The following is a 144,179-nucleotide window of genomic DNA, read 5'->3' on the forward strand; positions in this document are numbered from 1 at the left end:
TGGCCGGATGATAGAAAAACGCAAAAGTAATGGTTGTTGATGATTCCAAAAGTAGATCATATCCGTTCATTTCTTTTTTTTGAAAAGGAGGTTAAACCCCCTGCCTCTGCATCAATTGATGCATACAACCATCTTTATTAATTATTTCATAAATGTCTGACAAGAAAATACATCAAACTACCCAAAGCCACCACTCACACCTATAAACTTGATAATGTGGAGTGCTCTCATCCCACACATATCTAAAACTGGTGTCGTCGCCGATCCATCCACATAACGTATTGGAACCAACAGCCGGTGCAGCACACCAAAAGCGTGCACCTCATGCACACGTTTTAAAAGCCAGAAGGCTCCATCATCCTCGGACCGCTGACCCATCTTCAGAATAGAGATCCGCATCATCCTTGCCAGTCTAGACATTGGTCGACGCCACCACGGTGCCCAACGACGCCACCGTCCTGCGCGTTCATCTAGACGCGAAGACTCTGGAAGATCTGTCATGCGTAGCACCTGCCGACCAGACATGACACAGCATAGCACCTGTCGGCCAGGCATGACTTGACATCTCCACCGAAGCTCCGTGCAAGACTTAGCCGCTCCACCTCCTGCCTCTATCTTCCAGCGCTGCTCCAAAAACGATGCTCCCAAGAGAGGAACGACACCGCGTTACCGCCATCGTCTGATCTGGATGACCAGATCGTAGGGTTTCCCCTGAAGCAGCACGAAAGGGTCGACAGAAGTTACACGTCGATGCCTTCATCAAGGTAACGACGCTAAACGCCGCCATCGCCCATTGAGGGAGTCCTGGATTAGGGGGTCCTCGGGTGGCCGGTTACTCGTTATGGGCCGGACTGGTGGGCCGTGAAGATCACCACAGAAGATTATCTCTCGTATCCGGATAGGACTCCTATATGTATAGGATGGCAAGTTTAAAGTTCGGGTGTAATGTTTCCTTCCTCTGCAAGATGATTGTGTACGACCCTAGGCCCCTCCGGTGCATATATAAACTGGAGGGTTTAGTCCGTAGAGGCAGAATCACAATTACTATAGGCTAGGCTTCTAGGGTTTAGCCACATCGGTCTCGAGGTAGTTCAACTCTTGTAATACTCATATTCATCAAGATCAATCTAGCAGGAAGTAGGGTATTACCTCCGTTGAGAGGGCCCGAACCTGGGTAAACATTGTGTCCTTGTTCCCCCCTGTTACCATCGATCCTCAGATACACAGTTCGGGACCCCCTACCCGAGATCCGCCGGTTTTGACACTAGGGCTGGACCAAAAGCTCGTAGCTCGCGAGCTTAATGAGCGCTCGAAAGTTCCGCTCGTTAAGCTCATAGCTCGCTTCTTAATGAACAGAGCCAATCATTGATTTTAGCTCGTTAAGCTTAACGAGCTTAACGAGCGAGCTAACGAGTTTCACGAGTAGCTCGTGAAGCTCGTTAGTAACAACACAATACATATTTTCATCTTACGTGACAAACTTTTTGTAGCACCTCAACCCATCTAGTTAATCTAATCGACATATGAGGCAACAAACTACTTCATTTCTTTTTGTAGTCACCATATTTCATCTTGAAAACCATACCTACACATTCATCATGTATATCGTAACACATTATAATCTGTTAACGAGCGCTCGCGAGCGCTCAAGAGCTTAACGAGCTTCAAACGAGCCGAGCCGAGCAGGGTTTTCTGCTCATTAATCTTAACGAGCCTAACGAGCCGAGCCTTAACGAGCGCGAGCTTAACGAGTACGAGCTTAACGAGCCGAGCTACTCGTTAGTCCACCCCTATTTGACACTAACATTGGTGCTTTCATTGAGAGTTCCACTGTGTCGTCGACAGAAGGATTGATGGCTCGCTTCGTCATCAATGATAGCACCACCCCCGGGGAGATCTTCCTCCCTGGTTAGCTTTTCGTGTTTAGCAGCTTCGTGCTTCGTGCCAATTCGGATGGCCACCTTGAGCGGGTCGACAGCTATGCCCCTGGTCATCAGATCAGGTTTGGAAATCTGAATTATGTCGCACCCTCGGCTGTCGCTCCCTGCCTACATGGTGAAGACATCCCGGATCCATCACCAGATCCCGTCCAGGGGTCAACATCCGTGTCCGCTCTGGCCCTAGATCCGGAGCAGCTCACTTCGTCCGAAGACGGGAGGATAAACCCCGCCGAACTCTCCCTCTCCATTGAACTTTCAGCCAGTGGCTCAACGGCTATCATGCCGCTCACAGACCCAAAATCAAACGGGACTCTCCCCGCCGCTGGGAAGCCGGACTCGTTTCCGATTACGAGCTCCGAACTCTCGGAATCCGCACTCTTCGGGCTCAATCAAGTGGTCATCACCGAGCTTGGCTCTGCAGACCCCCAAACTCCTATACAACTCTCGATCTTAAACGAGGCATTGGACTTACTGCAATCTCTCGCCATTACGGAGGACTCTCCGCCGAACTGTGCCCATCTAAAACTGGGGGCTGAGATCAGGGAATTTTGCTTCCCACCCACCACTCACTTAGTAGCTACGGTCGAAGACCTAACCGATGCGCTAGACTATGCTTCCGAAGACTACGAGGGTATGGACCACGACGTTGAAGCTGATCTAGATCAAAACCCGCCCGTCACTGGGCGATGGACGACCACTTCTACCTATAACATATATATGGTGGACACATGATACGTCTCCAATGTATCTATAATTTTTGATTGCTCCATGCTATATTATCTTCTGTTTTGGACATTATTGGGCTTTATTATTCACTTTGATATTATTTTTGGGACTAACCTATTAACCGGAGGCCCAGCCCAGAATTGCTGTTTTTTGCCTATTTCAGAGTTTCGCAGAAAAAGAATATCAAACGGAGTCCAAATGGAATGAAACCTTCGGGAACGTGATTTTCGGAACGAACATGATCCAGAGGACTTGGACCCTACGTCAAGAAATCAAGCAGGAAGCCACGAGGTAGGGGGCGCGCCTACCCCCCAAGGCGCGCCCTCCACCCTCGTGGGCCCCATGTTGCTCCACCGACGTACTCCTTCCTCCTATATATACCTACGTACTCCCAAAAGATCAGATACGGAGCCAAAAACCTAATTCCACCGCCGCAACCTTCTGTACCCACGAGCTCCCATCTTGGGGCCTGTTCCGGAGCTCCGCCGGAGGGGGCATCAATCACGGAGGGCTTCTACATCAACACCATAGCCTCTCCGATGAAGTGTGAGTAGTTTACCTCAGACCTTCGGGTCCATAGTTATTAGCTAGATGGCTTCCTCTCTCTTTTCGGATCTCAATACAATGTTCTCCCCCTCTCTTGTGGAGATCTATTCGATGTAATCTTCTTTTGCGGTGTGTTTGTTGAGACCGATGAATTGTGGGTTTATGATCAAGTTTATCTATGAACAATATTTGAATCTTCTGAATTCTTTTATGTATGATTGGTTATCTTTGCAAGTCTCTTCGAATTATCAGTTTGGTTTGGCCTACTAGATTGATCTTTCTTGCAATGGGAGAAGTGCTTAGCTTTGGGTTCAATCTTGCGGTGTCCTTTCCCAGTGACAGTAGGGGCATCAAGGCACGTATTGTATTGTTGCCATCGAGGATAACAAGATGGGGTTTTTATCATATTGCATGAATTTATCCCTCTACATCATGTCATCTTGCTTAAGGCGTTACTCTGTTCTTATGAACTTAATACTCTAGATGCATGTTGGATAGCGGTCGATGTGTGGAGTAATAGTAGTAGATGCAGGCAGGAGTCGGTCTACTTGTCATGGACGTGATGCCTATATACATGATCATACCTAGATATTCTCATAACTATGCTCAATTCTGTCAATTGCTCAACAGTAATTTGTTCACCCACCGTAAAATACTTATGATCTTGAGAGAAGCCACTAGTGAAACCTATGGCCCCCAGGTCTATCTTCATCATATTAATCTTCCAACACTTAGTTATTTCCGTTGCTTTTTACTTTGCTTTTATTTTACTTTGCATCTTTATCATAAAAATACCAAAAATATTATCCTATCATATCTATCAGATCTCACTCTCATAAGTGACCGTGTAGGGATTGACAACCTCTTATCGCGTTGGTTGCGAGGATTTATTTGTTTGTGTAGGTGCTAGGGACTCGCGCGTAGCCTCCTACTGGATTGATACCTTGGTTCTCAAAAACTGAGGGAAATACTTACGCTACTTTGCTGCATCACCCTTTCCTCTTCAAGGGAAAACCAACGCAGTGCTCAAGAGGTAGGAAGAAGGATTTTTGGCGCCGTTGCCGGGGAGGTCTACGCAAAAGTCAACATACCAAGTACCCATCAAGAACCCTTATCTCCCGCATTACATTATTTTCCATTTGCCTCTCGTTTTCCTCTCCCCTACTTCACCCTTGCCGTTTTATTCGCCCTCTCTTTTTCGTTCGCCTCTTTTTCGCTTGCTTCTCGTTTGCTCGTGTGTTGGATTGCTTGCTTGTCACGATGGCTCTGCCTAAATTTGGTGATCTTCACCTTAAAAGATTCGAAGAGATTGAATGCAATGTCAGGAGTTTTATGGTTTTACAATTTGAGCCTAATAGTTTCTTCAGAAACGAGCTTAAGGAACAAAAAGGCTTTATGAGTTGTATGAATAAAGAGCTAGATGATAGGTCTAAAGAATTTGATGGTTTGAGATCCCAAATTGCTCATCTTGAAAAGATAACAGCTGAAATTTCGGATAAGCAGGCTACCTTAGTTAATAAGATGGCCGCTAAGCCGGAAAATTTTGAAAATAAAGATGAAGATCTAAAAGTTATTGATGTGTCCCCTATTAAATCTTTGTTTTGCAATATGAATCTTGATAATGATGGGACTGAATATGATCAACCTTTACCTAGAAGGTGTTCCAGAAATTCGGAGTTTTTAGATCTTGATGCTAAAATTGATAAAAGTGGGATTGAAGAGAACAAAACCCTAGATATTAATAAACCCACTATTTTGGATTTCAAGGAATTTAATTATGATACTTGCTCTTTGATAGATTGTATTTCCTTGTTGCAATTTGTGCTAAATTCTCCTCATGCTTATAGTCAAAATAAAGCTTTTACCAAACATATCGTTGATGCCTTGATGCAATCTTATGAAGAAAAGCTTGAGTTGGAAGTTTCTATCTCTAGAAAACTTTATGATGAGTGGGAACCTACTATTAAAATTAAGATTAAAGATCATGAATGCTATGCTTTGTGTGATTTGGGTGCTAGTGTTTCCACGATTCCAAAAACTTTGTGTGATTTGCTAGGTTTCCGTGATTTTGATGATTGCTCTTTAAACTTGCACCTTGCGGATTCCACTATTAAGAAACCTATGGGAAGAATTACCAATGTTCTTATTGTTGCAAATAGGAACTATGTGCCTGTAGATTTTATCGTTATTGACATATATTGCAATCCTTCATGTCCTATTATTCTTGGTAGACCTTTCCTTAGAACGATTGGTGCAATTATTGATATGAAGGAAGAGAATATTAGATTCCAATTTCCATTAAAGAAAGGCATGGAACACTTCCCTAGGAATAAAATAAAATTATCATATGCTATCATGAGAGCCACTTATGGATTGCCTACCAAAGATGACAATACCTAGATCTATCCTTGCTTTTATGCCTAGCTAGGGGCGTTAAACGATAGCGCTTGTTGGGAGGCAACCCAATTTTATTTTTAGTTTTTATTTTTGCCTTTTGCTTCTGTTTAGGAATAAATATTTGTTCTAGCCTCTGGTTAGATGTGTTTTATGTTTTAATTAGTGTTTGTGCCAAGTTAAACCTATAGGATCTTCTTGGATGATAGTTATTTGATCTTGCCGAAAATTCCAGAAACTTTCTGTTCACGAAAATAATTGTTAAAAATCACCAGAACGTGATAAAATATTGATTCCAATTGCTGCTGATCAATAAAAAATTTGTATAGGTCGTCCTATTTTGGCTGATGTTTTGGAGTTCCAGAAGTTTGCGTTAGTTACAGATTACTACAGACTGTTCTGTTTTTGACAGATTCTGTTTTTCGTGTGTTGTTTGCTTATTTTGATGAATCTATGGCTAGTCAAAGAGTTTATAAACCATAGAGAAGTTGGAATACAGTAGGTTTAACACCAATATAAATAAATAATGAGTTCATTACAGTACCTTGAAGTGGTCTTTTTTTTCTTTCGCTAACGGAGCTCACGAGATTTTCTGCTGAGTTTTGTGCGGTGAAGTTTTCAAGTTTTGGGTGAAAGATTTGATGGATTATGGAACAAGGAGTGGCAAGAACCTAAGCTTGGGGATTCCCATGGCACCCCCAAGATGATCTAAGGACACCAAAAAGCCAAAGCTTGGGGATGCCCCGGAAGGCATCCCCTCTTTCGTATACTTCTATCGGTAACTTTACTTGGAGCTATATTTTTATTCACCACATGATATGTGTTTTGCTTGGAGAGTCTTGTATGATTTGAGTCTTTGTTTTTAGTTTACCACAATCATCCTTTCTGTACACACCTTTTGAGAGATACACACATGATTCGGAAATTATTAGAATACTCTATGTGCTTCACTTATATCTTTTGAGTTATATAGTTTTGCTCTAGTACTTCACTTATATCTTTTAGAGCACGGTGGTGGATTTGTTTTATAGAAACTATTGATCTCTCATGCTTCACTTAGATTATTTTGAGAGTCTTAAATAGCATGGTAATTTTCTTAAATAATCCAAATATGCTAGGTATTCAAGATTAGTAAAAACTTTCTTATAAGTGTTTTGAATACTAAGAGAAGTTTGACGCTTGATGATTGTTTTGAGACATGGAGGTAGTGATATCAAAGTCGTGCTAGTTGAGTAGTTGTGAATTTGAGAAATACTTGTGTTGAAGTTTGCAAGTCCCGTAGCATGCACGTATGGTAAACGTTATGTAACAAATTTGAAACATGAGGTGTTCTTTGATTGTCCTCCTTATGAGTGGCGGTCGGGGACGAGCGATGGTCTTTTCCTACCAATCTATCCCCCTAGGAGCATGCGCGTAGTGCTTGGTTTTTGATGACTTGTAGATTTTTGCAATAAGTGTGTGAGCTCTTTATGACTAATGTTGAGTCCATGGATTATACGCACTCTCACCTTTCCATCATTGCTAACCTCTTCGGTACCGTGCATTGCCCTTTCTCACATTGAGAGTTGGTGCAAACTTTGCCGGTGCATCCAAACCCCGTGATATGATACGCTCTTTCACACATAAACCTCCTTATATCTTCCTCAAAACAGCCACCATACCTACCTATTATGGCATTTCCATAGCCATTCCGAGATATATTGCCATGCAACTTTCCACCATTCCGTTTATCATGACACGCTCATCATTGTTATATTGCTTTGCATGATCATGTAGTTGACATAGTATTTGTGGCAAAGCCACCGTTCATAATTCTTTCATACATGTCACTCTTGGTTCATTGCATATCCCGGTACACCATCGGAGGCATTCATATAGAGTCATACTTTGTTCTAGTATCGAGTTGTAATCATTGAGTTGTAAATAAATAGAAGTGTGATGAGCATCATTTTTCTAGAGCATTGTCCCAAGTGAGGAATAAAAAAAAATAGAAAGGCCAAAAAAAAGAGAAGGCCCAAAAGAAATGAGAGAAAAAGAGAGAAGGGACAATGTTACTATCCTTTTACCACACTTGTGCTTCAAAGTAGCACCATAATCTTCATGATAGAGAGTCTCTTGTTTTGTCACTTTCATATACTAGTGGGCATTTTTCATTATAGAACTTGGCTTGTATATTCAAACAATGGGCCTCCTCAAGTGCCCTAGGTCTTCGTGAGCAAGCAAGTTGGATGCACACCCACTTAGTTTCTTTTGTTGAACTTTCATATATTTATAGCTCTAGTGCATCCGTTGCATGGCAATCCCTACTCCTTGCATTAACATCAATCGATGGGCATCTCCATAGCTCATTGATTAGCCTCGTTGATGTGAGACTTTCTCCTTTTTTTGTCTTCTCCACATAACCCCCATCATCATATTCTATTCCACCCATAGTGTTATATCCATGGCTCACGCTCATGTATTGCGTGAACGTTAAAAAAGTTTGAGATTACTAAAGTATGAAACAATTGCTTGGCTTGTCATCGGGGTTGTGCATGATGAGAGCATTCTTGTGTGACGAAAATGGAGCATGACTAAACTATATGATTTTGTAGGGATGAACTTTCTTTGGCCATGTTATTTTGAGAGGACATAATTGCTTAGTTAGTATGCTTGAAGTATTATTATTTTTATGTCAATATGAACTTTTATCTTGAATCTTTCGGATCTGAATATTCATACCACAATTAAGAAGAATTACATTGAAATTATGCCAAGTAGCATCCCACATCAAAAATTCTGTTTTTATCATTTACCTACTCGAGGACGAGCAGGAATTAAGCTTGGGGATGCTTGATACGTCTCCAACGTATGTATAATTTTTGATTGCACCATGCTATATTATCTTCTGTTTTGGACATTATTGGGCTTTATTATTCACTTTTATATTATTTTTGGGACTAACCTATTAACCGGAGGCCCAGCCCAGAATTACTGTTTTTTGCCTATTTCAGAGTTTCGCAGAAAAATAATATCAAACGGAGTCCAAACGGAATGAAACCTTCGGGAACGTGATTTTCGGAACGAACATGATCCAGAGGACTTGGACCCTACGTCAAGAAATCAAGCAGGAAGCCACGAGGTAGGGGGGCGCGCCTACCCCCCCAGGCGCGCCCTCCACCCTCGTGGGCCCCACGTTGCTCCACCGACGTACTCCTTCCTCCTATATATACCTACGTACCCCCAACGACTAAATATGGAGCCAAAAACCTAATTCCACCGCCGCAACCTTCTGTACCCACGAGATCCCATCTTGGGGCCTGTTCCGGAGCTCCGCCGGAGGGGGCATCAATCACGGAGGGCTTCTACATCAACACCATAGCCTCTCCGATGATGTGTGAGTAGTTTACCTCAGACCTTCGGGTCCATAGTTATTAGCTAGATGGCTTCCTCTCTCTTTTTGGATCTCAATACAATGTTCTCCCCCTCTCTTGTGGAGATCTATTCGATGTAATCTTCTTTTGCGGTGTGTTTGTTGAGACCGATGAATTGTGGGTTTACGATCAAGTTTATCTATGAACAATATTTGAATCTTCTGAATTCTTTTATGTATGATTGGTTATCTTTGCAAGTCTCTTCGAATTATCAGTTTGGTTTGGCCTACTAGATTGATCTCTCTTGCAATGGGAGAAGTGCTTAGCTTTGGGTTCAATCTTGCGGTGTCCTTTCCCAGTGACAGTAGGGGCAGCAAGGCACGTATTGTATTGTTGCCATCGAGGATAACAATATGGGGTTTTTATCATATTGCATGAATTTATCCCTCTACATCATGTCATCTTGCTTAAGGCGTTACTCTGTTCTTATGAACTTAATACTCTAGATGCATGCTGGATAGCGGTCGATGTGTGGAGTAATAGTAGTAGATGCAGGCAGGAGTCGGTCTACTTGTCTCGGACGTGATGCCTATATACATGATCATACCTAGATATTCTCATAACTATGCTCAATTCTGTCAATTGCTCAACAGTAATTTATTCACCCACCGTAAAATACTTATGCTCTTGAGAGAAGCCACTAGTGAAACCTATGGCCCCCGGGTCTATCTTCATCATATTAATCTTCCAACACTTAGTTATTTCCGTTGCTTTTTTACTTTGCTTTTATTTTACTTTGCATCTTTATCATAAAAATACCAAAAATATTATCCTATCATATCTATCAGATCTCACTCTCGTAAGTGACCGTGTAGGGATTGACAACCCCTTATCGCGTTGGTTGCGAGGATTTATTTGTTTGTGTAGGTGCGAGGGACTCGCGCGTAGCCTCCTACTGGATTGATACCTTGGTTCTCAAACACTAAGGGAAATACTTACGCTACTTTGCTGCATCACCCTTTCCTCTTCAAGGGAAAACCAACGCAGTGCTCAAGAGGTAGCAACACACCTCAGGAGAAGGACGACGATGGCGACAAAGATCCAGAAGAGGATAAGCCTGTCGATGAACCTCGTAAGCGCCCGCGCCGGCGGCGCTGCTCACGATCGCGTCGAAGAAGGGAAAGTAATACCGGCACCGAAGACAATGAAGCCCCGGAGGACGCCGAAGATCCCACCGAGCCAGCATTGGAGCAGGACGAGTGGGAGGATGGCCAATGCAGTCCCGAGCATCTCACAGATCATAATGATTCCGAAGAGAGTAACTATCTACTTGTCTCCGAAGAGAATGTCAGCCTGGGAGAGGACGAATTCATCGTCCCAGAGGGACCCCTCGAACAAGAACACTTTCAGTGACGGCTTATTGCCACAGCAAGCCACCTGAAAAAGCAGCGGCGGCGGCTCAAAGCCAAGCAGGATACGCTCAACGACAAATGGACTAAAGTGCTAGACGCTGAAGAGAGATATGGCCGTGAATGCCAAACAAAGAGCTATCCCAAGCGCAAGTTGCTGCCACAATGCGACGACAAGGCCCTTGCGCCAATTCTGTCGAGGCACGATCAGGCCGATCAACCGGACCGACCACCCCGTGGACGGGACAAAGCAGCTAGCAATGCCGTATACCAGCCCGCACCTCCCCACCGTAAAGGAAAGGATACAGCGGCTCAGGGCCATAAGAACGACTTGCGTTAGGACCTGAATAAAAAAAAGCCAGACAGCCAGATCAATTTACGGATCAAGAGAACGTGTTCCCACACGGGATAACAGCTATCAAACCAAGCACGCCGGATACAATCAAGTTCGGGGTCAACACCGAACACAGATGCCGTCCAAACTATGCCGCGATATCGGACGATATAGGGGCGCTGCGCACCCGCTGTGCTTTACCGACGAGGTGGTGGATCACCAATTTCCCGAAGGGTTTAAACCCGTAAACATCGAGGCATATGATGGGACGACGGATCCCAATGTATGGATTTAAGACTTTATTCTTCACATCCACATGGCCCGTGGAGATGACCTCCATGCTATCAAATACTTACCTTTAAAGCTGAAGGGACCAGCTCGGCATTGGTTGAACAGCCTCCCAGAGAACTCCATTGGAAGCTAGGAAGATTTAGAGGATGCTTTCCGGGCTAACTTTCAGGGGACTTATGTCCGGCCACCGGATGCTGATGATTTAAGTCACATAACCCAGCAACCAGGGGAATCAGCCCGCAAGCTTTGGAATTGGTTCCTAACTAAAAATAACCAAATCGTTGATTATCCGGACGTCAAAGCCTTAGCGGCATTCAAACACAGCATCCAAGGCCAGGAGAAGCCGAGGACAATGGCAGCCCTTACTACACTTATGACCCGCTTTTGCGCGGGCGAAGACAGCTTGTTGGCTCGTAGAAGCAACAGTACCAGCGACCCTGGCACTACCGAAGTCAGGGATGGCAATGACAAGCCATGACGCAATAAGAACAAGCGTCGGAATAATGCCGGAGAAACTGACGAGACGGCAGTAAACGCCGGATTCAGTGGCTCCAGGCCTGGTCAACGGAAAAAACCGTTCAAAGGCAACAGAGACAGCCCATCCAGCTTGGACAAGATATTAGAGAGACATTGCCAGATTCATGGCACCCCTGACAAACCCGCAAACCACACCAACAGAAATTGTTGGGTCTTCAAGCAGGCCGGCAAGTTAAATGCCGAACACAAAGGGAAAGGACCTCAAAGCGAGGATGAAAACGAGCCTCGCCAACCGAAGACGAGAGGTGGGGGGGCAGAGGAAATTCCCTGAGGTGAAAACAGTGAAAATGATCTACGCCACCCATATCCCCAAGAGGGAGCACAAGCGCACACTTAGGGACGTTTACACCGTAGAGCCTGTCGCCCCCAAGTTCAATCCATGGTTGGCTTGTCCGATCACCTTTGACCGTAGGATCACGCAACCAGTATCCGTCACGGAGGTTCGGTGGCCCTAGTACTCGATCCTATAATATATCACCTTACTCGAGTCCTTATGGACGGAGGCAGTAGTCTAAACTTGATATATCAAGACACTGTCCGCAAGATGGGGATGGACCCACCAAGAATCAAGCCTAGCAGCACTACCTTTAAAGGAGTGATACCCAGCGTAGAGGCTCGCTGCATGGGCTCATTAACCGAAGCAAAGAGTTAACCTTCGACATCGCTCCTTTCCGAAGTGGCTATCATGCACTACTCGGCAGAACGGCCCTCGCCCGCTTTAATGCAGTCCCGCACTATGCTTACCTGAAGCTTAAAATGCCTGGACCGCACGGCGTCATCACGGTCAATGGAAACATGTAGTGCTCCCTCCGTACAGAGGAGGATATTGCGTCCCTAGCAGCCAAAGTTCAAGGCAGCCGGGGGCATACTGCATAGAAACAGTCCATAGTTCGGCTTGACCCTATTCGGACTCCAAAACATATTTTAATTGAAAGTTCATTAAAAGAACCCACCTTATATATGGTTGTGTAGGGCATTCTTTTTCAGAGTTCCCCTTCCTTTTTCACAGGCGGCCATCAAACCTCTCCCCTTCAAGGACGCATTACGAAGGAGAAACAGCGCAGCGTGCAGCAGGGCCTCCATCGAGATTTTTTTAAATCGCTAAATTTTAGGCTATGTATAAACCTTTCCCTTTATCACTTTTCTTCTTCCTTTTTTTGGCATGTAAAATGCCCAAGATGTTATTGGCATTATCTGTAACCACTCGGCTCGCCGTATTAAACAGGGTATAAAAGAAGCAGTTTGGTTCCAATTTGTTTGGAGTTTATCTTGTTACCATCTGCGTTCTCTCCCTACCCCAGATTATCACATGTGCCTCAAATCTGGATTTAATACCAGGGGCTGTATGCGGCCTGGCACACTCCAAAGTCCGAACACCTATAGGGAACTGTTCGGCGTCCCGGATATTGCGTTATATGCATCGGCTCAGAATCATGTCTTGGGTCTATAGTTGGGTTGCCCGGCTCCTATGCTTACCACCTTACGTTCCGTATTGTTCGACTAAGGTAGTAAAGGGAGAACTAATGCGATTGTATTTCTGGTTCATCCGGTCAAGTACCTGAGTAGATAAAGCCGAAAACTGACTGTCGTGATAAGCGAGAGCTGGTAGGCGATTCGGCGACTTAGTGTTATACTACGATCGTTAGCGATCTACTCCGTGTTATACGAGGGGCTGGTCTGCGCCCAGTCGCGTAAAGTGGGCACCGTAATCCGGATAGCCACCCACTCACCCGGGGCTAGTACTTAGCCCCACAAGTCAAGCTCATATGGCTAAGTGAAAGCAATAAAGCCATATAGTCCGATTGCCTGGTTCGCTCCGCAGACACCTCCTTCATGGACCGAGACGTTGGGTAAAGAGTGATCACGCGCAATACCGGACAGCCCTGTAGTATCTACATGGGTGCTGAAGCCGACGACTGGAAACTTTCAGATATAATAAACAGCCGCACAGGAGGAAAAGTCACTTGAAATATAAGGCACAAAAATATATACATAGCGGTTTATAAGCATAGTCTTTACAATCCGTATACAATTACTCAAAGGCCACGTCCTTTGAGCACTGGCCCTCTACAAAGCGGGCTCCTTTTGGGACGTCATCAAAGTACCTCTCCGGCCTCCGATGATCCTTGCCTTCGAGCGGACCGGCGGTCGCCACTTCGGTGGCCTTCATCTTCGCCCAGTGCATCTTGACACGGGCAAACGCCATCCGCGCACCTTCTATACAGGCCGAACGTTTCACAGCGTCGACCCGCGGCCTCGCATCGACGAGCCGCTTCACCAATCCAAAGTAGCTACTCGGGTTGGCTCGGCGGGCCAGAGCCGGACTATCAAGTCCTTCATGGCTGCACCCGCCATGTTGTGCAGCTCGACCAGCTGCTTCAACTGGTCATTCAGAGGTACTAGATGTTCTGGTGCAAGGAATTGCGACCAAAATAGCTTCTCCGTGCTACTCCCCTCTTGGGCTCTGAAGAATTGGGTGGCATCGGCGATGCTCTTTGGGAGATCCGCAAACGCGGCTGGAGAACTCCACAATCGCGTCAGCGAAAGATACTTCTGACCTTCAAAGATACTCTGCAAAAGAAAGGCCTTACCAACTGCTATCTGTCGCGCCTGTTTGATCTCCTCGCGAGCACCGCGGGACTCGATCCGCGCCTCCTTAGCAGCATTGACAGCTTTATTGAGTTTGGATGCTTGATCCGAAGTCTTCTGCTCCAGCTCCTCGCACTTGCGAATAGCATCTCGCAGCTCTTTTTCGACTTTGATCACCCGCGACTCATGTTATCAGCGGGAGAGCTGTTCGGCTTCTAGCTCGGCAGCCGCTTTGTCAGCGGCTGCTTTGTTCATCTCGGCCTCCTTCTTGGCCTGTGCAAGAGCGCCTTTGAGGGTCTCGACCTCAGCTGCGCCAACTGTGACACAATCACACCGCACAATGAGTTCATACTCTTACAGTCCAACACATCGTCTTTTGACATAATAATTTTCAAATTATGCATACCTTGCGTTTCATCAAACCGCTTGTTAACGCGGACAAGCTCTGCGTCAGCTATTTGAAGCTTCCGATTGAGCTTGGAAACCTCTGCGGCCAGGGCGGATGCCGCTACCAGGGAAGCCTGTTGAAATAAATGGCACAATATGCTCTATTAGCTGGTACTACGTAGATGCTCTGTCCGACTCTCTTTAGAATCAAACAAAGCATCAGGGGCTACTGTCCGTATACAGGTTTGTAATCCTATACAAATCAAACGTAAAGTTCTTTCAGAATATTACGTCGCATACCTCAAAGCCTGTCAGTAGGCTGTTGAAGGCTTCATTCAGTCCACTTTTGGCAAACTTAATCTTTCCCATAACCACACACATCAGCTGCGGTGTTCCTCCACGATTGAAGCACCTTGTACTGCTTCCTCCAGCGTGTTCGGCGCCTCCGGATTAATGGAGGACGCCGTTGGAGCTGATGCCCCTCCCCCTATCGTAGGGGGCCGCCTTCCCGATTCCGGAGCCATGCTGGCCCCCGGAACGGTGTTTGGCGGGAGCTCGGATTGCTTGGGCTCCCTGTCGTCGGCTTCCACAGGGACTGTTTCCCCTTGGCAGACGGTGGCCGAGGTGTTGACCTCGGGCACCCTCTCGTCTGCCCCACTCCCACCTCCTCGCGCAGGAGATACTTGCTGGGAAGTCAACTTGGTGTTCCCTGGTTTGATGGGCGATTGAGCCTGCGGCGGTGTGTCACTCTCCGCCATGTAAGTTGGTAGAGAGTTCCGTGAGGATAATGGTGTGCTGGGGAGTGTAAGGGGAGGACTGCAAAACAACAAATAGAATTGCTTATGCAATGATAACAAACTGACCGAAGATAATAGCAAAAGTCCGAACACTTACGATTCGGCCGGGGGCTTGCTCTTGGGTTGCTTTCGGAAATCAGCTCCGGACTCCGAGTTTGAGCTGTCCAGGAGATTCAGTTTCCTCCTGGGCGCCCCCTTTCCCGCGTTTTCGGGGGCCGCCCTCTTCCTCCCCTTTCCCTTGACGAGGGAGTCGCTCTCCTCCTCCTTCTCTTCGTCTTCGGAGGAGTGGGAGTCGGTCTCTCCAGACACAGTATCTGAAGGACCCTTAGGGCGGGGGCCGCCCTTGACCTCCTTGCCTTTCTTCTTGGCCTTCTTCTCCGGCGCCTTGTACGGCGCCGGAACCAGCATCGCCGTCAGTTGGGGTGTGGCTGTGTTTTCGGGCAACGGAGTCGGACAGTTGATCCACTCCGCTTTCTTTGTCCAGGGTTGAATAGAACGTAAGAGTTCCAACTCCTGTTATGATTGAAATATGGACAGGATATGTGTTCAGTAAGATTATGCTTACCTCTGAGGCCGAGGCCACGCTGTTGAAGCCCTTCTCTTCGGTCTCCCCAGGCCACTCCTTCCGAGCCTTGAAGAGCTGCTTCCAAATGTCTTTGTGCGTGGTGCTGAAGAGGCGCTTCAGGGTTCGTGGCTCTTCCGGATTGAACTCCCATAAATAGGAGGCCCGGAGTTGGCACGAAGAGTGCGGCGGAAAAGCATCACCTATATCACGTCAGTGAGGTGGGTGCCCTTCGCCATCATGATGGAGATGTAGTTTTGGAGCGTCTTCACCTCCGTCTAGGACCCCCAATCAAGGCCCTTGGCGGTCCATGAGGTAAGCCTCTCTGGGGGTCCGGATCTGAATTCGGGCGTAGCCGCTCACTTGGCATCGCAGGGTTCGGTGATGTAGAACCACTCCTGCTGCCATATCTTGTTGGTCTCCACAAATGCCCGTTTGAGCCAGGTTGCGTTTGGGAGCTTGCTCACCATAGCTCTCCCGCAGTCCGCGTGCTACCCGTCGACCACCTTCGGCTTCAGATTGAAGGTTTTGAGCCATAAGACGAAGTCTGGGGGGATGCGGAGGAAAGCCTCACACACGACTATAAAAGCCGATACGTGGAGGATAGAATTCGGTGCCAGATCATGAAAATCTAGCCCATAGAAGAATAAGAGACCCCAAACAAAGGGGTGAAGCGGAAATCCCAGCCCACGGGTAAAATGAGGGAGGAACACAACCCTCTCGCCAGGCTCAGGGATGGGGATCACATGATCCTAATCTGGGATCCGATGCGCTATGTTGTCGGCGAGGTAGCCTGCGCTCCGGAGACTCTTCACGTTCTTCTCCGAGACGGTGGAGGCCTCCCACTTGCCCTTGGAGCCAGATCCAGCCATTGTTGGAGAAGGAGGCGGTGGTGGAGGAGATTGGGGCTGCGGGCGCTGGAGCTGTGGGCGCTGGGGCTAAGAGATTGGGAAGCAAGGGCTTGAGGAGAGCGTGAGGTAAAAGGGGAAGGATCTGTGTCCATTTATAGACGGTAAATACCAAACGTCCCCCACTCCAGCCGTAAAACTCACCTGTTCCCAACATAACCGTGCGTAAGGTGCGGTTGGGTTACCCATGTCGTACTGATGAGGATCCCATAATAAGCGGACACGATCTCTGCTTTGACAGGACGTGCCAATGGAGGCTATGCCTCGAAACGCGAAACTAAGAGGCAAGGAAACGGTTCAAAATATTGAAGGGTCAGACATGACGTTTCTCTAGAGAAGTTGTCAGTAAAGATATGGTGTTTGTTTTGACACATTGCCTTCGAGGCTAAGGGTTGTACTATTCATGCAGAGCCGGACATAGTTCCTTTATGCAGGAAATAAACTTCATATGTTCGGAAGGAGGAACCCGCCTTGCGATGCCGAAGAGAGTACGCATGCCAGACTCATCGTCGTCAAAGACTGGTTCAGGGGCTACTGAGGGAGTCCTGGATTAGGGGGTCCTCGGGTGGCCGGATTACTCGTTATGGGCTGGACTGGTGGGACGTGAAGACCACCATAGAAGATTATCGCTTGTATCTGGATATGACTCCTATATGTATAGGATGGCAAGTTTAAAGTTTGGGTGTAATGTTTCCTTCCTCTGCAAGATGATTGTGTACGACCCTTGTGGAGGAAATATGCCCTAGAGGCAATAATAAAGTTATTATTTATTTCCTTAAATCATGATAAATGTTTATTACTCATGCTATAATTGTATTAACCGGAAACATAATACTTGTGTGAATACATAGACAAACAGAGTGTCACTAGTATGCCTCTACTTGACTAGCTCGTTGATCAAAGATGGTTATGTTTCCTAGCCATAGACATGAGTTGTCATTTGATTAATGGGATCACATCATTAGGAGAATGATGTGATTGACTTGACCCATTTCGTTAGCTTAGCACTTGATCGTTTAGTATTCTGCTATTGCTTTCTTCATGACTTATACATGTTCCTATGACTATGAGATTATGCAACTCCTGTTTACCGGAGGAACACCTTGTGTGCTACCAAACGTCACAACGTAACTGGTTGATTATAAAGGTGCTCTACAGGTGTCTCCAAAGGTACTTGTTGGGTTGGCGTATTTCGAGATTAGGATTTGTTACTCCGATTGTCGAAGAGGTATCTCTGGGCCCTCTCCCTAATGCACATCACTATAAGCCTTGCAAGCAATGTGACTAATGAGTTAGTTCCGGGATGATGTATTACGGAACGAGTAAAGTGACTTGCCGGTAACGAGATTGAACTAGGTATTGAGATACCGACGATCGAATCTCGGGCAAGTAACATACCGATGACAAAGGGAACAATGTATGTTGTTATGCGGTTTGACCGATAAAGATCTTCGTAGAATATGTAGGAGACAATATGAGCATCCAGGTTTTGCTATTGGTTATTGACCGGAGACATGTCTCGATCATGTCTACATAGTTCTCGAACCCGTAGTGTCCGCACGCTTAAAGTTAGATGATGATCGGTATTGTGAGTTTTGTGTTTTGATGTACCGAAGATAGTTCGGAGTCCCGGATATGATCACGGACATGACGAGGAGTCTCGAAATGGTCGAGACGTAAATATCGATATATTGGACGACTATGTTCGGACACCGGAATGATTTCGGGGAGTTTCGGACAGATACCGGAGTACCGGGGGGTTACCGGAATCCCCCGGGGAGTTTAATGGGCCAAGATGGGCCTTAGTGGAGAAGAGGAGGGGCGGCTAGGGCTGGCCGCGCGCCCCCTCCCCCTCTAGTCCGAATTGGACAAGGAGGGGGGCGGCGCCCCCTTTCCTTCCCCCTCTCTCCTTCCCTTCCTTTCCCCCTCCTACTCCAACTAGGAAAAGAGGGACTCCTACTCCCGGTGGTAGGGGTGGGCATAAAAACTGATGAACCAAAGACCGAACCGATACCGAAACCGAAAAAACCGAAATTTCGGTTTTTAATGTCGGAAAAGAAAAATTCGGTTTTTAACTCTCGAAACCGAACGTACTTCGGTTGGTACAGTTTTTAGCTCGGTTAGCCGAAAACCGAACATACCTCACGACGCGATGTACAGTAGTTTCTCCTGCGCTAGGTCCCTCTGCAGCACGTGCGAGAGCGAGACAGCGAAAAGAAAATTCATGGGCCAAGTCGACCAACCTACGTGCAAGGCCCAATCTGTTACGGGGTTTCTTTTTCTCCAGCGAGGCCACTGTACGCGCACGCTGCAGGTTATTTGGTACTTAGTTTAGTCCCACCTCGGCTGGACATACAGAAGGAGTTGTAGTCCTAGCTTATATAAGAGCGCAGGTGCATGGTAGCTATCACACAGCTGAAATACCTAGTGCGTTTGGCTAATACGGTAGAAAACCGAATACCAAACCGAACACTCGGTTAACTGAATTTTCGGTTAGCTATTTTGTGAAGTATTTTTCGGTTTTCAACCTTGCTAACCGAAATTACAAAAAAACCGAATGGTAGAAACTGAATTTTTGGTTTATACCGAATGACCAGGCCTACCCGGTGGGAGTAGGACTCCTCCCTGGCACGCCCTCCTCCTGGCCGCCGGCCTCCTCCCCCTGGTCCTTTATATACGGGGCAGGGGGCACCTCTAGACACACAAGTTGATATGTTGATCTATTCCAGCCGTGTGCGGTGCCCCCCTCCACCATATTCCACCTCGGTCATATCGTAGCGGTGCTTAGGCGAAGCCCTACGTCGGTAGCAACATCATCACCGTCACCACACCGCCGTGCTGACGGAACTCTCCCATGAAGCTCTACTGGATCGAAGTTCGCGGGACGTCATCGAGCTGAACGTGTGCTGAACTTGGAGGTGCCGTACGTTCGGTACTTGGATCGGTCGGATCGTGAAGACGTACGACTACATCAACCGCGTTGTGCTAACGCTTCCGCTTTCGGTCTACGAGGGTACGTGGACAACACTCTCCCCTCTCGTTGCTATGCATCACCATGATCCTGTGTGTGCGTAGAATTTTTTTGAAATTACCATGTTCCCCAACAGTGGCATCCGAGCCTGGTTTTATGCGTAGATGTTATATGCACGAGTAGAACACAAGTGAGTTGTGGGCGATACAAGTCATACTGCTTACCAGCATGTCATACTTTGGTTCGGTGGTATTGTGGATGAAGCGGCCCGGACCGACATTATGCGTACGCTTACACGAGACTGGTTCTACCGACGTGCTTTGCACACAGGTGGCTGGCGGGTGTCAGTTTCTCCAACTTTAGTTGAACCGAGTGTGGCTACGCCCGGTCCTTGAGAAGGTTAAAGCAACACTAACTTGACGAACTATCATTGTGGTTTTGATGCGTACCGTAAGAACGGTTCTTGCTCAGCCTGTAGCAGCCACGTAAAACTTGCAACAACAAAGTAGAGGACGTATAACTTGTTTTTGCAAGGCATGTTGTGATGTGATATGGTCAAGACATGATGCTATATTTTATTGTATGAGATGATCATGTTTTGTAACCGAGTTATCGGCAACTGGCAGGCGCCATATGGTTGTCGCTTTATTGTATGCAATGCAATCGCCCTGTAATGCTTTACTTTATCACTAAGCGGTAGCGATAGGCGTAGAAGCATAAGTTGGCGAGACTACAATGATGCTATGATGGAGATCAAGTTGTCGCGCCGGTGACGATGGTGATCATGACAGTGCTCCGGAGATGGAGATCACAAGCACAAGATGATAATGGCCATATCATATCACTTATATTGATTGCATGTGATGTTTATCTTTTATGCATCTTATCTTGCTTTGATTTATGGTAGCATTATAAGATGATCTCTCACTAAATTTCAAGGTATAAAGGTTCTCCCTGAGTATGCACCGTTGCGAAAGTTCTTCGTGCTGAGACACCACGTGATGATCGGGTGTGATAGGCTCTACGTTCAAATACAACGGGTGCAAAATTGTTGCACACGCGGAATACTCAGGTTAAACTTGACGAGCCTAGCATATGCAGATATGGCCTCGGAACACTCAGACCGAAAGGTCGAGTGTGAATCATATAGTAGATATGATCAACATAGTGATGTTCACCATTGAAACTACTCCATCTCACGTGATGATCGGACATGGTTTAGTTGATTTGGATCACGTGATCACTTAGAAGATTAGAGGGATGTCTATCTAAGTGGGAGTTCTTTAATAATATGATTAATTGAACTTAAATTTATCACGAACTTAGTACCTGATAGTATTTTGCTTGTCTATGTTGATTGTAGATAGATGGCCCGTGCTGTTGTTCCGTTGAATTTTAATGCGTTCCTTGAGAAAGCAAAGTTGAAAGATGATGGTAGCAATTACACACACTGGGTCCGTAACTTGAGGATTATCCTCATTGCTGCACAGAAGAATTACGTCCTGGAAGCACCGCTAGGTGCCAGACCTGCTGCAGGAGCAACACCAGATGTTATGAACGTCTGGCAGAGCAAAGTTGATGACTACTCAATAGTTCAGTGTGCCATGCTTTACGGCTTAGAACCGGGACTTCAACAACGTTTTGAACGTCATGGAGCATATGAGATGTTCCAGGAGTTGAAGTTAATATTTCAAGCAAATGCCCGGATTGAGAGATATGAAGTCTCCAATAAGTTCTATAGCTGCAAGATGGAGGAGAATAGTTCTGTCAGTGAGCATATACTCAGAATGTCTGGGTATAACAATCACTTGATTCAACTGGGAGTTAATCTTCCGGATGATAGCGTCATTGACAGAATTCTTCAATCACTGCCACCAAGCTACAAGAGCTTCGTGATGAACTATAACATGCAAGGGATGGATAAGACGATTCCCGAGCTCTTCGCAATGCTAAAGGCTACGGAAGTAGAAATCAAGAAGGAGCATCAAGCGTTGATGGTCAACAAGACCACCAGTTTCAAGAAAAAAGGCAAAGGGAAGAAGAAAGGGAACTTCAAGAAGAACAGCAAACAAGTTGCTGCTCAGGAGAAGAAACCCAAGTCTGGACCTAAGCCTGAGACTGAGTGCTTCTACTGCAAACAGACTGGTCACTGGAAGCGGAACTGCCCCAAGTATTTGGCGGATAAGAAGGATGGCAAGGTGAACAAAGGTATATGTGATATACATGTTATTGATGTGTACCTTACTAATGCTCGCAGTAGCACCTGGGTATTTGATACTGGTTCTATTGCTAATATTTGCAACTCGAAACAGGGACTACGGATTAAGCGAAGATTGGCTAAGGACGAGGTGACGATACGCGTGGGAAATGGTTCCAAAGTCGATGTGATTGCGGTCGGCACGCTACCTCTACATCTACCTCCGGGATTAGTTTTAGACCTGAATAATTGTTATTTGGTGCCAGCGTTGAGCATGTACATTATATTTGGATCTTGTTTGATGCGAGACGGTTATTCATTTAAATCAGAGAATAATGGTTGTTCTATTTATATGAGTAATATCTTTTATGGTCATGCACCCTTGAGGAGTGGTCTATTTATATTAAATCTCGATAGTAGTGATACACATATTCATAATATTGAGGCCAAAAGATGCAGAGTTGATAATGATAGTGCAACTTATTTGTGGCACTGCCATTTAGGTCATATTGGTGTAAAGCGCATGAAGAAACTCCATTCCGATGGACTTTTGGAATCACTTGATTATGAATCACTTGGTACTTGCGAACCATGCCTCATGGGCAAGATGACTAAAACACCGTTCTCCAGAACTATGGAGCGAGCAACAGATTTGTTGGAAATCATACATACAGATGTATGTGGTCCAATGAATGTTGAGGCTCGCGGCGGGTATCGTTATTTTCTCACCTTCACGGATGATTTAAGCAGATATGGGTATATCTACTTAATGAAACATAAGTTTGAAACATTTGAAAAGTTCAAAGAATTTCAGAGTGAAATTGAAAATCATCGTAACAAGAAAATAAAGTTTCCACGATCTGATCGTGGAGGAGAATATTTGAGTTACGAGTTTGGTCTTCATTTGAAACAATGCGGAATAGTTTCGCAACTCACGCCACCCAGAACACCACAGCGTAATGGCGTGTCCGAACGTCGTAATCGTACTTTACTAGATATGGTGCGATCTATGATGTCTCTTACTGATTTACCGCTATCATTTTGGGGTTATGCTTTAGAGACGGCTGCATTCACGTTAAATAGGGCACCATCGAAATCCGTTGAGACGACGCCTTACGAACTGTGGTTTGGCAAGAAACCAAAGTTGTCGTTTCTTAAAGTTTGGAGCTGCGATGCTTATGTGAAAAAGCTTCAACCTGATAAGCTCGAAACCAAATCGGAGAAATGTGTCTTCATAGGATACCCAAAGGAAACTGTTGGGTACACCTTCTATCACATATCTGAAGGGAAGACTTTTGTTGCTAAATTTGGATCCTTACTAGAGAAGGAGTTTCTCTCGAAAGAAGTGAGTGGGAGGAAAGTAGAACTTGATGAGGTAACTGTACCTACTCCCTTATTGGAAAGTAGTTCATCACAGAAACCGGTTCCTGTGACGTCTATACCAATTAGTGAGGAAGCTAATGATGATGATCATGAAACTTCAGATCAAGTTGCTACTGAACCTCGTAGGTAAACCAGAGTAAGATCCGCACCTGAGTGGTACGGCAATCCTGTTCTGGAGGTTATGTTACTAGACCATGACGAACCTACGAACTATGAAGAAGCGATGGTGAGCCCAGATTTCGCGAAATGGCTTGAAGCCATGAAATCTGAGATGGGATCCATGTATGAGAACAAAGTGTGGACTTTGGTTGACTTGCCCGATGACCGGCAAGCCATTGAGAATAAGTGGATCTTCAAGAAGAAGACTGACGCTGACGGTAATGTTACTGTTTATACAGCTCGACTTGTTGCAAAAGGTTTTCGACAAGTTCAAGGGATTGACTACGATGAGACTTTCTCACCCGTAGCGATGCTTAAGTCTGTCCGAATCATATTAGCAATTGCCGCATTTTATGATTATGAAATTTGGCAAATGGATGTTAAAACTGCATTCCTGAATGGATTTCTGGAAGAAGAGTTGTATATGATGCAACCGGAAGGTTTTGTCTATCCAAAGGGAGCTAACAAAGTGTGCAAGCTCCAGCGATCCATTTATGGACTGGTGCAAGCCTCTCGGAGTTGGAAGAAACGTTTTGATAGTGTGATCAAAGCATATGGATTTATACAGACTTTTGGAGAAGCTTGTATTTACAAGAAAGTGAGTGGGAGCTCTGTAGCATTTCTGATATTATATGTGGATGACATATTGTTGATCGGAAATGATATAGAATTTCTGGATAGCATAAAGGGATATTTGAACAAGAGTTTTTCAATGAAGGACCTCGGTGAAGCTGCTTATATATTGGGCATCAAGATCTATAGAGATAGATCAAGACGCTTAATTGGACTTTCACAAAGCACATACCTTGATAAAGTTTTGAAGAAGTTCAAAATCGACCAGGCAAAGAAAGGGTTCTTGCCAGTGTTGCAAGGTGTGAAGTTGAGTCAGACTCATTGCCCGACCACTGCAGAAGATAGAGAGAAAATGAAAGATGTCCCCTATGCTTCTGCCATAGGCTCTATCATGTATGCAATGTTGTGTACCAGACCTGATGTGTGCCTTGCTATAAGTTTAGCAGGGAGGTACCAAAGTAATCTAGGACTGGATCACTGGACAACGGTCAAGAACATCCTGAAATACCTGAAAAGGACTAGGGATATGTTTTGACACTGATCCGGATGATTCTAAATCGCAAACCGGATACGTGTTTACATTGAACGGTGGAGCTCTCAGTTGGTGCAGTTCTAAACAAAGCGTTGTGGCGGGATCTATGTGCGAAGCGGAGTACATAGCTGCTTCGGAAGCAGCAAATGAAGGAGTCTGGATGAAGGAGTTCATATCCGATCTAGGTGTCATACCTAGTGCATCGGGTCCAATGAAAATCTTTTGTGACAATACTGGTGCAATTGCCTTGGCAAAGGAATCCAGATTTCACAAGAGAACCAAGCACATCAAGAGACGCTTCAACTCCATCCGAGATCAAGTCCAGGTGGGAGACATAGAAATTTGCAACATACATACGGATCTGAATGTTGCAGACCCGTTGACTAAGCCTCCTCCACGAGCAAAACATGATCAACACCAAGGCTCCATGGGTGTTAGAATCATTACTGTGTAATCTAGATTATTGACTCTAGTGCAAGTGGGAGACTGCAGGAAATATGCCCTAGAGGCAATAATAAAGTTATTATTTATTTCCTTATATCATGATAAATGTTTATTATTCATGCTAGAATTGTATTAACCGGAAACATAATACTTGTGTGAATACATAGACAAACAGAGTGTCACTAGTATGCCTCTACTTGACTAGCTCGTTGATCAAAGATGGTTATGTTTCCTAGCCATAGACATGAGTTGTCATTTGATTAACGGGATCACATCATTAGGAGAATGATGTGATTGACTTGACCCATTTCGTTAGCTTAGCACTTGATCGTTTAGTATTCTGCTATTGCTTTCTTCATGACTTATACATGTTCCTATGACTATGAGATTATGCAACTCCCGTTTACCGGAGGAACACTTTGTGTGCTACCAAACGTCACAACGTAACTGGGTGATTATAAAGGTGCTCTACAGGTGTCTCCAAAGGTACTTGTTGGGTTGGCGTATTTCGAGATTAGGATTTGTTACTCCGATTGTCGGAGAGGTATCTCTAGGCCCTCTCGGCAATGCACATCACTATAAGCCTTGCAAGCAATGTGACTAATGAGTTAGTTGCGGGATGATGTATTACAGAACGAGTAAAGAGACTTGCCGGTAACAAGATTGAACTAGGTATTGAGATACCGACGATCGAATCTCGGGCAAGTAACATACCGATGACAAAGGGAACAACGTATGTTGTTATGCGGTTTGACCGATAAAGATCTTCATAGAATATGTAGGAGCCAATATGAGCATCCAGGTTCCGCTATTGGTTATTGACCGGAGTCGTGTCTCAGTCATGTCTACATAGTTCTCGAACCCATAGGGTCCGCACGCTTAAAGTTAGATGACGACCGGTATTATGAGTTTTGTGTTTTGATGTACCGAAGATAGTTCGGAGTCCCGGATATGATCACGGACATGACGAGGAGTCTCGAAATGGTCGAGACGTAAAGATCGATATATTGGACGACTATGTTCGGACACCGGAATGGTTTCGGGGAGTTTCAGACATATACCGGAGTACCGGGGGGGGGGGGGTTACCGGAACCCCCCCCCCCTGGGGAGTTTAATGGGCCAAGATGGGCCTTAGTGGAGAAGAGGAGGGGCGACTAGGGCTGGCCGCGCGCCCCCTCCCCCTCTAGTCCGAATTGGACAAGGAGGGGGGGCGCCCCCTTTCCTCCCCCCTCTCTCCTTCCCTTCCTTTCCCCCTCCTACTCCACTAGGAAAAGAGGGAGTCCTACTCCCGGTGGGAGTAGGACTCTTCCCTGGCGCGCCCTCCTCCTGGCCGCCGGCCTCCTCCCCCTGGTCCTTTATATACGGGGGCAGGGGGCACCTCTAGACACACAAGTTGATTTGTTGATCTATTCCAGCCGTGTGCGGTGCCCCCCTCCACCATATTCCACCTCAGTCATATCGTAGCGGTGCTTAGGCGAAGCCCTGCGTCGGTAGCAACATCATCACCGTCACCACGCCGTCGTGCTGACGGAACTCTCCCGTGAAGCTCTGCTGGATCGGAGTTCTCGGGACGTCATCGAGCTGAACGTGTGCTGAAGTCGGAGGTGCCGTACGTTCGGTACTTGGATCGGTCGGATCGTGAAGACGTACGACTATATCAACCGCGTTGTGCTAACGCTTCCGCTTTCGGTCTACGAGGGTACGTGGACAACATCTTCCCTCTCGTTGCTATGCATCACCATGATCCTGTGTGTGCGTAGGAATTTTTTTTGAAATTACTACGTTCCCCAACACCTTGGCCCCTCCGGTGCATATATAAACCGGAGGGTTTAGTCCGTAGAGGCAGAATCACAATTACTATAGGCTTCTAGGGTTTAGCCACATTAGTCTCGAGGTAGATCAACTTTTGTAATCCTCATATTCATCAAGATCAATCTAGCAGGAAGTAGGGTATTACCTCCGTTGAGAGGGCCCGAACCTAGGTAAACATTGTGTCCTTGTTTCCCCTGTTACCATCGATCCTCAGATACACAGTTCGGGACCCCCTACCCGACATCCGCGGGTTTTGACATCGACACCCGCCATTGGCTCGGTTTTCACCAGCAACTTTGTCTCCCCAACTCGCAACCGGGACTAGATGGCGGATCTGGAGATCCGACCACCCAGCCTCAGGCTGACCATCTCCGGTGAAGAAGGTGGTCACCACCGCCACGCCCAGGGTCGGAGCCCCCGACGTCCTCGTGATGCGGGTCGATCCCAGGGGCAGCATGTCGTTAACGGGACGGTACACGACATCAGCAAGTGTGGCCCATCAAAGCCCATCTGGATCCAGACCGGGTGCCCAAGCCGCCGCCGCTGGACCCGTCGCCGAACGCCGCCGCCTGCCTGGCTGCAGCAGCCCCGCAACACTGCCATAGATCCGGCCATCGCGGACCGCCGCCGTCCTGACCAAATCGTTGGCCGAGGAGAAACGCCACCACCGTCGCTGCAGCACACAGGATTTGCCTGCGACGCCCCCGGCGGCGGCGACGAGGAGAGGGGATACGCTAGAGTGAACGGCCGGCGGAGGCGCTCCGGTGCGGGGCGGTGGCGCCGCACGGGAGCGGGTATGGTTAGGAACGGGAGCGGGGATTATCAGATCCTATCCGTTCATGCGTTGCAAGTTGTGACCATATGAGGGCCCGCTTGGATTGTGTGTAAAGTTAGTGTATTCCCCGATATTTAGCTTAAGATTGAATTGAATATGAGGCGCCTGCTACGAATCAACCGACTTATTTCCTTGAGAAATCAGTCGGGTCTAGGGCCGTCGGATCCGGGCTTGTTGCTTGTTGGATTTGGTCAACAGAATCTCACGTGGTCATCCCCTCCTCTCATCGCAGCCGCAAGCCTGCAATGGGATCAACCGAAGCGCGTCACTATGGGAAGCAACGCCGCCACGGCTTGCAGCGGGAGCCGCACTATCTCGTAGCCATGCTCCACCATCGGCGATGCTTCACTGCAGTGCCAACATCGACGTGGGGATGCTCCATCGCAGCACCCGCCGCCACCGACGACGCTTCACTGCAACACCGACGTCGGCGTGGCCGTGCTCCATCGCAACAGTCCATGGCAACCGGCGATCTTTCACTGCATCGCCACCACCACGCGACGGTGCTCCATCGCAACACTAGCTGCCCCGTCGAAGGTCCATCGCAGCACCCGGGCCGTTGATGAAGCTTCACTGCAGCGAAACCACCGGCACGGCGGTGCTCCATTGCAGCACGGCGACGATGGGGGTGCTCTGACGAAGCACGCCACGCCGGTGGCGGATGTTGCGATGCAGCACATCGGCGACGAATTGCCAACGATGCAGCATGCGTTGGGGTGCCTGGGGATCACGGTGTGTTGAAGCACGCGGCGGCGGCAGATGCGGCGATGCAGCACGGCGCCGGCGGTGGCAGATGCGGCGACGCAGCACGGCCGCGACGAAATTTCTGCTGGTTGGTGATGCGATGGGATCACGGCGTGGTGGCTGCCATGGCCTGCAGCAGCGGTTCCGTGGGTGTATCCCATGACGAGAAAAATGAGATGGGAAAGCGACAGGAAGAGCGGAGGGAGAAGATAAGGTTGGGGATGAAAAAGCGGTGGGTGGACCTGCATGCCACGTGTCGCCTGAGAGAGGAGGTTTACGTGAGCGGAAAATCATCCGGATGATTTTAAACATTTTCCGTTGAATATTGGGCAGCACACAAAATTTGCATCCAATCTAAAGCGGACATAGGCGGTAAACTTTGATTGGTTCATGTGGTGGGCCAAAGTAAGCTAATTAAATGGTCGACAGGTCGATTGAGGCCCAACCAAATCTGCCGGGTCTTTTTTTGGAGGTAAATCAGCCGGTTAGTGCTAGCGGAACCTCGGGGATCATATTCTGGGGTTATGTCTAAATCCTGGTGAGCTGTCAGTGGAGGGCGGTGAGTGTGAGCCGTGAGGAAGCAGGTGCTGCATACACTCATCACGCTCCGCTCCATCCGGCCTCTCCAACCTAAATTAATCCGGTGACCAAGTGGCAAAATGCCAGGATATTTTTGTTCCTTTTTAAGGCAACAATGATGCGGGGTTGACACGGAGTGATGTGACGGCGACGAGGAAAGGTGACTAAAAATTACTACTCTCTGATTCATATTAATTAACGCTGTTTTAGTACAATTTTATACTGCATTAGAGCAGCGTAAATTAATATGGATCGGATAGAGTTTAAACAAAATACAGGTCTGGTAGGCCGGTTATAGTGAGTCGCGACGAAGCAGGTGCTGAGTGCACTTATGATCCCGGTCCTCTCCATCTTAGATTAATCATGTGGCCAGTGGTGAGATGACAGGCTGGCAAGTGATGTGCCCCTTTAGGTAGTCGTACAGTAGATATTAGTATCACGGACAACTGTTTCTAAAAAAGTTGGTCTTGTCTTTTTTTTCGAAAAAACTTTCAATCTATTCATCTTCAATCATGATAGTACAACGAACACTAGAAATAATAAAAATTACATCCAGACCCGTAAAGCACCTAGGGACAACTACAAACACTGAAACGAGCCGAAGGCGCGCCGCTGTCATCGCCCCTCCCTCGCCGGAGCCGGGCAATCCTTGTTGTAGTAGACAGTCCGGAAGTCGTCGTACTAAGGCCCCATAGAACCAACGCACTAGTATAGCACCCGCCGCCGATGAAGAGTGTAGATCGGAAGGATCCTACCTGAAGACACAGGAATATAGACGAACGACGAACAGATCCGAACAAATCCACCAAAGACAAATCCGCCGAAGAGACACCTCCACACGCCCACCGATGATGCTAGACGCATCACCGGAACGGGGGCTAGGCGGGAAGACCTTTATTCCATCTTCAAGGAGTCACCGCCGCCTGGCCTTACTGAGTAGAACACAAACCCTAACAAAACTCAAAAATAGATGTAAAAATGGAGCCCTCCCACAGACAAGGGCCGAGATCCATTTCATCTCCATGGCCCTATGGCCACCGGAGACGGCGCGGACTGGCGACGGCGCCGGCGGGAGGCAAGAGGAACCCTAGCTTTTTGGGTCACGCTACGTGAGGTGTGTTTGTGCTGTTCTTGTGATGAAATCCTTAGAAAAAAAGGATGATTCGATGTATGGCGGGGCAGAACTCGGCACAATGAACCTATGTGGTTGTATTACAAAGTTTCATCATATTTTGCTTTGAACTTTTGACAAAAAAATTGACAAGGAAGACACAAGCCACAAAAAATATATTATTGAATTTGTATCTGAAAAGAAGCTTACCATGATGATATTTTTGTATTATAAACCGACTTTCAAAATATAGAGCTCTCTGAAAAATTGGACACAAGTTCTTAACCAACAGTCAAAACAAAAATTTACGCGTGAGTAGATAAGAACGAAACAGCTTTGAGTAGAGGGGGTACACGTGTTGCTCGGTGAGACAAAGGACGTGGAGCACACGCGCTTTTGCTTGCGGATGCAGGTGGGTGATTAACCCTGGCTGGCCGGTTACCCGCCAGTAATCATCCAACTAATCAAGAGGTGAGCGTCAGCAGAAATTATTACTATAATAACCAAGAGAGGAAGTGGAACGCGCGCCATGAAGCTGCCTTCTTCTGCTGGCGCCAGGTAACCACCTACCACCTGCCTATATAGACTCCCCCGTCTCACTTCTCATTTTTCACATACGAAACTCCACCGATCCATCGATCAAACCTCTCAACGCAGCTGCTGGTTCTTCCAGTACTCCACACTTACAAGCAGCATCTAGATGCCGTCTGGTCAGCAGGAGCAGCGGCACAGGACGGTGAGGTCGGAGCCGCCGAAGCGCCCCGCGGGGCGGACCAAGTTCCACGAGACGCGCCACCCGCTGTACCGCGGCGTGCGCCAGCGGGGCCCCGCCGGGCGGTGGGTCTGCGAGGTGCGCGTGCTCGGGATGAGGGGCTCCAGGCTCTGGCTCGGCACCTTCGTCACCGCCGAGATGGCGGCGCGCGCCCACGACGCCGCCGTGCTCGCGCTCTCCGGCCGCAAAGCCTGCCTCAACTTCGCCGACTCCGCCTGGCGGATGCTGCCCGTGCTCGCGGCCGGCTCCTTCGGCTTCGGCAGCGCGCGGGAGATCAAGACCGCCGTCGCCGTCGCCGTCCTCGCGTTCCAGCGGCAGAAGATTGTTCTTCCCGTCGCGTGCCCGGCGGCGGAGCCGGCCGTCGTCCCGAAGAGCGGCGCGCTCTTCTCCATGTCCTCCGGCGACTTGCTGGAGCTCGACGACGAGCAGTGGTTCGGCGGCATGGTCGCCGGGTCGTACTACGAGAGCTTGGCGCAGGGGATGCTGGTGGAGCCGCCGGACGCCGGAGCGTGGCGAGAGCAGAGCGAGCACAGCGGCGTGGCGGAGACGCAGACGCCGTTGTGGGGCTAATCGTTCAGCTAAGCAGAGCACAGTTGTACTGTACATAGTTGTTGTGTTGTGTTCTTCCCGATTTGGGAAGAAACAGAGTAGGCAGTTTGTTTATTGTCCATGAATCCAAATCAAATAGAGTATTAGTTTGAAAAAAAGAAACGTATCAAATATTTTATGAAAAGAAAATGATACATCGAAGAACGTCACTGTTGGTTGACAACTTGTGAAAATGAAGATTTGGACGGCTTGCAAATGGATTCCAAAACTAGAAGGTGCTCCACTCCGCACTATTTCTTTTCTTAGGAACTCTGTACTGTATTCGTCCATGTGTGGTGATCAGAACTGGCAAGCGTAAGAAGAACGGGCAACCGAGCTACCCTAGCGAGGACACGTAGTAATTTCGAAATTTATACTATAAACAATTGGAACTACTTGCAATAAAAAATTAACAATAATCTATTGTTTGAGAAAAATCCATTCTTTTTTGAAGCCGTAAACAGTACAACAATTGTTCTACGATATTTTCAAATATACATATTAAATGGAATAAAATATGTACATGAAAAAAAGGAAAAAAAAGATAAACAAGGGATGCAACTATGCGATGAGATTACGAGATCAACTTTCTCACATCAATATCCTAGATGTGAGCCAACCCATTCCTTTGAAGCATCTAAATTCTGAGTAGGGCGTTTCGATGCTCAGACTCATCTGCGCCCCGTTAAAAAAAAACATAAAAAACTCAAAACAAATTCAAAAAATTCCAATTTGTTTTGTGTGGTAGATAATTTGATGCGTGAGACCCGCTCCAAATTGCATGTCATTTGGACATCTGAGCAGCTCTCAGCAAAAGAGACAAACCGGGTCAAAATAGTACATGAACACTAAATACTTTTACAGACCCCCAATTTGTCTTTTTTACTGAGAGCTGCTCAGGTGTCCAAATGACTTGAAATTGTAAGCGGGTCTCACGCATCAAATTGTCTACCACAAAGAAAAAAATTGGAATTTTTTGAATTTTTCTAGTATTTGTTTTCATTTTTTTTTCGTCAGCACGGGTGCAGATGAGCTCGGGTGCAGAGATGGATTTTTGCTAAATTCTTGCTTTTTATCCCGGGCTCCAGATGGGAGAGATGTTACTTGGGCATGAATTTCCATAGGTCTATACTCTGAGCTTCATTTGTAAAGATTTTGCCATTTCTTTGGTTCCAAAAATTCAGCAACCCAAAATGATTATGCACATATTCTTTGGCAGCACCTTATGAAGCCTCTTTGCTTGTTTGGGGGAATACTGGTCCAACAATATTGAGAGAAAGAACAATCCCACAAAAGATGCAATGGTGTTTCTTCAGTTCATTCACTACAAAAGACACACTCATAGTGATCAAGAAACATCGATTTTCGTCTTAATAGGTTTCTTGTATTAATTATATCATGCAGTAAGAGCCAAAATGGTATTTTGTGTCTGAGTCTGTTGGCACATTTGCAAAGACATTTGAATAAGACACGTGCTTTTGAATCAGCTTTTAACCGGTTGTACATCTTCTTGGATGAGTATCCAGAGTTTTCCCTTGGCATGTCCATATATCCTTGACTTGGGTATTTGAGTGTTGAAAGATCAGCTCTTGAAGTTCATTGACTGGTCAACTCAGATGCCACATTGATACTTTTCCAACGTATCTACAATTTTTGATTGTTTCATACTGTTTTATTATCATTCTTGGATGTTTTATAATCATTTTATAGCAATTTTATATCATTTTTTGAGACTAACCTATTGACATAGTCCCAGTGCCAGTTGCTGTTTTTGCTTGTTTTTTTACTTCGCAGAATATCAGTACCAAACGGAGTCCAAATGCAGCGAAACCTTTTGGAGAATTTTTTTGCACCAGAAGACATCTGTTGGGCCAAAGAAGTACCAGAGGGGGGCTTCGAGGGGAGCACAGCCCACCTGGGAGCGCCTCGGGGCCCAGGCGCGCCCTGGTGGGTTGTGCCCACCTCGGACGCCTCCCGCACCGCCTATTTGCTCTATAAATACCCCGAAAATCCAAAAACCTTAGGGGTGTCGCCGAAACACAATTCCAGCCGCCGCAAGTTCCAGAACCACCCGATCCAATCTAGACACACGGAGGGGTTTATCATCCTCATTGGTGCCTCTCCGATGATTTGTGACTAGTTCATTGTAGACCTACGGGTCCATATGCAGTAGCTAGATGGCTTCTTCCCTCTTTTTGATTCTCAATACAATGGTCTCTTGGAGATCTATTTGATGTAACTCTTTTTAAGGTATGTTTGTTGGGATCCGACGAGCTTTGAGTTTATGACCAGATCTTTATATGCATGAAAGTTATTTGAGTTTCTTTGATCTCTTATATGCATGATTACTTATAGCCTCGTATTTCTTCTTCGAATCTTTGGTTTAGTTAGGCCGACTAGATCGATTTTTCTTGCCATGGGAAGAGGTGCTTTGTGATGGGTTCGATCGTACCGTGTTCTTTCCGAGTGACAGAAGGGGCAGCAAGACACGTATGTGTCGTTGCTATTAAGGATAACAAGATGGGGGCTATTCCTACGTGAATAGATCTCGTCTATATCATGTCATCGTTCTTAATGCATTACTCCGTTTCTCCCTGAACTTAATACACTAGATGCATGCTAGATAGCGGTCGATGTGTGGAGTAATACTAGTAGACGCAAACAGGAGTCGGTCTACTAATCTTAGACGTGATGCCTATATAATTATGATTGCCTGGATATCGTCATAATTATTTGAGGTTCTATCAATTGCCCAACAGTAATTTGTTCACCCACCGTATGCTATTTTCTTGAGAGAAGCCACTAGTGAAATCTACGACCCCCGGGTCTATTTTCTCATCATATATTTTCAGATCTATATTGCTATTTGCCTTTTTATTTATTTGTATCTTTTATTTTCAGATCTATATTACCGAAAACCCAAAAATACCTTGCTGAATTTTATTTGCATCTACCAATCTATCACTTTACCAATCTTTTACCCTAGAGGGATTGACAACCCCTCCTTTCGCGTCGGGTTACAAGTATTTGTTCTTTGTGTGCAGGTACCGTTTACAAAGTGTTGCTTGGTTCTCCTACTGGTTCGATAACCTTGGTTTCATAACTGAGGGATTTACCTACCTTAGCTCTACTGCATCATCCCTTACTCTTTGGGGAAAATACTATCGTGGATACAAGACATCAAAAGGGAGGATCACACATCACAGCAAAACCAGCTGTAATTGTGTGAGGAGGGGCGGGGGTAAAGTCAACGGTTTCAACAGTTTAGGGTGTGTCTTAAGTGGTATTGGAGTTGAGGGAAGTAAACTAAACGATATAGTAGTTGGGAGTTGTGCTTTGAAAGAAGCAAAGGGACCCTTGAGAAAAGTGTGCGGTCACACCGACACCGACTTAAGGCAAAGAAAATCAGCAAGGTTAAAAATCTTACTCATGAGCAAGCGATGTTATTGAAGTCATTGATTGTTACAAAGAAAGCTCAGTGAATTCTACTGGACCAGTGGTCTGATGAGCCCTACATGGTAATTGATACTTAATCTATCATATTCAACTTGTACTTTTGTATATCATAAAAACTGAAAAATGAAGCCCACTTCGACTGGAAGGTAAAGGTAAACACAACATGCTCGTGCCAGCCAAACAACAATGAAATACAAGCCCCATCTCAAGAAGCTCGGCAGTTCTCGCGCCCATGCTCGACGCCGGTGAGCCCGAGACAGCCGCTGCCTGATCTCTCCGCTCTGCCAGCCTCCGCGCCCGCCATGACCAGATGAGGAACCCTCGCGCTGTGCTCTCTCTTCTTCTACTGATGTTCGTCATCTTCGGCTCCAGTCGTGAGCTGAGGGGGCCCATCTCCGCACGGGTGGTTGATGTGAGGATCTCTTGCCTTCGCATGACCGCCCCCCTCTCGACGGCGACCACCCCGGCTCTGCCGCCCGCCGCTCCCTCGGCCCTCCACCGACCTAGGATGATGCTTGTGGTGGGGTTAACAGCGACCGACTCGACAAGGGGAAGGCATGGCCCTTGGAAGTCTGGCGTCCCCGGCGTTGAAGATGAGGACGACGATGAGTAGGTCCCTCAGGCGACAACGGCTGCCTCATGTGGCCTTGGCTCTAGCGACCCATTGTGGTTTGCCTCCATGAGCTCTGATGAGGATGAAGACGAGGAGTTGGCACCGCGAACGGCCTTGTCCGTCGCCCTAGTCACGATTCCAACGCCATTTGGGTCACCAACCATGCTGTCTTGCTCCCTGCCAGCAACGGGGCCGTGGAGGAGCACTCGGTGCCTGTGGGTCCTGGTGACCATGGCCATGTTCACTCGCCCGTGGAGAATCCTGGCGGACATGCTTGCCGGGCGACCAAATTATGTGCGCAGCCTTGCCTTCAAGCAGTGGGCACGGGAAGATGTTATCGGTGCCTTGCAAGAGACCATCTTGTGCAGGACTGCCGTGAGCCCTTCAGGTGCCTTGTATGCCTGTGTGCGTCCTCGCCACCGGGAGCGGGACTGTCAGTGCCGTTTGATCATGCCGGATGCTCCCTCATACGATCTTTGCAACTCACCTCGTAGGTCACCTCATGCTTGCAAGTGGGCCGAGATTGTGGCGCAACCACCCATGGGAGATGATCGATGTGCATCATTGCGACATCCAAAGGTGTCGGGGATATACCCCGCGGTATGACCCGGCCGGAGTTGTAAACCGGCGGACAGTTAAGACAGACAGTTAAGACAGACGGTAAACCGGCTGGTGGTAAACCGGTAGGAGTCAAGTCAGATGATAACCCGGCAGGTATTAAGTCAGTTCATAAACCGGCAGGAAGTCATAAACCGGCAAACAGTGATAACTGGGTTGCCAGGGGTTATGAAGCCCGAGACGTTATGAAGCCCGAGACGTATGAAGCCCAATATGTTAAGAAGCCCATAAAGAGAAGTCAGAATAGTTAAGTCTTAAGTCCGAGTTGGACTCTACATGTAACCCACCCCTTCAACTTATATAAGGAGGGGCAGGGCTCCCTAAAGAGGGACAAGCAAGAAGAAACAAACTCTAGGGCTAGACACAACTAGAGGAGAGCCGGTTTACGGCGACTCCCTCATGATGATAATGAGACCTAGCCACAAACAACATGTAGGGTTATTACCGGATGATGTTTCCCGGGGCCCGAAGCTGTCTAAATCCTTGTCTTGTGTTGCGTCTCTCGATTCCGCTCAACCCCTATTAAGCTACTACATAGATGCGCTGGCCTCACGACTAAGTCCTCACCCTAGGACATCTGCCGTGACAATTCCACGACAGTTGGCGCCCACCGTGGGGCCAGGCGCACGGTGGTGTTGAGTTCTTGGAGGGATCTCTCGCAGGGATTGAGAAATTTGCAATTTTCCGGATAAAGAGGAGCTGGTTTGGAAGGATCTATATCAACTCCAAAGATTGATCAGTTCAAGTTGAAGAGTTGTGAGATTTAAGGTTTAAGGAAATTAGAGTTACAAGCTGTTCCGCCAAACGTGTTATTGAAAAGTCACCGAGACCAATGGAAAACTTGATCAGGCACTTGTTTAGGTGACATCATACGTTTCTGAAGGTCAAAAGCTTTAGTATATCAACAATACACATCGGTCGGAGGGCCTGACTCTGAGTCATCCCGAGCTGCTATCGCCGGCTCTCTTGCGCTGCTAAAAATCAAAGTCAACGCGGTCTCATCATCGCGTCTGAACCGCCAACACCGCAAGTCACCGATCTCATCTGAAATTGCAATCAACGACCTGGAATCAGACTTGGCAACGGGTTATGGCAACGTGGGAGACCCAGATTCAGATAGCCCGCTGCAGTCCTCCGCCGCTTTAAACCACTGTTATCTGGGCCATGACCCGCCCCTGTGTGTTGACAATCTGGACTCGCTGGCGCTCTTCCGAAACACACCTCCAAACCGCCGGATTACCTCTCGCGCAACCTCAAGTCGCCGGCTGTTTTGCTCGTCTCGCCGATCCTAGCATCTCCTCTGTTAAGGTCGCCGCTCCACCTTGTCCTCAGGCACTTCGCCGCCGTGAGCCGCCGTGATGTCGGCTTGCTTTGTGAACCGCCTCGAACCCCCGCTGGGCTCATTGCCCCCACTTGGCCCTGCCATGGCCGCACCAGCGAGCCGCCTCCATCGCTGGTGTTGCCGCAATCCGCCATACGGTTCTCGAGGTATTCCGGAGAGTTGCCGCCGCCATGGTCGCCGGAGCGCGTCCCCGGGCCGGCGCTGCCGTAATCCAACCCGGCCCGCTTCAGAGCCGCTGCCGCCGGTTCACCGTTTGACCCGCCTCCGAGCCACCCGAGCTGGCCAAACCGCCCGGATTTTTGTGACCTACCGCACGTTGAACCGCCGGACTCCGTCGCCGCAAGCTCCGATTCATACGACACTACGTCCGTGGCCATTCCCATCGGCCGTCTACTCCGGCCTGGTTATGCCCACGCTGCCTCTGCTTTGAACCGCCGTGGCACCTTGCTGCCTTAAACCGCCATAATACACTCTGAACTATGTTGCCGGTGTGCCGTTTCGGCCACGAGCTGCCTCCTTGGACATCTCAGTCTGCATGAAAACCGAAGCAAACCCAATTATCAAAGACCACTTTCCAGTAGTACTCCTTGTCATCACGTGGAGACTACAGAGCTACTTTTTTTCCTCAATTGTTATATGATCATGGTGCTGTTTGGGCAAGTTTCTCTCTACAATCTGAAGGAAAAGATCCCCAATGAGGAATAAGTCTGCTGCTTGGAGGAGGCTGAGATGGTGCGTCCAGGCTCGGAGCTAATCATCCTGACATGTTCTCACATGAGGCTCCGCCCGCGCCAGCTGCCTCCCGCCATGCCTCTGCCTCTCCCACAAACCGGCGCCCCTGAGTCGCTGCTTCTACCACGGTCGACCGCCTTGCTCCGCTTCACGCCCGATGTCTCCACAAACCGCCAGCGGCCGTCTCCGAGCGTGCCTACGGGCTGCTGTTCGGACATGAGCTGCCCATTGGCCTCTCGAGCCGCGGCGCCGCCGTCCCCGCAGACCCGTGAAGTCACATGTTTCCAAGGCGTCACAGTGGTGCTGTTCTGCTGTAAGGCCACAGTCTCCAAGCATGCCAATCCGCCCTTGCCGGAGTCGCTTGCATTTAAGCCGCCGTGGCCCGGTGGCGTTAAACCGGAGCCACCTCTGCCTGCTTCAAATCGCCGCCGCTTCACCTCGCTAGTGTCGCCTTCGAGCTGCCGCTGATACAGCCTCGAGCGGGGCTCATGCCACTTCCTCACCGAGCCCTCGCGTAAAAACGGCTGAGCTCCGCCGTGCCTCGCGCTGCTTTGAGTCACCCCTGAGCAGACTCACCCGCGGCGGCCTCATTCTACCTTTTGTTCCATCTTGAGCCGCGTTTGCTTCTTTCGACTGCCGCGTGTTTTTGCTAAGTCGTCGTGGTCCGCACCAAGTCGCCTGCATCAGTTAAGATCCAATATCAGCTGCTTACTAAAGAGGAAATGAACTAAAGGTGGGAGCGGTTCATTGTTTTTGTTGGCAAGCCTGTGTTGAAATTTGGCTTTTGTGAAGTGATTTTCTGGAGTCTAAAACACCAGCTTTTAGTCGAGATTAGAATGAGTAGCTACTGACTGCACTTGGAAGTAAGTTGTCTGGTTCAGTGGCTGAAAGCAGAGTCATCAGGAGTTTGAGGGGGTATGGTACCCCTACATGCTATAGCATCCTGCATGCACACCACTAACCACGTGCTGCTAGCTGCTTCTACAAAGTAGTTCTCCACTTTGACAAGGGTCAAACATGACCCGGAGGATCTTTTCTGAGCCGTCAGGACCGTTTAAAGTTGTTTCTGCCTCGTTGAGCTACCGGAGCTGTTTCTAATCGCCGGTTTGTCTGAGCCACTTCTGTCGCGATTGAAGGGATCATCCTTCATCCGAACAAATCAGGTGATATTCATCTAAAGATTATTTTTCTTAACACATATTGTTTTATCAAAGAACAATTACTTGGTCTATGATATTTTTTCGCAGGACCATTATTCTTTACAAAAAGGTGTTGCGAAAGGGGCGTGAGCAAATATTATTTTTGCACTAGCGCTCATCCTGCGCAGGTTGCCACCCCCACTACATCAACACACGCGATTGACTTATTGTCCGCCCCCGCGGCCGATTCTCCCGCCCGCGCCGGTTTACAACACCGTGGCCGACTCATCTGTCTGTGCCACCTCTGAAGCCATGGTTGTCTTGGTCGTCCGACTCTCGCGGCCTGGTCTACATCAACATACCGGGCCGCATCTGTCTGCATGAGCTGTTTATTGAGTATAAATCTAGTCACTGCTCGGGTAGCCCGGTTTTCTTCCAACAACTCTGGAGCAAATTATCATAGCCGCCGTGTGCACTAGATGGCTCAATGGACATGCGCACAAATCGCTGCCACTACAGTTTGGTTAACTTCAAACAGCCAGTTGGAAGGAACCATTGGCCGAGTGGCTGACACGGCTCATACGGGATTATTTATAACCCGCCGCAGTCACCTCAATCTTTTGTGGATTTACATCACGTCATCAACACCAATGATATATACCTTCTGCTATGGTCAAGTACGGAGAATCAAAAGACAACTCCTTGAGTCATCTTAAGACTCGGGGGCTACGATGATATGACTCAGCAAGTCTTGCTAGTTTCAGCAAATTCAAGTGCCCCAGGATGTTGAAGGGAAAGATAACCCGGTCTCGGAGGTTACTATCATATTGATGAAAATTTAAAGGCCGTCAGAAAATTTCCGGCTTAAAAAGAAAGATTCCGGTTTAAAATCCGGTTCAAGGGAAAATCTGTCTCCCACAAAGCTCTGAAGCTCTCAATATCCGGTTCAAAATCCTGGTTCAAGAAGAATTTATCTCTTGCAAAAAGTTAAAGGTTGCCGAAGAGGACCTGTTGCCATGATGCGCAGTTCAAACATGGGTATCCTGCCTTATGGGCTTATCTTATTGGTCACTTGGGGGCTTGGTCGTATTCGAACCATAGCTACACCTCTTGATCGGTGAAATGCCACCAGAAGAAATCACTTGGGGGCTTGGTCGTACCCGAACCATAGCTACACCTCTTGATCGGCGCAATGCCACAACATCACTTGGGGGCTTGGTCGTATCCGAACCATAGCTACACCTCTTGATCGGCGCAATGCCACAACATCACTTGGGGGCTTGGTCGAACCCGAACCATAGCTACACCTCTTGATCGGCGTAATGCCACAGCATCACTTGGGGGCTTGGTCGAACCCGAACCATAGCTACACCTCTTGATCAAATTTGGGGCCTGGCAGCCCGTGAAAAGCCTCGACTACAACGGTTTTTATTTGCCTTTTGCTGAGTTTTCTTTGTTTTAATAAGATTTGTGACGCTTTTAAACCGGTGGTCATCAACCCGGCTTGACTTTCAACTGCAAGTTGTCAGTATATGATCAGTTATAATCCGGAGACTACCAGACCGGTCTGGTTTCGACTATAAGTCGCCAGAATTGAATATGGATAAACCGGTGTTTATCACAACCCGGTACGGTTTTATCATAAACCGGCACAATATGAAGGAGTTATCAGTACTCAAGATTGGGATTATCACCCTTACTACAAAAAGTTGGTAAACCAACGATGTGATTCAATGTCACAGGTATGATATATTTCATATTTGAATATTCTTAAGTGCAGCCCTGGTTATAAACCCGGGTTATATGTTGGGCATTATGACCCGTCCGGCGGTAAACCGCCAGGACACTTTAAACTTGTTGAATGCAGAAACAGGTTGAATAAAGCATGATGATAAATTATCCGGTGTTTATTAAACCGGCCTGGCTTTGGACTATAAGTCGCCAGTATATATTTGGATTGCGCCATTGGAATCATGTGCTTATAAATCATTGGGTTATATTATTCGAATATCCAAACTTGGCTGAATTTTCATTATGATATTGAATGAATAAGGTTTTCATACCGGATTATATTATCTTGAATAGCCAACATGGCTGGATTTTTATTATGGTTATTAGTAACCGGTATTATTGAGGTTTTCAAAGTCGCTTTAGCGCAATGGCTATTATTTTATCAAAGGATGTGATTTATTCTACAATGGAAGGAATAGTCCCGAGTCGCTGCAGGCTTACGACCCGACACTTGGGGGCTACATTATTCTAATTGAGATTACATGCAAGTCTCATGTCACTGCAAGCATGGACCATGACACTTGGGGGCTAATGCAAAGTCATTTTTTTGGCCTTATTGAAGACCCGACTCATCACATCATAATGAGCCGGCCCTTGGGGGCTACCAATTGCTCCTGTCAAACATTCAAGGTATACAAGCCTTAATCCATTATATTAAAGGGTTCATTGCCCAGTTGGTAAAGCACAAAGCTCTTAACCTTGTGGACGTGGGTTCAAGCCCTACGATGGAAGCTACATTATAAGATGTTATTTTCATTGAAGTATATATCAAGTCCCGGTTCAGTATTATCTTACTAAGCCGGCCCTTGGGGCTACACTGATTGAAGTTTTTATAAGCAATTACAAGTCCCAGGTTGCTGCAAGCATGACAACCCGACACATGGGGGCTACATATATGGAGTATTCAGTTTATATGATTGAGATGAACAAACCGGATTTCTTCAAGGTTGAAAACACTTATTGGAGCTGCTCTTAAGTCATCACTATGTTCTCCTCTTAAGACTTGGGGGCTACAGGTATTATGCATATAAAGGAGGAACGTCTTCAGTTTATCAGTTTTGAGCAAATCAGGAAGATCAATTACATGACCCGGTGTTGACAACAATTATGACCCGGTGCCATCAATATTTATAAACCGGCAATTTTGACAGTGATAAACCGGCAAGTTCTACATTTTCAAACCGGCTGAAGATCAGATGAGTATTTCAAAGACCAATATTTTTGTTAAGCATTGGGAGCTGAGTCAAAGAAGTTATTCTTCACAATATTTCTCTATGACAAAACAATGTCAGCAAATTGGTTATGAAGTTGGCCTATTGACCCGGATTTTCTAGAAGGAAATGACAAGGATTTAAAGATGCTCAGGATCAGTTTAACATGGATAAATCCAAATTAAACTGGGGGCTAATGTCGGGGATATACCCCGCGGTATGACCCGGCCGGAGTTGTAAACCGGCTGGGACTTGGTAAACTGGCGGACAGTTAAGACGGACAGTTAAGACAGACAGTTAAGACAGATGGCTAAGACAGACGGTAAACCGGCTGGTGGTAAACCAGCAGGAGTCAAGTCAGATGATAACCCGGCAGGAGTCAAGTCAGATGATAACCCGGCAGGTGTTAAGTCAGTTCATAAACCGGCAGGAAGTCATAAACCGGCAGACCATCATAAACCGGCAAACCATCATAAACCGGCAAACAGTGATAACTGGGTTGCCAGGGGTTATGAAGCTCGAGACGTTATGAAGCCCGAGACGTTATGAAGCCCAAGATGTTAAGAAGCCCATAAAGAGAAGTGAAAATAGTTGAGTCTTAAGTCCGAGTTGGACTCTACATGTAACCCGCCCCTTGAACTTATATAAGGAGGGGCAGGGCTCCCCAAAGAGGGACAAGCAAGAAGAAACAAACTCTAGGGCTAGACACAACTAGAGGAGAGCCGGTTTACGGCGACTCCCTCATGATGATAATGAGACCTAGCCACAAACAACATGTAGGGTTATTACCGGATGATGTTTCCCGGGGCCCGAAGCTGTCTAAATCCTTGTCTTGTGTTGCGTCTCTCGATTCCGCTCAACCCCTCTTAAGCTACTACATAGATGCGCTGGCCTCACGACTAAGTCCTCACCCTAGGACATCTGCCGTGACAATTCCACGACAAAAGGTGCATGATGTCTTTCGCCATTTTCAAGAGTCATATGAGACTTGTGATGCCCGTCATGCCGATGTTGTTGTGTGTGATGACACTAATAAAGCCACATTGGATCAGTGGTTGCAGGCTACTTTCGCATCTCAGTTGATGTTGTTTCACCCACAGATCCTGGACATGGTGGCTGAGGTGATCCAACCTATGTGTGAGAAGGTTTTGTCCTTCAAGCTCTTGTCAGAGCATGTTTTCAGATTTGACCCTGCTCAAGTCACCTCCTGGACATGGACTAGAAGGCTTATTCGGTCCTTGCTACCCCGTGCATCGCACCTCGTCACCGTCTTCAATGGTGGCATCGGTTGCGGCCAGCCATGTGCTTTATGAGGATTGTCGTGCAGCTTATGAGGAGAAGGGAGGCTTGTTTGTCGTAGTATGCTCCAAAATAATGCAGAACGTTGCTTGACCTGAGGATGACACCAAGGTTATCCTTGTGGAAGACTAGACTGAATCTAGGATTGAGCAAGCATGTGCTTCATCGTAGAAAGTGGTGGAAGTGTCTCCTTCTCTGGAGCATTTGGTGGAATCCTTGGCGATCTCATATGTGGGCCATTATCATCTCTGTCATATGAGCAAATGGAGGCGCCTGAGTCCGTAGTGTCAGCGGTTCCTGTGGTTGATGATGTCGTGTCTGTGCTTCCTATTGATGATGCTGATGCGGCCAGTGATTTGGTCCTAATCCTAGGAGCATCTTGGTTGACGACAACTACATCAAGAAATACAATGAGTTTTACTACTTCCTTCATAAATGGATAGCTGGTCAGCCTGTATGTGACAAGACAAATGGCTGTCTCGAAGGAGAAACCAAGCCAGGAGAAGTCAAACAAGAACAAAAGCAAGAAAGGTGGTGCCATCCAGAAGACGTCCGCGATCTCATGATGGAGGGTGCCTTGCTTTTTATTATCGTTGTTGGTGTTCTCGTAAGGAATTTTGTTGTGTTCTACATGTGTTGAGGGTTGCAGTTGTTGTGTGTTGGGATAGCCGCATGTGCGGTTACGGTGTTCCGCCTGGATTGAATTCAACATTACAGTCCCAAAGGAATCAATGCAGCTGTGTCAAGTGGAGATGCACACTTCTCTTGGAGATGGAAGAGAAGCGTTGTTTTGGGAGGACCGTCGGCTAGACGATTACTAGATTGAGGAGATTGCATCGCGAGATTATGACATGATGCATTCCCAACTTAGAGTAAGCACGACTGTGGACGGCAGATCGTGGGCAGCCGACATTGGGCCTAAACTAGACATTGACATACTTCTTGAGTATACATCGCTATGGCCAAGAGTTGAGGCAGTTTAGCTACAGGAAGGTGTGCCAGACATGGTGAAGTGGTCATGGGAGGCCAAAGGGAACGACACTGCTCGCTCGGCATATGCGGCGAAGTTTGTGGGTCGGCAAGTTGTCCCGACGATAGAGTTTATGTGGAAGTCTCGTGCGCCTTTGCAATGTCGTTTCTTTGTGTGGTTGGTCGCAAGAAACATATGTTGGACTTCGGACAGCTTGGCCAGAAGGGGGATACCACACCAAGACACTCCATTGCGCAACCAGGAAGATGAAACACCGAATCACATCATTGCTACAATGTGTTTTCTTCATAACTTTTTGGCTGCAGGTGTGCACGACATTGTGTAAGACGGAATGGACACGGCCGCGGAGGACGATCTGCCGGCATGGATCTTGAACAAGAACGTGAAAGGAATGCAAGATAAAGACTTGCACGCGATTCTCACACTAGGTCTATGGGAGTTGTGAAAACTCCACAATGGTACTGTATTCGATGGAGAATCCCCATCGTTAAAGAGGATTTTGGGTAGGATTGTGAGTGAAGGCCAGCCATGGAAGATGGCGGGCACGCTTAACGCATACCTAGGGCAATTCTTTTGGTGGCTCATGTGTGGGCGATCAACGAGATGTGAGATGGGTAGATAGGGTGGATGTGGATGGGTTTGTATATTGTGCCACCCTCGGTAGAGGGATCTTGTACCTTGTCTTCTTCTTTATTACTCACTCCATCCGAAGATACTTGTCAGATAAATGGATGTAATCTTCCACAAGTATTTCCAGACGAAGGGAGTATATTATACACATGCTACATATGCGCATTCTAGAAAAGAAAGAAAAGGCATCTCAGCCATGCGCAGGAGAGCTAACCCATGCAGGTCAACGCTAGGTAGCGACTAGTGAGGCTGGGTTCGACCCGCACAAAAATCATGTCGCGACCCACTTTCTTCTGAACGACAAACCCCTCTCTCGCTCTAGCCTATCCCGTCCCCTCTCTCGCGAACTCCAAGGCGACGGCGCCTTGATCTATCTCCCCATAGATGCCGCTATCCCTACTCGTCCAGTCTACCTCCCCTCCGTCCCTGGTCTACCTCGATTCTCCCAGAGGTAGCCCCCCACCGCGCCACCAGAGGACCATCCTCCCTTCCATCCCCGTACTCCGTCCGCCCTCATCCTTCTTCCTCCTCCTCTCCTTCCCCTTCTCCTCCCTTCCTTCCTGTCCTTCCTTCCCCTTCCTGCTCTCCCTCTCCTTCCCACCTCGTCGCTTCTCTCCATGCGCCGCGGCCCCAAAAAGACAAGTAAAAATATGTGGGGCGCGTGGGAGCATGGGAGTGCGGGCGGGATGGGGAGCGAAAATTTTCATTCGAAATTCCACCAAAACTTTGGGTGCCTCTCTCTATCACCTGGTGGGGAATTTCCCCCTCTCCGCGCCACCACCGCCCTCTTCCAGCTCGGTTCCTACTCTTCGCTGGTTCTTACCCAAACCTCCACCCCCGCCACTGCCGCATGTTCAGGACCGAGCGGACGGAGGACCCTTCCGCGACGCCTTATTGCTTCAGGTGAGGACCTAGCTACATCCGCCCCAACCCCCGATGACCACAGCACCATGCTCCCTTTCTCCGAGCCATCACATCCCCGCCATCGGGGAAACCTATCCATTTATCGCCCTACGGCACCCCTCATTTCTCCTCGGGCTTGCGGCATTGGCAATTATTTCATCTGGAGGAAGCGGTGCATGGATCGGGCCTTGATATTAGGCGACTGTGGCGGGTGAACGACAAGCGGGGGCGGCCGAGGACCGAACCTCCCCGCCCGCCCCCGGTCTCTCCCCCCTGGCTCCCTCTTCTATGGACTCTCGCTGATTCACTCCATGTCGCCTCGGGGCTCTCCTCGATTTGGTTCCTTCTCTCAGATCTGCTGCCATGATAAACAGCAGGTGCGGCCGAATGTGTTGTGCTGTTAGCGAGTAGCTGCCAGGAGATGTCAGGGCCTGCACTGACAGAAGCCAATGTGTCGTGTTAAATTGATATTTTCAGTTCCAGCAGCTGGGAAATGTACAACGTCTTTGCGCTTTGGTCATTCATGTGCACATCGTATATCTTTGGATAAGCGTACAGTTTTAGAGAGTAAAGGAGTATTGCTTTCCGCTTAGTGTAATATTAGAGAATAAGATAACCACCTCCAGTTATACCCTATGGCCAACGTTATCCTGACGAGTTTATGTAAAACAAGGGCAAAAATACCTGTCCCTGTGATCCATATGTAGAATGGCACTTGCACTTACTATGGATCGGAGGGAGCACACAATGTTTCTTGATTGACCAGTATGCATGATTAACCATGTTTAATCATTTTTTTGAAATGTGAGTTATAACCAATATCAGGATTATACATATGGCAGGTAGATTATACAAAAGTACACATGTTGAATAATTTCTCTTAGCAAACTAAACAGTAGTGGAAGTCAAATAAAATGGCGTGAACATATGATTATTATGATACAAAAATGAGGTTATGAATTATCATAGCTTCAAGCTTCAGGTAACAGATAATTCTCTGGAGTAGATCATGCCTAATAATTGTCAGGAGTTACCTCACCGCCTCGTGGCAAAGAGGTTGTCATAACAAAACAACCTAATCACCTCTCATCCTTTTAACCAAACAAAAATCTGGGTCATCCTAACCTCCTCTCATATCCCTCCAACCACTCAGCCAATAAAGAAAAAGGATGTCCCCAACCAATCCCTCCTTGCTGTCGAACCAAATGCATCCTTAGTAATGGACATCCGGACTCGAGGATGTGCCATCAATCACCTCTTCTGTGCTACAAAATTTGATCTGGGGCGAAGGGTTGATTTTGTAGGGAAATGTTGCATGGAAAACAAAAAAATTACGCACATGAAAGATCTATCAAGGAGATTGTTGGGGATAGTACTGCTGGGCATAAACTGGCTAGGAGAGGCCGGGTTATCCCCATAATGAGTTATCATATTTGAAGCCCATGAAGACAAAGACGGTGGCGCTTTATGAAGGCCCAGGGCCCAAAGGCGGATTAAGGCCTGTAGATATAAACCGACATTGATATGTAACTGGTGTTGTAAGGTAGGAAGAGTAGAGACCGGGCCAGACACGATTATGAGCCGGCCTCGGGATCCTGTAAACCGACGGGCGTCAACCCATGTATATAAGGGGACGACCCGACGGCGGTTTAGGGGGAAGAAACAACAACTCGACAGCCAGGCATAGCGGATTCGCTCCCTGGTCATGAAACCCTAGCAATTCCACAACAACTGGATTAGGCCTTTACCTTCACCGCAAGAGGCCGAACCAGTATAAACTCTCTGCATCCTTTGTCCGTTTTAACCCCTTTAAGCTAACCCGTCGAGATGGCTCCACGACTAAGTCCTTTCACTAGGATATCTGCCGTGACAAAACCACGACAGTTGGCGCCCACCGTGGGGCTATCGCACGATGGTTTCGAGTTCTTAGAGGGCAGCTTCGAAGGGCTCAAGGGATACGCTGTGGGCCGGATGACTAAGAGTCATCACCGCAAACTCTACATCGACGACGCAGGCTAGGGCCCCGAGGCCAGCTCAATTGAGTACGGGTACCGGGTCCCCTTAGGCGGCATCCACGTTTCCATTGGCAAGATCACCGAACCGGGCCGTGAGCCGAACACCTGCACCGACATCATCGACACGACTCAGCGTGCGAGACCCGCCCGGATTTGGCCTGCCATGAAGCGTGCCTTCATGGGAGTCATCCATGGGGCGGAATTTGAGGTTAGATCGGCATCTGGTGATGAGACCATCGTTTATTCTGGTGACGAGTCATCGACCGGCGAGACCGAGTCATTGTACCAGTTACAGGATGCCCGGATTGGGCGCTTGGTTGTACTTGAACCATAGCTACACCTCTTTATCGGCGCAAGGCCACCAGAAAAATCACTTGGGGCTTGGTCGTACTCGAACCATAGCTACACCTCTTGATCGACGTAAGGCCACCAGAAAAATCACTTGGGGGCTTGGTCGTGTCCGAACCATAGCTACACCAGAAAACTACTTAGGGGCCAAAGAGAGTGTTGCAAAAGAACAACTCAAACATAGGCACCCACTGAGCACAGCTCAAAATATTGCTTGGGGATTCTTTGCTATCGCAATGAACAAAGAATCTACATTTGTAATAGGCTATCAAGCCACGGCTTGGAAGCCTGGTGTATGCACCTAAAACCCCGGGTTAGCCTGCCTTTTTTAAGTAAGTCACTCCGTCCAGGTAAACCTGGTATGACCCGCCGAACTTTGACAAGTCAATCTCATAAGACCCTGAACTTGTCAAAGTTAAAACGACGATTGGTTAAAGATTGAGGTCCATCTTAAAAGGCTTTGTAAAATGGTTTAACTCAGCGGCCTGGTAGCCCATGAAAAGCCTCGAATTTGGGGCCTGGCATCCCGTGAAAAGCCTCGACTACAAGTTTTCATATGCTTTTATTTGCCAAGTTTTTTCTCCTTTGATGAGATTTATGATGTTTTTGTTAAACCGGCATTCATTAACCCGGTTCGGCTTTCAACTACAAAGTTGTCACTACATGATCACTTATAATCCGAAGTTTATTAACCCAGTCTGGTTTTGACTATAAGTCGCCAGTATTGAATATGGATAAACCGGTGTTTATCACAACCCGGTATGGTTTTATCATAAACCGACACAATATGAAAGGAGTTATCATTACTCAAGATTGGGGTTATCACCCTCACTACAAAAGTTGGTCAACCAACATTGTGATTCAAGGACACAAGTATCATTTATTTTCATATTTGATTGTCTTTTTACAGCCTTGGTTATAAACCTTGGCTATATCTCTGGGCATCATGACCCGTCCGGCGGTAAACCGCCAGGACACTTTCAAACTTTTTGTATGCAGGAGCAGCTACGGATTATGAAAGTCATGTATCTTAAGCATGGCGAATTAATAAGTATCAGGCAAATAAATATGCACGAAGGCATAACAGACCAAGTGTTTGAACTAGCCTATTACAAGGCGTTTCGGTGCCCAAAAGAATAATTGTTTTTCAGCAAGTATTGCGGTTCGCAGAAGGCTAACCCGGCCTCCGGATCATGATTCGTCACCAGGTTGACTTGACGGCTGCGGATCATCTTGCACCGGTTCATCCTCCTCATCTCTACCCAGCGGCTGGAAGTCAATAGTTGCCTAGTCGATCCCAGTTAGGGCTTGAAACATAGCTTCGTCGCTTATAAGGGTGGACGGTTCAATGTCAGGGGCATAGGTGTGCTTACGAATTGGCGGGATAAGATTTTGAACCTCGGGAGTTGGTGCAGCAACCCGTTTGTTGTTGACTTCATAACTCTCCTGATAATGTGAAAGATCAGCTTCTTCAGCCAATTGGCAAGCCAGTGGACGCACTTCCCGATTTATGGCTCGGAGGTCATCATTGCCAAATTCTGATCCGTCTTCTTTCAAACTTGGATAGCCTTTGCTCACATCCACAGGATCAAGATCAGGCACCCATGCTTTTGCCCGGGTTAGTGCGGTCAGAGCACCAGCCCTTGCAGCAGATCGCTTTAGCTCCTCTACCCGGGCAGGCAGCATTGACAACCTTTCTAAGGTTTCCTTGATTAAGGTTGGGGGCGGCTTGTTGTGAGAAGCAGTGCAGATGATCCGTTGCGCGCCGGTATATAACTGCTCTATAAGAGTATAGGCAGCCTTCAGTTTCTTCTGTACGTCAGAGCCCAGATGACTAATGCGAGTTCCTGCATTATTACAAATATCAGTAAACCGGCAATGTATGGGATGACATGTTGAAAACTTAAAGACAGGATATTTACCAAACACAGCAGCAGTCATGGCATGTATTTGCCGCTTTACACCAGTCAGCTCATCTACCACCGGTTTAAGAGCTGCTTCTGCGTCCTTGGCTCTTTTTTGCAATGCGGATCTTTCTATGTCCAAATCCGCCCGCTCCTTGTTGAAACTCTCCTTCAGCTTTTCCATAGCGGCTAAGGCACTGGTCAGCTCATCTTTGGCTTTGGAGGTTTCTGCTTGATGGGACTTGATGTTCTCTTGCAAATCAGCGGGTTGAGCTTCCTTTTTGCTCAGCTCAGCCTATAAGAGACAGACATGTCATGAGTAGGCAGTACATATTTGAAGTACCAAGCACATAACAAGTTATGCACCTGATACTTGGGGGCTAATGCCTATTTGCTCATTATCAGAAATTTCTACAAGTCCCAACCACAATACAAGTATTATTCTTGGCACTTGGGGGCTAATGTATGATTGTTTAAAGTAACATTATGGATTTTCTTCTAAAAAGTCCCGGTTTACCTTGACAAGATAAATCGGCCCTTGGAGGCTAAGCATGCAAAATTGAGATATTACAAAGTCCCGATTTGGATTGATATCATAAACCGTCACTTGGGGGCTACTGGAGTTGATATTTGGAATTGGTTATAAGAGGGAAAACAGTTATGAAGAGTTAAGCACCAGTTACCTCGTACCGCTCTTTCATCAAATTTACTAAGCCGGCCTCATAGTCGCGGCTTGTGTACAGACGGTTCAAGAAGCCAGAGTGAATGTCTTGCGCGTTGAGATGGGCGTAGCTTGACAAGTCTGTGTTCCATTTGCCTTTGCCCATAGCAGAAAGTTGATCCTTGGCACTATGCTTGGATAAAGTGACAGGATTGCTAGGAGCAGTATGGCCAAAGCCAATAATCATGATGTCGTCTTCCTTGTCACCAGCAGCTTTCACTGGAGTTGACGGTTTATCAGTCGCTTTAGCTGGACTTGCCGGTTTATCAGTGTCTCGGACCGGGCTAGTCGGTTTATTGGACTGGCCTGATGGGGCAACTTCTGCTTGTTCTACAACGAAGTCATAATCTTGTGGTGGCGGATCATCATGTATAACATCAGCATTTGTTCCTTCCAGATCTGGAGTCTTCTCCGGTTCAATAACCACATTATCATCAGTCGGTTTATTTAACCGAGCCTTCTTGCTGGGTCTAGGCTTGGCACTGAGAAGAATAAACATAAAGGTCAATACAGCAGGTGAATATAAGATATCAAGGATAAAATTAATAACATAACTCACCCAGGAACTGTCTTGAAGGGTGGAAGTTGTGTAGCTGTTGACTCGCCAGAGGATGAGTGAGGTGTGCCTTGGTAATTTCAATCAGACGGATTAAGAGGTTGTCAAAAACAACCCGCCTTAGGGCAAGAAGTATCAGGATTGCAAGAGACCTCGGATCGGCGTTTCCGGACTAGAGTGTTCGGTAAACCGGCGGAGGTAACTACCTGGCCGCTATGCCGGGTTGTGCGGCGAGCTTCGTGTTGCTGTGTCTTCAAAAGAAAGTTTGGATCCAAGTGAGCAAGGTTGTGAGAAAATTTTACTTTCCGGTTTGCTCGACGGATTTTTTATATTGGCAGAGGATCTGAACCGGAGGAAAGAATAATTACCTCTACACCATCAGCTTGGCTGCCTTCAGCGTCGTCCTGATAATAGTCATTGTCAATGAGGTGTATGAAAAATGAACCAAGAGAATCAAGTACTACCTCTGAGTCCGGATTAGCCAAGTCAGCGTCAGCGTTTGGTTCAGAAGATTCGGTGGTCCTCTTCCTGGCGGGTTTCTTAATAACCTTTGTTTTGGGGAGAGGTGTCTTCGCCGGTTTATCTTGTGGCTTCTTTTTCCAGAACGGATCATCACCCTGGCAAAGATGGACAAAATTTTGAGAAAGTATTTCAAAGGATTTAGCTGAAAACAAAAAACTTAAATGATTCTTACAGCTAGCGGTTTGTTGGAGGTGCAGAAAGGACTTAATCCGGTCTGGCTACAGACAGCCTCTGGTTCATTCAGTATTTTCTTAACAGCCTCAGTAACTTCAGCCTCTGTTAGCTGAATATCAATATGACATTGAGGATCTTTTAAACTCCCTGTGTACTCACACATTAAACCGGGGCGCCGGCTTAAAGGCAGAACGCTCCAAGTTATATAGCAGCGAACAAAGTCAACACCAGTTAAACCGTTTGCCATAAAGGCTCTGAGCTTTGACAGTTGTGGTGCATAGTTGGACCGTTCCTTGGTAGTCAGCCTCTGAGGAAATGGATGAGTGTTGCTAAGCCGGTGAGGACGGTAACCCGGCAGAGGATTCTCATCAGTTGGAGATGTGTCTCGGCAATAAAACCAAGTTTGATTCCAATCCTTAGGGTGACTATGAAGCTTGGCGTGAGGGAAGCTGACATCTTTCCTCTTCTAAATCGCCATTCCACCAAGTTCAGTATTGGGCCCATCTGTAAACTCAGTATGGTGGTTCAAGTAGAAAAAGTCTCTGAACAGTTCAACTGTGTGCTCCTCTTGAAGGTAGACCTCAGAAAATACTTGGAAATTGCAAATATTGGACACGGAGTTTGGTCCAATATCTTGAGCGTGAAGTTGGAAGCTGGCAAGCACATCTCGGAAAATTTTTGAACCGGGAGGGCTAAAACCTCGACCCGGATGGTTAGCAAATATGACTACTTCTCCGTCCTTGGGTTCAGGAGGATTTTCCGGACCAGGAGCCCTCCAGTGGATTTTCTTTGCTAAAGCGCCCGTTGCAACACATCTGTCTAATTGTTCTTCAGTAACCCGGGAAGGAACCCAGTTGCACTCGTAAACTTGTTTGGCCATTTCAATGGAAAGCTGAAACATGGTTATTTCCGGTTTAGGATTTATGACAGACAAGTATAAAGCGGCGCAAGATCAGAAGCAGAAACGGAGGCATATATACATTGTTAAACCGGAGTCTGACATTTGTTAAACCGGAGTTTGATATTTCATGAATTACAAGGATAAAGGAATTGACGGTTTAAAAGGGGACTAATGGTACCTACCGGATTATCATTTCTCTAAAAGCTAAACCGCCTACATTGGTATGAAAGGTACAGATCTAAAATAGCTAAGTGAGGGAAAAACAGATTTCACAGACTCGTACGATAAATTCAGATCTGCGGCGTATCAGAAAACCGAAATATATTTAGACCTAAGATACAGGTGCTTCAGCAGTTTGTCAGATTCAGATGAGTTCTTCTATACTAAGGGGATGCTATAATAAGGAAAAAAGGGACTACGGCTACGGCCGCACAAGGAATATCAGATCCAACCTAGCCATTTATGCTACTAAGAAGAACAAGGAAGAATAGCGCTGGAGCTTCAATGAACTCCGATGAACACCGAAACCCTAATGGTGGATCTAGGGTGGAAGGAGAGAAGACTTACCAGTGCTACAGGAACAGCGGAGAGGCGCCGCAGCTTTCTGGTTCAATCAGGGTGATGCAGCGGCCGTTGTTGAAGCAGACGCGAAGGTCGATGGCGGCGGCAGAGCTCGAACGGTCGGTTGGCGTGAGGAAGAGGTCGATGTGAAGGGGCACGAAGGAAAAAAAATGAAAACGACCCCTCGGCCTTATTTTTAAGGTGAATGGATAAGTGACGGGCGCGAGAATCGAGGAGCCCAAAAATGGGATATGTGACAACTCTGTCGCCTCGATTGTCGGAGGCTTATTAATGAAGGTGAGATATATGCAATCTTCGATAACAGGTGACGTCATGGCGGTTTATCATGATCCTATAAGATGACGTCATGGCGGTTTATGAGACTTACGTGAAGATGCTGAAGAAAATTTTCCTAAGTATTGAAGATTGACATGAACCAGTTCAAATCAATCTGGGGCCTAATGTTGGGGATATTACTGCTGGGCATAAACCGGCTAGGAGAGGCCGGGTTATCCCCATAATGAGTTATCATATTTGAAGCCCATGAAGATAAAGACGGTGGCGCTTTATGAAGGCGCAGGGCCCAAAGGCGGATTAAGGCCTGTAGATATAAACCGACATTGATATGTAACTTGTGTTGTAAGGTAGGAAGAGTAGAGACCGGGCCGGACACGATTATGAGCCGGCCTCGGGATCCTGTAAACCGACGGGCATCAACCCATGTATATAAGGGGACGTCCCGGTGGTGGTTTAGGGGGAAGAAACAACAACTCGAGAGCCAGCCATAGCGGATTCGCTCCCTGGTCATTGAAACCCTAGCAATTCCACAACAACTGGATTAGGCCTATACCTTCACCGCAAGGGGTCGAACCAGTATAAACTCTCTGCGTCCTTTGTCCGTTTGAACCCCTTTAAGCTAACCCGTCGCGATGGCTCCACGACTAAGTCCTTTCACTAGGACATCTGCCATGACAAAACCACGAGAGAGATCCATAGCAACGAGAGGGGAGAGTGTGTCTACGTACCCTCGTAGACCGTAAGCGAACGCTTTTGTGAACGCGGTTGATGTAGTCGAACTTCTTCGCGCTCCAACTGATTGAGTACCGAACGTACGGCACCTCCGCATTCAGCACACGTTTAGCTCGGTGACGTCCTCGCCTTTTTTATCCAGCAAGACGGCTAAATATTGGATAAGTTCCGGTAGCACGGCGGCGTGGTGACGGTGATGGTGAAGCTATCTCCGCAGGGCTTCGCCTAAGCACTATGAAAATATGACCGATGGTGTAAACGGTGGAGGGGGCGCCGCACATGGCTAAGCAATTGTCGTAGTTGTGCTAGATACCCCCTCCCACATATATATAAGTGGGGGAGAGGGGAGAGGCCAAGGGGCGCCCCAAGTAGGGCCGAATCCTACTTGGGGACTTCCCCAAGCCGCGCCCCCTTCCATATATGAGTGCGGGAGGAAGGTAAGAGGAGGAGGCACCCCTCTTTCCTTTCTCTCCCGAGGAGGGAAAGGCAGGAGGGGCCACCCCTCCCCTTTCGTTCCCCTAGGGCTGGCCGGCCATGTAGAGAGGCACACAAGCCCCTTAGTGCGCTGGTTTGTCCCCTCATTTGGCCCATTAAGCCCATACACTTACCGGGGGTGTCCGGAACCCCTTCCGATGACTCGATGACTACCTGGTGCACTCCGAAACTATTTTGGTGTCCGAATACCATCATCCTACATATCAATCTTTACCTCTCGACCATTTCGAGACTCCTCGTCATGTCCGTGATCTCATCCGGGACTCCGAACAAAATTCGGTCACCAAATCATATAACTCATATAACACTATATCATCAACGAACGTTAAGCGTACGGACCCTACGGGTTCGAGAACTATGGAAACATGACCGAGACACCTCTCCGGTCAATAACCAATAGCAGAACCTGGATGCCCATATTGGCTCCTACATATTCTACGAATATCTTTATCGGTCGAACCTTATGACAACATACGTAATTCCCTTTGTCCATCGGTATGTTACTTGCCCGAGATTTGATCGTCGGTATCTTCATACCTAGTTCAATCTCGTTACCGGCAAGTCTCTTTACTCGTTCCATAATATATCATCTCGTAACTAACTCATTAGTCACTTTGCTTGCAAGGCTTCTTATGATGTGTATTATCAAGAGGGCCCCGAGATACCTCTCTGATACTCGGAGTGCAAATCCTAATCTCGATCTATGCCAACTCAACAAACACCTTCGGAGATACCTGTAGAGCATCTTTATGATCACCCAGTTACGTTGTGACGTTTGATAGCACACAAAGTATTCCTCCGGTATCAGGTAGTTGCATAATCTCATGGTCGAAGGAATATGTATTTGACATTAAGAAAGCATTAGCAATAAACTGAATGATCAATATGCTAAGCTAACGGATGGGTCTTTTCCATCACATCATTCTCGTAATGATGCGATCCCGTTATAAAATGACAACACATGTCTATGGTTAGGAAACCTTAACCATCTTTGATCAACGAGCTAGTCTAGTAGAGGCTTACTAGGGACACGATATTTGTTTATGTATCTACACATGTATTTAAGTTTTTGATCAATACAATTCTTGTTGGGGAACGCGGTATTTCAAAATTTGTACCTACGATCACGCAAGATCTATCTAGGAGATGCATAGCAACGAGCGGGGAGAGTGTGTCCACGTACCCTCGTAGACCGAAAGTAGAAGCGTTAAGTAACGCGGTTGATGTAGTCGAACGTCTTCGTGATCCAACTGATCCAAGTACCGAACGTACGACACCTCCGCGTTCAGCACACGTTCAGCTCGATGACGTTCCTCGATCTCTTGATCTAGTTGAGGACGAGGGAGAGTTCCGTCAGCACGACGGCGTGGTGACGGTGATGATGAAGTTACCGGCACAGGGCTTCCCCTAAGCACTACGACGATATGACCGAGGTGTGTAACTGTGGAGGGGGCACCGCACATGGTTAAGAGAAACTTGTGTTCTAGGGGTGCCCTCCCCACATATATAAAGGAGGGAAAGGGAGGGAGGTAGCCTAGGGCGTGCCCAAGTAGGAGGAATCCTACTTGGGCCCCTAGTCTAATTCGTCCCCCTTACCATATTTGGACAAGGGGGAAAGGAAGGAGGGGGGAGGGGAAGGAAGTAGGAGTCCTACTTCATACTTTCCTTTTCCTCCTCTCCTTTCCCTTTCTCCCCATGTGGCTGGTCCTATAGGGGGTGCACCAGCCCCTTGTGGGCTGTTGTGTTCTCTTACTTGGCCCATTAAACCCATATCTTTGCCGGGGGTTGCCCGGAACCACTTCCGGTGACCCGGTATTACCCGAAACACTTCTGGTGTCCAAATACCATCGTCCTATATATGAATCTTTACCTCTCGACCATTTCGAGACTCCTCGTCATGTCTGTGATCTCATTCGGGACTCCAAACAAACTTCGGTCATCAAATCACATAACTCATAATACAAATCGTCATCGAACGTTAAGCGTGCGGGCCCTACGGGTTCGAGAATTATGCAGACATGACCGAGACACATCTCCGGTCAATAACCAATAGCAGAACCTGGATGCTCATATTGGCTCCTACATATTCTACGAAGATCTTTATCGGTCAAACCGCATAACAACATACGTTGTTCCTTTTGTCATCGGTATGTTACTTGCCCGAGATTCGATCGTCGGTATCCTCATACCTAGTTCAATCTCGTTACCAGAAAGTCTCTTTACTCATTTCGTAATGCATCATCCCGTAACTAACTCATTAGTCACATTTCTTGCAAGCCTTATAGTGATGTGCATTACCGAGAGGGCCCAGAGATACCTCTCCGATATTCGGAGTGACAAATCCTAATCTCGATCTATGCCAACTCAACAAACACCATCGAAGCACCTGTAGAGCATCTTTATAATCACCCAGTTACATTGTGATGTTTGATAGCACACAAGGTGTTCCTCCGGTATTCGGGAGTTGCATAATCTCATTGTCAGAGGAACATGTATAAGTCATGAAGAAAGCAATAGCAATAAAACTAAACGATCATCATTCTAAGCTAACGGATGGGTCTTGTCCATCACACCATTCTCTAATGATGTGATCCCGTTCATCAAATGACAACACATGTCTATGGCTAGGAAACTTAACCATCTATGATTAACGAGCTAGTCAAGTAGAGGCATACTAGGGACACTCTGTTTTGTCTATGTATTCACACATGTATCAAGTTTTCGGCTAATACAATTCTAGCATGAATCATAAACATTTATCATGATATAAGGAAATATAAATAATAACTTTATTATTGCCTCTAGGGCATATTTCCTTCAATTCTAGCATGAATAATAAACCTTTATCATGAATAATGAAATATAAAATAACAACTTTATTTTTGCCTCTAGGGCATATTTCCTTCAGATTTTAGGAGTCTGTTTCTGTGGCTTGACAACCAGATCCAGCCCCTCTGCGCCTGTTTGTCAAAATGCTACAAAAATATTGCCTTTTGATTTGGTTTACAATTTCTTTGCCTCCTTTCATTATAAGTTTTGTTGATATGTGGAAAATAATCACACATCTATGTTTTTGTCATTCTTGGGCTCTAGGCTGTGGGAGGGAAGGGGGTGGGCAAGGCATAGTGAGGGATGCAGAATTAGAGTATTTGAATGCTGCAATGGCGCAGGCTGCTGTTGGATCTGCAGTCAGTGGTGGCGCGTTGATTGGGAGACTGGCGGAAGTCCTGAGGATGAAGAGGAATACTCCCTTCGAGCTGCGAGTAACGCTTTTATTACCCTGATTTATATCTCCAATCCATGGTTATTCTGTTGTCATTGCAAATGCTAATTGGACTAAACACTATGTGAAATGTGTGTACCACCATGCATTGTGACCTGTGAAGTTGTACTAAACTACTAATCATGGAAATGAAGTATTAGCTCCAAATTAGTGCCAAGGAATCTCTTAATACAGGGCCATATTGTAATCTAATAAGCAACAATGTTGTTGCTTGATTGCATAGAGCTAAATGTGCAACAAATTAACCACATTTTTAGTTTGTCACTTAAATATATTTTTGGAGAAGTAGAGAACCATAGGCATGTCCTATTGTAGCATGTTTCCTTCTCGTGTTATTTCTCCACATTACACATGAATGTCACAAATATTGTTCCACTTTAGCCCTTGTTCTAAGCATTGAAAGTTTTCTGCAGGGAGAACAGTTGAAGCGACGCATGTCTGAAAAGATTGTGGATGGTCAGTTATTTGCTTTTGTGCCATTTGATAGGTAAATCTGTTGTATTTATATATTGATGTTCTTATTGTGCTTGATCACGGATTTGACACCTTCCTCTTGAGTTTAGGCCAATCAATGGGCTTCGGAATACGGAACAAAAAAATACCCAAATATATCAAAACTCGTGTTATAGAGATGTTCCAAGTTAAAAAATCCAGACACATTGGAAAGAAAAACTGTAAGGTTAGACATCTAAGACGTTATTTATTTTGATGGGCTTAATGATGCGCGTTGCTCTGCAATTCGTGACAGTATCATGTTGAGCGATAACTTTGATAAAATCTAATATATTGAAAACATGATGCTTTACTGAATAATGAGAAGGTTCCCAAATTTGCTGATACTGTACGACTTCACAGTGTCATCTTCATTCCCGTGGTAGTTATTTGACTAAAGTCGCTGCATCTTGTTTTACATCATGTTTATTCTCTTATGTGCATTGCTGTATCACAATTCAGCGGTGACTTTGTTAAGTTGGACTCTTCTGTTCCATCACTTGCGGAGGCAGTGAAACCAAGTTTCAGGAAAGCTAAAAAATACAGTGAAAATGCTCTGCGGAGTGTATCCAAGCTTCACATTGGTGATGACAAGCAGCCTGCCTCAAACAAATTTGATATGGTAAGGAGCATCTATCTTGTGCACTGCAGTATTATATATATAGGCATGATATAACACTCAAACGAATTAAAATAACATGCATTTTTATGGCGTATAACACTCACCAATATCTGAAAAGATATCAATTGCATGGGGCTTGCCTGGCACCTAGGTGCCCCAGTGGTAGTTACCCCACATATCTCATATACTATCATATGGTATTATATATACTACTTTATCATTATAAATATATATAATGGTTCTGGAGCTTCTAATGCCCCTAATGTACAAGTTGGTGATCTTCCTTTGAACTCTTCAGAAGTGTGCCCTTCTAAGATAAAAATTTCAGGAAAAAGTGCTCCTTTGGATGTCACTTTAAAGACTACTCTGCAGTGATGTCGTGGGTGTGCATTTACTTCTTTTGCATTTCTTGTTTACCAACAATTTTCAGCAGAAAGTGCATTCTTCCCAAAGAAACCTTATCTGTCTCTTGGTTGAACCAGTGACATATCCTAAATTGGCACTCGAAAATTGTATATGAAAATGGCTATGTGCCCACCTCAAAGGATGTTGTACAGAACTTGCAAAATTTGCATACATTTCAATTTCCTATGCTTCTAGTGGAAATATGTCTAGTAGAACACTAGGTAAAAAGAATTCAAAATTACTTGAAAAATAAAATTATATTGTCATTCTTATGTTTAGATCATCTGCCTCAGAGACCCAGGTACCAAATACTCCTGCTAAGAACTCCTCCGTTTAACAGGTATCACAATTTTTCTTGCAAAAAAAAAAACAGGTATCACAATTTGAGTATTGCTGGGCCCATCATTCACAGTTACCGTGGTGGGTCTCAAAATTCACGATGCTCAAGGCCTCGGAGCAACACGGAATTCTTGTTCTAATGGGCACTGCAATCATGGGTATATCCACAATCCCTATTACCAGCTTCCATCATATCTGCTATGCTCTCATCAAATGCACGAGGAGGTAATCACTCGACTTGAATTATTCCTGTATTTAAAGAACAAACATCCCTGTAATTCGTGTGGGTGTAAGTCCTTACGGTTGTTAGGAATTAATTAATGGATTAATTAGCACATGTCTATTGTTAATTGGCACATGCTAATTAACGAACAGTTGTGTCCAATTCCGAACAGTCATGTCCCTTCTCTCTCTATTGTCAACATGCACCCGGCCCCTGTTCTGGAGGGATGCCCCCGAATAGAACAGGCACCTCTTCTTCCCACCTCTTCCAGATGTATATATACTTGAGAATCAATAGAAAAAAGGACTGATCATCCATTCACTATCAATTTTGTTTTACTCTAACACGTAATCGGCCAGGCTAGTATTCGGATTGGAATATGCGCGCTACTTTGGGCTATATGGAACTGCAGGAACGATATGACCTTTAACAGACAAAACATTTTAAATTTCTTGCAGATTATCTTCAGAGCTACGGCATGGATCCGCACGTGGTCGTACGAGGTATCTTCAACAGGTTTGGATGGCGGTCTCATAATAGGATAGGTGTTTAGCTATCTTATCCTATTTTCCTGCCGTTTGTGGCAATGCTGTTACTATGTTCTTCTTTCTTTTTTTACTCCGTTCGTGAGTTGTACTGGATCTCGGACTATGTTACTTGCTAGCACTTTTTAATAATGTGACCGCATGCATCTTTCGGATGCAGAGTCCCGGTGGTAAGTCTCCTTTTCAAAAAAAAAAAAAAAACAGCCAGGCTTAGTCTATAAGCCAGAGTGAGAAGGCCATGAATAGAGAACTCTGCAGCGGAGCCATGCCTGGCGCAGGGAGTACCAGGAGATGGCCGCGTCGGTGCTGCCGGCAGTCATGGCCATCACGCACATCCCTGTCCTGGGCGATAGGCTTGTTCCTACACAGGCTATCTATCGAATCGCATCAGGAGACAATGAAGAGTCAAGCCACGCTTGGGCACGGGCGCAACGTCGTACACACCGGCGATGAAAGGCGATGCATCAATCAGGGGAAACACAACTTGATTGTTCCTTTGGGGTTAACATCAATAGTCTAATTACTGATTGTTTTTTCAGAACCATCCATGACAAGGCAAGGCGCGTCAGTGGAAACGACGACGGGACAGGCATGCAGGACCGCTCCCGGCCATCTCAGCGCTGAACGCTGTGCCCACGCCATCCGAGCAGGCGCTGGCATGCGATGCATGCTCCTGTATAGGGAAAATCGATCTAGAAGAAGAAAATGATGAATTGAGGACCTAACCATCTAATGACTGATTGCATCTTTTTTCCATGCACATGGGCGAGGTTCATTTCACCGGATCGACACATACGCTCAAAGGAAATAATGCCGATTCTCACCGGTGTCTTCCACTCATGAGGCCATCCATCTCCGAGTGCACATCGCCATTGCGCGCTGAGGCTGGCCCGGCAGAGTGCTCCCGGCCGTAGGCACGATCTGCGGCCACGCGCGGCCAAAGACCACGGTGCACGCGCCATCCAAAGCGCGGTGAGCAGCTTGGCCATGGAGCTCAGCACGGTGCATCGTTAGCAGAGCAGCTGCGTCCTCCAGCACGACTTCTCGTGGTGCGCCCGCGGTCGTCGGCCCCAGCGAGTTGCTCGACCATGAGCATGGCAGACCCGGCTCTCGACGCAGCCTCGGCGTGGATTCGTCCATTCCCGGCGCTACGGCGGCGCGCGACCACTGTGCGGTACGGCACTCGGCGAAGCGGCGCATAAGAGTATAAAGATAGCCTAGGATTTGTTCTGCCTTATCTTATCATCAAAAAGACCATGTACTTACTATATACTCCCTCCGTTCCTTGATATAAGGTGTATATATTTTTGAGAAAAGATCCAAAATATAAGGTGTACTGCGTTGCGCCACTCGTTTGGATATTTTTTGGGGGGATTTGATTACATTTCCTTATATTAGGCAAGCTCCTCTATTTTCTCACGTCAATTAGTCAGGTATAATCTCGCCCAAAACTTGTGAAATTTTCCCTCCACGTGCGTTCTTTAATTTCCGTGCCAAAAAGTATACACCCTATATATAGAAACGGAGGGAGTATATGCCTATGAGGATCAAGCAATAAACAATTAATTCCACCAATTCCTCTTTATCCCTTCTAACATGTTATTATCCGCAAGTTCCCACACCTACCCGTTGCACGCTTCCGCACCGCGCCGCCCCCGGGGAGGTCGATCTCCATGATCTCCGCCAGGGGCCGCGCGACCCGTAGCATTGTTCGTCCGCCGATCTGTGATCGACTGTCCTGGTGAGTTTTTCGATCTCTTGATCGGTTTTCTCTCCGTCGGTCACTTGGACGATATTTTCTTTTTTGGTTCACCGATCATAGATCGGATTGCGTCGTCCACCGCCGCTGTCGACCTTGCGCGACACGCCGGCCTGTCAAGGCCGTTGTCAGCGTTCCACTGCCCGTCGGTCAACGCCGGCCATTGCTGCCTCTACTCCGACTGCGGTGCGACCACCCGACCTCTTCTCTGACCTGACGGCCTCGCGCGACGCGGCGACCTTCACGGTCATCGGCCGCGCGTCTGCCCACTGGTCCCTTTGCGCCGGTCATCGCCACCCTGCTCCAAACGGACTTCTGCATCTCCGCCACTCATAAGGAAGACAATCAATAATAAATCATGCTCCAACTTCCTAGCATAACGAGAGACTATACATGCATGCTTCGGGAATCACAAACCGTAACACCAATATTCTTACTAAACCATAATTACTCACTTGCACAACCCACATATTACCACATTTACATCGCAAAACTATCACAAGGAATCAAACTTATCATATTCAGTGTTCTACATGAAAGTTTTTATTATATCCCTCTTAAATACCTATTATATTAGGACCAAATTCATAACCCATACTAATTACCATTACTATTATCAACTCTCAAAAAGATATAAGTGAAACATGAGAGGGAAACTATTTCTTTAAAATATAATCACCGTCATCCTCTAAAAGATATAATTGAAGCACTAGAGCAACTACCTAGCTCAAAAGATATAAGTGAAGCACACAAAGTATTACAATAAATCACGAATAATGTGTGTCCCTCTCAAAAAGGTGTGTACAGCAAAGATGATTGTGAAAAACTAAAAAGCAAACAAAGCAAAGACGCATATAATACATGACCCTCCAAGCAAAACTCATATCATGTGATGAATAGAAATATTGCTTCAAGTAAAATTACTGAAAGTTGGTAGAAAAAAGAGGGGTTGCCTTCCGGGGCATCCCCAAGCTTAGATGCTTGGGGGTCCTTGAATATTACCTTGGGGTGCATCGGGCATCCCCAAGCTTAGGCTCTTGCCACTCCTTATTCCTTCATCCATCGTGATCTCACCAAAAACTTGAAAACTTCAGCACACAAAACTCAACAAAACCTTCGTGATATCCGTTAGTATAACAAAGCAAATCACTAATTTAGGTACTGTTGTAAACCCATATATATTTCATTATTATATTGAAACTAATGTATTCTAACTTCACCATGGCTTACCCCCCGATACAATTCGTAGATTCATCAGAACAAGTAAACAACGCAACGAAAACAGAATCTGTCAAAAACAGAACAGTCTATAATAATTCGAACAATGACCAAACTTATATAACTCTAAAAATTCTGAAAAATTAGGACAACGTTGGAAATTTGTATATCAATCATATGTAAAACAATCAAAGCAAAATCACGGTTAAGTGAATTTACCAAATTCCAGAACTTGGCCCAAAATTTTCTATTTTTCACAGAATCAAGTCAACTATCATCCAAATCATCCCAAAGACTTTACTTGGCACAAACACTAGTTTAAAGCGAAAAAACACAAACATAACAGTGGCATAATTTTGTGCACATAAAAAACAGAAAAGGGTAACTATTGGGTTGTCTCCCAACAAGCTCTTTCTTTATAGCATTAAGATAGGCTTGAGATTTCAATGATGCTCACATCAAAGAGAGTAAATGAAACACGAAGCGAGAATCATGCACCATGTGAAAAACAAGTTTAAGTCTAAAATACTTCCTATGCATAGGCATTTTGTAAGCAAACAAATTATCAAGACAACAAATATCTAGCATATGCAAGGGAGAAGAATAGAACATTGACGATCTCAACATAGTGAGAGGTAATTTAGTAACATAAAAATTTCTACAACCATATTTTCCTCTATCATAATAATTACATGTAGGATCGTAATAAAATTTAACAATATATCTATCATATAAAATTTTCTCTTCATGATCCACATGCATAAAAGTCTTATAATCTTCCAAGATAGTGTGATTAATATCAACTAAAGTCGTGACCTCTCCAAACCCACTTTTATAAAAAAATCACAAGATTGATAATTCTCCAAAGTAGTGGAATCATTATTACCTAAAGTTGTCGCTCTTCCAAACCCACGTTCAACATTATTGGAAACATTATTATCAATAGCATAATCATCATAAGGCTTAAATGAATTTTTAGAATCATCAGAAGCATTATCACCCCAATCATAATCTTTGCAATAAGTAGTGGACATAACAAAATTATCATCCCCAAGATTGTAGCTTTGCTAATCATTAGCACAATTGACATTAATAGAATTTATATTAATATCAGTGCAATCATGCTTTTCATTCAAGGAGCTATCAAGAATCACTTTATAAAACACTTCATTATAATTGTCAGATTCATGATTTTCAAGCAAAATTTCATAGAGATAATCAAGTGCACTCAACTCACTACAATTTGATCTTTTAAAAAGATTAGCAAGAGGATGAGGATCCATCTTATTTTTCTTATTTCTTTCCTATCCTTTTGAGTGTTGACATGAAGGCAAAAATCAAGCAAACAAACAAAAAGGCAAACAAAAATATTTTTGTGTTTTTGTGAAAACATTTCAGAAGTGAGGGAGATGGAAATGAGAGGCAAATGGAAAATAATGTAAATGCAACGAGATGAAAATGAGAGGCAAGTGGCAAACTACGGACTTGTAGGTCTGTGGTAAACTACACACACATCATCGAAAGGGCAGCAAGGTTAATGTAGAGCCCCTCCGTGGTCGATTCCCCCTCCAGCAGAGAGAACGCCTCCAGCTGGCATCTCATGAGAACAGAAACTTGCGGCGGCGGAAAAAGTATTTCGGATGGCTCTCTGATGTCAGGGGAATATTTGAGAATTTATAGTGGCGGAATTAGGTAAAGAGGTGCCACGAGGGGCCCAGAAGCCTGGCAGGGGGCATGCCTCCTAAGCTTGTTGCTCCCTCGCGACTCTTCAGGTCTTCTCCCAAACCATCTAGGGTCTCTTCTGGTCCAGAAAAATTAATCCAAAGTTTTTTCTTCGTTTGGACTCTGTTTGATATTGATTTCCTGAAAAGCCAAAAACAAGCAAAAAAATAGCAACTCGCATGTAACGCCCCAAGACCGACGCTTCAGAAGACTTCCATATTTTCGTGGTCACCGTGTGTTTCTTTTGTGCTTGCTCTTTTATTTTTGTATTGCATCTTGTCATCCTGCCATCATGTCATTAATCTTTGCATCTTAACTCAACTAATAAATTGCATAGATGGTCGATCTTTTTAAATCGAGGGAAGGGTGACTTCTCTTTATAACATATCCTCCCAATATTAGGGAGCTATATTAAATATTTCTTTAATTTGGAAATCACCTTAACACACTTGCAAATAATCCCAATGCCTTTGTTATCTCAATTCTTGGTCTCCGACTTGTCCTCATATTCTTTTATCGTTTTATCGAGGCTCTTCCTAAATGTTCAACATTTTGGAAACTTCGGATTCACACTCCTTGTTCTAACCAATTGAATTTATATCTTTCAATCATGCCACTTCTATTTTTCCTGGATCAAGCGCATTTTTATGAGCCCGGGAAGATTAATCGCATGCGCAAATCCTTTCTCTAACCCTCTCTTCCTTTTTTTCTTTTCTCTAATACCATTCTGCCAAAGAATTAAGGGAGAGAGAACAGAGAGACCCCCAGCGCACCCAGCCGGCCACTTGGACCTCCTGTAGCCGCAGTCCGGCCCAGCCCAGCCTCTCTCCCTCGCTAACCCTAGCCTCCCTTCTCTCGATCCCATCTCCCTCCAGCACCGCCAGGACCCCGATCCCCATCACCCTCTGCTCGATCTCCTCCTCACCCTCTCGATCTCCCACACGCATACACCCAGCGCCTCCAAGGGAGACACCCGATCCCCTAGACCCTGACCTCGGCCTTTGGCCATGGAGCCGCGCCGACGACCACCAGCAAGCCGCCGCCCTGTGCGCGCGCCCATGCAGGACTCTTCTTCCTCCGCCCGACCTCAGCCATGGACGTGCACTGCCGCTACTCTGCTGCGCACGCCCCGCCTCCCTCGTCGCGCCCGCTCCTTCGCTGCTAGCCAGACATCCCTGCGGCCAAGTTCGCCGGAGTACCACTAGGCCGCTGCTTCCCTGCCTCGTCCTCGGCGCCTCGTCCCCGAGCTCCGAGTTTGCGGCCACCTTGCTCCTCCCTTGCTGTCCTCTCGCCGATGAGCAGCACCAGGAGGAGCTCGTTCGCCGTTGTTCCGTTGCTCCCCTGCTCCGGCAAGCCCCTGCTCTGCTGCACCACTACGACCCGCATGCCCTGTCTGCCGTAGTGGATGACCGCGACGCCCCGCTGTCATCATGCACCTGCGATGGTTGTTGCTGTTTGACTCAAAGTTCGACTACGTTTTGCTGCCTCGACCAAGACCGTCAAGTACCACGACATCCGGAGACCCCGGATACGCCAAGTTCCTCTACGACCGTGTACCACTACCATCGCCGAAGACCCGTGTACAACTACGGCCCGTGCACCACTACTTCCCTCAACGAACTTGATCCGTTCCGAAAGGCACGCTTCGAAGGTATAACCCCGAGACGACGCCCGTGAACGAATGCATGTGTGTTGTATGAGATGCTCGTGTTTGCACCGTGTCCAAGAGAGGTCTTTGCATGTTCCTCGATTGCCATGCCGCCGTACCGTGGGAACCCGGAATCCGGGAGCACCCCACCATCCTTGCATGACACGCTCACGCCCACTTCTTTTGCACCGGTATCTCCGTGAGCTATCGGAACCGATATGTTGCCGTGGCATCATTTTCGGATTCGTTGCCGTGGCACCCCTTTTCTTCCACCACGGTGACAAATGCTTCATAACATGCTTATGTCAACATTTTCATAAAATTGCTTAAAACATGCATTGTCATCTGCATCATGATAACAACATTTAAATGTTTAAAATTGTTGTGTGCTTTAAATTGCTAAATGACATATGGGGATTTTCCGGAATTGTTGTTTGTTGTTCCGGCCTCATTTAAATTTGCCTAAATAGTTAGTTTACTTATGCTTCACCTCTTGCCATGTTTAACAACATTTAATATTGTTGGGTACATAACGAAAGAAAACTAAATAATTGATTTGGTGTTTCTTCAATATGCAACTTGTTGCATATTGAGCTCCACTTAATTTGTAGTATTGTTTGTGCACTTTGCCATGCCATGCCGCTTTAAATCGGACATGCATCATACTTGTTTGTGCATCATGCCATGAGTATGTGGTGGTTGTTTACTATGTTGTTTGTTTCTTTCCGGGTTGCTTCTCTCGTTAGCTTCGGTTTCGTTCCGGAGTTGTGAGGATTCGTTTGACTCCGTCTGTTTGTCTTCTTCATGGACTCGTTCTTCTTCCTTGCGGGATTTCAGGAAACATGACCATACCCTCGAAATCACTTCTATCTTTGCTTGCTAGTTGTTCGCTCTATTGCTATGCCGTGCTACCTACCACTTGCCATATCATGCCTCCCATAATTGCCATGAAACCACCTCTAACCTTTGTCACCCTTCCTAGCAAACCATTGTTTGGCTATGTTACCGCTTTTGCTCAGCCCCTCTTATAGCGTTGCTAGTTGCAGGTGAAGTTGAAGATTGCTCCTTGTTGGAACATGATTATGTTGGGATATCACAATCTCTCTTATTTAATTAATGCATCTATATACTTGGTAAAGGGTGGAAGGCTCGGCCTTATGCCTGGTGTTTTGTTCCACTCTTGCCGCCCTAGTTTTCGGTCATACCGGTGTTATGTTCCATATTTTGCGTTCCTTACGCGGTTGGGTGATTTATGGGACCCCCTTGACAGTTCGCTTTGAATAAAACTCCTCCAGCAAGGCCCAACCTTGGTTTTACCATTTGCCACCTAAGCCTTTTTCCCTTTGGTTCTGCAGACTCAAGGGTCATCTTTATTTTAAACCCCCGGGCCAGTGCTCCTCTGAGTGTTGGTCCAACCTGTCAGTCGCAGGTGGCCACCAGTGGCAACTCTGGGCTCGCCTATCGGAAGCTTGGACAATCCGGTGTGCCCTGAGAACGAGATATGTGCAGCTCCTATCGGGATTTGTCGGCACATTCGGGCGGCTTTGCTGGTCTTGTTTTACCATTGTCGAAATGTCTTGTAAACCGGGATTCCGAGACTGATCGAGTCTTCCCGGGAGAAGGAATATCCTTCGTTGACCGTGAGAGCTTATAATGGGCTAAGTTGGGACACCCCTGCAGGGTATTATCTTTCGAAAGCCGTGCCCGCGGTTATGTGGCAGATGGGAATTTGTTAATGTCCGGTTGTAGAGAACTTGACACTTGACTTAATTAAAATACATCAACTGCGTGTGTAGCCGTGATGGTCTCTTTTCGGCGGAGTCCGGGAAGTGAACACAGCTTTTGGGTTATGTTTGACGTAAGTAGGAGTTCAGGATGTCTTCCTGATCATTACTAGTTGACGACCGTTCCGTTGCTTCTCTTCTCGCTCTTATTTACGTATGTTAGCCACCATATATGCTTAGTCGCTGCCGCAACCTCACCACCACTACCCCCTTTCCTACCCTTAAGCTTAAATAGTCTTGATCTCGCGGGTGTGAGATTGCTGAGTCCTCGTGACTCACCAGATACTTCCAAACAGTTGCAGGTGCCGATGATGCCAGTGCAGGTGATGCAACCGAGCTCAAGTGGGAGTTTGACGAGGAACTAGGTCGTTACTATGTTTTGTTTCCTGATGATCAGTAGTGGAGCCCAGTTGGGACGATCGGGGATCTAGCATTTGGGGTTGTCTTCTTTTATTTCGGTTCCGTACTCGGACCTTGATTGTACTCTGATTGATGTATGATTTATTTATGTATTATGTGAAGTGGCGATTGTAAGCCAACTCCTTATCCCATTCTTGTTCATTACATGGGATTGTGTGAAGATGACCCTTCTTGCGACAAAACCACATGCGGTCATGCCTCTAAGTCGTGCCTCGACACGTGGGAGATATAGCCGCATCGTGGGTGTTACATCGCATTGGGCACTAGGTTAATAGGTTAGTCCCATAAAATGATATATAATTGCATATGTCTCCAATGTATCTATAGTTTTTTTGTTCAATGCTATTATAGTATCAATCTTGGATGTTTTATATGCATTTACAAGCAATTATATATCTTTTTTGGGACTAACCTATTAACTTAGTGCCCAGTGAAAGTTGCTGTTTTTTGTGGTTTTCTAGAATATTAGTACGAAACAAAGTCCAAATGCCATGAAACCTTTTGGAGATTTTTTTTCTGGACAAAAGAGACACTAGAAGCTTCAGGAGGAAGTCAGAAGACGAAGGAGGTGGCACTACTGGAATCAGCTACTTTGCCATCTGCCAGCTCTTTGCCATCAGCTACCCAAAAGCTGACGGCAAAGAACTGGCTGATGGCAAAGACTTTCTTTCCCATCAGCCAGTTCTTTGCCGTCCGCTAGCTGACGGCAAAGATTCTTTGTCGTCCGCTAGCTGACGGCAAAGATTCTTTGCCGTCGGCTAGCTGACGGCAAAGAGGGAGGGGGACCCCACTGACGAGCTGCTTAAAAAAAACTTAACGGCCCCCCTCTTTGCCGTCTGCTAGCAGACGGCAAAGAGCAAAAATGCGGACAGCAAAGGGGGCGGACGGCAAAGACTTAACATATCTAACGGCCGCGCCCCACACCCCGCCCTGTTTCTCTCCCTGCTCTTCACACGCGCGCCGCCGCCCCCACCACTCGCCGCCGCCCGGTCGCCCCGCCACCCCGCCGCCCCACCGGCCCCCCGCCCCGTCGCCACTGCCGCCCGGCGCCGTCGCCCCACCACCCGGCGCCCCACCGCCCCCCCGCCCCGTCGCCCCCGCCGCCCTTCCGTCTCGGCGCCGCCGCGCCTCGGCCCCCCCCCCCCGCCCCCCACCGCCCCGGGCCCGGCGCCGCCGCCCCAGGCCGCCCCGCCCCCCTCCTCCACCGGCCACCTCCCCCATCGCCCCCCCCCCCCGCCCCGTCGCCCTCGCCGCCCTACCGTCTCGGCGCCGCCGCGCCCCGGCCCCCCCGCGCCCCAGCGCCCCGGGCCCGGCGCCGCCGCCCCAGGCCGCCCCGCCCCCCTCCTCCACCGGCCCTGCCCCAGGTGAGCTCTACCTCCTCTTTTTTTCCTTTTTTCTGTTTTTTTAGTTTTAGGTTTATGTTTAGTTTAGATTTAGTTGTAGTTTTAGGTTTAGTTTTAGTTTAGTTTTAGGTTTAGATTTAGTTTTTTCCCTTTTTTCTGTTTTTTTAGTTTTAGGTTTATGTTTAGTTTAGATTTAGTTTTAGTTTTAGATTTAGGTTTAGTTTTAGGTTTAGTTTAGTTTGAGGAAAGAAGAAGAAAAAAAGAGGAGGGGAGGAGAAGAAGAAGAGGAAAAAGGAAAGGAAGAAGAAGAAGAGGAGGAGGAGAAGAAAAAAGAAGAAGAGGAAGAAGAAGAAGAAAAAAGAGGAGAGGAGGAGAAGAAGAAGAGGAAAAAGGAAAGGAGGAAGAAGAAGAAGAAGAAGAAGAAGAAGAAGAAGGAAAAAAAGGAAGAAAAGGAAGAAAAGGAAGAAGAGGAAGAAGAAGAAAAGGAAAAAAGAGGAAAAAAACCCCGACCCGACACGGCACCCCGACCCGGCACCCCGACACGACACCCCCACCCCTAGACCCCGACCCCGACACCCCGACCCCGACCGCGACCCCGACCACGACACCCCGACCCCGAGCCTGACCCGACACCCCGACCCCGACCCCGACCCCGACACCCCGACCCCGAGCCTGACCCGACACCCCGACCCTGACACCGACACGGCACCCCGACCCCGACCCGGCACCCCGACCCGACACCCCGACCACGAGACCCCGACCCCGACACGGCACCCCGACACCGACACGACACCCCGACCCCCGACACCTCCCGAAAAGGTGTTCTTTGGCCTTCCAGAGGCCGACGGGGTCATATATTTGTGAATTATTAGTTAGGTCATATATTTTTCGATTTTGTTATAAAAACATCATATATAATTGTGTTGATCGGGTAGTTTTAAATGTGCAGTTGTTTCATCGCTGCGAGGTTTGGTGTTCGACGACCTCGCCGTGCGTTTGACGAGCTCTGCCCCTTCGTTCGTGGGTGAGCACAAATGACATGTCCTCCTCCCCCATTAATTATTTGATCTATTCCAATGAAACTTGATAGCTAGCTATATATGTGTCTTGAATCATCAGTATGCGTAACCAATATGTGTCTCCCGTTCGAAAGCGTCATAGTTATAAATATGCATGCATTTGCATATTTATAACCTTGATTCTTTCGAATTGTCCAACGCTATCCATGGACAGCCCGAGTATGTTTAGATTGGGTTCGTTTTCCCATATGCTTTGCTCCGGATCCGACGCATAAATTTCGTCAGTGCCTCCCCTGTTGTTCTCCGGGTACACATCCTCTCTGTTTATTGCAGAGACGTGTATCAGGAGAACAGCGGGGAGGTGCTGCCGAAATTTTGCGTAGGATCCGGAGCATAGGATGGGAAAATGAACCCAATCTAAACATACTCGGGTGGGATTAGGACCTATCATTACCTATTAGAGTGTAGGTTGCATGGACGTAATAAAATTGACAAAGTAGATCAACTGATGAATATATACATGGTGAATTATATATATATATTTGTTGTGTGTCTAGTAGCTCTGAAAGTCAAGATGAGTGATCGTGCGTGGATGTACACCGGTCACACTGGTCAGAACAAATGGAGCACTGAATGGTTCATAAAAACCAAGGGGTTTGTACGAGCCGCATTTGCAAAAGGCCAGAGGAAAACCTGGTGCCCCTGTTTACGGTGCGGCAATTGGGAAAAGAGGACAGAGGCTGAAATGGGCAAACACCTGCAGAAGAGTGGTTTTACGCCCGATTATACGGTGTGGACATTTCATGGTGAGTCTGCCCAACGTGACCGAGCTGAGGTGGATCGTCGTCGCACCGACGAGCATGGTACCGGGATGGAAAACATGGTGAAAGACTTCGATGATGCTCGGGATTCGGACGAGGAGATGGAGGAATCTGCAAAGGCCTTCAATGAAATGTTGGAGTCTTCAAAACGTCCGCTCCATGAGCACACTGAGCTTTGTCAGTTGGATGCCATCTCACAAGTAATGGCTCTGAAGGCTCAGTTCAACTTGGGCAGAGAATGCTACGATGCAATGATGACAGTATTTGGACGCTTTCTACCCAAAGGCCATGTAATGCCTGCAAACCTGTACCAGTCGGACAAAATCCTCCGTGCACTGAAGATGCCCTATGATAAGATACATGCCTGTGAGAAAGGATGTGTCTTGTTTAGGCTTGACTATGCGGACTTGAACTATTGTCCCATTTGCAAGTCTTCCAGGTATGTTGTGGTAGACAACGGTATGGGTGAGAAGACACAGACCAAAATCCCCGTTAGTGTTCTTCGGTATACGCCAATCGTACCACGACTTCAACGTCTTTTCATGGTCGAAGAGACGGCCAGACAGATGACATGGCACAAAACGGGCAAAAGAACCGAACTAGATGCAGATGGGAATCTGATGATTGTACACACATCGGATGGTGTTGCATGGAAAAAGTTTGATGAATTACATGGTGACAAAGCGGCAGATCCGAGGCATCCTCGAGTCGGCATCAACACGGATGGGTTCAGTGTGTTTGGTATGACGGCAGCCCAATACAGTTGTTGGCCCGTGTTTGTCTTTCCACTCAATCTCCCCCCCGGACGGATTATGCAAAGAAAGAACATTTTCCTGACGTTGATAATTCCAGGGCCCAACTATCCGGGGAAAAATATGAATGTGTACATGCAGCCGCTTAAGGACGAATTGCAAGAAGCCTGGGATAATGGGTTCAAGACATACGACGCCTATAGCAAACGGAACTTCATAATGCATGTCTGGTACATGTACTCGACGCATGACTTGCCGGCTTATGCGCTATTCGTTGGCTGGTGTGTGCATGGAAGGTTCCCGTGCCCCACATGCAAGGGAGCTCTTGAGTTTCGTTGGCTTCAGGCCGGTCGCAAGTTTTCTTGCTTCGACATGCATAGACAGTTCCTGAATCCTCGCCATAAGTTCAGGAAAGACAAGAAGAACTTCATCAGAGGTAGAGTTGTCAAAAACTCTGCACCACCTGCATTGACAGGCCAACAGACCCTGGATCAGTTAAACGCTCTCGAGCCAGATCCAGAGCGTCCAGGGTACTTCAAGGGGTATAATTCTAAGCACGCCTGGACTCACAAAACATGCTTATGGGATCTGCCTTACTTCAAAGACCTCCTTTGCCCACACAACATCGACGTGATGCACACTGAGAAGAATATCGCCGAGGCACTTTTTGGTACATTGTTCGGCATAGATGGGAAGTCAAAGGATAATACTAAGGCTAGAGTCGATCTGGAGGCGCTATGTGATAGGCCGTTACAAAACATGAAAGAACCGAAAGGAAAGCAGAACTGGACGAAGCCAAAGGCATGGTTCAATCTTGGAAGGCCAGCTATGAGGGAAATTATCTTGTGGGTGAAAATGCAGTTGATGTTCCCCGATGGGTATGCAGCGAATCTAAAGAGGGGAGCCAGTCTTGATAAATTGAAGATATTTGGTCTCAAGAGTCATGATTGGCACATATGGATTGAGCGGGTAATGCCGGTGATGTTGCGTGGCTTCATCCCTGAGGATGAATGGCTAGTACTGGCAGAACTCAGCTATTTCTTCCGTGTTCTTTGTGCGAAAGAACTATCGCCTAGCGTGCTAGAAGAAATGGAAGAGTTGGCGCCGGAGTTGATCTGCAAGTTAGAGAAGATCTTTCCACCGGGCTTCTTTAATCCAATGCAACATTTGATTTTGCATCTCCCGACCGAGGCAAGATTGGGGGGCCCGTGCAAAATCGTTGGTGCTACCCAACTGAGAGGATGCAGAAGACGCTTCGACAAAAATGTAAAAATAAACGTAGAATTGAAGCATCGATGGCTGAGGCATTCATCACTGAGGAGGCGGCAAACTTCGTGACAGCACACTACGAAGCCAAAAATCGTCATTTGCATAATCCGAAGCCTCGGTACAATGCTGACGACCCTAAAAAGGGTGGATCCAACCTCAGCCTATTCAAAGGGAATCTCGCACCAGCCGGTGTTTCAAATCCAGTATCTTTGGATAACGAACAATGGCGGACCATTTCGTTGTATATCTTCAACAACCTGATAGAAGTGCGGCCGTACATCGAGTAAGTTCTCGGTACATAGTTTCGCAACTTCTATTTCCTTTGAACTACTCTTATTCCTGGATATTTCATACAGTCGATACGTCGCCTTATTCTCGTATGGAGCGGTGATCCAAAAGGATTCTGTCGAAGAGTATGAGCTTCTCGCAAAGCAAGGAGGCGGCTATCCCGGTTTCATCTCTTCCAAGAGACACGTCTTTCCAAAAAGCGTTTCAAGAACCGCTATACTTCACCCCAAAACATTGAAGTAGACAGCGACAGTGAATCCGACATCACCCCAGAGGAGGAACAAGAAGAGCCGGAACAAGAAGAGGTTACTGCTGCGGATGACCTGTCATTGCTTGACCGATTACGTCAAGGTGGCCTTCCACATGTTGATGCCACTGAACCCTATGAGCCCGTCATTGATTATAGTGATGATGATGATTATGCATTTATTGATGATACTGATCGAGATTATTAGTAGTGTCAGGTATTAAATTTTTTTATGTTGTACTTGATGATGATACACTTAAGTGATACACATATTATTATTCATGTCGGTCTTTTTTTTATGTTGTACTAATTTCGTTTACTGTTTGTCATGGCAGGTGTTGAAAGATGGTGGGCGCTGGTCGGGAGCGCGCCAAGGCCCCTTCTTCGTCGGCGCGTGGTCAGAGGTCTTCCATTCCAGACGCACCTCTCCGCCGAGCGTTGCTGGACAGTATGGCGACACCGCCGGGCCCTTCTTCGTCGACCGTGGTGCCCAGCAGGGGACGAGGTAGGAAGAGAGGAGGTGGGGCACGTGGTCGCGGGAGAGGAGGTAGGGTGACTGCTACGGCGCCTTCCTCGCCGCCACCCCCAGCTGTTTCACCCGAGCACGTGACTGCTAGGGTGGACTCGTCCGAGGAGCAGGCTACACGGACTGCGGTCCACGAGCCTCCGGTCCACGGGTCTTGGGCCCACGAGCCTCGGGTCGACTGGCCTTCGGCCCACGAGAGTTCGGCCCACGAGACCCCGGAGGAGCACACGTCCGGATGGGGTACCTGGCCGGATCAGCCCGAGGAGCCGAGTGGCCATGCTGGTGATGGCGGGGAGCCGACTGATATTGAGGAGGAGGGGGGCACCGTCTACCAGCGTGGTGCTACACGGCTCCCGTCCGTGCCGGCGACCCGCGAGCAGAGGTGGTTAATTTTCCCTGATGGGGAGAGGTACGTAAGTGCATTTAATATTTTTGTACCTTCTGCATTCACGTTTCTTCAAATAACTAATGCGTTGGGCTTGTCATGCTGCAGGGGTTGGGACCACCATCATAGTGTCCGCCGGCCCAACTCCGTCCTTGGAGTTCTTTGCCGGCAAAACTTCCCGGGGTTTGTCACGTTTCCTGGTGAGGGTCGGCTTCCAGAGCTTGGATTGAGCTGGGAACACTACTTGGCTGCCCCTGCCCCGCCGGATGAGATTATCGACGGTGTCTTGTGCGACACGAGGGCAGACATGGTGATCAGAAAGTTCTGGGTAATTTCTCCTTTACACATTTAAAAATCTTCAACTAGCTAGTTATTAATTGTACTAATCAATATTGTCTCATTTGATTGCAGACATTCTACAGGTGTGAGGAGGGATACGAGGAGGACGCGGCACATGTTATCGAGAACGTCTGCAAGTGCCTACTACAGACCTTACGGCACGAGGCTCGGGTGCAGGCTGTCTACTACTCCCTGCGTGGTATCAAGAAGACCAAGCCGGCGTGCCGCGATAAGTTCCTGAGTAAGGAGCAGTACATGAAGGTAATTCTTAAGGCCTTCTACTTAAGTTCCTTCATTTAGTAATTCTTAGCCGTAGCGCTCAAGTTTCTATTTGCTAACTTAGGCGCCTCTGAGATGGTGTGCGGATCGGATGGATTGTTGGGAGGTGTTGTTCAATGAGTGGTGCTCAAAAGAATGGCTAGCCCTGCACAACGAGGCCAAGGACAAACGTGCCCAAATGGAAGGTGTGCCACACCATCAAGGCAGCTCCAACTTATATTAGTTCGGGCGGAACTGGGTATGTTGATTGCTTCATGATTCATGCAATTCATTCATCATGCGAGCTTGAGCCCTTTAATTACTAATTTACATTGTTTCTCTCTTTCAGGCACGCCACAATAAGGTGGATAAGGTGCCAGAGGTGTACGACCTGTATGCCATGGCCCACACTGCCTCTTTCAAGAAAGTCAAGGCTTTCTCTCAGTCTGACCTCGATGATGCAAACAACTTCACCAACATCTCCTCCCACAACAAGCTCGTGAGATATAGAGATGAGGGGAAGGCGAGGAAAGGGGAGGACTTTAACCCGAGCCAGGGTCCCATTGATCCAGAGCTGGTGATGATATCTGGTGGCGGGAGGTCCCATGGCTCCATAGCCATTGGAGATGGACTTATCCGTTGTCCTAGCACTCTCCCGGAGATCAAGGCGCGCCAGTCGAGCTCCGCTCCTGAGATAAGGCCTCGTGAACGGCCAGTGCAACTCGCCATCAAGGTTAGTGATACGTACTCAGCTATCTTTCTCCATTACATTGTGTGCGCTTCCATCAATGATTACAAATGGTCATGTGAGTGGTGTTGCAGGCTGCTATACAGAGTGAGAGAGATAGAACGGAGAAACTTCTGGCGGAGGCGGCGGAGAGGCAGCGGGAGTTGGAGGAGAGGACGACAAAGATGATGGAGGAGGAGAGGGCACGGAATGACATGCAGGCAAGGGCCATGTACGAGCTCCTTGTGGTAAGTTTCTTTTGCAGATTAGCCAAAACATTCATGTAGTGTTTGTCTCATTACTAACTAGTATGACTGAGTCGTCAAAACCAAATGTGCAGTCTGTGTGCGAGAAGACCGGTCAGACCGCTCCGCCGATGCCAGTGATTGCTCCTGGGACCACGGTGAGTTTAATTTGAATGGACATTACTTGCTAGTCTTAACATTTGAGTGTCATCATGCTAACAAGACATTGGAAATGATCTTTGGTGCAGCGTAACTCCAGACACGCATCGCACGATCCTTCTCCAGCTACCGACACGAGCCAGCCCGCTCCTACACCTCCTGGATCATGGTAAGTTTATCTAGTGTTTTGCTTAACACATGCATAAAGACCTAGACTTAGCTTTATTTCCTCCAATGCTTACCATAATGACCTAGACTTAGCTTCTTCTCCTCCAAAATGACTTAATAAGCTTACTAAAACGATCTGTACTTAGCTTACTTATGTCAAAAATTGCATAATTAGCTTAGTTAGCTCATAAACGATCCATTTTACCTAAGTTAGCTCTAAAATGACCCATTTTACCTTGGTTAGCTTATAAATGATCCAATTCATCCAAGTTAGCTCAAAAATGACCCATTTTACCTAGATTAGCTCCTAAATGATCCATTTACCTACATTAGCTTTAAAATGACCCATTTCACCTAGGTTATCTCCAACGATCCATTTCAACTAATTTAGCTCATAAACGATCCATTTCACCAAGTTAGCTAAAAAACGATCCATTTCACCTAAATTAGCTCTTAAATGATCCATTTCAGCTAAGTTAGCTCAAAAAGATCCATTTCAACTAAATTAGCTCATAAATGATCCATTTCACCTAAGTTAGCTAAAAAACGATCCATTTCAACTAAGTTAGCTCATAAATGATCCATTTCACCTAAGTTAGCTAAAAACGATCCATTTCACCTTAGTTACCTCAAAAACGATCCATTTGACCTTAGTTAGCTCATAAACGACCCATTTCAACTAAGTTAGCTCATAAATGATCCATTTCACCTTAGCTAGCACATAAACGACCCATTTCAACTTAGTTAGCTCATATATGATCCATTTCACGTAAGTTAGCTCATAAATGACATATACTTCTTGTTCTAGTCTTCTTCTTGTTCTACTCTTCTTGTTCTAATCTTCTTATTCTAGTCACCTATTTCTAACTTTCTTCTTTTGCCATTTTGCAGATTTCATTATGTGCTGGATGGAGTGCTTGTTCTACTCTTCTTGTTCTGGTCTTCTTATTCTAGTCACCTTAGCTATGGAGTGCTTGTTTATGTATGGATGGAACTTGTTTATGTATGAATTGATGGATGGAACTTGCTTATGTAATATGTATGGATGGAACTTGCTTATGTATGAATGGATTGAACTTGCTTATGTATGAATGTATGGAACTTATGTGCTGGATATATGTGATATGAATGCCTGTGAAATATATCTATATATGTCATATATATTTGCTGTGAAAATTGTTGGATTTAATAAAAAACAGAAAAAAGAGCCAATATGCAGGCTCTTTGCCGTCTGCCACCGACGGCAATGGGCTCTTTGCCGTCTGCCGCGGACGGCAAAGAAGCCACATGGCATCCAGCTGTGCTTCCTGGGAGCTGACCCATTTGGTCAGTTTGCCTACAGTGGCAGACGGCAAAGAGTAAACAATTTTGCCGTCAGCGGCGGACGGCAAAGGCCTGCGATGTAGTGACGTGTAGATGACATCATACGGCGGACGGCAAAGACACTAGAAAGTTTGTCGTCTGCCGCGGACGGCAAAGGCCTGCCGTTAGCCACTTAACGGACTGACAGCGCAATTATTGCCGCCCGCTCTCTTTGCCGTCTGCGGCAGACGGCAAAGGGCCTTTGCCGTCAGCCGCCAGGAAGCAGACGGCAAAGTAGCTCTTTACCGTAGCCTACTTTGCCAGAGCCTTTTGCCGTTCGCGGCTGACGGCAAAGGTCTTTGCCGTCCGCCGTTCATGCCTTTGCCGTCCGCCGTGGCAGACGGCAAAATAGCTGATTCCTGTAGTGTGGCCACAAGCCACCAGGGCGCGCCTAGGGGGGTTGGTACGCCCTAGTGCCTTGTGAGCCCACCTTTGTTCCGTTTGACCTAATTCCGCCATTATAAATTCTCTAAAACCAGGAAACGAATAGAGAGCCACCCAAAACTCTTTTTCTACCGCCGCAAGCTTCTGTTCTTGAGAGATACCATCTGGGGCCTTTTCTGGCACTATGCCAGAGGGGGAATTCACCATGGAGGGGTTCTACATCAACCTAGCTACCGCTCCGATGATGCGTGAGTAGTTTACCACAGACCTACGGGTCCATAGTTAGTAGCTAGATGGCTTCTTCTCTCTATTTGATCTTCAATACAATTCTACTCGATGTTCTTGGAGTTCTATTCGATGTAATCACTTTTGGCGGTGTGTTTGTTGGGATCTCATGAATTGTGAGTTTATGATCAGATTATCCATGAATACTAGTTGAGTCTTCTCTGAAATCTTTTATGCATGATTGTTATAGCTTTATATTTCTCTCCGATCTATTTATTTGGTTTGGCCAACTAGATTGGCTTTTCTTGCAATGGGAGAGGTGCTTTGTGATGGGTTCTGTCTTGTGGTGCTCCATCCCAGTGACAAAACGGGACATGATACGTATTTGTATCGTTGTCATTAAGGATAAAAAGATGGGGTTTATCCATGAGTGAGTTTACTTTGTCTACATCATGTCATCATGCTTAAGGCGTTACTCCGTTCTTTATGAACTTACTACTCTAGAGTCTAGATGCATGCTGGATAGCGGTCAATCTGTGGAGTAATAGTAGAAGATGCAGGCAGGAGTCGGTCTACTTGTCTCAGACATGATGCTTATATACATGATCATTGCCTTGGATATCGTCATGATTATTCGCTTTTCTATCAATTGCCCAATAATAATTTATTTACCCACCGTATGCTACTACCTCCGTTTCAGTTTATAAGTCCTGCGCGTATACCTAGGTTGCAAATTATATCACCCTAATATAAACTATATAACACAAAAATTATACCTTTTGAAAGTAGAAACTCAGAAGTTTATGTTGGTATATTTTTTGTAATATATGACTTGTATTAGGTTGGTCAAATTGACGACCTAGGTGTACGCGCACGCCCTGTAAACTGAGAGAGAGGTAGTTTTTTTTAAGAGAGAAGCCTCAGTGAAAACTATGGCCCCCGGGTCTACTTTTATCACATATTAAAATCCAAAAATACCTTGCTGCAATTTTTCTTTACTTTCTTTATTTTGTATTTTATTTATCTATCTCTCACTACGAGATTTGATACTTGCAATTAACCACCACGGGATTGACAACACCTTGTTGCGTTGGGTGCAAGTATTTGTTATTTTATGTGTAGGTGCTGCTAACGAGTAGTTGTGTGATTCTCCTACTGGATTGATAACATTGGTTCTTAATCGAGGGAAATACTTATCTCTACAGTACTGCATCATCCCCTCCTCTTCGGGAAAGTCCCAACACAGCCTCTGGTGCCTATCTTCTGCTATACACTAGTAGAAAAAGGGCCTATTATCCCGGTTGGTAAGGGCCTTTTGTCCCGGTTTTTGAACCGGGACTAAAGGGTCGTTACTAATGCCCTAACCCTTTAGTCCCGGTTCTTACATGAACCGGGACAGATGGGCCTCCACGTGGCCGGTGCGGCGAGCCCAGGCAGGAGGGCCTTTGGTCCCGGTTGGTGGCACTAACCGGGACCAATAGGCATCCACGCGTCAGCATTTCAGTGGCTGGGGTTTTTTTTGAAGGGGGGGGGGGGTTGGGGGTTTTGGGGGGTTATTTTAGGTGTTTCATATATTGTGTTAGCTAGCTAATTAATAGAGAGAAGTGTCCTCTCTTATCTCCATGCTTGGTCGACGCTACGTACTATATATGTATGGAGAGGACTAGACAGGCTAGCTAGTAAGCAAATGAAGGAAACAGAAGATCGTCATGAACATATGCATATAGAGAGAAGTGATATCGACCACCTCTCCTTCTCCGAGAGATTGGTCGAACAACAAGTTCTCGTATATCTATCCGACACTACCGGCTACATATATACAATAATTATCTCTTACAATATAATCTCCTAATTAAATTGTAAGAACACAGGGTCCACATAGTATTCTCCGTTTTCAGCGATCACGTGGTCAAGGAAGAATGCCACCAATTCCTCTTGAATTGCTCGCATACGATCTGGTGCTAGGAGTTCATCCCGCATCGGAAAGATCTAATTTGAAGATGGGGGTCAATACATATATATATATATATATATATATATATATATATATATATATATATATATATGAATAAATGAAACTCGACACACAAATGATGGTAATAAAATAAAATTGTGAATATTATTGCTTACGCACTTCATATTGTTCGTCAGAGTAGCCCCGCTCACAGGTCGTGTAGCGGATGGACTCGCAAATGTAGTATCCACAGTAATTATTCCCGGGTTCCTGCCACAACCACTTTACAAGAAATAGAGGTCAATCAAACTGTTAAGCAAGCATGCTAAATGGTATTGATGAAACTAGCGCTTGAATCACTAGGAGATGCGCGGAACATGCTACTATAGTACTTACTTTCGGGTGGCTAAATTGCAGCTTCTTCGGCAGTCCCGGAGCTTTTTTGGTGAATTTTCTCCAAACCCTGCGAGACAAAGAAAACAATTACTTGATATCAGGAAATGAACAAAGTTGCTGATATGGTGGATAATGATCGATTTAACTTACTTCTCGAGCATTTGAGTCATGTCTGCATAGTCCTGGGGATCTTTTCGTCTCGAGTCTAAGACGGTTACTACTCCCTGCTCAAGCTTAATCTCAAGGAGAATATAGTGGAAGCTGCGCACGCATGCATAAGTCATCAATTACATTACTATAACCTGGACTAATAAGGGAAACCGAATATGCACAAGACAGTAACACTCACTTGAAGTTGTAAGGAAAGAGTATTATATCTTTGTTTTCATTTATTACCAACGATCGTAGCAAGTTGGCCTCGGTATTTTCGGCATGATATTTAACCTGAGTTGCATCTATGAGATTTGTGTTAATGAACCCAATATCACCAATTTGTCTTTTCTTCAATTCGGCGATCTTCAATCTGCATAATATAGTGAGGATAATTATAAATACATGCAATGAAAGAGCTGACCTATATAGAGAGACTTAATGACAGAAGTAGTACTACTTACAGACTGTAGCAAGTGATCGTTGATTTATCGAGGGCCTTTTGATTGAAAAACTGGAAGAACTCCTCAAATGGAACATTCAACAGTTCAATTCCAACGAGGTCATGCTCCGGTTTAACTCTCAGCGTCAAAGTATTCCTCCCCCCAGACTCTTTGCAGGTTTTCATGTACTAATCATGTAATCTTCGCATCATCGTTGTTAGAGATCTTTCATCTTTGACGAGAGGCTTCCCGTAATGGTATTTGTGTTCGTCCACCTCCAAGATTTCATAATGTACATCGTCGGGCAGGTAATCTCCAAGATTGCTATAACCGGGCACCATCCTCGGATCTGCAGCGACGATGTCGCTAGACACCTTGAGCGGGGGGCACGATTGGTTCGCTTGTTCGCCGAGCTGGGCAATTTTTTTCCCAGCTCGTCGTTCTTTTAACCTTTGATCACTGACAGTACTTCCCGACCGCTCCGCTTCGGCAAATGTCTTTCCAATAATGCGCTCATAGTTGCCTTTCGGCGGAGACTTTGGTGGTTTTGTCAGGACAGCCAGAGTGCGCTTCGCTTTCACCGGATATACCTTCTCCTCCGGAGGTGGATGTTTCTTTGCTTTCACCCCTTCAAAGAAGTTCGTCACTTCAGCTCGCACGATCTTCATGGTTTCCTCCTCGGTCCTCTCATAGGGTAACATCTCTGGAGTCTTCAGTGAAGGACCGAATCTGTATTGCCTCCCGCCTCTGGCTGTACTGCTAGACGCCGGCAGAGCAGACGGAGCGGCTGCGGCTGTCTTCTTTCCTTGCTTACGAGGCGGAGGAGAAGGACTACGACACACCGGAGCAGCCAGAGCGGCGGCGGGTCTCTTCCGCCCTTGCTGACGAGGCGGAGAAGGAGGAGGCTGGCTGCTCTGGCGCGCCGGCGCAGGCGGAGAAGGAGGCGGAGTGCCGCCACGCGCCAGAGAAGGAGGCTGAGTGCCCCGATCACTCGCCGGAGGAGGAGGCGGAGGAGGAGGCGGAGTGCCGCCACGCGCCGGAGAAGGAGGCTGAGTGCCTTGATCACTCGCCGGAGGAGGAGGCGGAGTGCCCTTACTCGCCGGAGGCATCCAGTTCAGAAGGTTAATGAGCTCCTTCCGCCATAGGCATGGAGTCTTCAGAGCAGAACCCAGCCGAGTCTCCCCTTCACCGGTAGGGTGGTCAAGCTGGAGGTCCTCAAATCCCTCCGTTATTTCATCCACCATCACCCTAGCATATCCTTCTGGAATCAGCCGGTAGTGGTAGGTTGCACGGGGTTCAGGAGGTAAAACAGAGCCAACAGCCGCCTTGACTTTGAAGTTCTGCCATTGCGCCATAAGGTGGCAATGTTGAGACTCCGTGATAGCATCCATGGGGTAGCTAGAAGGAGCCGTCAAGACATGCTCCGGCTGAAGCAGCTTGGTGGAAGCCACGCTGCTTCTCCGCTGAGATGGCGGGGTAGCTTCGGGGGTAGTTTCGGCATGTCGATTGCCGTCTCGTTCCTCTAGCGCTTGAACCCTTTCGTGCAGCTTCTGAATTTGGGTCTGCTCCACTTTTTTCCTCCTCTCCTGGCTTTTGTAACCGCCTGCGTCCGGAAAACTAGCCTTCCACGGAACGGAGCCTGGCGTGCCTCGTGTCCGTCCAGGGTGCTCAGGATTCCCGAGGGCCATTGTGAGCTCGTCGTTCTCTCTGTCTGGAATGAACGTCCCTTCCTGCGCTGCATCGATATACTGCTGAAGCCTCTTGACTGGTATTCTCAAAAGCTCATCCGTCCAAACGCACCTCCCTGATACAGGGTCCAATTTTCCGCCAGCCCCGAAGAACCAAGTCCGGCAACGGTCTGGCCAGTTCATTGTCTGTGGTTCGATCCCTTTATCAAGCAGATCATTCTCAGCCTTGGCCCACTTAGGCCAGGCTTTGAGGTAGCCACCTGACCCCGTGCGATGGTGAAGCTTCTTCTTCGCAGCATTCTTCTTGTTTGTTGCTGACATCTTCTTACTCTTTTCTGATGTCTTGTGGGCCACAAATGCGGGCCAGTGATCTCTGATCTTCTCATACCGGCCGATGAATTCTGGTGTCTGTTCTTTGTCGACAAACGTTTTCAGCTCATTCTTCCACCTCCTGAATAGGTCTGCCATCTTCTTAAGAGCATGAGACTTGATTAATTGCTCTTTAACTGGCTTCTCCGGATCCTCCTCTGGCGGTAGGGTGAAATTTGCCTTCAGTCCAAAGATCATCTTTCTGCATATCATTGACATAAGACACCTCAAGGTCTTCCTTCTTAGGCTTATACCATTGGAGGATGCTGATCGGGATCTTGTCCCTAACTAGAACCCCGCACTGAGCAGCAAATGCATCCTTTGTCCGGATGGGTTCAACCGGTTGGCCGTCGCGCGCGATTGCTGTGATCTCAAACCTTTCATCCGAGCGCAACTTTCTCTTCGGGCCTCATCTCTTTACCGAAGTTGTGCTCGATCCGGAGGGCTAGAAAAAAGAAGAAAGACGAGTGTTAATTAATATGTGTACATACCAAAACAATGAATGCATCAATTAGCTAGTCAGCACAGGCTTAACTAATATATTTACCTGGCCGGACTCTGTTCGGTCACCGGAGCCGTCACCACGGGCTCCTTCTTGCACCAGCATTGGGTCACTGGAGCCATCATAATCATGTCTTTCCTCCTCCACTCTTCGATCACCGTAGCCTGCTTCTTCACCCTGTTCTTCCAGACCATCATTGTCGTTAAGATACGACAATATATCACCTCCGGCTAAGATTATGTCCCCCAACACCTCTTCTGCTTGCTCGTCTCGTCCGTGCTCCATTGTTTCTGCAAATATTACAACATGGCAATTATTACACAAACATGACATCAGGTGGATATATTAGTGCAAACGTAGACCTAGCTTATTCCGGGTTTGGGGTGGCCTCGGCAACGCTTCAAGGGTAGGGGCGCGGCGGGAGGGGGTAGGAGACCGACATCGTTTTTTTCTAGGGTTTGGGTGTCCTCGAGAGTTTTGGTCGAGCGAGAGGGCCGGGGGTGCTCCCGTGGTATAAGTTATCACGGTCGAGAGGGGGTATAAATATCGACCGTCCATCATGTCGAAGTTATCTGGGAGGGAGTTATATATATCGACAATGACGACATACATACATGGGAAAATAATGTTATCGGGGAGGGGGTATATCGACAACGACATACCCGATAAAAAATAAGAAGACGAATAAGAAATAAAAAGAGGAGAAGAAGAAAGGAATAGAGGAGAAGATCGAAGAAAAAAAGAAGAAAAAAAAGAGGAGAAGAAAAAAGGAATAGAGGAGAAGAAGTTTTTCTTCTTCTCCTCTATTCATTTCTTCTTCTCCTCTTCTTTTTCTTCTTTTTTCCTCTTCTTATTTATTTCTCCTCTTCTTCCTCTCCTCTTCTTCTCCTTTCTTCCTCTTCTTATTTTCGTTTTTCCTCTCCTTCTTTTTCTTCTTCTTCCTTTCCTAGCTAGATACATAAAAAATTTCTAAAAATGTAACTTTTGCATATATAAAACTTTTCCTAACTCTTTTACAACCACAAAAATTACTCCAACTTCATGACAGTACCCACACTCCATTTCACCAAAAACCTTCTGATCCATAGTTCAAAATTTTCAAATTTCATTCAAATGAAATTTGAACCAGATTCAAATTCCTTTCTGAAAACCTATTCAAATTCCTTTCTAAAAATCTAACTTTTGCATATATGTATTTTTAAAACATCATTACAGTTGAAAAAATACATACATACATACAAAAACATGTAAAAAATACATATATACATATATGGACATACATAAAAAAATACATATATCTAAAAAATATATTTAAAACATCATTACAGTCGGCGACGGCGAGGGCGCGGGCGACGGCGACGTGCGGGCGACGGCGAGGGCGCGGGGCAGGGCCGGCGCGCGTCGGGGCAGGGACGGAGCGCGGCGACGACGTCGGGCGAGGGCGCGGCGACGGCGAGGGCGCGGGGCAGGGGCGGCGCGCGTCGGGGCAGGGACGGCGCGCGGCGACGGCGAGGGCGCGGGCGACGGCGACGGCGGGCGGCGTCGGGGTAGCCTGGCGGCGTCGATGTCGTTGAGGGGTCGTCAGGGGCAACTGCGAGATGAAGATGAAAATTTTCACAAGTGTTGGTTATATACCAAGAGCTTTGGTCCCGGTTCGTGGAACCAACCAGGACCAATGCACCCTTTAGTCCCGGTTGGTGCCACCAACCGGGACCAAAGGTCTCTTTTCAGCAGCCCAAAGGGCGGGAAGCGGCGGCCTTTGGTCTCGGTTGGTGGCACCAACCGGGACTAAAGGGGGTGAATTGGTACCGGTTCGTGGCACTAACCGGGACCAATACACCCCTTTAGTCCCGGTTGGTGCCACCAACCGGGAACAAAGGACATGTGCTGCCCGCGTCGCGGCCAAAGTTTAGTCCCACCTTGCTAGTTGAGAGAGCTCGAGAGTGGTTTATAAGCGCTGCTGCGCCAACCCTCTCAAGCTCCTCTCCATTGCAGGCTTACGGGCCTAATCTTGCACTGCTATGCATGTGGGCCTGCTGGGCCTTCTGCGGGCCTGAATCCTGGCCCATTGATGGGTTTCTAGTCGTATTCAGGCCGTGGTGGCCCAGTAGGTGGCATTTTTTTTTCCCAGTTTTTTGTTTTCTTCTTTGCTTTATTTATTTTATTTTGTTTCTACTTACAACAAAATACTTATTTATTTTATTTTATTTTGTTTCTAATTACTTATTTATTTTACTTTATGATAATTCTTTTTGCTATTAAAGTTTCTATCAAAAAAAGTTTTTTATGAAAATTCTTTTTGCTTTTAATGATTTTGAACAGAAAATACTTCGATAATTTTAGTTGCATCAAATTTATATGATTTTAGTTTCAATAATACTAGAGGTTTCTTATAATGTTTTGAACAGAAAATACTTCGTTAATTTTAGTTTCATAAATTTTATTAAAGTTTATTTTATTTTGTTTCTACTTATATATTTTAATAAAGTTTATATTATTTTGTTTCTAATTACTTATTTATTTTATTTGTTATTTTTCATGCATTTACTGATTATTTTGAGCTATAAGACCCTAAAATTGAAAAGCATTTCAAATGAACTCTGAAAAGGTTGAAAGTTGGCATGGTATCATCATTTCATCCACATAGCATGTGCAAGAAAGTTGAGAGGGTTACGGCAAAAACTAGATGCACTTCGTGTACAAAACGGACAATGGTATCATACTCGTCTGTTACAAAGTTGGCATGGTATCATCATAATAGTTGCGGGAGAAAGTCTTCACTTTTTCTTCGCTTGTGTCATTTGCTTATTGCGCCGTAACCATGGATAATCTTCATCGTTTATCAGGATGCTTGGGTCAGCCTTGCCTTTGAAGGGAGGAATTTCATGAAACTTTTCATAATCTTCAGACATGTCTGTCTTGCCCTCCACTCCCACAATGTCCCTTTTTCCTGAAAGAACTATGTGGCGCTTTGGCTCATCGTATGATGTATTCGCTTCCTTATCTTTTCTTTTTCTCGGTCTGGTAGACATGTCCTTCACATAGATAACCTGTGCCACATCATTGGCTAGGACGAACGGTTCGTCAGTGTACCCAAGAGTGTTCAGATCCACTGTTGTCATTCCGTACTGTGGGTCTACCTGTACCCCGCCTCCTGACAGATTGACCCATTTGCACTTAAACAAAGGGACCTTAAAATCATGTTCGTAGTCAAGTTCCCATATGTCCATTATGTAACCATAATACGTGTCCTTTCCCCTCTCGGTTGCTGCATCAAAACGGACACCGCTGTTTTGGTTGGTGCTCTTTTGATCTTGGGCGATCGTGTAAAATGTGTTCCCATTTATCTCGTATCCTTTGTAAGTCAATACAGTCGAAGATGGTCCCCTGGACAACGAGTACAACTCATCACAAACAGTGGCGTCACCTCTGAGACGTGTTTCCAACCAACTGCTGAAAGTCCTGATGTGTTCACATGTAATCCAGTCGTCACACTGCTCCGGGTATTTGGAGCGCAGACTGTTCTTGTGTTCATCGACATACGGGGTCACCAAGGTAGAGTTCTGTAGAACTGTGTAGTGTGCTTGAGACCAAGAATGCCCGTCCCTGCATATTATTGAGTCCGCTCCTAGCGTGCCTTTTCCAGTCAGTCTCCCCTCATACCGCGATTTAGGGAGACCTATCTTCTTAAGGCCAGGAATGAAGTCAACACAAAACCCAATGACATCCTCTGTTTGATGGCCCATGGAGATGCTTCCTTCTGGCCTAGCGCGGTTACGGACATATTTCTTTAGGACTCCCATGAACCTCTCAAAGGGGAACATATTGTGTAGAAATACGGGCCCCAGAATGACAATCTCGTCGACTAGATGAACTAGGACGTGCGTCATGATATTGAAGAAGGATGGTGAGAACACCAGCTCAAAACTGACAAGACATTGCGCCACATCACTCCTTAGCCTTGGTATGATTTCTGGATTGATCACCTTCTAAGAGATTGCATTGAGGAATGCACATAGCTTCACAATGGCTAATCGGACGTTTTTCGGTAGAAGCCCCCTCAATGCAACTAGAAGCAGTTGCGTCATAATCACGTGGCAGTCATGAGACTTTAGGTTCTGGAACTTTTTCTCTGGCATATTTATTATTCCCTTTATATTCGACGAGAAGCCAATCGGGACCTTCATACTGAGCAGGCATTCAAAGAAGATTTCTTTCTCTTCTTTCGTAAGAGCGTAGCTGGCAGGACCTTCATACTGCTTCGGAGGCATGCCGTCTTTTTCTTGCAAACGTTGCAGGTCCTCCCGTGCCTCGGGTGTATCTTTTGTCTTCCCATACACGCCCAAGAAGCCTAGCAGGTTCACGCAAAGGTTCTTCGTCACGTGCATCACGTCGATTGAAGAGCGGACCTCTAGGCCAAAATATAGATTTCTTCTTCCACATGGGTGCGTGTCCCTCAACGTCATTCGGAACAGCTAGTCCGCCGGGACCCTTTCCAAAGATTACGTGTAAATCATTGACCATAGCAAGTACGTGATCACCGGTACGCATGGCGGGCTTCTTCCGGTGATCTGCCTCGCCTTTGAAATGCTTGCCTTTCTTTCGACATTGATGGTTGGTCGGAAGAAATCGACGATGGCCCAGGTACACATTCTTCCTGCATTTGTCCAGGTATATACTTTCAGTGTCATCTAAACAGTGCGTGCATGCGTGGTATCCCTTGTTTGTCTGTCTGAAAGGTTACTGAGAGCGGGCCAATCATTGATGGTTACAAATAGCAACGCGTGCAGGTTAAATTCCCCCTGCTTGTGCTCATCCCACATACGTACACCGTTTCCATTCCATAGGTGTAAAAATTCCTCAACTAATGGCCTTAGGTACACATCAATGTCGTTGCCGGGTTGCTTAGGGCCTTGGATGAGAACTGGCATCATAATGAACTTCCGCTTCATGCACATCCAAGGAGGAAGGTTATATATACATAGAGTCACGGGCCAGGTGTTGTGATTGCTGCTCTGCTCCCCGAAAGGATTAATGCCATCCGCGATTAAACCAAACCATACGTTCCTTGGGTCACCTGCAAACTCAGCCCAGTACCTTCTCTCGATTTTTCTCCACTGCGACCCGTCAGCGGGTGCTCTCAACTTCCCGTCTTTCTTACGGTCCTCACTGTGCCATCGCATCAACTTGGCATGCTCTTCGTTTCTGAACAGACGTTTCAACCGTGGTATTATAGGAGCATACAACATCACCTTCGCAAGAACCCTCTTCCTGGGGGGCTCGCGGTCAACATCACCAGGGTCATCTCGTCTGATCTTATATCGCAATGCACCGCATACCGGGCATGCGTTCAGATCCTTGTACGCACCGCGGTAGAGGATACAGTCATTAGGGCATGCATGTATCTTCTGCACCTCCAATCCTAGAGGGCATACGACCTTCTTTGCTGCGTATGTACTGTCGGGCAATTCGTTATCCTTTGGAAGCTTCTTCTTCAATATTTTCAATAGCTTCTCAAATCCTTTGTCAGGCACAGCATTCTCTGCCTTCCACTGCAGCAATTCCAGTACGGTACCGAGCTTTGTGTTGCCATCTTCGCAATTGGGGTACAACCCTTTTTTGTGATCCTCTAACATGCGATCGAACTTCAGCTTCTCCTTTTGACTTTCGCATTGCGTCCTTGCATCGACAATGACCCGGCGGAGCTCATCATCATCGGGCACTGGTTCCTCTTGATCTTCAGCAGCTTCCCCCGTTGCAGCATCATTGGGCACATCGTCTGGTTCCTCTTGATCTTCAGCAGCTTCCCCCATTGCAGCATCACCGTATTCAGGGGGCACATAGTTGTCATCGTCCTCTTCTTCTTCGCCGTCTCCCATCATAACCCCTATTTCTCCGTGCCTCGTCCAAACATTATAGTGTGGCATGAAACCCTTGTAAAGCAGGTGGGTGTGAAGGATTTTCTGGTCAGAGTAAGACTTCGTATTCCCACATGTAGGGCATGGACAACACATAAAACCATTCTGCTTGTTTGCCTCAGCCACTTCGAGAAAATCATGCACGCCCTTAATGTACTCGGAGGTGTGTCTGTCACCGTACATCCATTGCCGGTTCATCTGCGTGCATTATATATAATTAAGTGTGTCAAAAACCATTACAAAACATCATGAATAGATAATTAAGTGACCAAATTAATAGAAGTTCATCATCACATTAAAACCAAAGTACATACATAGTTCTCATCTAACAACATATTGCTCTCCAGAGCATCTAATTAATTAAACCATACATTGAAACTATGTAAAACATTTCAATGCGAAAACAAATGTGATCATAATCGCAACCAAGGTAACAATTGATCCAACGGCATAATGATACCAAGCCTCGGTATGAATGGCATATTTTCTAATCTTTCTAATCTTCAAGCGCATTGCATCCATCTTGATCTTGTGATCATCGACGACATCCGCAACATGCAACTCCAATATCATCTTCTCCTCCTCAATTTTTTTATTTTTTCCTTCAAGAAATTGTTTTCTTCTTCAACTAAATTTAACCTCTCGACAATAGGGTCGGTTGGAATTTCCGGTTCACATACCTCCTAGATAAATAAAATCTATGTCACGTTGGTCGGCATAATTTTCATAAACAATAAATGAACCAATAGTTATAAAGATAATATATACCACATCCGAATCATAGACAGGACGAGGGCCGACGGGGGCGGATACCAAAACCATCGCACTATATAATAACAAGCAATACAATAGTAAGAAAATTAGACAGGTATCTATCTAAAGTAAGAATTTTTTCCTTTCAGAAAGAAGATAAGAACAAGAGGCTCACCACGGTGGTGCCGGCGATGAGATCGGCGCGGGCGATCGACGGTGGTGAAGACGGGAATGGGACGTGACGGGCCGCTAAACCTAGACAAATCTCGAGGAAAATGAAGCTTTGAGGTCGAGCTTCGAGAGAAGAAAGCTTAACTACTGTGGCTCGGGCATTTCATCGAACACCTCATGTGCATAGGAGGTGAGCTAGAGCACCACAAAGCCCTCCCCTCGCCGGCCAGAGAAAAACAGAGCACTTCAGTGCTCTGCTTGCGGGCGAGGGGTATATATAGGCACCTCATTGGTCCCGGTTCGTGGCATGAACCGGGACTAAAGGGCAGCCTATGGTCCTGGTTCAAGCCACCAACCGGGACCAATGGTGGTGGGCCAGGAGCGAGGCCCATTGGTCCCGGTTTGTCCCACCAATCGGGACCAAAGGGGCCAGACGAACCGGGACCAATGCCCCCACGAGGCCCGGCAGGCCCCTGGCCTCACGAACCGGGACCAGTGCCCCCATTGGTCCTGGTTCTGGACTGAACCGGGACTAATGGGCTGACCCGGCCTGAACCAAAGCCCTCTTTTCTACTAGTGATATGAGGCTATTTGCCCTAGAGAAAATAACGAGAAGACTCCACCGCAAAAAAAATAACGAGCAGACTTCGGGATGAAGTGCCACCATCTCGAGGTGGAACCTGGGCAAGAGCACTTTTGCTCTCTGGCGGAGCGACTCCGCCGGGGAAACTGCCATCAAAGAGGGGGAAATTGAATCCATCGACATCACCAACGATCCTCTCATCATGGGAGGACCAATCTTCATCAACATCTTCACCAGAACCATCTCATCTCAAACCCTAGCTCATCTCTTGTATTCAACCTCTGTCCCAAAAGCTCAAATTGGTACATGTGAGTTGTAAGTAGTGTTGATTACTGTTGAGGAACGTAGCAATAATTCAAAATTTTCCTACGTGTCACCAAGATCAATATAGGAGATGCTAGCAACGAGAGAGAGGGAGTGCATCTTCATACCCTTGAAGATCGCTAAGCGGAAGCGTTACAAGAACGCGGTTGATGGAGTCGTACTCGCAGCGATTCAAATCGCGGAAGATCCGATCTAGCGCCGAACGGACGTCGCCTCCGCGTTCAACACACGTACAGCCCGGGGACGTCTCCTCCTTCTTGATCCAGAAAGGGGAGAGGAGAAGTTGAGGGAGAACTCCGGCAGCACGACGGCGTGGTGGTGGAGCTTGTGGTATTCCTGCAGGGCTTCGCCAAGCTCTACGGAGGAGAAGGAAGAGTTGGAGGAGGAGTGGGCTGCGCCAGGCAAGGGGTGTTCCTGCTGCCCTCTCTCTCCCTTCCTATATATAGGGGGAAGGGGGTGGAGGAGGCGCCCTAGGGGAGGGGCGGCGGCCAAGGGGAAACCCTAGATGGGTTCTGGGCGCCCCCACCCCTAGGAGACTTGCCCCCCAAGCTAGGAGGGGCGGCTGCCCTAGGGGAGGCGCCCCCATCGCTCCTGGTTACGTGAGAGGGGTTGGGAGGGGCGCACAGCCCCTTAGTGGGCTCGTTTGCCCCTTTCCCTTGGCCCATAAGGCCCCCAACGCTTGCCGGGGCCTCCGAAACCCCTTTCGGACATGCTGGCCATAGCCTGTTACCCCCGGAACACTTCCGGACTCCAATACCCTTCGTCCAATATATCGATCTTCACCTCCGGACCATTCCGGAGTTCCTCGTCACGTCCGGGATCTCATCCGGGACTCCGAACAACCTTCGGTAACCACATACTATTTCTCATAACAACCCCAGCGTCACCGAACCTTAAGTGTGTAGACCCTACGGGTTCGGGAATCATGCAGACATGACCGAGACACCTCTCCGGCCAATAACCAATAGCGGGATCTGGATACCCATATTGGCTCCCACATGTTCCACGATGATCTCATTGGATGAACCACGATGTCGGGGATTCAATCAATCCCGTATACAACTCCCTTTGTTTATCGGTACGTTACTTGCCCGAGATTCGATCGTCGGTATCCCTATACCTTGTTCAATCTCGTTACCGGCAAGTCTCTTTACTCGTTCCGTAACGCATGATCCCGTGACTAACTCCTTAGTCACAATGAGCTCATTATGATGATGCATTACCGAGTGGGCCCAGAGATACCTCTCCGTCATACGGAGTGACAAATCCCAGTCTCGATTCGTGCCAACCCAACAGACACTTTCGGAGATACCTGTAGTGCACCTTTATAGCCACCCAGTTACGTTGTGACGTTTGGTACACCCAAAGCATTCCTACGGTATCCGGGAGTTGCACAATCTCATGATCTAAGGAAATGATACTTGACATTAGAAAAGCTCTTAGCAAACGAACTACACGATATTGTGCTATGCTTAGGATTGGGTCTTGTCTATCACATCATTCTCCTAATGATGTGATCCCGTTATCAATGACATCCAACGTCCATGGTCAGGAAACCACGACCATCTATTGATCAACGAGCTAGTCAACTAGAGGCTTACTAGGGACATGTTGAGGTCTATATATTCACACATGTATTACGGTTTCCAGTTAATACAATTATAGCATTAACAATAGACAATTATCATGAACAAGGAAATACAATAATAACCATTTTATTATTGCCTCTAGGGCATATTTCCAACAATTACATCTTGCAGTTGATGCTAGTTGGTTTATTTGGTGGAACATTACATGTTCAGATCCTTAATGATATTCAATAGAGAGAATTCCTTATTTGACACTACTTCAAAATGTGTTTCCTTATTTGACCCTAGAATTATTTTCTTCCCTATTTAACACTTGGTCTATTTTTTTGCCTAATATGACATCGCCATCAATTTCGTTAGCCTCTTCCGTCAACTAGGACCATAGTACCCCTCCATGAATCGTTGTGTAACGCTGGAAAAAAAGATGACCCAATCCTGGCGTCCATGTCCAGAGAAAGCACATCATCTGTCCCGCCGACCCCGTACAGAGCGATAGTGGCGGCGCGGTGTGCTCAAAATCGGGTGTTTGGAATTGGCCATGACTCGTACGCCACCGCTTTCGGCAAGACGCGTGTACAACTAGCAAAGCAGTCAGCTTGATCATTGATGGATCGCAGCAAACACAACGCACGCACGTGTAATTGCAAATTGCCAGAGGCACGATACAATTCCAATAGTTCCATGACTCAGGTCATTTCTCTCCCCGCGTGTGCTGCTGCCTAGTCCGTGGCTCAGCTCGTTTCATGTAACACTAGATCATTGATGGCGCGCGTTGCTGCGCCCGTCCATTTTGATAATGTAATGTTAGCTGTTGGTACAACTATATAGAGTGTTTACTTTATTTTTAAATTGGCATGAACAATTATCCATTTGTTGTGTTTGTTGTATCCGTTTATTTGTTCAATATAAAATAGGATCTGTCTAGAACACATCTAGATGTGACATACTCATGTCCACTCTGTTTGTGGTCTATTTTTGTGTCCTAGTTTTTTTTGTTTCTTGTTGCCGCATTATATATTTGTGGGAGCTTAGATGTGACAATTCTTAAAAAATATTTAGATGTGAATTAGTCAAACTGTATAATATAATATGAATGTTGTTGTTTCGATACATACTGATACCGGAAAGAAACGGAAAATGTTTGATACACTGACATTGCTATAATTTCATGTCTTCTATATTGAAAGTACATAATATTTGCCACAAGCTGGTACAAAAACGTAGTGACACTACAGAGGGTGAACTAATCCTATATACCTAAGAGATTGATCCCCACTAACCTATTTATCTTAACATGCAAGCATGCCACATCACCATACAATTATAGATGGGATAAAACCCACCTTAACATGCAACCATGCATGATCAAGACCCACCACCACATGCAACCATGCATGTGAAAATAATTATCATTCTATTGTCAACTTATATTCAATAAATATTTTATAAAATATAATAAGTCGTATGTATTTTAAATTTTGGTTCATGTGTTGTTAATCTAAAAATTTATATATTCCACACAATCAAATTTCACCGAAATATATTGCAACCAATTCCGCAGCAACGCGCGGGGCATCATCTAGTAAACTCAATATGTACCAGCGCATTCATAGTGCCTTACAAGTCATCGTTGACATGAAGCAGCGGGGCATAAGGAAAATTGGCAAAATCTAGAGTGGCAAAAAAAAATTCCCTTCGAAAGTTATACGCACGTGCCATGTAGCTTCCCGCAAGATGATATGTTTGATATTGTCCAAAAAAGGTTATTTAATCATAGCTAAAAAGGTTATTTAATCAAGGAATTCCTACGACGGCAATGATTAGTTTGTCGACAACTAAGGTTTTGGTCAAGAAACTTGCAAGTGAGTTAAGAAGACCAAACTCATTGCTCCCTATCTTCCTCAAGTCATAAGAACACAAAATGGTGGTACCAATTGTGGAGTCGAATCTGGAATTGTCCGCTCCTAGGAACCAAACATCCCCAATGGAGGTCCTCTGTTCCCATGATCCATATCCCTTGCATCAAGATTAGTACATTTTCATAAAGCAATGGGGTGTAAGATCATATGCCAATAAAAAATCCTTACACATACATGAATGTAAACACAGAATTTTGTGTTTTGCAAGATAGCAAATTCATTATAATCTTTGTTAGCTGAGTACTGAGTAAATTCAATGGCTTTTCCACAAAAGTAGTTACGTAATCTTTGGCGTTGCTTCGGCCCAATTAAATTAGATAAGTGTTCAATTTTATGCCTTCCAAAAAGAATGTGGAAATCAATTGTTGAAAACATTAGCTATTTCAAATCTGGACAGTAACTCCATTTGAAAGCATAGACGAAAACTTCAGCCAGCAAATGTCTGGTTAGTGACTGAAATAACTGATTTGCTCAAACCACACAATGTCAAGCATTGTTATTATGTAAGTTGTCTCTATCCCTAGGTAGACCTACATTTGTAAAAATTAGAAACAATATTAAAAGCTTAACTTCCTGGTCTCTCATATCATTCTTCGTCTGAAGCAGAAGTAGCCTAGATGACATGATATCTGAAGGTAATTATTAACTGGACAAGGTGTTGCATTGCTACATTAAAATTGGACATTTTCCACTTGTCCACATGTGATGGAATGGTCAAGCCCTACCTAAATTCAGTTTGCTGAACCTCAGGTAAAATATATCTGTCTACACTCATGCGCGAAGAAAGTTATTACCATCATATTGAATTCAGATCTGCTGCAAATTATCCAAATTGCTCCAAAAGGCCGTTAACCAAGCATACTATAGAAGCTGGAGACATCCAGCAACCATTTTTCCATTGTAGGATCTGTACAAGCAATAAATGTGCCATTTGATCAGATAGAAAACGAACTAAGAGTGTGTTGGAACAGCCACATAATTTCCTTATGTTTGCCCATATGGATCTACGGTCCAAAATAATCTGATGCATATACAACAACAATAATAGCCGGCAGCAGCATGACATGTATCATTACGACCACATCATCATTTGAACAAAGCAAATCATATGAAAAAATACTTGGATATTGGAGATTGGATATGTCACTTCATGTGAACTAACCCGGCCAGCAGCCATTGGGATCCTCGGCCGAAGAATTCTGGAGCCAAAGAACCCATAATCAGTCAAGGGCTTGGACTGCAGTGCCTACAAATTAGGAGTGGAAAGCAGCATCAGCAAGAGCCCAAGCTGAGTGCAGACACTCAATCGTGAGGGGATTGCAGTGAGAAGGAAAATTTACAGCAAATTTTAAAGATGAAGGGGCAACTACTGGAGACGCATAGATCCAGGGATATTTATTGCCAGAGGAAGAAATGGGAAATAACCTGGGTGACTGCACAGAGCATATGTAGGCGGAGCAGCCAAGTTGTAACTGACCTCCACCATCGGCCCCCGTCGCACCTCCAACCCACTCCATTAATGGCCTGTAGTAACGGCTGGTCTACTCCTTGCGTTAACGACGGCAGATGAATTCCAATCGCGCACAACATAGCAACTGACAATTCAACTCCATCGATTGCTATTAATGGCCAATTAACCTATCAATCAATCTTTGGCGATAGAACTTCAGTCGACGATTAGGGATCGAGCCAACACACACCGTCCCTCCGCGCCGTGCAACCGATCATACCGATCGCCAGCGCCGGCTCGATCGAGCAATTCCGGCGTCGGCTGGATCTGATCCCGCATCGCCCGGATCTCTTTGTATCCCGACACTCCCGAGCGGGCTCCTGCAATGTATGGACTCGGCCTCGATGTGTAAATTTCTTTGTGGGCTTTCTGTGGCGGCTGGGCCCAATTAACCAGACTGCTCGGAAATTGCCACCGGAGTAGCTGCCCATTAGGACATTTAGCCCATTTAGCGAGAAAACATGGACAAAACAGCCATCCAGCGACCAGAAACGATCATGACTCCAGATCCGACGGCTGAAACGACCGAGGGTGTGAGAGGGCTCGGTTTAGGCTCGGTTATACTGTCCTAAATGATCTTGATATAGCATTTATGTAACATAGGTGTGTAGAAAATCCGGCAGAACAACGTGACCAAATATACATATCTCACATGGCCATTTAACATAGACGGCTTGACCACACAACTCATAATACTTCTTTTGCCTTTATAATAGTCAGAAATTTGGCCGCGGAATGCATCAAGGGCAATAACGTCTTTTTATGTCTCTACTTAACACAATTAGAGTTAAAAATGAACTAGGGGGTCATATAGGTAATAAAATTTAGGCCTGCTGTCAAATAGGGAAGAAAAACTTTTCCGGCGTCAAATAAGGAATCAGAGCGTAAGATAGTGTCAAATAAGGAATACTCTCTGTTCAATACCCATCTAATCTTGAACATGAATATGATTTGTGAGTAGTTACGTTTGCTCTTGAGGACATGGGAGAAGTCCAGTCACAAGTAATCATGTGAATTTTGTATTCGTTCGATATTTTGATGATATGTATGTTGTTCTTGCTACCTCTTGAGCACTGCGTTGGTTTTCCCTTGAAGAGGAAAGGGTGATGCAGCAAAGTAGCGTAAGTATTTCCCTCAGTTTTTTAGAACCAATGTATCAATCCAGTAGGAGGCTACGCGCGAGTCCCTCGCACCTACACAAACAAATAAATCCTCGCAACCAATGCGATAAGGGGTTGTCAATCCCTACACGGTCACTTATGAGTGTGAGATCTGATAGGATAATATTTTTGGTATTTTGTGATAAAGATGCAAAGTAAAATAAAAGCAACGGAAATAACTAAGTGTTGAAAGATTAATATGATGGAGGATAGACCACGGGGCCATAGGTTTCACTAGTGGCTTCTCTCAAGAGCATAAGTATTTTACGGTGGGTGAACAAATTACTGTTGAGCAATTGACAAAATTGAGCATAGTTATGAGAATATCTAGGTATGATCATGTATATAGGCATCACGTCCGAGACAAGTAGACCGACTCCTGCCTGCATCTACTACTATTACTCCACACATTGACCGCTATCTAGCATGCATCAAGAGTATTAAGTTCATAAGTACAGAGTAACGCTTTAAGCAAGATGACATGATGTAGAGGGATAAATTCATGCAGTATGATAAAAACCCCATCTTGTTATCCTCGATGGCAACAATACAATACGTGCCTTGCTGCCCCTACTATCACTGGGAAAGGACACCACAAGATTGAACCCAAAACTAAGCACTTCTCCCATTGCAAGAAAGATCAATCTAGTAGGCCAAACCAAACTGATAATTCTAAGAGACTTGCAAAGATAACCAATCATACATAAAAGAATTCAGAGAAGATTCAAATATTGTTCATACATAAACTTGATCATAAACCCACAATTCATCGGTCTCAACAAACACACCGCAAAAGAAGATTAGATCGAATAGATCTCCACGAGAGAGGGGGAGAACATTGTATTGAGATCCAAAAAGAGAGAAGAAGCCATCTAGCTAATAACTATGGACCCGAAGGTCTGAGGTAAACTACTCACACTTCATCGGAGAGGCTATGGTGTTGATGTAGAAGCCCTCCGTGATTGATGCCCCCTCCGGCGGAGCTCCGGAACAGGCCCCAAGATGGGATCTCGTGGGTACAGAAAGTTGCAGCGGTGGAATTAGGTTTTGGCTCCGTATCTGATCGTTGGGGGGTACGTAGGTATATATAGGAGGAAGGAGTACGTCGGTGGAGCAACGTGGGGCCCATGAGGGTGGAGGGCGCGCCCAGGGGGATAGGCGCGCCCCCTACCTCGTGGCTTCCTGGAAGCTTCCTTGACGTAGGGTCCAAGTCCCCTGGATCATGTTCGTTCCAAAAATCACGTTCCCGAAGGTTTCATTCCGTTTGATATTCTTTTTCAACGAAACTCTGAAATAGGCAAAAAACAGCAATTCTGGGCTGGGCCTCCGGTTAATAGGTTAGTCCCAAAAATAATATAAAAGTGAATAATAAAGCCCAATAATGTCCAAAACAGAAGATAATATAGCATGGAGCAATCAAAAATTATAGATACGTTGGAGACGTATCAAGCATCCCCAAGCTTAATTCTTGCTCGTCCTCGAGTAGGTAAATGATAAAAACAGAATTTTTGAGGCGGAATGCTACTTGGCATAATTTCAATGTAATTCTTCTTATTATGGCATGAATGTTCAGATTTGATATGATTCAAGATAAAAGTTTAATGTTGACATAAAAAATAATATTTCAAGCATACTAACTAAGGAATTATGTCTTATCAAAATAACATAGTCAAAGCAAGTTATCCATACAAAATCATATAGTCTGGCTATGCTCCATCTTCCCCACACAAAATATTCATATCATGTACGACCCCGGTTTTAGCCAAGCAATTGGTTCATACTTTTAACGCGCTTCAGCCTTTTCAATTCTTACGCAATACATGAGCGCAAGCCATGGATATAGCACTATGGTGGAATAAGGTATAATGGTAGGGGTTATGTGGGAAGACAAAAAAGGAGAAAGTCTCGCATCAACGAGGCTAATCAATGGGCTATGGAGATGCCCATCAATTGATGTTAATGCGAGGAGTAGGGATTGTCATGCAACGGATGCACTAGAGCTATAAGTGTATGAAAGCTCAAAGAGAAACTAAGTGGGTGTGCATCCAACTTGCTTGCTCACGAAGACCTCGGGCATTTGAGGAAGCCCATCATTGGAATATACAAGCCAAGTTCTATAATAAAATTTCCCACTATTATATGAAAATGACAAAATGAGAGACTCTCTATTATGAAGATCACGGTGCTACTTTGAAGCACAAGTGTGGTAAAAGGATAGTAACATTGTCCCTTCTCTCTTTTTCTCTCATTTTTTTATTTGGGCCTTTTCTCCTTTTTTTATGGCCTCTTTTTTTTAGTCCGGAATCTCATCCCGACTTGTGGGGGAATCATAGTCTCCATCATCCTTTCCTCACTTCGGACAATGCTCTAATAATGATGATCATCACACTTTTATTTACTTACAACTCATGAATTACAACTCAATACTCAGAACAAAGTATGACTCTATATGAATGCCTCCGGCGGTGTACAGGGGTATGCAATGAATCAAGAGCGACATGTATGAAAGAATTATGAACGGTGGCTTTGCCACAAATACAATGTCAACTACATGATCATGCAAAGCAATATGACAATGATGGAGCATGTCATGATAAACGGAACGGTGGAAAGTTGCATGGCAATATATCTCGGAATGGCTATGGAAACGCCATGGTAGGTAGGTATGGTGGCTGTTTTGAGGAAGATATAAGGAGGTTTATGTGTGATAGAGCGTATCATATCATAGGGTTTGGATGCACCGGCGAAGTTTGCACCAACTCTCAAGGTGAGAAAGGGCAATGCGCGGTACCGAAGAGGCTAGAAAATTGCGGAAAGGTAAGTGTGCGTATAATCCATGGACTCACATTAGTCATAAAGAACTCATATACTTATTGCAAAAATTTATTAGCCCTCGAAGCAAAGTACTACTACGCATGCTCCTAGGGGAAGGGTTGGTAGGAGTTAACCATTGCGCGATCCCGACCGCCACACAAAGGAAGACAATCAACAAATACTTCATGCTCCGAATTCGTTACATAACGGTTCACCATACGTGCATGCTACGGGAATCACAAACTCCAACACATGTATTTTTCAATTCCACAATTACTCAACTAGCACAACTATGATATTACCACCTTTATATCTCAAAACAATTATCAAGCATCAAATTTCTCATGATATTAATTAAAGCAAATTGCCATGCTATTTTAAGGCTCTCAAAATAATATAAGTGAAGCATTAGAGATCAATAGTTTCTATAAAACAAATCCACCACCGTGCTCTAAAAGATATAAGTGAAGCACTAGAGCAAAACTATATAGCTCAAAAGATATAAGTGAAGCACATAGAGTATTCTAATAATTTCTGAATCATGCGTGTCTCTCTCAAAAGGTGTGTACAGCAAGGATGTTTGTGGTAAACTAACAAACAAAGACTCAAATCATACAAGACGCTCCAAGCAAAACACATATCATGTGGTTCATAAAAATATAGCTCCAAGTAAAGTTACCGATGGAAGTAGACGAAAGAGGGGATGCCTTCCGGGGCATCCCCAAGCTTTGGCTTTATGGTGTCCTTAGATTATATTTGGGGTGCCATGGGCATCCCCAAGCTTAGGCTCTTGCCACTCCTTGCTCCATAATCCATCAAATCTTTTACCCAAAACTTGAAAACTTCACAACACAAAACTTAGCAGAAAATCTCGTGAGCTCCGTTAGCGAAAGAAAACAAAAGACCACTTCAAGGTACTGTAATGAACTCATTATTTATTTATATTGGTGTTAAACCTACTGTATTTCAACTTCTCTATGGTTTATAAACTCTTTTACTAGCCATAGATTCATCAAAATAAGCAAACAACACATGAAAAACAGAATCTGTCAAAAACAGAACAGTCTGTAGTAATCTGTAACTAACGCAAACTTCTGGAACTCCAAAAAATCAGCCAAAACAGGAAGACCTAGGCCATTTTTTTATTGATCAGCAGCAATTGTAATCAATATTTTATCGCATTCTGGTGATTTTTAACAATTATTTTTGTGAACAGAAAGTTTTTGGTATTTTCTGCAAGATCAAATAACTATCATCCAAGAAGATCCTATAGGTTTAACTTGGCACAAACACTAATTAAAACATAAAAACAAATCTAACCACAGGCTAGATCAAATATTTATTCGTAAACAGAAGCAAAATGCAAAAAACTAAAAATAAAATTGGGTTGCCTCCCAACAAGCGCTATCGTTTAACGCCCCTAGCTAGGCATAAAAGCAAGGATAGATCTAGGTATTGCCATAATAATGGTACGGCAAGCCATGAAAGCTTTTCTCATATTCTCTACATTCAGCAGCAAGTTTTCTTTGAGGCAAGCAAAAATAATCAAAAGGGCTAAATTTAATGGGACAAAAGTCCCAAGATCAATCTCGGGAGGTATGGGTTCCTCCCTTGGCCCTTTGTATTGCACAACCAATTCATCATTACAAGCATTCTTTTGGCAAAAAGTCACAAGCCTTCGTTCAAGAGAAAAACCTAATCCATTATTCTGAATAGCAAAATCATCATTAAGCTCGGAAATTCTATCAACTAGAACATCGGCTGGAACCTTTTTCCTAAGATTTTCATTATAAGCAACATAATCCAAAGATTGTAAACGCATCATGTCTTCTTGATTAAAAAGGATAGCTTCTATGGGAGGATGACTAGCATCTACCCTATAATGCGCAAAGATTTCTCTAGCCTCTTTCATTATGAATCTAAACTCATGAGCCAAAAAGATAGTGGCGGCACGCTTAACAGAAGAATGCTCAATATTAGAAAATTCTAGGAAAATTCTTTGTATGCAAGGATGCATATGAAGAAATTGCCTTTCAAGTTCAACTACAAGCAAAGATATTGCATCCGCAAGGCTACTAGTTTTATGAAGAATAGAGACACCCATAATTGGCAAAGCGCCGCCACAAGTAAAGAAATCTTGAATAACTCCTTTCCCAATAATATTGCCACTACCGACTCGAAACTTTTTGGTGTGCAAGATGGTAGGTTCCTCAAGAGGATCATCGAAAGCATCAAAATTTCCCAAGTTGTTATTATTGCCTTCGTTAGCGATAACCTGCCCAGATTCAGACATGGCGAAAGAAAGACGAGCGAAAAGAGGCAAACGGAAAAGAGAGGACGAATAAAACGGCAAGGGTGAAGTGGAGGAGAGGAAAACGAGAGGCAAATGGCAAATAATGTAATGCGGGAGATAAGGGTTTGTGATGGGTACTTGGTATGTTGACTTTTGCGTAGACCTACCCGGCAACGGCGCCAGAAATCCTTCTTGCTACCTCTTGAGCACTGCGTTGGTTTTCCCTTGAAGAGGAAAGGGTGATGCAGCAAAGTAGCGTAAGTATTTCCCTCAGTTTTTTAGAACCAAGGTATCAATCCAGTAGGAGGCTACGCGCGAGTCCCTCGCACCTACACAAACAAATAAATCCTCGCAACCAACGCGATAAGGGGTTGTCAATCCCAACACGGTCACTTACGAGAGTGAGATCTGATAGATATGATAGGATAATATTTTTGGTATTTTTGTGATAAAGATGCAAAGTAAAATAAAAGCAACGGAAATAACTAAGTGTTGAAAGATTAATATGATGGAAGATAGACCCGGGAGCCATAGGTTTCACTAGTGGCTTCTCTCAAGAGCATAAGTATTTTACGGTGGGTGAACAAATTACTGTTCAGCAATTGACAGAATTGAGCATAGTTATGAGAATATCTAGGTATGATCATGTATATAGGCATCACGTCCGAGACAAGTAGACCGACTCCTGCCTGCATCTACTACTATTACTCCACACATCGACTGCTATCCAGCATGCATCTAGAGTATTAAGTTCATAAGAATAGAGTAACGCTTTAAGCAAGATGACATGATGTAGAGGGATAAATTCATGCAATATGATAAAAAAACCCATCTTGTTATCCTCGATGGCAACAATACAATACGTGCCTTGCTGCCCCTACTGTCACTGGGAAAGGACACCGCAAGATTGAACCCAAAGCTAAGCACTTCTCGCATTGCAAGAAAGATCAATCTAATAGGCCAAACCAAACTGATAATTCGAAGAGACTTGCAAAGATAACCAATCATACATAAAAGAATTCAGAGAAGATTCAAATATTGTTCATAGATAAACTTGATCATAAACCCACAATTCATCGGTCTCAACAAACACACCGCAAAAGAAGATTACATCGAATAGATCTCCACGAGAGAGGGGGCGAACATTGTATTGAGATCCAAAAAGAGAGAAGAAGCCATCTAGCTAATAACTATGGACCCGAAGGTGTGAGGTAAACTACTCACACTTCAACGGAGAGGCTATGGTGTTGATGTAGAAGCCCTCCGTGATTGATGCCCCCTCCGGCGGAGCTCCGGAACAGGCCCCAAGATGGGATCTCATGGGTACAGAAAGTTGCAGCGGTGGAATTAGGTTTTGGCTCCCAGGGGGTAGGCGCGCCCCCTACCTCGTGGCTTCCTGGAAGTTTCCTTGACGTAGGGTCTAAGTCCCCTGGATCATGTTCGTTCCGAAAATCACGTTCCCGAAGGTTTCATTCCGTTTGGACTCCGTTTGATATTCTTTTTCTGTGAAACTCTGAAATAGGCAAAAAACAACAATTCTGGGCTGGGCCTCCGGTTAATAGGTTAGTCCCAAAAATAATATAAAAGTGAATAATAAAGCCCAATAATGTCCAAAACGGAAGATAATATAGCATGGAGCAATCAAAAATTATAGATACGTTGGAGACGTATCAGTTCTTCCTTTAGTGGTGTCATGTGAATGTCGACTACAATGACACTTCACCATACTTGGGCCAAAGGAAAGGCATTGTGGAGTAATAATTAGATGATGGGTTGCTAGACTGACAGAAACATAAACCTTAGTTTATGCGTTATTTCGTAAGGAGCTGATTTGGATCATATGTTTCATGCTATGGTTAGATTTATCTTAATTATCCTTTCATAGTTGCGGATGCTTGTGACAGGGGATAATCATAAGTGGGATGCTTGTTCAAGTAAGAACAACACCCAAGTACCGGTTCACCCACATATCAAATTATCAAAGTAGCGAACGCGTATCAACTAAACATGATGAAAGTGACTAGATGATAATTCCCATGTGTCATCGAGAACACTTTGCTCATTATAAGAGACCGTTTCGGCTTGTCCTTTGCTATAAAAGGGATTGGGCCACCTTTCTGCACTCTTGTTACTATTTCTACTTGTTACTTGTTACGAATTACCTTGCCATCAAACTATCTATTACCGCTATTTTTAGTACTTGGAGAGAATACCTTGCTGAACCGCTTATCATTTCCTTCCGCTCCTCATTGGGTTCGACAATCTTACTTATCGGATTGATCCCCTATACTTGTGGGTCATCAAATACTTTCTATTTTCCCCACTGGGTTTTAAAGGAAAGTATACAAAGCATATTTATTGTCCTCCAAATTCACAAATGAGTTTTCTCCTTCTGCAAAGGTTTTCTCATATGAGTTATCAAGGGACAATAATCATTATATGTTGCACCTTTTTCTCCTTATTTTTCCCATTGGGTTTAAAGGAGTTTTAGCGACATATCTGCACCATTCTCCTCATATTTTCCCACATGGTTTTTGGAGGAGACTCTGAAGATTATACAGAAGATTTCTCGAGATGGAAGATCTATATATAAGAAGATTTCGATGACGAAACATCCAAGGAGCGGTGTTGTACATGGGGAGTGTTTGGAATTAATTAGAACGTGCCTATTGTTAATTGGCACATGCTAATTAACGAATAGTCATTAGCAAAGGGGTGTGTCCAACCCCGAACAGTCATGTCCATTCTCTCTCTCTCTCTCTCTCTCTCTCTCTATTGTCAACAGGCACCTGTTTGGGAGAGATGCCTCCGAACAGGCACCTCTTCTTCCTAGCTCTTCCAAATGTATATAAACTTGAGAAACAATACAAACGAGGACTGGTCGTCCATTCACTTTCAATCTTGTTTTACTCGAACAACATTTCCCCCTTCTGGCATGTAGAAAATGAGTTCCTTCTCCAGAGGTATCAGGACTGGGAGGACTCGTTTCCGCATCTTTACTACATGCTCCACAAGAATCAATTGAACCTCTTTTATGGTATCTTACTAACTCCTCAGACCTAAGTGATTCATTCAATATCTCGATAAGTCACTTGTATGAAAAATCTAACTATTTTATTTACCATGATGTCCTCGTTGTACTTGCAGAAAAAAGGTATATCTTTGCTAAGAAATGCATTAGCTCATGATATCTGATGCCAAATATGATTTATCTATGTTCAATAGTGAACATGTCTATCTAGTGGAACATGCATTGGCATTGTACTGCTACTCTTTCTCTTGCTTTTGGCGGGAATGTAGCACATGCATACCGACACCGTTTCGCCGCAACACCTACCAGAGATCAAAGTGGTGGAGTTTTAAAATTAACAAAGGCATCACCCACCTTGCTATGTGCGGAAACCCCGGGGATGTAGCCTGGTACGGTGAACCTTGTTAATAAAACTTGGTGACATGCTTTATGTGATTGCATGGTCCTCGAATGATTAGTTCGATTGGTGGTAAGCAACGGGATAAGCAGCGCCAAATCATATTGATTGGACCAAGCGGCGGGCTCTTCTTAGTTACAACCATTGCGAACACCTCGCACACAGAACCGTGTGAGTTCCGACCCTTCGGAGCATATCCGCGACACAAGGTGGGTGCTTTCGTGTGGCCACTTTTGTTGTACCACGATCACACATATCATCCACGCCAGGAAGCCCGGCTGTCTTCAGAAGAGCCGGGTGGACGCGGAGTATGTAGTCCCGAGCTCATATGCTCCTTAGTGAATAGTAAAATCAAAAAATAGTAAAATAATTCAAAAACATATGAATATTCTTGGTGCCAACTTTGACAAATGTTCCAGTGCTTGCAAATTTACATCCTGAAATAACATTCTTGGAACTCGTGGTAAAAAATCAACACTCCAAAAATGATGTTTTCGAAAGCATTTTGGAGTGTTGTTTTTGTCATTTTTGCCATGACTTCCACGAATGTTATTTCGGTATGAAAATTTGCAAGCACCAAGAACATTTGTCAAAGTTTGCACCAAAAAAACAGAATTTTTGAACTTGTTTTTGATTTTTTTTCGGAATTTACTGTTCACCCTGAGCTCGGAGTAGAAGGGGACTTTCGCTTCTATGATGCCTCGGCCTGTGCAGAGCACCATAGTGAGCGAGCGTGGAGTGCGTGTATGGAGGGTTGTACCTTTTGAACCTGTGCTGTGTAGCTCACAAGACAAGCTACCCTTGAACTTTAACGGAGTTCTGTTTATGGGAACCGAAAGGAGAAAACAACGACAAAAGGGTTTCTTACTACTTCGGCTATATTGAACTTTATGGTATGGCGCGCTCCGCTCTGCCGGCTATAGTTGCATTTGGCATAAAAATGCATGAAAAAGATAAGCATACCAACCTCTTTGAGGTTGTAGCTCAAAATTATCTTTGATGAGCTTCCTTGTCACTCTAAAAATTCATGCACGACAGGATCACAAGTGATCGTGCTAGTTCTCTTATGGTTTTATGATGAAATTTGATAGCCAACATGTAACGTGTCTAACCCTGTCTCTTGTTCCGTTTACATAGTAGTTCTCTCTCCTACTTTGTGATAATACGATGGACAATTTTGTAGCAAATGAAAACTTTCACTCTGCATCTAAGAATACTTATAGAACCTATATTCAGCTTATAGTTTCAAACAAACTATGCCCTAATTTAAAATATTTACCTCACCTTTTGATAGAAACAAAATTGATCACATGACCTCAAAATTAATTCGATCTCATATGAATAGGTGTGTACACATATTGGTCTAAAATATTTCAACAGTTGACTATACTGATATAGTCAGAACCTGAGATATAAATTGGTCTCAACAACAAAACTCACAACATGATTGATTTTGCTATCCCATAAAGATAGTCAGACATGGGCTCTAAAAAAATTCAGAAGCAAGTACAAACTAAAATGAGTAGTGGCTTTAAATTTGTACAAAATAAAGCAGATAGATTATATTGGATACATATCTCGAACACTGCTGAACAGCCATATGTGCCCAGAATTACTCACACACTATGTCAACGATAACAGGCAAGTCACGAGATTGAGTGGCATAATAATTGCATTGTTTGATAATAAATTTGCCACTGATTTGAACTTTCCCGAGCAACAATCAGTGTCCAAGAAGCCTAACAGTGCGTTAAATAAAACTTGAGCAAAACACTACCCAAAAAATCGTTAAATCAGGATTAGGGGGCAATGGCCCCTCTCCCTTTTTTCCAATAGTTATTTCTATTGAAGCAATTGTATCTTATAATCATTATTTGTATCTGTAATCACATCTAAAAGTGAAGAGCCGCTATCACATCATGCTCCGAGTACAAACACGATGATGATGATCAAAACGAGGATACCAGCTAAAGCCGCAGTCTTCATGGTAGCAGTGCCCATTCCTTCATACTACATCATAGGATGTACCGCAAAATGTGATATACTCCACACACATCAAGAAGGGAGGGACTGTTCGTTAAATAAATAAATAGACTCACTCGATAAGTATACATGCTTTTAGTTTTGGATAGTGCATTGTACAACGTGGTTGGTAGCTAGAAGAAGCAATGAGAGGGACCATGTTAAATAAATAATAAAGGTGTCCTTTCTATCTTATTGGTTTATTGTTTATACTAATACATGCTTTGTCATGTAGACACACCAGGGGAGTGTTACTCCAGACGCAAAGCAGATAACACAGTTGGGAGAAACCATGGCTGGCACATATATAAACAACAAAATCGTTTGCTCTCTAGACTTGTAAATAGGGAGCTGTTATGCAGATATGGAACTAGGGAACTTGCAAATTGGAATTAAGTACTTACACCCTAACAATGTGACTCCCATATGGGCTGGTGCACTCAAAATCAAGGGAGTAATTTAGCAACGTATCTTACTAGCTTATATCAATCTGCACCGTCTACACCAAGATACAAGCTTCAATTATTTGCATATGCAGATATACAAATATATACAAGATTTTAAACATAAAGTAACTAATGTGCATGCAACTTAAGGTACCTTTGAGTAGACTATACTGATTGCAATCCCATAACTTGACCACCTTATTCATATATCAAATCACTTCTTTGTTTTTCTGCAAATAAGGTAAACCATGAATGGATTGATAAATTTACATAGTTCATAGGTTTTCGAAAGAATAAACTAGTAGAGTAGCACCTGGTATGACTAGCAATCAACTAGCAAAGATCCAGAGACAAGGTTAATTAACTTTTGGGATATCTCTGCTACAATCCTAGAGAGGCAAACACAAACAACCAAAATTGAGTTTAGTTTATAAAAGCGGCAAAAATAGGAAAAAAATAGAGTAAGCCACCGATCCACGCCTAATAAAATCAAGTCACGCTGAGTTTTTATTCAGAGGGACACATTAAGCATGACCCCATAATGTGCATCACGTCTCACCAAAAATCTACGCTAATGCACAAACATCAAACAGTCCTGGTTCTTCAAGAGATGTCGAAATTGAAGTAACACAAGCAGTACCACACATGACATCGAAGAACAGTGGAGTCTGGGACAAAGTGGCTTCTTGGTGCGGTTGCAGCGCCCTTGCACACTCTGGCTGGAGCGCGGGAACGCCCACTGCCGGTCGGGTCAAAAGGATGATCGACCAAGCCTCCCCAAGAAACCGCCGAGGAACAAAATCGCTGCTGGCTCTCGTTTGCTGGCAAATTTGGATCGAGCGCAATGCATGCACTTTCAGAGGGAAGACTGCATGCGTGAGAAGTATCACTGAGGCCTGCAGGCGAGACATGGAGCAATGGAGGATTGCTAGAGCGAAATGCATGGAGCACCCGTTCGGGGACGTGCCGTGAGAGATAGCGATAGTAAGCACAAATGCCTGTGCGCAGGCCTGTAATCTTTTCTTCACTCCATGATCACTTGATCAACACTTGTTTTTCCGCCTTCTCTCTGCTAAATGAATGAATGCCAACCGAGCTGGATCTTTCAAAAAAAATACAGTGTTGTACACCCCCATGAGCACACCCATAACAACAGAAAAGTTGCATGGTCAGAGATGCACACATGTACTTGCATAAAACAAAAACTATTTGCTCACCATATGATGTTGTGAAATGTTAAAAGGGTACAGAATATAATCTGGATAAGTGCATAGACATAGAATGTATTTAGAGAGAATTTTGAAAGAGCTTCAAGCAAAAGTAATACTCCTATATCTCCACAGTTTTATTCCTCAAAATGTGAAAACGAACAAACTAAATCGGAATCACTACTTAGGTATGATCAGTGCACCATACATGTGACTACTAGGGTACCTTCAGAATTTTGAACCAGCACAATAATCAAGAAGCAATATGCTTCGAGAAAAAAAACAATTACTGGTCCAGTTATACAAAAATCAGCTGCAGGGTTCAAAGGGGTGAGCAGGTTACATCATTTTGGACGTTGCTTTCATGGCGAAAGCCAAAAGAAGACATCGCCCATGAGCGATTAGTGGCTGTCAATGTCATATAAAGTGGTTTTGTCATGTCTTTTTGTTCCTCATTTCTCGGTTTTCTTCAACTTAGCACAATAGTCATAGGGTATGTTTTTCCGTCAAAATAGATAAATACTTCATTCGTTCAGAATTACTTGGCGTTCAAACGGGTACGGGCGTGTCTAGGCGAGAAAGTGAATATGAACACGTGGTCCCGACGGAAGTTACCGGCTATACCCCTGTTCTTGAGATATTTCTGGGTGCCTGCCAATTCTGGCCATCACACATGAACGAACAGTACCTCGCGTTGAATTATATATTTGCGGGGCCGTCCAAAAACAGTACTACCACATCGAGCTGTGTCGTCCATTACTAATTTCTGTCATTGGTCCATGTCCATGGAGCGAATGACACTTATCGTTTCTTCATGTATTTATTGAATAAACAAAGAAGCTCAGGTGTGCCCTTCCGGGAGTAGAAACCGAGAGGTCTCACATTTGAGGAAAACCTTTCCCCCGACGCTTACTCTCTCTTCTTCCCACATCTGGTAAAAACACAGTACTGCTCTCTACAACCTTTACACATCCAAATCCGTCCAACTAGTAGCTCCACAGCGACGTGTCGACGCCGTCGTCCTGTTCGCGGTCGTCCCGCCACGCTCCGGCGGCCGGCGGCTCCATGAGCATGCCCTGCGCCAAGTTTGCGTAGTACGACCCGGCGTCCATGCCGCCGATCCAGTGCTCGTCGTCCAGACCAGACAAGTCGCTGGAGGTGATGGACGGCGCGCTCTCCTCGGACGTGGAGTCCGTGGAGGATGGCGCCTTTGACACGTCGGCAGGGCGCTGCTGCTCCTGGAACTCCTTGAGGGCGACGGCCACGGCGTCCTTGATCTCCTGCGCGGCGGCCAGCTTGAACGACCCGGCCGCGTGGACGGGCATCATCCGCCAGGCGGAGTCGGCGAAGTTGAGGCACGCATCGCGGCCGGAGAGCGCGAGCGCGGCCGAGTCATGCGCGCGCGCCGCCATCTCGGGGTCGGCGAAGGTGCCGAGCCAGATCCTGGAGTAAACCCGGCTCCCGGCGGCCGGCACCCGCAGCTCGCACACCCACACCCACTGCCCTTCGCGGCCACGGCGGCGCACGCCGCGGTACACCGGGTGGCGCGTCTCCTGCAACTTGTTCCGGCCCGCCCGCCGCTTCGGCGGCTCGGACCACACCGTCCGGTACTCCTCCTCCGGCCACACCGTGCTGTACTCTTGCCCCTCAAAATGCGGCCAGGCGCCGACGGTGTCCATCACTCGTCGAGAGTGGGTTGTGGTATAGCGAGGTAGTTGTGTGTTCGGACTTCGGAGCTAGTGAGCCGGAGAGGTGGTGGAGCTTGAGAGGAGGATGGGACGTATATATAACTGGAAGTGGACACCAGTGACCCGCATGTTAATGAACCAATGGCAAGGTGCACTGGAGCTGCGTCCATTATCAACATGTACGCATCAGCAGGTAGTTTCACGTACTCTTTTAGTATTGCAGAGCTACACGCCGGCCGATCGAGGGCCCCTCGATTGGTCTGACGTCTAATCTCACTTAAATCAAAGACCTGGATCGTCCCATCCTATTTATGGCATTAACATGAAATCTCATTGCGGTGACAACAAAATCGTCCAGCAGTTCACAAGTCAAAGACAAGCATGCTTGTGCTAAAGTTCTATCCTGCAGCTTTTTCTAATGAAGAAAGATTTTGTGTTGGAGTGTGACCTACCACATTTCTAGCTTGATACATTCAACCATCCAGGTATTAAAAACTGCAATTCACTTGCCGATATGACAAAATCGAATAGTTAAGAGCACCTCCACCCGTCCACCCAGGACACCTTTTTAGGCTCGGTTTTAGGCTCAGACGGCGCTTTTTGCCGAAAAACGGCCCAGTCACGCCCCCAGCGCCCTCAGGACGTCGAAATAGCGCCGGCAAACCGAGGCGAAACCCAGCGCGTTCGGGGCCTCTTGGGGGCGTCGGCGGAAGTTTCGGCGAATCGTGTCACCTCACGTGTCCTTTCTCTTGGCCCTTCTCACAAACTTTTGCTTGGGGTGGGGTGTGACTGGGAAGATGCCCTCCTCATGCCACCATATTTCGCCGGATGACCCCCAAAACACCAACTTTTTTGGTTCGGTGGTGTTCTTGGGGGCTCCAACGGCTGGAGATGCTCTAAGCCTAGCAAACAAAAATGGTGACAACGAGGACCATAAAACCTAGCAGTCGAGTCTTCCTCCGCCCCTCACTCCTCGTCGCCGTCGCCAATGACCGTCCGACAAGGCGGCAGAACTTCTCCACTACTGACATCTTCCTCTTCATCCTCCCCCTCTCCTCTCCAACCCCCGTTTCCAGTCGCCACCCCGCGCTTGCTCCGATGTTGCCGCCAAGGATCTAGCTATCCCGGGGGTGGATCTCACCTCACTGGTACTCCCCAATGTTGAGGAAATCGGTAACTGATAGCTGCTCGCTCGGCTTGGTAGTAGCGATTAATCGGTGAATCGGCCTATTAACTGGATGAATTGGTCGACCATCAATCGGTGGAATTTTAAATTCGATAGGTGCAATTTTTTTGGGGGAAATTGTTACATAGTACTTGAATGTTATGAAAAAATGTACATTGCAAAAATGAAGCAATTGGCATTGTTTTCTTTTCTTAATAGATCACGGACATGTATACAACAACAATCATCAACAAACATCCATGCAGGTATCAAAAATCAGCAACAAACATGTATATAACAACATGTTTTTGTTGATTTCCGCCTGGGCCACTACTCCAAGAGATTGCATGCAAATCCGTTAAGAAGGGCAGTGGAGGACGCAACCTACTGGACATGGTCGATGTGTTCCTCCATAGAGTAAACTTTGCGGCCATTTTACCACCTCCCGCCCCATTGCTTCGTTGCCGACGCACCGCCAGGCGACTATCCATCACCGTCGCCGCTACCTCGTCGCCTCCCTAGGCCCTTGCTGCCCTTCCGCCCGAGTCTGAGCCTTTCGCCGACAGTTGTTGTCGCCGGAATCAAGGTGAATCGCCGCCGCTACCGACTCGACAAATTCGTCGGATATCGCCTCAGATCGTCTTCCTCGTTGGCGGCTGCGGCATCTGACCGTGCGTACGCACCCTTGCAGGCCATTCCCACGCGTCGTCGTCTGCTAGTTTGACCTCAACCTCGCCGACCGGCCGATACACCACCATCGCCTACCAAGTGTTCGATGGTTTGCCTAGGTGAGTTTTTCTGTCTCGTTTTGTTTTGTACAATTGAATTGAAACGAGCCGTTTGAATTGAAGATGAAGAGGTTGCGAGAGGTGATCTTCGAAGACTCGTCGTCATCAGAAGAGGAAGAAGAAGATGTCTTCAAAATTGTTCTTGGCATGATTTGAATAATTTGGTTTGTAAACTATGAATTTGTAATATTCGTGAATTGTGTGACACATATTTATTATGTTTGGTTTTCATATGGGTGCTAATATGTAGCTGCAATGTATTAAGTAAATTGGAATTGGAATACTTTGGCAAAAACAAAAAAATTTACTCCGCTAGTTTTAAGGGATCGGTTAGAACCTACCAAAACTTAGGGGTTTACTCCTCTCAAGCTCCACAATTTTTAGGGGATCGGCTAGATCCACTAAGTTTTTGTGAGCAAATATCGGTTCTAGCCGATCTCGTAAACATAGAGATCCGCATTTGCTGTTATGCAAATAATTACTCCTCTATTTTTCAGGTATCAGCTAGAGATGCTCCAAGCAAACCTATTCCATGCCCGCAACTCAAACCGAGACATATAAACTCCCTTGTGGATTTTATTTGAAGGCGATAATATTTTCAATCAAGAACAAATAAAATGAATCCGATTCTAAATATGAACGCATAGTGCTGTAATTTCGAGCCACAAAATTGCTCACAAAAAGTAGTAGTTATTTGCATGACGGCAAAAGCAAGTTTTGCTGTAATTAACTGATGAAGTGTTTGGTTCTCTAGTCTTAAGACTTTTTCTAGTCCCTAGGACTTTTTAAAAAAGACTCTCAAGAAGGTGCTTCTAAGGACTTTTATCAAAAATTCTTAAAAAAAAGTCCCCTCCCTGTTTGGTTTGCTAGAGACTTTTAGGGACTTTTCTTAGTCCCAACACAAAAAAGTCCCTGAAACCAAACACCCCCTGATAATGGATATCCACTGCGTGCCCTAATAGTTATTACTGTATGTGATATATATACATCAAACAGTTGTTCCTTACATGAGGAAAATCTAACCATACGACGCATCACAACTTGCGAGGGCCCACTGGTAATTAGGAACGAGAATGAATGAGTGAAGCGACAGCTCGCTTGGCGACAAAGATTTAAAAAAGAAATTGAAAAGAGAAAAAAATCTAACCACTGACGCATCTTGCCAGGCCACTGGTAATTAGAAACGTGAATGAATGAATGAAGAGACAGCTCGCCTGTCGACAAGTGTTCCAATAACAAATTACTACTAATGGGACAAGGAGTCTAGGTTACGGTGGTAATTAGAGACGAGAATGAATGAGTGAAGAGACAGCTCACTTGGCGACAAGGATTTCAATAAGACATTAATGGGACAAGGAGTCAAGGTTACGAGATCTCTAAGCGGACCCGGAGTGATTGTCGTCCATATCTTCTGGATTAACGTCCAGATCTAAGGATCTGATTACAATAACTTAATGATCCTTTTGGCATAATCCAATGGTGCCTACTTTAGAACCAATTGCGAGACGTCCAATCCATCACATTTTCTTTTCGTCGCCTCAATCCATATTTTGACAAGCTGTCAACCGGCAGTGACGTTCTTTACTCCTTTTCTTTTCATAAGATGTACTAGTATATACACATTCGAGTATTTGATTTGGGTTCGGAGACTAGACGACATTCGGGTTCAGTGGGAATAATTGTACTAACGTCTCGTTAGGAAAAGGAAATGGGCAAGGTGGTACTAAGTGAGAACCCAAGAATAGAAACCGGAATCTTTCACAATCAACGAACACATATGGCCACAATGGGGGGATATAACTCTCAATTTCTTCCCATATTTAGAAAAATAGAAGTGGGAGTGCTATACATTAAACTATCTAAAATTTTACACTGCTAAGTTGAACATGCAGCTCCCTACCTATGCCGCGCCGCCGCGCTCTGGCGTCGGGCGGGTACAAGAGCATCTCCGACATCCATGGCGCGAAACTAGAGCCGTTTTGGTCACAAACGAGGACGACCACTCCCGGGCTGACCGGGTGATTCTGCTAGAACGCCACGACGGTGATGGTGGTGCCCTTGATCTCCCGCGCCGTTGAGCGGCCCGGCTGGCAGCATCCGCCAAGGCAGAGTCGGCGAACTTGAGGCTGGCGGCACAACGCGTGGTTGTTGTGGTTATCGAGTTTAGGTCATTTTGTAGCTGGTTGTGGTTCACGCTCTGCCAGTGGATGTTTTTCTTGCTTTCACACCCTTTGTTGTACCCTCGCTCAATATGTGGGTTCGGTTGTATGAGGGTTGTAGATCGCAAACTCCCGGGTCAGAGATCTTTAGGTCATGGTTGTCGTGTTGGGTTGGCTTTGTACTGGTCGTGCCTTCTGTGACGATGTATCTTGCCATTTTTTTGAACGGTCACCGGGGGGGGGGGGGGGGGGGAGAGGATCCCCACCTAAATATATTGCTCAAAAAGCTGCCAAAGCCAAGAGTCACCCCTTAACTTTGGCTGATCCAGTTTATAAGGGAAACCGGATCAAAAACCTAAACAAGTTGACCCCGTTTATGAGGGAAACCGGGGCGAAAACCGTACAAGTGACAAGGTTACAGAAGATGAGAAAAAAAAAAGCCACCCAAGAGAAGGCAAGACCTAGCTAGCAGGCAGAAAGACCAACACCACGAGAGACACAAGTAGATGTGGGGTGCTGTCGAGGGATCACAATACTAAGACTCTGCAAACAACCTAACGCACCGCACCGGCGTGCGTACCGAGCCCCACGGCACAACCGGGGATCAACCATAATCCACGAGTGCCAAACCATAACACGAACCTTGACTGGGAGATCCATCACGGGCGGTCGAAACGAATAGCAGGTTGGATCTTGCCATTTCTTAATGAATATACATGCAACTCTCCTGCATGGTTATGAAAAAAAGAGTTGGCGGACTTGAGGCTGGCGGCATGGTCGAAGAACGCGAGCACGGCGGCATTGTGGGCACGCGACGCCATCTATGCGGTGATGAAGTTGCTGAGCCAGAGCCTGGAACCTTAACTATGCGGTGGGGGCCCGGCCGACGCCGATGGAGTTGGACGAGGAAGAGAGTGAAAGGAGGTGGGAGAGTGTAGGGTACCATGTAGGCGTATACATATTTTTTTTGAAACGGAGGGAAAAGATTTGCCTCATCCATTAATTATGAAAGAAGTTCAGAGTTGCTTTTACACGGAAAAGCTAAGCAAGAATTACAAGGGCACTACTCTCCCGACATGATGAGGCCCAAATGTTTTGCACCCGCGGTGACCCAAATCCTTGCCTCGGCTTGGATGTTCGACAACAGGATGGACGGAAGAGTAGACTTGTGTCGGAAGACCCTAGCATTCCTTTCGCACCAAATGGTCCAGCATGTTAGCATGGTGAGGGAGGCTATCGCCTTTCGATTCGGCATGCTGTCGCCCGACATGTTGATTCACCAGTCCTTGATAGAACGTTGAGTCCCCCAGGTTGAGAAGTCGATGAAGTCAAGATTGAGCCAGCCCTTGATCATTCCCCAGAGCCTAATGGAGAAACGACACTTGTAGAAGATGTGTCCGACCGTCTCCGCTGTCTGCTTGCAAAGCGGACAGAGCCCACAGTTAGGCCACCCCCTTTTTTCCAACCGATCCGCCATCTAGACATGGTTTTGGATCGCCAACCAGGCAAAGAATTTCATCTTAGGGGGGGCCAAGCTTTCCAGACTGCGGCGCCCATAGGCGAGCGCACCGACCCAAGAAGTTGGGCGTGGTACGCGGAGGTGGCGGGGTATGTCCCGTCGGTCGTGTGCTTCCAAATAATGTTGTCCTCCATGTCCGCCACCATCAGTATGGCCCTAACGCGAGCCCAAAGGGTTACAATTTGACGAATGTGCTCCATAGTCCAGTTGTCAAGGAGCTTGATTTTTGTTAGCCAATTTCCTTCGTGCATGGCATCCCTGACTTTCCACCTCTTCTTCTTGGAAGCCTCGAAGATGAGGGGGGCGATGTCGGACGGCTTTTCTCCATTTACCCAAGGAGAGTCCCAAAAAGGCGCCCGTGCACCGTTGCCGATGATGATGCGTGAGGATGAAAAGAAGAGGTCACGATCTAGCTCATCACAAGGGTTTGCCATCCCCACCCACATCTTGGACAGTTCCATCCATTCAAACCAAAGCCATCTAAGCCTCAACGCACTTGCGAATTTAGCGAGGTCAAGTATTCCCAGTCCACCAAGATCCGTGGGGCGGCAAACAGAATTCCAGTTGACCTTGCATTTTGCCCCAGTAGTCTTATCCGTGCCCGCCCACAGGAAAGCCCGCTCAATCTTGTTAATACTAAGGAGTGTGCTTGCGGGAGGGTTGAGGGCAATGATGTGGTAGAGCACCTGAGAGGTGAGCACAGACTTGACAAGCGCCCCTCGCCCGATGGCGGTGATGTTCTGGCCATCCCACGGGACAAGCCTAGCCCCCATCTTATCCACGAGAAATTGGAAATCCACCGCCCTCAAGCGCCGGACTGAAAGCGGAAGACCCAAATACTTGATGGGAAAGGAGGCACATGCCGCGGGCATCGCAGCAAGGGTTGCATCCAAGTTGATGTTCTCGCATCTAATTGGGACGACCGAGCTCTTTTGAAAATTCGTACACAGCCCAGTCACCTGGCCAAAGTAATCCAGGATCATATGTCGTTGCTGCTCTAGAACTACAATACTTTATGTATGTTTAGCCCAAAATAAGCGGCGAGTGAGGCACATGCGTATAAGGAAAGGCGAGCACTTTCCTCGGCCTTCTTTTTGTCTGGATGAGGTAGGTAGGGGGTACCAGCCAGAAATTCCGACGGACACCCACCTCCCCAGTCCCGCCAGCGTCCCGATTACCTCGCGGTTCGTAAAGTCATTGGATCCCGCACGAGGGAACAATAAATTTTAAGTTAGTTTTGAAAACCTTGACTTTCTCGGTCAAGGGTTCTGAAACTTATGAGTTTGTCGGTCGCTCTTACCAAATTTCGGAAGCTGATACTTAAATTTACTATTTTGTCAGTCACGGATTCCGAAACGTAAGATTTTGTCGTTCCCTCCTCTAAGTTTCAACGGTCAGAACTTAACAAAGTTTAAAAACAATAGTCAATGTTCAAAATGGATCTTATCTTCACAAATAAGATGAAACTGAAAACAAAACTTAAATTTAACGTTTGTTTGAAAATATAATGAAGTTTTAAATTCAAAAGTCAAAAGAAAAAAATAAATCATGCGTGAGAGGCTTGATACCCTGCACTTGCGTGCTAATCGGATGCCCGCACAAGCAGAATTAATCTGATACACACATAGACTGAATGCATACAGTAACGACGAGCGCAAGTATTGTAATTTATGTTTACAAACAATTGGAAAATTAATACAGGTATACCCCTTTCATGTGTGAGAATGCATACACCAGCATCTGGACACATAATCCCGGGCTAAGGACATCTTCAACACTGACTCTTAAACCACCCGCAATCGTCTCGGCGCATTTTGCCATCCAGCACGTTACCCCATAGGTCCGCAGAGCGGTCCAGACATATGTTTTTCTGCAAATTGGTCGCAAAGCAGGTAGGGCTTTGCAGGCGTTCGGACCGCTGGCACGCACAAGTTCACCATCGGACCTAACTGAAATCATCTCCCGCACCTGCGCCCACTCCCATGTGAAGCGGTTGCCGCGCATTCATGCCGGTACAAAGCGCCAGGTCCGCATTCCTGCTAGCCCAGAGCGGACGCGATCTCTCACTGCAGCTGGCATTGAACAGGCGCATCGACCGAGAGAGTCTACGGCGTGGCGTCCCGGTCACCAAGCTTGTTCAATGCCGGAGCAACATGACTAGATGGGATGGAGACAACTATCTTACACATTCAAGCAAGCTGCCTGTCCGTCCGCCTTCCAGTATTAAACAAGCGCAACGGGCGAGAAACTCACTCCAGCGCTCATATGGACACAACCTGCCTCTAGGCTTGGCCGGCACTCGCTATTTAAGCGCGTCCTCCTGGGACAATTCACACCATAAACACGCCTGCTTCCCATCATCCTATGTGCACCACCTCTGTCATGACCGCGAGCTCTTGACCTATGTGGCATAGCCTCTCGATGGAGCAGAAGCACGAGGTGTCCAGCCTTGTGACTGGCTGGCAGGGTCGTCGTGCGCGACAGACAGAGGCAAGTTTACCGATGAGGTCGCCAAAGGTCTCCGATGACAACCCAACGATGGTGGAAGCCTCCTCCGACGAGACAGCACCCCTGCCCGTGTCGGTCCATGCCGACTTGAACATAGAGCAGGCACAAGCATAGTTCGACTCCATCATGGCGAATGAGTAGCCGGCGCCACAACCAGTGTAGGCGTTTCGGTAAGCTCAAGAGGGGCAGTTCTACAACCTCGCCCTCCTCGAGCATCACCGGCTGGCGGAGGGCCAGATCTACGGCGAGTTCGCGAGCGAGGAGGTCGTGGCAGCCATGGCCCCGGAGAACCTGAACCTCGTCGAGAAGCGCAGACGCTCTATTAGGCCGCGCGGAACACTTGTGCGGCAGCATCAGACGTGTAGGTGGTGCTGGCGGCGGGTGATGCAGACGGTTCGGACGAGAACACCGGGAGTTGTGCATCGTTCACACTGGTAATTGCGTGCCATTGGCGCTGCTACGACGGTGAGGCCAGCCCATCCACATCAATCGTTGATCTCACCTCCGCCAATGATGACCAGGTCGCGTACTTCGACGAGGAGAAGTAGGGCATGATACACGATGGCGCCTCGTGTCCCATGTGGGTCAGTCCGTGTCCCATGGCCTACTCTTCCTCGCTAGCGAGAACACCTTTACTTTCTGGGGCTCACGACCGCGACACATGGACACGGAGGGGCGCAATAAGGACTTGAAGGATGGGTGCCAACAAAGATTTAGACTAGGTGAACTTTCGAACGACTTTGTTTAACGAAATATGTCAAAAGTGTAATGAAGTTGGTCTAATTTTAATGAAAATCGTCCAGTTTGCATGAAACTTGGCCGATTCGTTCACATCCGACTTGAAATGTACTTTCTTCATTTCATATTAATGCGCTCAAACAGATGTATTCAGTGCTACATACATCCGTTTGAGCAACAATTAATGTGAGACTTAGGGAGTATGTGGACATGGTTGAATGACCGGCTCCCGTATCATTTTCTGTAAAACACGTGCGCAGACGGAAGAAGTGTCTATTTTAAATGTCCGCGTTGGAGGTGCCCTATTAGCTACTTGGACAATGCAAAAGCAAAGTTTGCAACAACAATATCAAACTGAGCCGGCACATCACATCCTCTTTTGCATTTTTGTTTTTGTTTTCATTGGAATCATCTTATAACATATTTATGGCTAAATTCTGTTATTGTTATCTTGCCCTGTTGGCCATATGACTTAGTAGTAGGAGGAGGAGGCTGAGATATCCCATCGAGCTCGTGAAAATGCAGCTGCTTCCTCGCTCACAGTGACGGTCACCTACCCCCCACTAACGTGCGAGAGGCGACAGTTCGCGTATAAAGTAACTGGCGGTTTCACGAGAAACCAGCTAGCTGATCCTCATGGGTTCATGAGGTGCGGCGGACCACAACATTGGACAACCTCCATCGGAACGAACCAGTACACTTTTTTTGGGGTTCATTACCGGGTTCTTTTAACAAAGTACCGACGCAGAGTTCCTACATACGCATATACTTCATGAAGTCGTTACAGACGCGTTCCTAAAATTTACTACCCTACCTATACAAATAACCGGCCCATCATCTTGAGATTCATGAAGTTGCCAAAGACAAATTCGTAGTCGATGTAAACGTCTCCTTCCATTGAAGGTACATACTCAAAAGGCCTGAAATAAATTCGAAAAAATACGAGTACCGGTGTCAAGTCTAGGACTTGAACCCTGCTGTGTTGGGATACTACTATCTTTCTAACCATCCAACCATAGGTTGTTTCGCATTGCTCAGTTATGATTAATTACCTCACGTGAACGAAATACAACGTTTCTTTGGAACCATTTGCCAATCTTCGGCTAGTAGCCATCATTTTCCTGGCCAAGTTGATTGTTTCTCCTTTTCATTTTCCATTTCTTAATTAGCTAATTAATAAATGTTCTTTATTAAATAAACTAATCGCTATTCTTGGAAACGTCATGCACTTTGCAGGTGATCTAGGATTCCTCCACCATCACCCTCTTATGTCGGTAGATTGCCGGCCTCCTCCTCCTCCGACGGCTCAGTTGACAGGGGTGTACGAGGAGGCCCCGATCTACCGGTGATAGTTGTAGTTTTTCTATCTTGAGGCTTTAGGTTGTTCGTCGCTTGTCCGTCACTCCAAACATTTCAATGGTGGCAGCGGCGGTATTCACTAATGGTTACTTTCTCTTCTTCTCCTACCCTGGTGATGCGTGTGGCATAGGTCCCAGCGACAATATTTGGTGCACAAGTAGGTCTTCGCTGTTCGCGACTTCAGCCCTTCAAAAGGTGGCACTTGCGGTGTTCAATAAAGCCTTCGTCGGCTTCTAGGATGTGTGCGCTATCGGTCTAGCTTATGACACTCCCCATATTTGTCAACCCTGATCAGGGTTGAACCAGCGAGGGGATGATAGACTGCAGTTGCATGGCAGATCGTCTTGGATAGAGCTTTAGTGATGCAGTTCGATGGGACTGAAACTTACAGTTCTAGTGTACCGTTGTGTTAGGACCCATCATCCATGGCGTTTCTCGTACGAAGAAGACAGAGTGTAATCCCTATTTGTCACATATTGCGACAAAATACGGACCGCTCACATAAGGGTGTGCGACTGGGCAAGATCCAATAGACACGAGCAATTTTCTTCTTGTCGACTTCCTATAGCAGTTGGTTCCGGTGGGGTTTCGTTGCGGTTTCTTAACACTAGTAGGTTCCAGTCAAGTTATATTTTTCATTTCTTTCCCTAGATTCCTTTTTTTTCTGGCGGGTTTTTACTGGTTTTGGGAACATCTGGATGGTTCTTTTATGTTTGTTATTTCTTTTACTTTAAAAAACATTGTTCATAGTTTTAAAAAAATGTTCCCGAAATTGGAGAAAAATCACAAATGTTTTAACATGGTCACATTTCCAAACTGTTCACAAGTTTTAAAAAGTGTTCAACTTTTTTCTAAAAATGTTCACAAACTTTTTAGAAAATGTTCACATTTCTATTTTTGAATATTTTAATTAATATTGGAAATTTTAGAAAAATCGCTTCAAATAAACAGTGTGTTTCTGAAAAAAAAACAAAACGCAAAACCACCTGAAAACAGAAAACCAGAAAAATCGCTAGAAACGACAACGCACGGGAGAACAACTTGGGGATGCAGTGCGGTCCCATGTGCGGTCGCTCGATGCGATTGCCGCACATTTGGTCGCACAGCGCGACACATAGGAGGTCCCGAGACTGGGCTCGACCAAAAAAAAGGGGTGCCGATACAGAATGTTGCTGGAAGAAAGAAATAGAGTAGGCAGGCAGCTGGCGAGAGCCAATTTGGGATATTTCCTTTTTTTGGGGTCTCCTTTGCGTGCCTTGATCAGTGGGAAAGCTTCCAACTTCTGCTCGGATATTCTTAGGCACCGAAGAAGAGCTTACGAAAATGACAAACCTCTCCAAAAATAGGTTCTATCCGTTAATGTGCGGTGACCATAAAAGAGGCAAGCAGGCACAACCTTGATTGGATCACATCATATACTACATATTATATGGATGTGGTCCAAAGTACGCCAATTATATGCGGAAAATATGTGGTCGGCAGTCGACCCCGCGTCCACATAAACAACCAATCTCATGTCGAAATCCTCGTCGCTAAGCGAGGTATCGGTCCCGGCTCCGTGGGTCCTTGTGAAATCCTATGGCCAAGTGGCAAGATGATAGACAGCCAAGATATTTGAGTGGCATTGCTGACTGTACACCGGAAAAGGACGCGCGCCAGGAACCTGCCGCGCTGCTTCATGTGAGCGTGAGGGTGTGAGTGACGCGCCTATATAGGCTTCCCCCGCCGCGTCCCCTTCTTCTCAGTTCTCACCCACCCAAACACCGCCGCTGAAACCTCCGGTTCTCAGCACACAGCGACCTGCTCAACCGTCTCCACTAGCGCTCGGCCAAGATGGACGTCGCCGACGCCGCCTCCCCGTCTGGCCAGGACCAGCAGGGGCACAGGACGGTGTCGTCTGAGCCGCCGAAGCGCCCCGCGGGGCGGACCAAGGTCCATGAGACGCGCCACCCGCTGTACCGCGGCGTGCGGCAGCGGGGACGGGTCGGGCAGTGGGTGTGCGAGGTGCGCGTGCCTGGGGTGAAGGGCTCCAGGCTCTGGCTCGGCACCTTCACCACCGCCGAGATGGCGGCGCGCGCGCACGACGCCGCCGTGCTCGCGCTCTCCGGCCGCGCTGCCTGCCTCAACTTCGCCGACTCCGCATGGCGCATGCTGCCCGTCCTCGCGCCCGGGTCGTTCGGCTTCGGCAGCGCGCGCGAGATCAAGGCCGCCGTCGCCGTCGCCGTCGTGGCGTTCAAGAAGCAGCAGATTATCCCAGTGGCCGTCGCCGTCGTGGCGCTACAGAAGCAGCAGATTATCCCAGTGGCCGTCGCCGTCGTGGCGCTCCAGAAGCAGCAGATTCCAGTCGCCGTCGCCCTCGTGGCGCTCCAGGAAAAGCAGATCCCAGTCGCCGTCGCCGTCGTGGCGCTCCATCGGCAGCAGGTTCCAGTCGACGACCCGGCAACCTCCGGCCCGGGCAGCGCTCTGTTTTACATGTCCTCCAGCGACTTGTTGGAGCTCGACGAGGAGCAGTGGTTTGGCGGCATGGACGCCGGGTCGTACTACGCGAGCTTGGCGCAGGGGATGCTCGTGGCACCGCCGGACGAAAGAGCGAGGCCGGAGGACGGCGAGCAGAGCGGCGTCCAGACGCCGCTATGGAGCCAGAGCCACTTGTTCAACTAATTTAGCAGTGTAAAGTTGTACCATAGTCCATAGATAGTTGTGTTCTTTTCAATTTGGAGAGAAACACAGTAGCATCTTGTTCCTTCGTTGTACTATAAGCTCCCGGTTTGAGTGTTTGTGAGGAAGGGGATTGCATATTACACCAATTATTGGTCATTGGTCGCCTTCTTCCTGATTTGGGAAAAACAGAGTAGGCGGTGGGTTCCTTCATTCATAGTAGTATTTGTCAAGTTCCCGGTTTCTACTTTCGGGCGAAAGGCTAGAGTGTTCAGTACATCAATTATTGGTACGGAACTCGAGTGTATATCGTGCACTCCACGAATCCACTATGTTTTGACATTGATGTTGCTTAGACTTTGCTATGCTTAGTGCTTGGCATTAGGGCCTGAGTGCCATGATTTCAGATCTGAACCCTCTATGTTTTCATGAATATATTTGAGTTCTTGATCCTATCTGCTAGTTATATGCACTTCTTGTTGTTTTGATCCGTAGACCCTAAGGTGACAACAATTGGGATACTCTCCGGGGATGGCTCTAATTCGAGGAGTTCATGTATTCACAATGTGTTAATGCTTTATTCTGGTTCTCTATTAAAAGGAGGCCTTAATATCCCTTAGTTTCCTTATGAACCCTGCTGTCATGGGAGGGTACGACAAAAGATGTCATGCAAGTTCTTATTATAAGCATGTATGACTTTATACAGAATACATGCCTACATTATTTTGTTGAATTGGAGCTATTGTGCATCCCTCTAGGTTGTGACTGTTACATGATGAATGTCATCCAACACAAATATCCATCACTGATCCAATGCCTACGCTTTGCTCATATTGATCTTTGCTAAGTTACTATTGTTGCTCATGCTGTTACAATCACCACAAAACTACTATTGTTCCTATTACCGCTACTATTGTTACTGTTACTATTACTATCAAAACTATCAAACTACTATGCTACTAAACACTTTGCTGCAGATATTTAGTTCTTCAGGTGTGGCTGAATTAATAACTTAACAGCTCAGGCTTATAAATATTATTTGGCTCCCCTTGTGTTGACTCAATAAATGGGGTGAAATACTACCCATGAATACTATCACGATCCCCTATTCTTGTGGGTTATCAAGACCTTTTCCTGGGGCCGTTGCTGGGGAGCATAGCTCTACTTATTAAGTTCACTTGGGAATTATGTCTGTTATCACTATGAAGAATCTGAAAGACGCTAAGACCAAGATCATGCCCTCTAAGATGAGAGGAGATAAGGAATTGCCATCCCACTTTGAGCTTGATTCACCTTCGGTTTTAAGTAGGCTTGCGAACACCACCACCTGTTATTCATTATTATCTGTCGCAAGTAATTGATGATACTACTTATGTTATAAAAGAAACTTGTGATGATGCTAGTACTCTGCTTGATGAAACTGTGCCACTAGGGGAATTTCTTGATGAACAAATTGCTAAAGCTAAAGAATTTGAGATTGTTGAACCTGATGAAAATTATGATTCACCTGTTATGCCTAGCTCTCCTACTAGATTTGAATTGTCTAAAGTACGTGAGGGTTATGTTTTGGAAGGGGAGATTGCTAGAGAATTTCTTACTTGTATTGATAGAAATATCTTAAGAAATTACTGACTAAGCAGGAAGAAAAGGCTATGATAGAGAGTGAAATATGATCCTAAGTTTGCTACTTTTCCTATTTTTGTTACTGATAAGGATTATGAATTCCCTGTTGATCCTGAATTAATTACTTTGGTAGAATCCAATCCTTTTCATGGCTATGAATCTGAAACTGTTGTGGCACATCGTACTAAACTAAATGGCATTGCCACCCTATTTGCTCATGAGGAAAAAATCGCTATTACTATATCTTTAAGTTGTTTCCTTTCTCATTAAAGGGTGATGCTAAAGAACGGTTAAATACTCATGCTCTTGGTTGTGTATGTAGTCCCCAGGATATGTTATATTATTTCACTAAAAAATATTTTTCTGCTCATAAGAAACAAGTTGTCTTATAGGAAATTTTAACTTTGTGCAATTTGAAGAAAAGAATCTCCCTCAAGCTTGGGGGAGGCTTCTACAATTACTTAATGCTTTGCAGATCATCCTCTTAAGAAGAATGAGATACTTGATATCTTTTATAATGGACTAACGGGTGCTTCTAGGGACTACCTAGATAGTTGTGCTGATTTTGTTTTCTGGGAACGAACTATTCAACAAGCTTAGGAATTATTGGATAATATATTGAGGAATGTTGATGATTGAAAACTTCCTAAACCACCACCTAAACCAAATCCAAAGAAGAGAGGTATTCTATTCCTCAGTCCAGAAGATATGCAAGAAGCAAAAGAAATCTATGAAGGAGAAATGTATTAAGTCTCGATAAGTTATGAATCTACCACCTATTGAAGAAATACTTGGACTTGAAACTCCGACACTAGTAGTGGAGGTAAATTATCTTTATAGCTTTGATGAGGGTGATATTCCACATAATAAATCTCCTAGTTAGTGCTTGGCTGAATTCGATAACTTTTTTGGGAAGCAAGACAATTTTAACAGATATGTGATAACCCACAAGTATAGGGGATCGCAACAGTTTTTGAGGGTAGAGTATTCAACCCAAATTTATAGATTCGACACAAGGGGTGCCAAAGAATATTTGAAGGTATTAGCAGCTGAGTTGTCAATTCAACCACACCTGGGGATTAATTATCTGCAACAAAGTGATCTGTAGCAAAGTAGTTTGATAGTTTTGATAGTAGTAGCAGCAACAACAGTAACAGTAACAATGATAGCAGTAGTTTGTAGAAAGTGTAACAGTGATGATACCAATAGTAACGCAGCAAGATCAATATAAATAAATTCGTAGGCATTGGATCGGTGACTTGTTGGATGTTATTTATCATGTGACAGTTATAACCTAGGGCGATACGGCACACCAGTTCATCAATATAATGTAGGCATGTATTCCGTAAATAGTCATACGTGCTTTATTAAAAGAACTTGCATGACATCTTTTGTCCTACCCTCTCGTGGCAGCGGGGTCCATATTGGAAACTAAGGGATATTAAGGCCTCCTTTTAATAGAGAACCGGAACAAAGCATTAACACATAGTGAATACATGAACTCCTCAAACTACGGTCATCACCGGGAGTGGGCCTGGTTGTTGGCACTCCGGGGTTGCCGGATCATAACACGTAGTAGGTAACTATAACTTGCAAGATCGGATCTAAAACATGGATATAATGACGAATTCATAAACGGTTCAGATCTGAGTTCATGGCACCCGGGCCCAAAGTGAGAAGCATTAAGTATGGCAAAGTCATAGCAACATCAATCTAAGAACATAGTGGATACTAGGGATCAGGCCCTAACAAAACTAACTCGATTACATGATGAATCTCATCCAAATCCTCACCGACCAGCGAGCCTACGAAGGAATTACTCACTCCCGGTGGGGAGCATCATGGAATTGGCGATGGAGATTGGTTGGTGATGACGAAGAACGAAGATCCCCCTCTCCGGAGCACCAAACGAACTCCAGATCTACCCTCCCGAGGAAGAACAAGGCTTGGCGGCGGCTCCATCTCGTGAAACGCGATAATTCTTTCTCCCTAATTTTTTTCTCCGAAAATAGGAATTTATAGTGTCAGGGTTGAGGTCTGCGGGGCCACCAGGTGGGTACAACCCACCTGGGCGCGCCAGGAGAGGGGGGCGCACCCTGGTGGGTTGTGCCAGCCCAGGGCCCCCTCTCTGGTGGTTGTTGGCTCCAAAAATCCTCTTTTATTCCATAAAAATTCCCCGCAAAGTTTTGTTTTATTCCAAGAACTTTATTTCTGCACAAAAACAACACCATGGTAGTTCTGCTGAAAACAGCGTCAGTCCGGGGTTAGTTTCATTCAAATCATGCAAATTAGAGTCCAAAACAAGAGGAAAAGCGTGAGAAAAAGTAGATACGTTGGAGACGTATCAACTCCGCCAAGCTTAAACCTTTGCTTGTCCTCAAGCAATTCAGTTGATAAACTGAAAGTGAGAAAGAAAAACTTTTATGAACTCTTTTGCTCTTGTTTGCATAAATAGGCTTAAACAGCACCTAGGTTTTCAGCCAGCATTATAACTAACCATGTCAACAATAACATTTAAAGATTATATTGACTCACATCAATGACATAATCAGCTAGCAAGCAGTAATAAGATATCTCAAACAGCAACATGTTGTCAAAACAACCATGATATAATATGACAATAGTGGCATCTCGCTAGCCCTTTCTGAGACCGCAAAACATAAATGCAGAGCACCTCCAAAGTTCAAGCAGCGACTAAACATTGTAATTTATGGTAGAAATAATCGAGTCATGATGCACCCAATATTAGCTATACACAATGCATAAATCATGACAACTGTGCTCTACTCAGTTTCTGGCGCTTGTTTTAGAAGGTGATGACACAACATAAAAGTAAATAGAAAGTCCCTTCGTAGAGGGAAGCAGTGATTTGCAGAGGTGTCAGAGCTCAGTTTTTAAAACAGAGATAAATGATATTTTGAGACATGCACCCTTCTTATTCACTTCACGACCCTCAGTTATCAATATCTTCCACGCTAAGCACGCTAGTGGCGGTTCCCAAGCGATAAAAATAAAGGTTTACTCCCCCTCCACCATCAATCACACTCCACGGCTTGTCCGAAACAACGGGTGCCGTCCATACCAACATCAGTCCCGGGGGAGTTGTTTAATTATTTGCATTTTTTAGTTCGGGACTGGGAGTCCCTATTACTGCCCATTTTCTCGTGCGATGGCAAGTGAATAAACACTCGACCTGAGAATAACCCACTTAGCATGGAAGATATTGACCACCTCCTGTCATTCCATGAACGATCCAGGCACATAAAAGGATGATTTTTAGAAGTTTTTTAGAGGTGGCACATGCAAATTTACTTAGGACGGCAGGGTAATACCGTATATAGGTAGGTATGGTGGACTCATCTGGAATAACTTTGGGTTCAAGGTTTTTGATGTACAATCAGAGTACCCACTTAGTACAGCCGAATGCTAGCAATTAAGATTGAGAAGCGGCCAGCTAGAGAGCAACAACGATCATAACCAGGCATTATGCATAAGTAATGGACACTAGCATGAGTAGGATATGAACATCATGAACATAAATATTATAGAGGCTATGTTGGTTTTGATTCAACTATATGCATGAACATGTACCAAGTCAAGCCACTCGGACATTCAGAGGAGGATACCATATCGTCATACTACATCACAATCATTTTAACGCTATGTTGATATCCAAGATAAATCATTATCAACCCCCAGCTACTTATGCATGGCATGAGCAACTATAATCTCTAATTGTCATTGCAAACATGTTTAATCATAATGGGCCGAAGCATGGATACTAGGTTAAACATATTTACATAAACAGAACAAGTCGAGTTCATACCAGTTTCCCTTTGCCACGGTCAGTTCATCGACTATCGTCATTATTGCCTTTCACTTGCACGACCGAATGATATGAAAATAATAATAGTGCAAGAGTGCCATGGACTAAGCTGGAATCTGCAAAGCATTTTATTTAACAGGAGAAGACAAGGTAAAATGTGCTCTTATTAGTTCAACAGTTATTCATATGAGAGCCACTCAACATTATCATCGTGGTCTTCTCCTCGGTAGGACTCGAATAAAAAGAAAACAAATTCAGAGAAACACACTGAAATATTTTTGGAGTTTTTGGTTTTCTTGAACAAGCAAATAAAAGGGAAAAGTAAAAACGAGGAAAACTATTTACACGGGAAAGCTCCCAACAAGCAAAATAAGAACCAGGAAATCTTTTTGGGTTTCCTTTTTAGTTCTACTACTAAGCATGCCTAGAAAGTAAATTACTACAACTAATTTTTTTTGGTTTTTTCTAAAGTTTTTCAAACACACAAGAAGAAAGTAAGAAAATAAATCTAAGCACCGATGATACAATGAAAAAGTGTGAACACCGACAACTGGAATGATATGTATGAACATGAATATAATGTCGGTGAGAAACACGTACTCCCCCAAGCTTAGGCTTTTGGCCTAGCTTGGTAGTCAATCAGTAGCCTAGAGGGCAGTAGGGATCCTGAGGAGCAGGCATCCACTCATCCCACTGCTGAGGCTCCTCCGCAGCCTCTGCAGCAGCGTGAGCGTTCCAGTAGGCGATGATGTCTGCAGGCATAATCCGGTATCCGCCCCTGGCAGCAGAATCAAACAAAGCAGGCGCAGACAATGGAATAACATCATGAGTTTCAATGCTTTAGACCAGGTTATAAGGAATGGCAATGTTAGGACGATCATGTGCAAGAAAGTGATGATGTAGCATGGCTGCATGGTCTAGGTAAACCTTAGTCAGGGGGTAATCATGAGGGTGTATCTCAACCTCGAAGTGAGCCGCCAAACGAGTAGCAAAAATCCCATCATGTATTTTACCCTGGGATTTATTAAGATAGAGGCAACGAGCCACAATAGCTCCCAAGCTATAAGTGTTGTCGCCCTCTAATGCACGACGCAAAACAGCCAGGTCTGGTGAACTGAGCGCACCCACCTTCTCTCTAGCAAGCAAGCATTTGGTAATGAAGAGTGCAAAGTAACGAATAGCAGGAAAATGTAAGCCACCGACAGTGATGGCTGACACTCCTCCCTCATAACCCACTGTCAAAGTGCGACAGAAGGCCTCAAACCCAGCCGGCCTAGGCTCAGCCAAACTCCCATCAGAAGGGATCATGCATATGTTACAAAACTCAGTAAGTGGTATGTGATGGTTTTCAGCATATAAGTCAAAGCTCACTTCAGGAGGATTATTTCTAGGCAGGAAAGTAAAACTTTGAACAAAGATATTTGTGAGGATTTGGTGTTGTTCACACTCATCTGCGATGAAGTCGGTGAGGCCGGCATTAGCAATATATTGCATGAACTCCTCAAGAATTCCAGCCTCTTGCAGGAATGGGGTGTGCGGCCATTCGCACGGCCGTACCTCCGCCAACCTTTGAGGGTGGAGATCGCTGTCAGAAGACTCCCCAATAACACCCTTGGAGTTCTTCTTAGAGCCAAATTTCCTGAAGATATTCATGTCCGCGTACAAATTTTCCTATGAACAAAAATCTGAATTTTTAGTTCACAAAATTTTCTCAACAAAACTTCACAAAATTGATAGCAACTACTCATAGGGATACATAGAGGCCATAGCAAGCATTCAAACTACTTAGAACACTAAGAATTCAACATGCAAGCTCATTTACATCAGCACCAAGAGTAGCTAATTATTCAAAGTATAAACCACTAAAACAAAAACTAATTGGACAAACGGTGGAGTCACATACCAAGCAACAATCCCCCGAAACATTTTCGGAAACGGAGCTTCGAGCAAAGAGATCGAAATCCGCGGGTTTGATCTCAAGAACACGGGAGAGAGAGCAATGGGGGTTTTTTTTCTGGAGGTAAGTGATGATGTGGGCTAAAAAGATAAGTGAGGGGGGCCACGTGGGGACCACAACCCACCAGGGCGCGCCTAGGGTTCCTGGCGCGCCCAGGTGGGTTATGCCCACCTGGTGCACCTCCCTCTGGTATTATTTGCACCAAAAATTCTTAAATATTCAGAAAAAAATTGTATAAATTTTTTAGGGCATTCTGAGAACTTTTATTTTTAGGTCATTTTTTTATTGCACGGGAAATTCAGAAAGCAGACAAATCATGGCATTTTATTTTATTTAACTAATAAAAACAGAAAATAAAAAGTAAAGACATAAGGTAGTGCTTACTAAATTCATCAACTTTATACTGCTAAAAATGATCCATTAATAAGGTTGATCAAGTCTTATTAACAACCACTTTCGATTAGCATGAAACCGAAGAACTTTCGTGAATACTAAGTTACCTCAATGGGGATATGCATGTCCCCAATGATAAGCATTTCATCTTTCTTTAGTAGTTAGAGGTATTTGAAAACTTCCAATAGTGATTGTCGGAGATTTTTCAATAACATTAATACCATTCACTTGGAATTGTTTCTTCGGAAAGTGCACCGTATGCTCATTACCATTAATATGAAAAGTGACCTTGCTTTTATTGCAATCAATAACAGCCCCTGCAGTATTCAAGAAGGGTCTACCAAGGATAATCGACATGTTGTCGTCCTCGGGCATCTCAAGTATAACAAAGTCAGCCAAAATAGTAACATTGGCAACAACAACGGGCACATCCTCACAGATACCGATAGGTATGGCAGTTGATTTATCAGCCATTTGCAAAGTTATTTCAGTAGGTGTGAGTTTATTCAAGTCAAGTCTTTTATATAAAGAGAAAGGCATAACACTAACACCAGCTCCTAAATCACACAAAGAAGTTTTCACATAATTCTTTTTGATAGAGCAAGGTATAGTTGGTATACCCGGATCTCCAAGTTTTTTAGGCACTCCATCTTTGAAAGTATAATTAGCAAGCATAGTGGAGATTTCAGCTTCCGGTATTTTTCTCTTATTAGTGATGATGTCTTTCATATACTTTGCGTAAGGAGGCATTTTCAAGATATCAGTCAAGCGAGTACGCAAAAAGACTGGCCTCAGCATTTCAGCAAAGCGTTCAAATTCTTCATCATCATTTTTTTAGTTGACTTGGGTGGAAAAGGCATAGGTTTTTGAACCCACGGTTCTCTTTCTTTACCGTGTTTTCTAGCAATGATGTCTCTTTTATCATATCTTTTATTCTTTGGTTGTGGGTTATCAAGATCAACAGGTGGTTCTATTTCAACATCATTATCTGGTTCTTTATCATTTGGTTGAGCATCCTCATGAACATCAACTTTATCTTTTTCATTATCACTAGGTGGATGTTCATTACCAGATTGAGTTTCAGCATCAGAGATGGAAGTTTCATTTTCATTATCAGGAGGTTTTTCTATTTCAGGTTCACTAGGAGCATGCAAAGTCCTATCATTTTTCTTTTTCTTTTTAGAAGGACTAGGTGCACTAGCATTAGCTCTTTGTGAGTCTTGTATAATTCTTTTTGGGTGTCCCTCAGGATAAAGTGGTTCCTGAGTCATTTTACCTCCTCTAGTTGCAACTCTAACAACAAAGTCATGCATATTATGATTCATTTCATCAAGTAATTCTCTTTGTGATTTAGCAACTTGTTCTAACTGGGTTTGAACCATAGAAGCATGCTTTCCAACACCTCTAACATCATTTGAAATTCTAAACAACAAGTCACTCAAGCAGCAATCATATCAGAGTTATATTTCAATTGTTTCATAACATTTGCATTGAAGTGATCTTGTTTCCTAATGTAGTTTTCAAATTCATAAAGGCATTGGCTAGGATGCATATTGTGAGTATTACCATTATCATTGAACTTCGTTAAATAATTTACCTCTACCACCTTAGGAAGTGGTGGTGTATTAAGCCCATGTATTTCTTCAATAGGAGGTAAATTTTTAACATCCTCAGCTTTAATACCCTTTTCTTTCATAGATTTCTTTGCCTCTTGCATATCTTCAGGACTGAGATATAATATGCCCTTCTTCTTCGGAGTGGGTTTAGGCGGTGGTTCAGAAAGAGTCCAATCATCATAATTTTTCAATATGTTATTCAATAATTCTTCAGCTTGAGCAATAGTTCGTTCCCTGAAAACACAACCAACACAACTATCTAGGAAGTCCCTAGAAGCATCGATTAGTCCATTATAGAAGATATCAAGTATTTCATTTTTCTTAAGAGGATGATCAGGCAAAGCATTAAGTAACTGGCAAAGCCTCCCCCAAGCTTGTGGGAGACTCTCTTCTTTAGTTTGCACAAAGTTAAATATTTCCTGTAAGGCAGCTTGTTTCTTATGAGCAGGAAAATATTTTCAGAGAAGTAATAGATCATATCCTGGGGACTACGCACACAACCAGGAGCAAGAGTATTGTACCAAGCTTTAGCATCACCCTTTAATGAGAAAGGAAATAATTTGAGAATAAAGTAATAGCGAGTTTTCTCATCATGAGTAAAAAAGGTGGCTATATCGTTCAACTTAGTAAGATTTGCCACAACAGTTTCAGTTTCATAACCATGGAAAGGATCAGATTCAACCAAAGTGATTAACTCTGGGTCGACAGAGAATTCATAATCCTTATCATCAATAAAGATAGGTGAAGTAGCAAACTTAGGATCACATTTCATTCTAGCATTTAGAGATTTTTCTTTATACTTGCATAATAATTTCTCTAGATCATCTCTATCCTTACAAGCAAGAATATCTCTAGTTGTTTCTTCACTCATAACATAACCTTCCGGTACCTCAGGCAATTCATATCTAGGAAGGCTAGTTCTAGCAGGTGTTTCAGGAGTTTCAGTTTCAAGCTCATCATCAGATTCAACAACATCGTGTTGTATTACTCTAGCAACTTGTTCATCAAGAAATTCACCAAGTGGCATATCATCATTATCAAGCAAGGTACTAGCATCATCATAAGCATCATTCATAGTAGAAGTAGCATCATCAATAACTTGCGACATATTAGAATTGATAGCATGTGGTGGTGTTGCAAGTTTACTCATAACAGAAGGTGAATCTAAAGCAGAACTGGATGACAGTTCCTTACCTCCCCTCGTCTTTGAGGGAAATATCTTAGTCTTTGGATCCTTCAGATTCTTCATAGTGATAATATGATAATAATCCCAAGTGACTCAACAAATATAGCTATGCTCCCCGGCAAAGGCGCCAGAAAAAGGTCTTGATAACCCGCAAGTATAGGGGATCACAACAATTTTTGAGGGTAGAGTATTCAACCCAAATTTATAGATTCGACACAAGGGGAGCCAAAGAATATTTGAAGGTATTAGCAGCTGAGTTGTCAATTCAACCACACCTGGAGATTAATTATCTACAGCAAAGTTATCAGTAGCAAAGTAGTTTGATAGTTTTGATAGTAGCAGCAGCAGCTACAGTAACAGTAACAGTGATGGCAGTGGTTTGTAGCAAGTGTAACAGTGATGATAGCAATAGTAACGCAGCAAGATCAATATAAATACGTAGGCATTGGATCGGTGACTTGTTGGATGATATTCATCACCTGACAGTTATAACCTAGGGCGATACGACACTAGCTCTAGTTCATCGATATAATGTAGGCATGTATTCCGTAAATAGTCATACGTGCTTTATTAAAAGAACTTGCATGACATCTTTTGTCCTACCATCTCGTGGCAGCGGGGTCCATATTGGAAACTAAGGGATATTAATGCCTCCTTTTAATAGAGAACCAGAACAAAGCATTAACACATAGTGAATACATGAATTTCTCAAACTACGGTCATCACCGGGAGTGGGCCCAGTTGTTGTCACTCCGGGGTTGCCGGATCATAACACGTAGTAGGTAACTATAACTTGCAAGATCGGATCTAAAACATGGATATAATGATGAATTCATAAACGGTTCAGATCTGAGTTCATGGCACTCGGGCCCAAAGTGACAAGCATTAAGTATGGCAAAGTCATAGCAACATCAATCTAAGAACATAGTGGATACTAGGGATCAGGCCCAAACAAAACAAACTCGATTGATGAATCTCATCCAACTCCTCACCGACCAGCGAGCCTACGAAGGAGTTACTCACTCCCGGTGGGGAGCATCATGGAATTGGCGATGGAGATTGGTTGGTGATCACGAAGAACAAAGATCCCCCTCTCCGGAGCCCCAAACGGACTCCAGATCTGCCCTCCCGAGGAAGAACAGGGCTTGGCGGCGGCTCCGTCTCATGAAACGCGATAATTCTTTCTCCCTGATTTTTTTCTCCTAAAATAGGAATTTATAGTGTCAGGGTTGAGGTCTGCGGGGCCACCAGGTGGGTACAACCCACCTGGGCACGCCAGGAGAGGGGGGTGCTCCCTGGTGGGTTGTGCCCACCCAGGGGCCCCTCTCTGGTGGTTGTTGGCTCCAAAAATCCTCTTTTATTCCATAAAAATTCCTCGCAAAGTTTCGTTTTATTCCGAGAACTTTAATTTCTGCACAAAAACAACACCATGGTAGTTCTGCTGAAAACAACGTCAGTCCGGGGTTAGTTTCATTCAAATCATGCAAATTAGAGTCCAAAACAAGAGGAAAAGCGTGAGAAAAAGTAGATACGTTGGAGACGTATCAATGTGTGAGCAATCAACTGAACTGCAATGCTGTCATGATTGAACGCTTGAGTGATTTGATGTTTAGAATTGCTAATAATATTAAAGGCTTATATAAAATTCATCCATGGTTCACACTCAGCTATAACAAGTCTCTAAGTCACAGAATGATGGCTTAATGAAATGAATAATAAAATGAATGATAGTGTTGTTAGATTAGTGACTAGAAGAGGTAAAATGACCCGGGATCCTCTATATCCTGAAGGTCATCCTAAAAGAATTGAGCAAGATTCTAAAAAATTTAATATTGATGCACCTAGTTCACTTAAGAAAAAAAAGAATAAGGATAAAACCGTGCATGCTTCTAGTGAACCTGTCGTAGATAAACCATCTGAGAATCCTAATAATCTTTCTATTTCTAATGCCGAGACACAGTCATATAATGAGCATTTGCCTATTGATAATGATAATGAAGATGCTAATGATGATCATAATGATGCTCCACTAGACAATAGTAAAGAATCTGATAATCATGTAGAAATAGAACCTGTAGTTGATCCAGAAAATCCGAGATTTTATTTATGGAATAATGCTGTGAAGGACCGTCATGAGATGCCGGCCCCTACTGGGTCCCGTGGGACCCACAAGGGGCACCACAGGGACATGGCAGGGCCTAGGCCGAATCCTAGTAGGGAGGGAATCCTTCCCTCCTCCACCAAGTGGAGGAGGAGAAGGATTCCTCCTTCTAGGCCGGCGCCTTCCCTCCTCTCACCTATATATATGTGGGGAGGGCTCCCCTTGAAACACATCAAATCAAAGGGCCATCTCTCCCGCATAGCTCCATGCTCTCTCGGTCTAATTGGCCTAAGTTTTTAGAGTCCTAATTAGACGGGCTCTAATCTCGGTCTAATTGGTTTAACTGAATTAGACTCCTAATTAGACAAGAAGTGTCGCTAAGCTTTCTCGCTCTCTAGTTTTCTCGCAGTTCTTCTTCCTAGATGTTGAAGCTCTGCCGGACTACTACCACGGAACGCGTGGATACCTTGGAGGGGTCGTCTACTTTGACTCTCGACTAGGTGAACTCTTCTCGCGGCTGGGAGGTGTAACCTAGCTGCAGGCATCGACGTGGTAGTTGGGCTGCATCGGCTCGTCACTGCTTTCGGAACTCTACATCGTCGGTGAGTCTGATCGTCACTGCCATCTTCATAGTTATCCTGGGTGATATCATGTAGCATATTTTTTATTGCACAACACTTTTCCCTACAGAAACATCACGTATGAGTGTTTCTCAAGTGCGAAAAAGTATGGGGTGAGTGTTGGGAAACGTAGCATGGAAAACAAAAAAAAATTCTACGCCCACGCAATGATCTATCCATGGAGATGCATAGCAACGAGGGGGAGAGTGGTGTCTACGTACCCTCGTAGACCATAAACGGAAGCGTTTCACAACTCGGTTGATGTAGTCGAACTTTCTTCGTGCTGCACCGATCGAGTACCGAACGTACGGCACCTCCGAGTTCTGCACACGTTTAGCTTGGTGACGTCCCTCGCCTTCTTGATCCAGCAAGGTGTCGAGGTAGTAGATGAGTTCCGGCAGCATGATGGCGTGGTGACGGTGATGGTGAAGTGATCCTCACAGGGCTTCGCCTAAGCACCGCGAGAATATGACCGGAGGTGTAAACTATGGAGGGGGCCGCCACACACGGCTAACAGTTGATGTTGTGTGTTCTAGGCGCCCCCTCCCCACATATATATAGGTGGGAGGGGAGGAGAGGCAGCCAGGGGGCGCCCCAAGTAGGATCCGAATCCTACTTGGGGTTTCCCCAAGTGGCGCCCCCTTCCTTTTTCCACCGGAGAAGAAAGGAAGGGGGAAGAAGAGAAGGAAGGGGGGGGGGGCGAACCCCCTCTTCTCCTTCTCCTATTCAGCCACCTACCAAGGGGGGGGGGGCGCCACCCCATGTGGGTTGGTGTGCTCCCCTCTCATGGCCCATATGGCCCATATATTCCCCCCGGGGGTTCCGGTAACCCCCCGGTACTCCGATAAATACTCGATACATTCCCGAACACTTCCGATGTCCGAATACTATCTTTACCTCTCGACCATTTCAAGACTCCTCGTCATGTCCGTGATCTCATCCGGGACTCCGAACAACATTCGGTCACCAAATCACATAACTCATATAATACAATAGCGTCATCGAACGTTAAGCGTGCGGACCCTACGGGTTCGAGAACTATGTAGACATGACCGAGACACCTCTCCGGTCAATAGCCAATAGCGGAACCTGGATGCTCATGTTGGCTCCTACATATTCTACGAAGATCTTTATCGGTCGAACCGTTATGACAACATACGTTATTCTCTTTGTCCATCGGTATGTTACTTGTCCGAAATTTGATCGTCGGTATCTTCATACCTAGTTCAATCTAGTTACTGGCAAGTCTCTTTACTCGTTCCGTAATACATCATCATGCAACTAACTCATTAGTCACTTTGCTTGCAAGGCTTCTTATGATGTGTATTACCGAGAGGGCCTAGAGATACCTCTCCGATACTCGGAGTGACAAATCCTAATCTCGATCTATGCCAACTCAACAAACACCTTCAGAGATACATGTAGAGCATCTTTATAATCACCCAGTTACGTTGTGACGTTTGATAGCACACAAGGCATTCCTCCGGTATCCGGGAGTTGCATAATCTCATAGTCGAAGGAATATGTATTTGACATGAAGAAAGCAATAGCAATAAAACTGAACGATCAATATGCTAAGCTAACGGATGGGTCTTGTCCATCACATCATTCTCGTAATGATGTGATCCCGTTATCAAATGACATCTCATGTCCATTGTCAGGAAACCTTAACCATCTTTGATCAACGAGCTAGTCAAGTAGAGGCTCACTAGGGACACGGTGTTTGTCTATGTATTCACACATGTATTTAGGATTCCAATCAATACAATTCTAGCATGAATAATAAACATTTATCATGAATAAGGAAATATAAAATAACAACTTTATTATTGCCTCTAGGGCATATTTCCTTCAGTGAGTGCATGTTCGTACGGTTGTTCTTTGGATTCATCATAATTTTTTATTTATTGTTTGCTTAGAATTGTGTGTAGGATGAATGCAAGTTTTGGTATTGGAAAAAAGAGTACATCGATCTATAGATAGCGAGAAATTTGGTAGATGTTCGTGCACTAATTGCTAGATTAAAGACTAAAGATGACACAATGTTCATTTGTGCATAGGTGGAGAAGATCAAACTGTGCAAACACAATGGCCGTTTGCTCCTCTAAAATTTAGGATCGACTAGAGAAATGAGCATCTCCGACATGCATCTCCCTTTGTTTGCGGATTTTCAGGCATTGTTTCCGATTATTTCTCCATCTCCGCCAACACAACTGACGAATTTTAGGAAAAAATGAGACCAACCCAAGGGCTAACCCTCGTTGGCAATTTTTTTATATAGAAAAAACTTCGCGAGCACCGTGCGTCCGAGTCGGGGTTCTAACTCGGGTGGGCTGGCAGCTACCCCAACTGCCCAGCCAACGGGTCGACGCTCCGTCCTCACCACTAACGAATTTTTACCGCTCGACGAACACCCTAGTAGCATTGATGCTCCACAACAGAAGCTTTTCGGGGAGGTCATCATGTATGTATTGTGAAGATATGGAAGGTGCGAAATCACCACATTTTTTCAAGAACCCTGTGTAGATATTTTGGACGTTGCTTTCACGGCAAAAGAAGACATGACCAATGAGCGATCGGCGGCTGTCATTGTCGTATAAAGTGGTTTAGTAATGTCTTTTGTTTTGTCTGATTTAAAAATGGCAAGGCTCTGTCTTTCCCCTCGATCAATCAAATAATTAATCAGAAATAAACATCTAGTCCCATGACTACCCCTGGTCGACTTCAGATATTTCTGGGTGCCTGCCAATTCTGGTCATCACACATGAACGAACAGTACCTACCGCTGAATTCTATTGCCTGGCAGTCCTAGTGGTAGGGTCGCCCAGCCGTGACGTCAAGATATTTGGTTTGTGTCCATGGAGCGAATGATTGATCTACTACTGCTCATTTCTCTATTTATTTATAGAATAAAGAAAGAAGCTCATTTGTGCCCTTCCGGGAGTAGAAACCGAGGGCTTTCACATTGGGGGGGAACCTTTCCCCCGATGCTTACTCTCTATTCTTCCCATATTTGGTGAAACACAATCTAGTAATAGTACTACTCTCTAGAACTTTACATTGCTTAATCAGTTGATCACACTAGTAGCTCCACAGCCACGTGTCGAAGCCGTCGTCGTGTTCGCGGTCCTCCCGCCAAGAAGCTCCGTCGGCCGGCGGCTCCATGAGCATCCCCTGCGCCAAGCTCGCGTAGTACGAGCCGGCCTCCATGCCGCCGATCCAGTGCTCGTTGTCGAGCCCCGACAGGTCGCTGGGGATGATGGAGAGCGCGCTCTCCTCGGCCGTGGACGACGGCGCCGTTGACTCGTCGGCAGGGCGCTGCTGCTCCTGGAACTCCTTGAGGGCGACGGCGACGGCGTCCTTGATCTCCTGCGCGGCGGCCAACTTGAACGACCCGGCCGCGTGGACGGGCATCATCCGCCAGGCGGAGTCGGCGAAGTTGAGGCACGCGTCGCGGCCGGAGAGCGCGAGCGCGGCCGAGTCGTGCGCGCGCGCCGCCATCTGGGCACTGGCGAAGGTGCCGAGCCAGATCCTGGAGTAACTCCGGCTTCCGGCCGGCACGCGCAGCTCGCACACCCACTGCCCTTCCCGGCCACGGCGGCGCACGCCGCGGTACACTGGGTGGCGTGTCTCCTGCAACTTGTTCCGCCCCGCCCGCCGCTTCGGCGGCTCCGACCACACCGTCCGGTACTCCTGCTCCTCCGGCCACACCGTCCTGTACTCTTGCCCGTCAAACTGCGGCCAGGCGGCGATGGTGTCCATCAGTCGTAGCTGGCGTCGAGAGCGGTTTGTGGTGTAACGAGGTAGCTGTATATTCGGAGCTAGTGAGGTGGAGAGGTGTAGCTCTGAATGGATGATAGGAGGATGGCACGTATATATAACATGAAGTGGGAAGGCTACACGTAGGCAACAGATGACATCACACTCTCACTAACTAGTGACCACTAGCAACATGTATGCTGTATATGCAGCATGTAGCTTCGTGTGTTTTCTCATAGGGCAACGATATGCGCCGGTGCGCCGGCCCAATTGCTGGGCCCGTCGGACCGCGGCCGTTGGATCTGACCGCGTGGGCCGTTGGATCCGGCTGAAGAAAACGGTTCGCCCTATCGTCTTCTACCTCGCGCCACGGCGCCGCGCCTCCTACCGCCCCCGCCGCTCCAAGCGTTGCGCAGCCCCTCCCCCTTCCCCTCCACCCCGCCCCCGGTCGTCCTCGTCTCTGTGCTCGTCGCCG

At 45.8% G+C, this 144,179-nt stretch overlaps 5 protein-coding genes and 1 pseudogene across 5 annotated transcripts; 3 read left to right on the forward strand and 3 right to left on the reverse strand.

Annotated features, from left to right (window-relative positions):
* The first annotated feature begins 30,652 nt into the window (after window positions 1-30,652).
* On the forward strand, window positions 30,653-31,596 carry LOC109753241 (dehydration-responsive element-binding protein 1B-like). The gene has a single exon (XM_020312154.4). It carries the CDS (start codon window positions 30,814-30,816, stop codon window positions 31,453-31,455), a length of 642 nt encoding a protein of 213 aa, XP_020167743.1. The 5' UTR covers window positions 30,653-30,813; the 3' UTR covers window positions 31,456-31,596.
* A 26,989-nt stretch (window positions 31,597-58,585) lies between these two features.
* On the forward strand, window positions 58,586-108,000 carry LOC109753236 (uncharacterized; annotated as a pseudogene).
* Window positions 108,001-111,549: 3,549 nt separating this feature from the next.
* On the reverse strand, window positions 111,550-113,831 carry LOC109753247 (dehydration-responsive element-binding protein 1B-like). Its single transcript, XM_020312159.3, has one exon. It carries the CDS (start codon window positions 113,718-113,720, stop codon window positions 113,028-113,030), a length of 693 nt encoding a protein of 230 aa, XP_020167748.1. The 5' UTR covers window positions 113,721-113,831; the 3' UTR covers window positions 111,550-113,027.
* A 5,525-nt stretch (window positions 113,832-119,356) lies between these two features.
* LOC141022942 (uncharacterized) lies at window positions 119,357-120,133 on the reverse strand. Its single transcript, XM_073499232.1, has one exon. The coding sequence runs from the start codon at window positions 120,131-120,133 to the stop codon at window positions 119,357-119,359; it is 777 nt and encodes a 258-aa protein (XP_073355333.1).
* Window positions 120,134-125,696: 5,563 nt separating this feature from the next.
* Window positions 125,697-126,782, forward strand: LOC109753260 (dehydration-responsive element-binding protein 1B). The gene has a single exon (XM_020312171.4). The coding sequence runs from the start codon at window positions 125,799-125,801 to the stop codon at window positions 126,624-126,626; it is 828 nt and encodes a 275-aa protein (XP_020167760.1). The 5' UTR covers window positions 125,697-125,798; the 3' UTR covers window positions 126,627-126,782.
* A 16,040-nt stretch (window positions 126,783-142,822) lies between these two features.
* On the reverse strand, window positions 142,823-143,802 carry LOC109753246 (dehydration-responsive element-binding protein 1B-like). The gene has a single exon (XM_020312158.4). It carries the CDS (start codon window positions 143,705-143,707, stop codon window positions 143,027-143,029), a length of 681 nt encoding a protein of 226 aa, XP_020167747.1. The 5' UTR covers window positions 143,708-143,802; the 3' UTR covers window positions 142,823-143,026.
* Window positions 143,803-144,179: the final 377 nt, after the last annotated feature.

This window comes from Aegilops tauschii, chromosome 5 (genome assembly GCF_002575655.3).
Source record: "Aegilops tauschii subsp. strangulata cultivar AL8/78 chromosome 5, Aet v6.0, whole genome shotgun sequence".
Taxonomy (NCBI): Eukaryota; Viridiplantae; Streptophyta; class Magnoliopsida; order Poales; family Poaceae; genus Aegilops; species Aegilops tauschii.

Excerpts from the sequence above, each read along its gene's own strand:
- LOC109753241 (XM_020312154.4), top strand. The coding sequence starts at position 30,814 with ATGCCGTCTGGTCAGCAGGAGCAGCGGCACAGGACGGTGAGGTCGGAG.
- LOC109753247 (XM_020312159.3), bottom strand. The coding sequence starts at position 113,720 with ATGGACACCGTCGGCGCCTGGCCGCATTTTGAGGGGCAAGAGTACAGC.
- LOC141022942 (XM_073499232.1), bottom strand. The coding sequence starts at position 120,133 with ATGGGGGCTAGGCTTGTCCCGTGGGATGGCCAGAACATCACCGCCATC.
- LOC109753260 (XM_020312171.4), top strand. The coding sequence starts at position 125,799 with ATGGACGTCGCCGACGCCGCCTCCCCGTCTGGCCAGGACCAGCAGGGG.
- LOC109753246 (XM_020312158.4), bottom strand. The coding sequence starts at position 143,707 with ATGGACACCATCGCCGCCTGGCCGCAGTTTGACGGGCAAGAGTACAGG.